General features: G+C 40.2%; 1 protein-coding gene and 2 long non-coding RNA genes across 5 annotated transcripts; 1 reads left to right on the top strand and 2 right to left on the bottom strand.

Annotated features, from left to right (window-relative positions):
• Positions 1–71,906: 71,906 nt before the first annotated feature.
• Positions 71,907–92,459, bottom strand: LOC121822455 (uncharacterized). Its single transcript, XR_013048421.1, has 5 exons — positions 92,052–92,459; positions 91,487–91,562; positions 89,962–90,004; positions 81,676–81,782; positions 71,907–74,611 (listed from the first exon to the last, which is right to left on the bottom strand). It is a non-coding gene; the product is annotated as an uncharacterized LOC121822455 (long non-coding RNA).
• Positions 92,460–93,251: 792 nt separating this feature from the next.
• Rab11fip2 (RAB11 family interacting protein 2) lies at positions 93,252–131,375 on the top strand. Of its 3 annotated transcripts, XM_015997198.3 has the most exons (6): positions 93,252–93,660; positions 98,731–99,173; positions 99,974–100,442; positions 105,050–105,091; positions 121,367–121,412; positions 127,166–131,375. In XM_015997198.3, the coding sequence occupies exons 1-6, from the start codon at positions 93,308–93,310 to the stop codon at positions 127,391–127,393; spliced, it is 1,581 nt and encodes a 526-aa protein (XP_015852684.1). In that variant the 5' UTR covers positions 93,252–93,307; the 3' UTR covers positions 127,394–131,375. The 3 variants fall into 3 exon arrangements, with proteins under 3 accessions (XP_015852684.1, XP_076419522.1, XP_006978525.1); XM_006978463.4 differs by lacking the exon at positions 105,050–105,091 and having other exon boundaries at positions 93,255–93,660; XM_076563407.1 differs by lacking the exons at positions 105,050–105,091; positions 121,367–121,412 and having other exon boundaries at positions 127,166–130,512.
• On the bottom strand, positions 110,203–123,176 carry LOC121824720 (uncharacterized). The gene is made up of 3 exons (XR_006066680.2): positions 122,757–123,176; positions 121,832–122,003; positions 110,203–115,017 (listed from the first exon to the last, which is right to left on the bottom strand). It is a non-coding gene; the product is annotated as an uncharacterized LOC121824720 (long non-coding RNA).
• Positions 131,376–144,179: the final 12,804 nt, after the last annotated feature.

Below are 144,179 nucleotides of genomic sequence, written 5' to 3'. Positions count from 1 at the left end.
ATTTAAACATACTTTTTTTGCTACATATATTGATATTCACTCTTTGCTATATAAGGTAATGTTCATGGGTTCCAAAGACTAGGGCACACCTTTGGGCACCAGCATTCAGCACAACACACAACGTATAGCTTACTCTGTCCTGTCATTTTTTTCCAGTGTGTTATTGCAAAGCCAAAGGCTACTGGGCACTGGAGATTATGAGCCACTGAACAAATTGCTGAAGAAGACTGAGCCCCAGGGATCTGGTGATTTGCTGAAGTTTACACAGTGGCAGAGTGGAAATCAGAGGGTTGACTTCAAGCATCCTTTCTAGATAAATTAGTTCCATAGCATGCAATAATCCCAGGAGAAATAGTATCTTAGTGCACAGTAAGTTTAATAATATAATTTGTACCTTATATTTATGTTGGCAACAGGGTGACCCTATGGAAGGGAAGTCACTTGGGACAAAGCAAGCCTGAAGCCATTTCAATTATAATCCTTTCTGCATAATAACTGAGAAATAAAATAAAAATGGCCAAGTATTCCACTCAGTGGCACTTTGAGGTGTGCAAACATGTTCCTTTCAATCATTTTCCCAGAGAAATGGTGCTTATTATTCCTATAGCAAGGACTGTAGAAATGCCCTGCAGAAGTTTGAACTGTGTTTCTATTTGTGTCATTTGCCAATGGGAAGCATGCTTATTGCAGCAGGTTGCGACACGACTCAGTGATGAAAACAGTACCATGTCCCATGCTCAACAACTGTCATGAGAGACACTGTGACCAGTGTTAGTGTTGTCTTTATATTACTGTGTGAGAGAAGGAGGTACCCTCCTGAACAACCGAGGGTGTCTCTGAAAAAGACAGAACTAAAGACCAGATTTGGGAAAAATTCTTGGAAACCCATTTCATTATTACATTTTTTTCCATGAAATCATAAACAAAAAGTTGGCTGGCTATTTCTGGGATTGAATTATTTTCAAACTTCACAGGTCTTAAAGACTCCTGGGCCACATTTATTCTTCAGAAGGTATAATGTGCTTGTTTATTTTTGTAAAACTTCACTTAAAAACACTTTAGCATCTGCAAAAAAAAAAATTCTACTGGGACTTATAAGTGCCAATTTTAAAGTTGCATTTGAGACAAAGAACTATTTGACCAAATAAGTGAAGGTTCTGAATATGCCCAGATATTCCATTTAAGGATTTTGTCTAGATGTCTATTATCATCACTCCTGCTTTTGTTTGCAATGGAATAAGGCAGGAATCACCATATATTTCACACACAAAAAAGCCACAGCATCATGTCAAAATTTTGGATTAAAGACTACAATGTAACTTAACACAGTAAAGAATATGGTATGTGTTTCAGTTTCTTTTCTTGTTGCTGCAGTAAGATACTCTGACAAAAGCAACTTAAGGGGGGAGGGGTTTATTCTGGTTCACAGTTCAAGAGTACTATAGCGAGAAATCCAGGGAGTCTGCTTGCAGGGCAAAGGAATTTATTAAGGGAGAAAAACTCAACGTACAGAATAGAATTGTCCAGCCATCTGTCTCATTCCTGTTTCCAAACCACGAGGGAGCGAAGAGAGGGTGCCTATGTACATCTCAGTCTTAAGAGTTGCAGAAAGGCCACACCCCAAGGGCATGTACTTCAAGGTCCTAGACAGAACAGCTACCCACTACATTGTATGGTCCACTGTGGCCTCACATTCTGGTCACCTCACATTCACAATGGGAAAGCAGAGTGATGAATGCGTGCTCAGCTCACTTTCTGTACAGTCCAAGATCTCAGCCCAGGAAATGGTGCCACCCACAGTGGTAGGTCTTCCTATTCCATTAATAAGATGAAGATAATCTGCCATAGGCATGCCCAGAGGCTAACCTAATGTAATCCCTCACAGCAGTATCGGGAGGTTTATCTCCTAAGCCTTTTTAGATCCTGTCAAATGGACAATTAACATTGAAAATCACAGTATGAGCTTAAAAGTCAAGAAAATAAAAATGGAACAAAATTGGAAACCAAAATGGAACTCACTTCATGGGAGAGAATGTGAATTAGCAAAACTCACAGTGTTTTAGTTTGTGGTGCTCAAGGTTTCTTTGCTGCTAGATAAGAGCTACAGCTGAGGCCCCAAGCATGGCTTTGAAATCAGACCCAGGAGGGTCTGCATCCTGTTCTGAGGCTTGTTCACAAGAATGGGGACGATTTACTTCCATCTCAGACCTGGTTCCCTCACAGGAAGTTAGGATTAGAATGAAGAGGCCACAAGATTGTTGTGATTGTTAGAGCACCACCAAGGATGAGACCTACTACGTGTCTGTGTGAGTAAGTGCTCAGTAAGTGCTGTCCATTTGTAAAAACAAAATTGGTAGCAAAGCTGATTCACTGAAAGAAGTGTGGCCTTGAAATTTGTATCTAATACAGAAAACCATCTAGCTGTATCATAATGCTAGGATTCATTTTACCTCCTGTTTCACTTGTATTAGTCAGTGGACGTGGTTGATGGGCAGAAGGTTTCTGTCATTGCTCAGTTGTTTCATTCATATATTCGTTTTATACATATGCAGAATGGAGGAAGGACAGATAAAAGGACGGGTGACAGAGAGATAGGTAGATGACAATAGGTAGATGATAAATAATAGATGATAGAAAGGCAATAATTAGATGGTAGACAATAAATAATAGGTGGCTGATAGATAATACATATGGCCAGGAGATGGAAGATAGATGTCCTGCTGTTACACACATCAAAATGGAACTTACTAGCACCTCCACACTGGAAACCAGCTCATCCTGATGGTAGATTTTAAATCACAGATCCACCAGGCGGTGGTGGCACACACCTTTAATCCCAGCACTCGGGAGGCAGAGGCAGGCAGATCTCTGTGAGTTCGAGGCCAGCCTGGTCTCCAAAGTGAGTTACAGGAAAGGTGCAAAAGGTACACAGAGAAACCCTGTCTCGCAAAACCAAAATAAATAAATAAATAAATAATAAATTTAAAAAAATCACAGATCCTTCTGCTCTGACATCCTTCAGTTTTACCCACAAGAGGAATCTGCCTATGTTGTTCACTATCAACCCTGCAAGGACTTCAGCATTTGCTTAGCAGAGTCTTAGCTCTATGAAGGATTACCCAGATGTTCAAAACAATGGCCTTGGTTTTTGTTTTGTTTTCCTGGCAGGACTATATTTTCCTAGTACTAGTTCATCCATTCTTTCCCATAGTCTCTGGTGGGAATAGAATAAACAAGTCAACAAAAATGGATCATTCTGATCCATCACTGAAATACAGTTTCCATGAAAACTTGTATTAAAATTACTCAAAAGGAAAAAACCCAGGTGACCTAGGCCAAGGTACTTCCTTTGTATAATTGGTACCACTGAGAATTAGCAGGGTTTTGTTTGCTTGTTTGTTTGTTTAGGCCAGAGAGAGGAACAAAGGAGCACTCACTCAGTAACTGTAACAGGAATTGAATTTTTAAGTTTCCCCTGGGCCTCTGCTTTGAATGAACCTAAATTGCAGCCTGCCTCCCTCCTACCTATGGAGGGTGATGGATTGGCCAAGAACTCTGCTTAAGAATATGAATGGACCTGCTTTCATGTCCTCAGGGTTGCTTCTCCCATACCTATACCTTCAGGGCTAGCCCTACTGTGTTGCCCAGGCATGGTGTAGGAGTCATTCTCCAGAAGGCTGCAGCTGATGAGGGGCAGGGACAGCTCTCCCACTCTCATGACTTTGGGGCCAGCTCTCCTACCTGCCTCAGGCGAGTAAAGGGGTGGGGTGGGGGAGGGCATCTCTTGTCTGCCCATGCTGCCACATGACAGATAAGTAATGGCAACAGCTCTCCCATTGCTCACAACTCCAGGGCTGGTTCACCTATACCTGCCAACAGGATTGGCTCTATTGTGTTGCCCAGGCAAGGTGTAGGGCCTGCTCTGGCCCTGCTCCTTGCTCATCTCTGCAAGGGGTGAACTACCCAGGGCAATGCAGGACAGATCATCCTGGTGGTGAGAACAAGGGAGAGCAGCCTGGGTTACCAATCCTACAACTACCCAGGCCCAGAACCAGCGTTATGAATTGGCCCACCCCAACATTCACCCCATCTGTCATCTGCTGGAGCATGTGAAGGGACCAGTCCTGCAGACCCAAAGCTGCAGTATCTCCATGATACAGGGCAACAAGAAGAGGAGTTCCAGTGAAGGCCCAGCATTGGTAGTGTAGCAGAAACCAGAGGCCTTGAACAAGACTGATGACTCTTTGCAATGAATATTTGCAAGTATAGATATATGGATAAAAGGCTTTACTACATGACTCATTGTGTCACACTATAGCTTCCATGACAAGATTGATTTTTCTTTTTCTTTTCTCTTAAATTTTACTTTATTTTGGGAGTTAAGTTGCAAGATCAGAGGGCAGATACAAAGAGAAGGAATGGGATGGAGATGCATGATGTGAAAGACACAAAGAATAAATAAAAAGGAAAGCTGTTTTTTTTTTTTTTTAAAAAAAAAGAATATGAATGGACCAAAAGAACTAAGTAGTGAAAGGTCAAGGTTACTGTTCACACTTTAGAAGAAGATAATTGACACAACAGGCCAAGTTGACATCATAAAGAATGAAGAGGTGCCCCTCAGAAACTAGAAGGGGAAGAAGCTCTGGGGAGGTGATTTCTCTGATCACCTGGGAAAGAAAAGAGGGCACAGTGGCCGCCTAGAGGATGGAGTGCTAGACTTTGTTAAGCTGGCTCCCTACCAAGCAGATCCTGAGGGGAAGACACCCAGCAATGCCTTCCAAGTGCTGACTTCTGTTTAAAGTTGGGCACACTTGTACATGGAACTGTCAGTCCTTTAGATTTATCAACCTTCTGTGCATGCCCATGTCATCAACAGCTTTGGGCTGGTGGTGCTTTGGGAAAGAAGGGACAGATAGTGACCTACATAAAATGAAGACAAAAAGAGGACAGCAACCTCAGGGCTCATGATGATGAGAGTCCAAAAGGACCAGACACCTGCGGAAAAAGCGAGTGCACCACAGCCCTATGGGAATCTCAGAGGTGTTTAGATGAAGGACTGCAATAATAAGTGGATGTTGGAACTACTGGAAGGGGACCACTTAACTTCTAAGAGCTTGCAGTATGGTGGGAAGAGTGTTGAATCATTTTAGATGGTTACCAATTAAAGGAGTCCTCTCAGAAGCTTTAAGGACTTGAGGATATCAAGCTTATAAACTGTTAAGACCTAGAAACGTCAAACCCACTGATGTAAAGCTGAGAATGAGGTTGGGGATGAGAAGCTGAGGGTGGCTCTCCTGGAAAACTGTGTTTTATACTTCTGAATTATGCTCATCTGTTTCTTGAGGACAAATTTTTCTTTGGGCCCCCAGCCCACAAAAACAACACAGAGACTTATTATTAATTATGAAAGCTTGGCTTTAGCTTAAGCTTGTATCTAACTAGTTCTTATAACTTAAATTCACCCATATTTTAAAATCTATATGTTGCTGGAAGGCTTCTCTCCAGGTTCCCCAAGCCCCGCAGTCCCACAATGCACTTATAAAATAATCACTCAGATGCTTATATCACTTATAAACTGTATGGCCGTGGCAGGCTTCTTGCTAACTGTTCTTTTATCTTAAATTAACCCATTTTTATAAATCTATACCTTGCCACGTGGCTGGTGGCTTACCGGCGTCTTCACATGCTGCTTGTCCTGGCGGTGGCTGCAGTGTCTCTCCCCTCAGCCTTCCGCTTCCCAGAATTCTCCTCTCTCCTTGTCCCACCTACTTCCTGCCTGGCAACCTATTTCTTGCCTGGTCACTGGCCATCAGTGTTTTACTTATATAGACTAATATCCACAGCACTTCCCCTTTTTTTCTTTTTTTAAAAGGAAGGTTTTAACTTTAACATGGTAAAATTACATATAACAAAACAATTACCGAGCAAGAATTATAGTTACAATATTAAAGAAGATGTCCTATCTATCTTATATTTGTGAGTTTAAGGTTTTATATCTAACTTATCTTTTATCATAACTGAGGAAATTACAACTATCTAGTTTTGAAGACTAGCAGTTATAGTTACAACTTAGTATATATAATATCTTAGATAGAACATATTAAGTATTAGATTCAGGTTCTTTAGGATAGGACACCTTTGAATGATCTTTATAACATGCCGTTTACCTATGCTCTATACGTCTCTGGATTTTAGAATGTGTTTCTTGCTTGATATTGTTTGCATTGGTTGTAGTTACATCTTATCTAGGTCATTATCCCTCATTATTTCTGGACAATAGTTGATAACCATTCCTTTGTATATAGTCTTGTATTAGTTTAGAACCTTCTTATTTAGACAAAAAGGGGGAGATGTAGTGCGTAGCCATTCCAGCTTGGATCTGGAAGTTCCAACCCCCATTGAGACTCTGGCAACTGTCACGCCTACGAGGCAGGGCGAGGGGAGGTGCTGGAAACCCGAGAGCTGGATAGGCCAGCGCTCTCTCTGTGCGGGCTCTCTGTGCCTGGACCCTGGACGGTGGAGGTTGACTGTGCAGAGCTCCAGAGAACACCGCTGGATTGCGATACACCTTCCCCAGACCCCCACAACCTATCCATTCCTTCATTTGTAAGTCATCCACTAAATAAATCTTCCTTTTAACTACGTGGAGTGGCCTTTATAATTTTCCCCAATATCTATATTCTTCCATACACTCATTACCTCATCTCTGTTTTGCCCATCCTACTTTTTCTGAGGCTAGCTGGCGACTTGCCTTCTTCTTCTCTGGATACTTCTAATTCCCAGAAGTCCCACCTAACCTCTTCCTGCCCAGCTATTGACCATTCGACTCTTTATTAAACCAATCAGAAGACGCCTTGGTAAAGACACATCTTCACAGTGTATGAAAAGAGTATTATGCAACCATTTCTGGATAGGAGACACACACAGTTTGTCTTACATGGGTCTTTACACTGTCAGTCACATTTGAAATAGAGATATGGTTTTCCAAGTGAGCAAAAGTATCTAATGGCCTTTTACTCCTCCCAGACAAAAAGTATCATGTTAACAAAAAACTATCATGTGTTACCCAAGATGGTGTAGACAGGAGTCCTTTAGTCTTACGACCTTGATGTATTAATGTATTAATAATTGATCAGGACATTCATTTAAACTCACAAAGGCTTTAGTTATTTTCCTTATTACTGTGACAAAAATATCCAAATGCAGTTTAAGGAGGGAAGGGTTTATTTTGGCTCAAAATTTGATGGTATGTTCCATCATGGTGGGGAAGACATGATATTAAGAAAATGATGGGTTTATGTTATACTGGTTATGTGTGTCCAATCAGGAAGCAGAGAGAAGACAGGAAGTGGCACCAGGTTATAAACCTTGAGGACTACCAGTGAACTACTTCTTATGAGGTTCCACCTTCTAATGGTTCCACAACCTTCTCAAAAAAAAAAAATCCATCTGCTGAGTAGTGGTGGTGCATACTTTAATCCCAGCACATGTGAGGCAGAGGCAGATGGATCACTGTGAGTTCCAGGCCAGCTAGGGCTGTAACACAGAGAAAAATTGTCTCAAAAAACCAAAACAAAAATTTTTATTTTTGTTTTTAATTATGCATATGAAGCCATATAGAGTATGTACCCAAGTGCAGTTCTCCACAGAGTCCAGAAGAAGGTGTTGGACCCCTGTGGACTGGAATTACAGGTGGCCATGAGCTTCCTGACTTGGGTGCTGGGAACAAGACTGGGGTTCTGTGTAAAAGCCGTGTGCTCTTAAAGAATGAGCCGTGTCTCAGTCAATAAGACAAAAAGACAGCCAACAGAATAGGAAAAGATCTTCACCAACCCCACATCTGACAGAGGATTGATCTCCACAGTATATAAAGAACTCAAGAAACTAGACATCAAAATACTGAACAGTCCAATTAAAAAATGGGCTAAAGAGCTAAACAGAGAATTCACAAAACAAGAACTACAAATGGCTGAAAGACATTTAAAGAAATGCTCAACATCCTTAATCATCAGAGAAATGCAAATCAAAATGACTCTCTGATACCACCTTACACCTGTCAGAATGACTACGATCAAAAACACCAATGACAGCCAATGTTGGAGAGGATGTGGAGCAAAGGGAACACTCCTCTACTGTTGGTGGGAATGTAAACTTGTACAACCACTGTGGAAATCAGTATGGCGGTTTCTCAAAAAATTAGGAATCGAACTACCTCAAGACCAAGCCATCCCACTCTTGGGCATATACCCAAGGAATGCTGATTCATACCATAAAGATACATGCTCAGCTATGTTCATAGCAGCACTATTTGTAATAGCCAGAACCTGGAAACAACCTAGATGCCCATCAACGGAAAAATGGATGGAAAAAATGTGGTACATATACACAATGGAGTACTACTCAGCAGAGAAAAACAATGAAAGCATGAAATTTGCAGGCAAATGGATGGAACTAGAAAAAATCATCCTGAGTGAGGTAACCCAAACCCAGAAAGACAGTCATGGTATATACTCACTCATAAGTGGATTCTAGATATAAAATAAAGAACAATCAGACCACAACCCATAGAACCATGGAGGCTATATATATATAGCATGGAGGTCCCTAGGACGACTGTGGCTTATAATAAATTTTGGTTTTACTCAATTATTGAAAAAAAATAGCCAAATGAATGGAAACACATGAACTATGAACCAAAGGCTGAGGGGCCCCCAGCTGGATCAGGCCCTCTGAATAGGTGAGACAGTTGATTGGTTTGATCAGTTTGGGAGGCATCTAGGCAGTGGGACCGAGTCCTGTGCTCATTGCATGAGTTGGCTGTTTGAAACCTGGAGCTTATGCAGGGACACTTGGCTCAGTCTGGGAGGAAGGGACTGGACCTGCCTGGACTGAGTCTACCAGGTTGATTGCAGTCCTCGGGGGAGGACTTGCCCTGGAGGAGGTGGGAATGGGGGGTAGACTGGGGGTAGGGGTAGGGGGTGGGAGGGGGAGAATAGGGGAACCCGTGGCTGATATGTAGAACTGAATGGTATTGTAAAATAAAAAAATAAAAATAAATAAATAAAAAAAAAGAATGAGCCATGTCTCAAGCTCTGACTCCATAACTTTCCACACCAACACTGCCAGCTGGGGGCCATGTGCTCAAATGATCAAGCCTATCTTCAAACCACAATACAAGGGCATTGACTCAACCACTAGAGGTATTACGGATTGAACGTGAAGTATTCCATCAGGTTCATGTGTGGGGCCTAGTTGGAGGAAGCATGTCACAGGGGACACACCTTTAAAGTTATATGTGCATCTAAGTTCTTCCCCCACCTCTGGCTCTCTTTTTTGTCATTTGTGAAGCAAAATACTTTCCCCTCCACCTTCCCAGGCTGCTGTGATGTCCTTCTTCCCGGGCTCAGAGTCACAGAGCTAAGGACTGTTTCTAAAACTAAGCTGAGAGCAATCTTTCTTGCCTCTCAAAATGACTTACATATTGTTTTCTTAGATGTTCTGTCTCAACTCTCACAAAGGTAACAAATACATTAGCCCAACTTTTAGATATTGACAGAATAAAGCCATCATTTTGTTCTATCCCAGAACTGTGGACAACCTTGGACTCACAGCTGAAGAGAATGAAGACATTGGGATCCTTGATGTAACAATCACAATCTTCCTAATCTATCACACCCTGGATTAGTGGCTAAAGTTACCCCAAATAAAGCATATGAGGAAATAAGATGCATTAAGTCTGACAGTATTATTAACTTCCTACATTCAAGCAATATAATGGTCTATTTTTACTTAGAACAATGCATTTTGTTTGAGGTCATCTGCAAATAGATCTCTGAAGTAATAAAACTAGAGTTCTTTCAGCCTCATGGCTCCCAACCAGGTGCAATTTAGTCTAGCAGGGGACATTTGGTTGTCAGACTTGAGGGAGTACTGTTGGTGCCTGGGGGGCCAGGCAAGGATGCTGCTAGACATCTTCAGTGTGAGGTTGACCCTATACACAGAATCACTTATCCAATCCTTTCAATTGTGCTGTGGTTGGGAAACACTATATTATATTAAACAACTGAGGTGCTTTCATCCATCTGTCTACCCATCCATCTATTCATCTATGTGTATATCCATCCATCCACTTATCTATTGATCTATACATCCATTCATCCATCCATATACCATCTACCCAGCCACCCATTCATCTCTCTATCAACCACTCATCCAATATGGATCTGCCAAGTACCCACAATGGGTCATGTAGGTGGGTGCTCTCTTGTTCCCACTACTGCCCAGAAAACTGAATTTGGCTTTTGAACATCAATTGTTGGTTATCTTGTCTTCTGAGCTCTCCAGAAAACATCCTATTTTCTTTACCCACAAGTCACCAAGCCTCTGCATTCTACAATTGCCAGTATTTCTCCTTTGTGTGTTTTATAACTCATTGAGGTCACTTCTCCTCCTGGCTATTAGAACAGCTCAACTAAGACTTCAATCTCATGAGAGAAGAAATGAGAAACAAGTTCACAGGCAAAACATTTACCTGGCATGCTTCGAGGGTCCAGTCAGCCCTGTGATAGCCTTCAAGTCTGATTAGTGAGGTATGCCTCCCTGGGGAGGGGTGAGAAGGGTGGCTTTTTAAAGGCTCTGCCAGGCCAAACTTCCTGGAGAAAAACTCACTATCCATAAAACACATTTTGAGTAACACCAAAGTGCACAGTGACCCTTAGCTTTCTTCTTCTGAACAAATTGTTTAAAGACCAAGATGTGTTGGGGAGATACTGAGCACTGGAGAGTCAGCAGGTGCTATTTATAGGGCCACAGCGCTCTGAAGAGTTCCCTTTGCCCAGGGAAGGCTATTAATCTTCTCCAGCAAGAGAAAAAAGAAGTAATAAACTCAATAATGATTTAGAGCAAGGAGGAGGAGAGAGAAAGCACTGAGGCTAATACTAAGGTGGATCTAAGCCAAGAGATTAGCTTCTCTCCTTGGAAAACAACACACACACACACACACACACACACACACACACACACACACACACACTTTTCCACACTCAGGAGACCTTCCTGTCTTCATCCTCTCTGAGCTCACTGTTTATATATATATTCTTAAAGGAGTTAAGTGGCTTTTTTTTTTGTGACTGATAGACACAGTCTTCAGATACTCTCTAGATATGCCACACTTAAAAAAGCTAAGGCATTGGGGGTTGACTGACCCTTACAATGCTGTTGCTCACGATACTCAATAAGCTGTTAATTAATGACTAGTTGATTCTTTTTATCAATGAAAAAATCCCAAGGCATATTTTAGAACATTTGTGTTTCAGTATAATTTATTTACATCCTGGTGAGAAAAGCTTAGCAAACCTGAAGGAAAAGGTTTGTTTTCATATATAAATTGAGTCAGTCAAGTATAGCAGCATTAAAGCCATTGTTTATTCAAAGCTCTTTTGCATGAAGAAGTTCATCCTTTTCCTTGAAGTTCTCATGGATCACAAACATAAATTAGGAAAGTTGTAGTTTCAATTTTCATGAAGGTTAACTTTTTTTTTTGAAAAGGTGAATATGAATTAATAGCTTTCCAAAGAAATTGACTGTCCTCCATGGAGGCTTTAAAAAGTTCTCTGGGTTGCTTGTGAGAAATAAGAGTTTCCATTGCATGCAATTCTGCCTTTTAGCATACGAAGTATTTTTTTTTCCTTGATGCCAACCAGAGACAATAAATAATAATAAATGAATAACCAGAGACCTGGGCATCTGACAGAAAACAGGCCTTGCCACAGAGCCAACATGAAGTTTGGATGCTTGTACAATCCAATGTTAAGGGCAGAGTGTGGAGAGGCAGTGTGTAATATATTGCAAGTGTCTGCCTTTCAGATCTCAAGAGCTAAAATTGACTTGATGCCCAGTCTTTGGCTTCCCTGTTTGAAAATTCAAGTGACTGGGACATGCAGAATAACAATGAGAAAGGAACAAAGCCCACCACTGTAGACTATGGCTTGGTGCTTGCGAATGGACAAGTGCCAAATGTGCTGGGCAATAAACCCTAAACATACTTTTTGCATTAAAAATTAAAGAAATTGATATGGAGATGTAAGGGGAGAAAAGGGTTGTGATGGCTATTCTTGGTTGTCAACTTGACTATATCTGGAATGATCTATAATCCAGAAATGGAGGGCACACTTGTGATCTGGATCTTGAGGCAAGAAGACAACATGCCTTTGATCTGGATTGAGGCTGGAAGACACGTGCCTTTAATCCTGACCATGAAGATGGAAGACACACCTTTAATCTGGGCCACACCTTCTACTAGAAGCCTAAATAAGGACAATGGAAGAAGGAAGGGTTTGTTTTTCACCTGCTTGCCCATCCATTCCTTCTTTGGGATACCAGCAGACCAGCTGAGACACCCAGCCTCATGGGACTAGATTCTTGGACTTTTCATTCATAACTAGCCATTGTTGGACTGCAGCCTGTAAGTCATTCCAATGAATTCCCATGTCTATCTGTCTGTCTGTCTATCTATCTATCTATCTATCTATCTATCTATCTATCTATCTATCCATGAGAGAGAGAGAGAGAGAGAGAGAGAGAGAGAGAGAGGGAGAGAAAGAGAGAGAGAGAGATTGATTCATCCCATGAGTTCTGAGACCCTAGCAAACCCTGACCAATACAAGGATAATAACTGGGGGTGGAATGATCATGACACATTTGAGAGGCTCTTAGGACTGAAAAACACCAGATCTTCTATTTGACTGTCATCTAACAAAGAATCTTGAGGACCTGAGTCCTCTAAAAATTCCATCTAATAAAACATGGTGTGCGGGTACAGGTTGGTAAACCAAGCACGAGTTGGGGAACATGGACTCCTGAAACTCACTGGTTAGTCAAGCTACTGAATAGATACGCTTCAGGGTTAATGAGAATAAAAGAATAAAATGAATATATAAAAAAAGAGTAAGATGCCTGACATTGTCCTCTGGCCTCAATATACATGGTGCCTTTGTACCTTCACACGCATGCACATACACCTACACCAACATCCCACCACCACCATAAAATGATGACAGTATAGTGCAGGGCTTTATAAAATGAACCTTCTCTTAGGAGACATAGGTTGTCAATTGCATGGTCTGAATTGTTACACAAGAAGCATCTCACAGCTTGTGTTATGTTAATAATACCATTGTCTCAATTATTACTTACCATGGAGAACTTGGAAAGGAGACATGACAAGCACTAGCTCCCAGTCTGTAAGTAGGATAACTTGAGTGAAGTGTGATGTGTAGCTCCCTGTGTAGATGTAACCAACCGTCTTATTAAAATAAAAAACACAGAACCAATGTAAAAGAGAAAGCCGAGAGGTCAGAGCTCAGAGCTAATATCTTACCTCCTGCAGTGCTCCTAGCTTCCCCGAAAGAGAGAGCTACTTCCTGTGTCTGTCTTTAAATAGTCTTTCTGTTCTGCCTTCTCATTGGTTGTAAACCCAAACACATGACTGCCTCATCACTACCTGTAAGTACCGCCCTCCAGGTCTTAAAGGCGTATGTCTCCAATGCTGGCTGTATCCCTGAACACACAGAGATCTGCCTAGCTCTTCTACCAAGTGCTGGGATTAAAGGCGTGTACCACCACCACCACCACCACCACCACCACCACCACCACCACCACCACCAGCTCTTGCTATGGCTCTAATAGCTCTGACCCCCGGGCAACTTTATTTATTAACATACAATGAAAATCACATTTCAGTACAAATAAAATACCACCATATCCCTGTAAATGTAATGTGAATTAATCTATGCTTGAATGATCATTATGACATTGAAAATGTAGCAGGGAGCACAAAGTCTCTAAATGTAGTTCTAGCATCACTGGGCCACTGTTGGGAAAGCAGTGAGGACACTGCTGGGGCAGTGTGGCTGTGAGCTGTAAAAAGGAATCAGCAGTCTTACTTTGGGGCATGTCTCCAGATCATATCCCTCCTTCTTTGAAGCACTGCTCAAATACACTCTTCACTTTAAAGGGGCTGGGGAGATGGCTCAGCGAATAAAGCTCTTACTGTGCAGATGTGAAGACCTGAGTTCAGGTTCCCAGCATCACATAAAGCCAAGATGCTGTAATGTGCATCTATAACAGCAATGAACAACAAAAGGCCTTATCTCAGACCAAATGGAAGGATAGAACTGACCCCCGAGGTTATCCTTTGACCTCCACAATGCAGCATGGCACATGCAAACCCATACTCATACAAATAGGCATCATGCACATACATTCACAAACTGTTTTTGTAGCTGGAGTTTTCCTGGTCCTGCCTGGCCCAGAGTCAGGACAAATCTCTCTCACCCGCCAGTCCCCCAGTCGCTCAGACCCAACCACCGAGTAAACACACAGAGACCTATATTGCTTACAAACTGTATGGCCGCAGCAGGCTTCTTGTTATCTAATTCTTCTATCTTAAATTAACCCATGTCTATAAATCCATAGCTTGGCCACATGGCTTGTGGCTTATTGGTACCTTACATCTTGCTTTCCATGGCGGCGACTGGCAGCATCTCTCTGACTCAGCCTTTCACTTCCCAGAATTCTCCTCTCTCCTTGTCCCACCTATACTTCCTGCCTGTCTACTGGCCAATCAGTGTTTTATTTATTAACCAATCAGATCAACACATTTAATATACAGAACATTGTAGCATGAATCTTTTTTTTTTTTTTTTTTTTTTTTTTTTCCTGAGACAGGGTTTCTCTGTGTAGCTTTGCGCCTTTCCTGGAACTCACTTGGTAGCCCTGGCTGGCCTCGAACTCACAGAGATCCACCTGGCTCTGCCTCCGGAGTGCTGGGATTAAAGGCGTGCACCACCATCGCCCGGCAATGAATCTTAAAGAGTCTTATTAATAAAATAAAACCTTAGGCCAGTTATTGGGGTTAAATGCTGGAAGATCAGAGAGACAGAACAAGCCACAGCTAACCTCACTTGGCCAACTTCTCAGCTGGTCTTGTTTCCTCAGACTGGAAGCTTCTGTGTCCTCATCCCAATGGCTCTCAGCTGAACTGTACCTACCGCTCAAAACCTAAAAGCTTAACCAGCTAAAAGCTTAACCAGCCAAATGCTTAACCAGCCAAATGCTTCTAGTTTCTGGTCCTCACGCCTTATATACCTTTCTGCTTTCTACCACCACTCCCTGGGATTAAAGGCTTGCTTTCTGGGATTAAAGGCGTGATGAGTCACCATGCCTGTCTGTATCCTTGAACACATGGATTTTTGCCTCTGGAATGCTAGGATTAAAGGTGTGTGCTACCACTGCCTATCCTCTATGTTTAATATTGTGACTGCTCTGCTTCTGACCCCAGATAAGTTTATTAGCATGCACAATATTTGGGGGAATACAATACCACAAAACATCCCACAGCATGTTTCTTAAAAAACAAGACCAGCAGAAACTCCATATTATAAATGGAGGAAAGAAAGGAAATCAAAATAATTTTGTCTTATTGACAGACTGGTAGTGAATTTTCACAATAAAAACCTCCATGTTATCATAAAGGAGCAAACACATAACAAGCTTTGAGCATTTCCACTTAAAGGAAAGAGAACCATGCCGAGAATGTGACCACCACCTGCTTCCACCCAGACTTCTACCCGACAGGCATTTTGCCTTGCAACACACCTAGTTCTTTGCAGTGTCACCACTTGAAACAGAAATCACACAAGGAGAACTGTCTTTGCTCCCACTCAGGAAGGCATAGCACTTTAGCCAACATAACATCATCCATTTATAACTGAAGGCTCTTCAGTGTAATAACCAATGACTCTGGTTTGCATTTCCCTCCTTTGAAAATACTCCTAAGAACAAACAAGTTCATTTCCAACATTTCAGTCAGAAGCATTTCCAGGTTTACTTCCGACAGTATGAGGTGAGATATTTCCAAACATGCATTCAAAAGCTGTTAGTAACAAGCTATGCCCAGATATCCTGTGGTTCCTGCTGCATTCATTGCCCTGGCCTGACCTTGGGTTGGAACACCCTGTTCAGTTCTCTATGGGCTTTATCACAGGGAAAGGGATGTGGAGCTGAAACTGTGATTACACTCTGGCTTTAAAGACCTCATGAAACTTAGAGTATCCCTGTTACAGAGAAAAACCCAAGTAATGAGTCAGATATAATATGGGAAACCTTGAGGAGCCATCTTCAAGATGGTAGGTCAGTTGCTTCCTGAATTGCAGAACTGGTTAGAGATTGTGAGCCCTTGTCTCACTGGTTGTATCACTGACTTCACGTCTACTTGCTGTTGTTTTCAACAAGGTTTTGTGGTCTTACCAAGGAGTTCATGCTCTGCATCAAAATGTTTATGTTTCCCTATTAGTTATAGAAATGAAGTTGCTCTGAAGATCTGCTATGCTGGCAGCCAGGTCTATAGTTAGAGGAGGGTCAGCAGGCTGACCAGGAATATGTTACTGTTAAAAACACAATAAAGGCCATACTAAAAGAAAAACAGCTCAAGGAAGGAGGACAGGCTAAGAATTCAGGTTTTTTATTTAAAAAAAAAATAGCTGAAACCAATGACATTTGATTCTCTTTTTGTTTAATCTCATAGACTTGCACCATTTTCACAAATCTAGACCAGTGTTTGTCTTAGGGGAAGGTAAGCAAACTTACACATGCCTGTTCTGCATTGTGCTTAAGAGCTGTGCCACAGGCAGAACTGTTTTTAAAAGATCAGTGAACCGTGTTTTCACAGTTCCTATATGGAATCAAGAAATCCCACTTTTCTTAAAATGCTGGAAAGTTCCTGCTGCGGATGACTCTCGAATGTTCGCCTTTGGCTTACCAGTGGTAGTTCAAAGTGTAGCCACCCTCAGTGTGTATGCTTCTCTAGTTGGTCACCAGTTATATCAAGACTGAAATTGCCTCAAGGAAGCATGGCAATTATGCTCCTTATGACATGGCAGCTGAGAAGGTTAGAAAGTCCATAGAGCCCAGATATGGTATGGTGGTTCCTCCTGCTGTCCTGGCCTAAACCAGCCCAGACATGTAGCCTGGTGGCACCAGAACACTTCTCTCTTGCTCCACACTTGCTGGTCTATTTGGAAGGCTGATTAATTAGTAATTTTAGTAGATGAAAATTGTGAATAAAGAGCTCAGTCACATCCTTTAACTGAAGGAATGTTCTGACTGCTAAGAACAATTATGGCCAACATAGGATGGAGAGTCATCTTTCACAAATCTGGAAGTGACTTAGAAAGCCATTTCATACCAAATGAAGAGCAACTATTTTCTCAGGGTCTCTCCTGGGCCCATTCTGAATTTCACCCCTAGCCAAATTAATAATTCTGTTTCTAATTGTATGTTCAGGGAAGCTAACGTGTTTTTTAATGAAGAAAATCTTTGCTACCCAAATCCATTTCCCATCATGGAGAAGGCTCTCTAACCCATCCTCCAGAGAAAAGGCTTCTGCGGCAGAATGCTGATAGGATTCAGCTGGACACATCAAAATCCAGTTTCCCAGTAGAAATCCCTTAGGCTTTTAACTTGGTGATGAGGTGGACTCTTGCATGGCACTCACTAACACTGAATTTGTGACAGCAGCATAGGTCCCAGGAACAGACCCACGTCTGCTGAAAATGAAGAGCAACTATTTTCTCAGGGTCTCTCCTGAGCCCATTCCGAATTTCACCCCTAGCCAAATTAATAATCACCAAGACCCAGTACTGTCCAGTCCTGAGGGGGAATAATTCTCCATCTTGACCAGGGCCCTAGGCTGTGATTTCATTGGTACCAACATGATAGCCACTGCCCTGGCAAAGTACTTCTGACTTCTCTTCCTTGGGAAGCTGCATCTGAGGCCAGGGAGAGCTGAAGGAATATAGACACCTGCTTTATTCCTAGGCAATTTCTAAAGGATTCTGAGCCTTCCTCTCTACACATTCATCTCCCAGCTAGCAACGTCTTCCATGCTCCAATCTCTAGTAGAGATACCATGGCCACAACCGAACTTGATATCATGGATTGCATACAGTATTCCTTTGAGCTTCGTTTGCTACTTACTTAAATTATTTACTGATAGAGTTTTGCTAGACAGATCAGGCTGGTCCTGAACTTTGAGAATCCTCCTGCCTCTGCATCACAGTGCTGTAATTACAGACAGGTGTGTACTGATGTACCACGATTACTTTGGCTTTTTCACGTTGCTTTACATAAGACCGAATCTTTCACAGGCTTCACTTAAAGATCTTTGTTTAGCTTTTCCAGTGATGTAACATGAAATATTTCTGTCCATTTCATACACATATACAAAGTATACTCACACAAACATGCATGCAATGTTTTGTGCTCTCATCCCCTCCCACCTCTGTTGACCCCCCAGACCTCTCCTATTTTCATGTCTTTTTTTGACTCTGAATTTGCTTAGGGTTGCTTGCATGAGCACAATCCTCAGTCTCTAAAGGTACAAAGTTATTTCAGTAGCAGGAGCCCTGCAAACCCCATCTGCCAGAAAAGAGGGGCAGGTAAGGATCTCCTGATCGGGGGAGTTTTGACCAAAATGGAAATTTCCTTCAAGATACATTAATTAAAAAAATTCAAATGATATCATAATTACTTTTATAGCATAAAAGCAGAAGTATAAGTCCTCAATACCTTTATATATTAGGACTGTATTTCTTAGTGCAAATACAAAGAGAAAAAGACCTGCTTAATTGTCTCCTATTGACAGATCAGTACCACATTCTGAGTGATTGATTTCTTTGTGAGTGTTGACTAGATCTAGTGACATATGTCTTTAAAACAAGATACATGCCACAGAGAACATAAACATGTCATACTCATAATGAGTCAAAAAGGCTTAATTCTAGAGGATTCTTTTCAAATGGCCTCCTTTCAAATACTCATTTATTGAATAGTTTCTCAAATTGAAGCCCCATGACTGTTTGTAACTGAGTAATTACCTTTCTTTCCAGTAAGACTTCACTTACGTTGAGTTTTGACCCAGCATCCCTCAATCCCAAAGAATTTTAAAGAGTTCCTGGCTACAGGAATCATCTGTGGGCTGAAAATGTATAAATGTATTTGCACAGATGTATTCGATTCCTAGGAATATACAATAGTGAAGTTCATGGCTTATTCAGTGACAAGTTTGTGTCATGTGATGTTATTGTTTAACCATCACCCTCCTAGAAGAAAGGACATAGGTAAAGATCTCCCATTTGACTCTCTGTTTCTAATTGTGTGTTCAGGGAAGCTAACATGTTTTTTAATGAAGAAAATCTTTGCTACCCAAATCCACTTCCCATCATCTGGAGCTAGTATCGAGAACATGGTTTAAGCTGGAAAGAGGCTTGGGATGGCCTTCTTACAGAACTTTGTTGAAGAAGTCCTGAAAAACACCCTGAAGTGTGACCATCACATCTGCATCAAGTTATGAAAAAAGGAAGGCTTGTTAGCCCGCTGTTTGGAAACCAGAACACTTTTATCAGTTCATATAATTGCTAACCCCTTATTCACTGCTCAGCACTGGAGAGTTCTTTACCTCCTAAGACCTCACTAATTGCTGACAGATTTGATTTCTCCCTGACAGCAGGAGTCCTGTTTCTGGCCTTTACATCAAGTAATTGCTTTATTTTTCTCCCTCTGCTCTAAAAAACGGAATTCCCTTCTCCCCTGCTTGAACCCCCTTAATGGCTTCTTTCTCTGTTATTAAATCCTTGCCATTTAAATCACATTTAGCGATGTTTTGAATAACTGATTCCAATTACTAAGGCTCTTACCAAGAAGCAGCTGAAAACGCAAGTCATTACTTGCCCGTAGACAGGCAGTTACACCTTGCAGCCGAGTCTCTGGTGAACTGTATTGTGTTTCTCCTCACTACGGGGCAATTTATACTCATAGGAGGCTGATGTTCAGCAAATATACAGCCACTGGAGCTCTCTCACAATATCATTTGTACATAATGGATATTAGATTTTATATTTATTTTATAAATAACCTGGTTCCTTAAAGAAACCATTCCTTCCTTCCCAGAGTGGTTGGATGGGCCAGTTGGGACAACAGCAGAGATGAGCAGCTGACCACCCCATGACCTACATCAGAGATGCTTCACAGAGGTCTAATGAAGCTCGCAAACAGGTGACAGAGCCACCCTGCCTTCTGAGGACACTGTACAGACCTGTTCCACTTCACTTTGACATACTTCAGTTTGGCTTTATTTGCCAATCAATCAATCAATCAATCAATCAAAGTTTAGAAAGTACTGAGAATTCTCACTGTCCTGTCTTCACCCCTTCCCTACAATTCTACCAGGAAGTGCTGTCTTCTTCATTCTCTGCTTACTTGGCAAAGGGATTCATCCCTTGATTCTACAATGTGACTGCTACTGTGATGTGTGTTCTCTTTGAACACTTTTCAGGAAGATCCTATTTTTCAGCCATACCAGATGTAAGGGGACAAAGCTGTAAAATCTGTTGGTTATGAGAAATAATCGGACACACTGGCCTGAGTTAGATATATTTTCTTATCATGTACTGAGGAGACATGATTGTGCTGGGTACCTCTGATGCAGGAAAGCCTCTGTTACACTTGCTATTTTAGTGGGTATGGCACCACCAATGCACCTTTGACTTTCTTATCTTGAATATCAAATAACTAATGAACTGTATAAACACGTGTGTCACCTTAGGTTTAAATGGCTCTTCAGGAAACTGACCCAGCCCAGCCATCTCGCCTATCAGAAGATCTGACTTACTGAACTGGCAAACCTGAAGGCCAAGCTCCTGCTTCCAATTTTATTAGTCAGCTGTACACCTCAGCCAGATCTAGGGCTAAGGAAGGTTATCGCTAATTTCAAACTTGAGAGTTCTTAGCAAAATTGAAAGGTCTCTCAATTTCATAATTACATCTACATGTGAAAATAGTTTTGTGAGTGAGGTTAAATTCAAGAGGCTTAATAAATACCACCCCTGTGAAAATAAGTGACTTATGCAGTGATTCATTTGCTCTGCTATTCATGGAACTGGACCATTCTCTACTTTTGTGGGGGCCTAGAAAAGATTAAAGCACATTTTATATGCAATACAGCAATGGCTTTTCTTCTTAAGCTCTGAACATTTTGGTTTTCATTTTTTTGTTAAAGTAAGGAACTTAAAAAAACTTTTAAAACCCATTTTTCTATTATTTGACCCTCTTCAAAACACTGACCCCAGAACACAAGTAGTTAAGAGAATTTAAAGATGTGTCACCAGGACAGAGAGCTTCAAAGCCTCCTGCTGCCCACCATGTGCCCACAGAGATTCATGAGAGACTTGGGTGTACAGAGACAAGCAACTGGCTGGGGCACATGGGATTTTGTATTTCCTATTCTTAAACATTGCCTCGTACATTATTTATGTGTGATATTTGTGAAAATGCTACCTTGAATGTCCCAGAATCCCCAGTCTTCTATTTGTCTGTGGAGAGTGCTGGATTGGGGCACTGCCCATCCCAGCATCTGTATTATTCATGTGCTTCTAACCTAAAGGCCATTACCTCATTCCCTCAGAACCAGGGTGCTGCTTATTCATCCACAGAGACAAAAAATCTTGTTATAAGTCTGGGGCTGAGTACTTAACAGACAGGAATAGCCCAGCCTTCCGGAGCATCTATTATAAATAAGTAGCCTTCTGCTTCTGCTCAGTCCATCACCAGTTCTGTCTCTCACCTTCTCAGCTCTTTGTTGGGAGATTCATTTGCAGAGAGGCAGGCACTCAGTGCCCAGACTTCTCCTGTGAAGTTTCCCTGAGGAGCCCTCTGGGGTGTAAGGATGTGGAGGAGTCAATAGGGCAATGTAGTCTTGGGGCTTTTAATACCAAACACATCCTATCAAACAGATAGAGGATCAGCAAGAGGCTTAGAACCACTTCAGTGGTGAGGAAAACAAAGTAAACAAGCTAGACCATTGCAGTGACAAGTGTGTGACATATAAAAATGGTCATTACAGTTGCTGGGGGCTCAGACTCTGGAGCCAGGATGCTTAGATTGAAAATGTGTAGTTTATCAGCTGTGTAACCATGGGCAACTCATTCTGCCTGTCTGCTTCCATGTTCTATCTCATGGAGCTCATTGTAATCATCTCTATTTCACCAAAAGAAGCATCACATGAATTAAACCTGGAGATAACATGGAACAGTTCAAGCATGCCAGGAAGACTCCAGAAGTACAGATTTCAGTCATCAACCTCAGCATTGAATTAATCTTGATCACTCCTCCCAGTGGCATTTCCATCCCCTCTGCTAGAAGGCCCCAGGGTCTTACTCAGGTGTGTGCCCCTCAGACTAACTTCAAAACCATGCAGTGTAAGGGAGAAAACGATGTCCTCTACAGCTGCTCGAACTAGGGATTTAAAAATGGTGAAAGAAGCATTGATAATCACCTTGTAGACGTTAAAAGGTTTATTTCAAGAGAGGGATAGCACAGACTTTCTCAAGGCCCCGCTGACATGCTGTCTGGAATATTCCTGTCTCTGTCAACCTGACTGTAGGACACACCATATAGAAAAAAGACAATTAACCATGGCACGATTTCACTGAAACCCCATGATTTTAATTTTGTTTTTAGCTTTTAAGTTACTCTACAAATAATGGCTTCATTGTTTTCATACATGCATATCACGTATTTGCTTATATACACCTTCCATGGCCCTCTCTTATTCCCTATCCCCTCTTTCTCTGGTCCTCTTTCTTCCCCTAAGTAGCCTGCTTATATCTATGAAGATCTAGTTCTATCCTATGAGTGGAAACATGAGATATTTGTCTTTCTGGGTCTTGCTTACTTCACTTTACATGGCAATCTCCTTTCCACTGATTTCCCCAAAAACAACATAATCTCATTCTTCTTTATGAATGACTAAAATTCCATTATGTGCGTATGCTATACTTTCTTTTATCCATTTGTTGGTAATGGGTAACTGGGCTGATTCCATAACCTGACTACTGTGAATGTTATTGCAGTAACATGCACATGCAAGTGCATGTGTTATGTTTGTCTTTCTTTGGGTGTGTATACCCAGTGGTTGTGTAGCTGGGTCCTACGGTGGTTCTATTGCTAACTTTTTGAGGAATAAACCTCCATATTAATTTCCACAGTTTCTACCAGTAGTATATAGGATTCCTTTCTCCCCACATCTCCACTGGCATTGATTGTCATTTTTTGTTGTTTGTTTGTTTGTTTTTATTATTATTATAGCCATTCTGGAATAAGTGAGAAATCTCAATATAGTTTTCATCTGCATTTCCCTGATGGCTTAAGGGTGTTGAACATTTTTCATATATTTATTGGCCATTTGTACTTTTCTTGAGAACCATCCATTTATTTCATTTGTTCATTTATTGATTTGCTTTTTTGTTTGTTTGTTTTTAATATTTGTATTCTTTATAGGTTCTGGGTATTGACCACCTATAAGATTAATATAGATAACAAAGGTTTTGCCTAGTTCTGCAGGCTCTCTCTTCACTCTATTAATTGTTTCATTTGCTTTGCACATCTCTTAAATTTTGTGCAATCCTATTTGCCAGTTCTTATTTCCTGGGCTATTGGGGTCCTTTTCAGAGTGTCCATGACTGTGCTTATATATTGAAGTGTTCCCACATGTTTTCCTCTAGCTGTTTCAAAGCTTCAAGACTTACATTAAGGTCTTGGATCCATTTTGAATTGATTTTTCTACAGCAGAGATTCTCAACTTGTGGGTCATGATCCCTTTGGTGGGGGTCACATATCAGATATCCCGAATATCAGATCTTTATATTATAATTCATAGCAGTATCAAGATTGCAGTTATGAAGTGGCAATGGAATAATTTTATGGTTGGGGGTCACCACAACATGAGGAACTGTATTAAAGTGTCTCAACATTAGGAAGGTTGAGAACAACTATTCTCCAGGGTGAGAGATAGGGATCTAGTTTCATTATTCTATATATGGAGTTGCAATTTTCACAGCACCATTTGCTTAAGAGGCTGTCTCAGGTAGCTGGCTGGGTATCAGGATTGTTTTGCTGCTATGGTTCTGTAGTATTTGAAATCAGGTATTATGATACCCCCAGCATTGCTGTTTCTGCTTGGGAATGTTTCTGCTGTTTGGATTTTTGTACTGTGGTTTTTTTATTTATATGAAGAATGTCACTGGTGTTTTGTTACTGTGCGTTGGATGTGCAACTAGAGACCTTCTAGGACAATTTGAAAAGCATGGGTAACTCCTGGGCCTGAAGTGGATGACATCTTTTCACTGGTTGAAAATATTCAATTTGGTGTTGAGATCCTCCACAGTAGGCCCCCAAACAAGGTAAAGGGTAACTTGAAAAATACTTTTACTTGTACTTCATTCAATCCTGGCAAGTCTATGATGTTTTAGCTTTGTATACAGCAATGTTTCTTTTTGTCCTTAAATATATTCAGAGTTGTATCAACAAGGCAGGAGAATTCACACTTATCAGAACACATAAGAATGTTCATGTGAGTAATGTGTTAGTTTCTTAGTTTCAGAAAAATATGGACCTCAGAGGAGTGGTTGTGATGGGGCTGGGGGCAAGCTCTCCTTGAAGGTCTCAAAAAGGAGTTCTGAACTAGAAATCTGGCCCCCAAATAATGAGCAGAGTAACTATGGGCAAGTCCTTTCTTCAGCTCCCAAGTCTCCTTAGTCATAGACAGCGGAAGGAAATGATAATCACAGTTCCTTCCATTTTCAACAGTTAGTGGGTTTTGTTGTTTGGCTAGAGAAAGGTTCTCACTATTAGTACAGGCTATCCTCAGACTCACTATATACTCCAGGCCGGGCTCAAATTCATGATCCTTCTTCCTCATAGTGCTCTGATTACATTTATATACCACCATACTTTGCTAACACCTAATGTTTTGAACTACAATAGTCTTCATTTTTAGGGCATGTTTACCCATAATCTCTTATTCAAAAATAGTCCTACTTAAGACCCCATTGCTTCTCTACAGCCAGCCTTAGTTAGAGGTTTACAAATAGTATTCAAGAGAGATTCAGGGACGAGAAAAGTGCTTCAGAGGTACAACGTTCCCCTAAGCATTTGCAGTAATTTATGAAAAGGAGGGAGCTGATGGACTTTGCATCTCTATTTCTGGAAGTCTCAAAAGCAGCCTTTACTTTAAAGGGAGCCTTAGGATGCATAGAGAACATGGATGCTTTTCCTCAAAGGTAAATACTCTCTTTCTTAAAGATCAACCAAATATACTGTCTTAGTTAGGTTTTTATTGCTGTGAAAAGACACCATGACCACTGCAACTCTTTTAAAGAAAACAATTAATTGGAGTGGCTCACTTACAGTTTCAGAGGTTCAGTCCACTATCATCAGGACAGGGAACATGGCTGCCTGCAGGCAGACATGGTGTTGGAACTGAGAGTGCTGCATCTTGTAGGTAACAGGAAGTTACACTGAGGAAAGCTTGAGAAAAAGAGACCTCAAAGCCCATCCCCACAGTGACACATGCACTCCAACAAGGCCACACCTTCTAGTAGCCACTCCCTTGGAGGGCCATTTTCTTTGAAACCACAACATATACAGTAATAACACTTATTGTTATTACTCCACAAGATTCTATGTTATATGTAATGTAAATAACAGAGCAGCATAAGTACAGACCAAGTGGTTTGACTCTTTAGTTCCTGACAATTCTTTGTAGTCTACTAAAACTATCAGGAAATTCATCTAGAACATTCAAAAGCATTCCGTGCACTTAATGAACCGCATTTAAAACTCACAGCAGCACTACAGAGTCATTATATACACTTTGTAAGACAGATCATCTTTGGACCACATAATGTGCCCTTTAGGTGGGTGTCAGCTCTCAGAGAAAATTGGGACTCTGTTCTAATCTGTCTGTGTCTAGAAGTCTAGGTATTCTTCAAAGTAACTGCTGAGCATGAGAACCCTATTTTTTACTCAATCATTTTCTAAAGTAGCATGGCTTGGTAGAAAAGTATCAGTGGCAGATTCTGTGTCCTAGGACTTTAAGTGGTGTTGTGATTATTGTCCTATCTGATCCTTGATTCCTAATCTACTGGAGAGAGAAGGTGACATATTGTGTAAGACCAGATATGACTCAGTAAGTAGCATGTTTCTTACCATTTGGTGCTCTGGCATCAGTCATGGCAGCTAATGACATTTCTCTGTCCCCAAGAATTCAGCACTTTCCATCACAGCGGGTTTGAATGATCCCTGAGTGCCCTGCCCTGTGGTAGCACACACCTGTAATGTCAGCACTTGGGAGCCAGAGGCAGGAGGATCAGGAGTTCAAGCTTAGCTTTGGTTACATGGTGTGTTTAAAGCCAACCTGACTGCTCGAGGCCCCCACCTCAGCAAAACAAAACAAAACAAAACAAAACAAAACAAAACAAAACAAAACAAAACAAAACAAAACAAAACAAAACAAACCCCAGAGCACCAGTTCTTCTTGTTAGAGGATGGTGTGTCTCTGTCTCCCTCACTTTGCTGTCTTGTGGCTTCTGACCCTGGGCAATGGTCTCAACTATCTTCTGTTGCCAACGTTTCTTGAGCTCAATCTGCTGTCAATCAGCAGACTCTAGCCTACAATTTGCAGTAAAGTTCTTAACTATCTTCCTCAGCAAGGTGGGTCTTATGTGATTTAGAAACAAGGAAATGTAAGTAGTTTATCTGGGAGATGAGTAAGTGGGAAAAAAAGGACATGGAGGTAATTTAACAACAAAAAAGGGCTGTCAAGCAAATAGCCAGTGAACTCCTGGACCTCAAACGCATGGGGAACTCCGGAAGCCAATAGGGCAATGCTGAGTGACAGGCCTGGTGGACAGGGAGTGGAGGTGTTGTGTACCAGCTTCCTTTGGCAGCCAGTGACTGAATTTTCAGGTGTTTCCTTCCTGTCTGTGCTTAGCAGAGTGGGTCTGTGCACCCGTGCAGACCCTTGCGGGAGAGATGCCAGGATTGTCCCTAGAGACAGAGGCTATGTAGGGGCACAACAGCAGGTCTTTTCCCACTGTGAAGACTCCAGCACTTGACGGATTGTAATCACCTCCCAGAGAGCCCAGGGATGAAAGCCCATCAATGCTTCAGAACCAGTGTGCATCCCTGCAGAGTCTGTCCTGTCCCAGCCCTCCTTGTAGGCCTTTTAACCCTTTGGCCACCTTTCCTTCTTCTGAACTTATTCTTCTTCCTGTCTGCTCATCACGCCTGCTTTGAGCCTGTCCCACGACTGATTTCTTTGCTCAGAAGTATCTGCACATTGCTACTGTGCCTGCTTGCACTCTCTCTTGAGCTGCTCTAGTGAAAGCCTGGTGGTTTCATTTTCCAGTCTTTCTCCTGTTTTTTTTTCTGGCTTTGGCCTTAGGATGTCAGGAGAAATTTCAAAAGGCTCTGATCATGTAATGCCTCCCATCTGCAAGGCGCTTTAAGTTTATAGAGGAATTTCATGGCACCTTCTGGAAAGAGCTCAGGGCTTGCAGTGGAGAGTGTGGTGTTAGCTCCTTGAGTCTCTGCCCAGTGGTACTGGATGGACCACTTCCTCTTGCTTTACTGCTCTCTCTACCAGTAAAATAGGAATAATCACTGTGATCCCTGCAGTGGTATTCAGGCTTCCATTACTTTATCACTTGGGAGGCAGAGATTCATCTGGATCTCTGTGAGTTCAAGGCCACACTGGAAACAGAGCCAGGCTTGATGGCACATGCCTTTAATCCCGGCACTTGAGATCTCATGTCTTTGCTACCAAGTATTTGGGAAGCACACATGTCTTTAATCCCAGCACTAGGAAGGAAATAAGATGGCAGGGCACAGAAAGGTACATAAGGCATGGGTAAACAGGAAGTCTTGGTCTGGAGGCTGAGGAGTTGGTAAGGTGACGTTGGCTGTGGCTTATTCTGTTTCTCTGATCTTTCAAAAAAAAAGGGATATGACATAGATATGATAGGATAAAAGGGTGTGTGCTACCACTGTCTAGCCTCTATGTCTAGTCTAGTGGCTGGCTCTGCCCTCTGATCCCCAGATAAGTTTATTAGGGTACACAATATATCACTACAGTTTTCTTTTTGTTCTGTCAGGCTTCATCCCATGATTGGTTGGCACTATTGCTATGGGCTTGTGGCTACACATCATGTAAGAGCATGTATCAGAGCAAAACCACTGTATTTTGCCCATTTGGGAAGCAGGAGAGAAGAGCCTGGAGTCCCATAATTCCTCTTAAGGACATGCCTCCAGTGACCTGAAACTTCCTGCTGAGGCTACCTTCTATAGTTCCCACCACTTCCCCACAGCACCATCATGATGGTTTATATTGATTGCCAATTGGACAGGATTGAGAATGACCATGGAAATAAATTCCTGGGCATGTCTGTGAGAAATTAGGTAAGGTTACTGATGTAGGGAAAGCCACTCTAAATGTGGGTGGCACCATTCCATGGGCTGGGGGCTCCAACGACATAAAAAAGAGAAAGTGAGCTGAGCACCAGCGTTCATCTCTTTGCTTCCTGACTGTGGATGCCATGTGGCCAGCTACCTCAATCTCCTACTACCATGACTTCTCTGCCATGATGACTGTAGTGTCAAACTGAACCTCAATAAACCCCTCCTCCCTTTAAGTCCCTACTTATCAGGCATTTTGTCACAGCGAGAAGAAAAATAACTAACATATCCACCTAGTGGAATAAGCTTTTGACAAATAGACATAGAGGAACATCCCGACCTAAACAGGAGAATCTGTTTTTCTCATTTCATGGTTGCCCAAGAGAATCCCCAAAGATTCACTCTACTCTTGGGAATCTAGATTTTCACAATGCCAGTCTTCATGGTGTCCTCAAGAGAATGTAACTAGGATTAAAGTATAGAGATGGCAAGATTATGCTTGCCACATTCTGTGGCAGGAGACAGAGATTCTCTCTCATCTGTGCTGCCACAGTATCTGTTTCTCACATGCATGCAAAGAATTATTGCAGCTTCAAACTAAATCACACTGAAAATACATTTGGAATGTTACATTCTTGAAGAGAAAAGCAAATACACAACATTCTTTGAATAAGTGCAGTCACACCATCTGACATCTTAGAGCCACGGAAAATGTGTGATACTTGTGCCAGTTAGACAAAGCTTTGCTTTCTCCCTTGAAATTAGCCACACACTTAACAGGATCAGCCATTTGAGGTCTGAAGATGGACTAATAGTGTTGGGCTCAGAAACCAAGCACTATGCATTTATCTGATGGTTCTTTGAAAAAAAAAATCCCCAATGACTTTTAATTTCCCAGACAGGGGGCAACCAGCCTTGTGAGGAAACTCATTTATTCCAGCACAACTCTGAGTTCCTGATGTGAATGTCTTGAGGTTGATTTGGAGGAAGTAGGACAAGATGCACAAGACATCTCCGCTATTGCCCGAAGTCAATTTGCATCTTTTAAAGATGAAGAGACAGAGGTTAAGCATAAGCTGAAACTCATCATGACTTACACACCACGAGATTTTTTTATATATCACTTCACACAAATCCATTTTTAAAAGTTGAATATGTGATTTTTAAAGTCAAATATCTGCAAAGGAAATTGGACTGACCCAAATCTGCCTTCAATGTTTAATGGTAAGGATGTTGTGAAATTTAAGGCAATTTTGTTTTCCATGCACACATTTTTTTCTAGAAGAAAAATCTTTCTTTACTTCACATTACTCTTTGTGCCCACAGAAATGCTCGATTTGGTTTGGTATGAGTCAAACAAACTATTCTCATCATAAGTAGAGCAAAGAGAGAGAAGGAAAAGAGAGAGAAAGGAGCTTTTCATTCAAGTTATGGGTCCTGGAAATTTTTCTATAAGAGCATTCTGTGCGACTGTAGTTGTTGGCCACTCTTTTGTGAACTCACTGTAGAATAGTTCTTTTTCTTCTGCACCCAACAGGAAAATAGAGGGGCATGAAAATAAATTCAGCTTATTAAAGTATAGAAAGTACAGCAAAGTGCTTTCAGCACCCCATCCTTTGAACATTCATGCATGTCTATGGAGGAATATTTCTCTTCTCTCCCTGTGTGCCTCTTTAGCTGGTACCCTACCAGCCCAGGCAGCATAAGAGGTGAACTACAAGGGTGGAGCTATTTAAGGCTGAATTTCCTGTGATAATGTATGACACATACAAAATCACACCCAATAGTCTCTGATTTGATTAATACACTTCAGAAAAAAATAACTACAATTCCCCAATCATAACATTTAAATGTGGACATCAGAGGCTGGAAAGATGAGTCAGTGGTTAAAACATTTACTGCTTCTACTGAGGACCCAGGCTTGGTTCCCAGCACCCACATCAGGCAATGCACAACCATCTCTAACTCCAGTTCTGGAGGATCTGACACTGTCTTCTGGCCAGGGAGGGCACCTACACATGTTGTGTCTAAACACATACACATTAAATAAATAAATAAAGACACCAAAGGAGAAGGAAGTTAAAATGACTCAAATTTGGAAATGACTTCATTAGCCATGTTCTCTGACACATAAAGTTTTTTAGCAAATGAAAATATAAAACAGTATTAATGATGACAGAGGAATAAAATGAAAACCTTAACAATCAACCCAGTCAACCAATGTAGTAATTCAGAGATAACTGACCAACTTCTGAGAGGCACAAGCTGTAACTCTGGTCAGATCTTCAATACCTAGTGCCTCGGGCAGTTGGGGGATTAAAACTGGAACTGAATAGGCAGGCGAAATCAAAAGGTGTTAGAACACTGCTGGGAGCCTTATGGTTTTGGTATGGGTGTCAGAGGAACTTTGTTATGTTCCAGGAAATGATTCAGAAAATTCTTAGCATCCTAGATCCATAAACACTGTGCAATCAGCCCACCTGCGTCCAAGCAAGGCCATACAAAGACTTTGAAAAACCCCACTGACACTTTTGTGCAAGCTTGATGCAGCAGGGAGGGGCTTGGACCTGCCTCAACTGAATGTACCAGGCTCTGCTGACTCCCCATGGGAGAACTTGCCTTGGAGGAGGTGGGAATGGAGAGTGGGTTGGTGGGAAAGGCTGGGGGGGGGTAGGAGGAGGAAGGAGAGGGGGATCTGTGGTTGGTATGTAAAAATGAATAGAAAATTTCTTAATAATAAAAATTAAAAAAATAGAAAAACCCCACTAAGCTTACACAGTCCACCTTGGTGGCATTATTATATAAGACACCTCAAGCTGCCAGGAAAGAAAGGTCATCTACTGTTGCTTGAGAAGCTGGCATCAACCTACAAGGATGATTGATGGCTCTGACAGACTCCTTGATTTCCCAAACATGGTTCAGAAGTGGTAGGCAGCAGCTCTCCTGATACCTCCCATTTTCCAACAAGCCTTGGAAACCCTTAAGTCCTGGAGGTTCTGTCATTCTGGTTTGAGATCTTGAGTGACTTAAAAACACTAGCCAACAAGTAAACGTCAAAGATGAAAAAAACCTTCTACCACCTTCTGTTTTTCATAAACATATAGATTTAATAAGTTTCTAACAGAGAACAGAATGGCCATGTTAGAACACTGCTAAACTTATAAGCTTTGACAGCCCCACATACTGAGATGAACGCGAAAATGCATTTCACAAGAAATTAAATGTGTGTGTATATATATATATTCTGGATTCGTTGAAGAATAAGGAAAAACACATCTGTCCCAAATTTCTTTGAAGGAACTGAATAGCATTCAGCTTTCCTCAGTGAATAGACTTATTCTTCATACTGAATTATGCTAGGAGATTTCTACAACAGGACTTGAGGTGCTAGAATCAAACAAAAATCAACAAGACAAGGTTAAAAAAATATTTGTAACATCTCAGGGCTGGGAATCCAAATTCTCCCAGATAGAGAAAGAATGTCAATCTAAGCAATTAAATATTCATCCACAGAAGAAAAATTATTAAAAACATTTCACAGCTTTAGATGATTGTTTTCAAATGGACCTAACTTCTGTGAGGGTCATATGGACATAAGGTCTGTTACTCAATTCATGTTTGGTTGTGATGTTGTAAGGAAGTGGGTATCAGCGTGTACTTGAGGCCAATACCCCATGGGCTCAGTTTCTAGCTCTGGTCCCCCCTTTGAGTTTCTGAAACTTCATGTGCCTCATTTTCTTTATCTGTAGAAGGCAGATAAAATATGCTTCATACAATTTCTGTGAAGATGAAATGTGTTCATGTATACAAGTGCTTAGTATCTCACACATAGAAAGCAGGGGGCATACTATGTTCACTTATGTGTTGTAATTGTGTGGTAAGTAGTGGTAGTGATGGCGGTAATCATAGTATTATAATTCCCTTGTAACTAGCCTTTTTGGAGATTGGCAACAATAGCCCAAATAACCAAGGTTATATAAATGAAGATGTCTGAAACAATTTCCAATCCTCTGTACTCTAAGTTAAAGGTGAAGTGATGGAGACTGGGCTACTTACAGATCCTAAAAGGCCCAGGACAAGAAAGGCTCATTAAGTAGAGTAGAGGCTGGTGCTGGGCAGGATGTGCCGAAGGCACTTCCAGGGCATTGTATTCTGTTCTTGAGAGTTCTGTCCAGGGTCTGGGAATCCCGAGGGCCTCAAAGCACCAATGATACAGTGTCAGGGTAGCCCATGAGTTTATCATTTTCTGAAGAAATATAAAGTCTGGGTGTGGGTAGTATCACAAATCATCCAATAGTGAAAACTTTATAAAGGAATCCTCTAAAATGTCAAAAAAATAAAAAATTTTGAGTTCATAGAAATAATGCTCCCAGTAGGTGTAGACACGAGCAACCTTCCCCGATGAGATCAGTGCTTTGGCCCACCAGACCAATAGTGAGCAACCCAGGGGAGAGTCTTCAGGATGAATAAATAATTGCATCTGTGACTAATTAGTTAAATTGGTGAATGCTGTGAGGAAAAGGAGACGAGATCACTGAAGACATCAGTAAATCAAAGTCACACCTTTCTTAAGTTGGCACCTGATTTACCTTGACTCTTTGTAGACCAGAGCTCAGAAGTGTTGATCTGAAACTGTGTGCTGTTCCCATGCAGAAACAGAATATGACTTTCTTGTGCTTGCACATAAACCTTTTCTTCTTGGAGGACATCACTAAAAACTTAGTGGTAGGGCCAGATGGCTCAGCAGTTAAGACTACTGACTGCTCCCATGTCTAGCAACTCATAATCCTTTGCAGCTCCATCTCCAGGAGATTCTGAGACCCCTTCTGGCCTCTGTGGGTACCTACACACATGTGCACACACTCACACACATACATGTTAAAAGAAGTAACTGCCCATTTTATTTTTTGATTTACTTTTCTTTTCTCTTTAGAAATAGAATTGGAAAGAAGGTTCCATTGGATGGTACCTCACAAACATTAGCTGGTATCAGGAAACTTCATGGCACTTGTTTAAAAATTCAGGTCTTTAGGTCCCACGCTATGAATGAGTCAGCATCTTTGGATGTAGGCAAATGGACTAGTTAGTTTTTTTACCTTGCTGTGACAAAAACAAACAACAAACAAAAACAAAACTACCCTGACACAATTTAATGGAGGAAAGGTGTGCTTCTACCTCCTGAGCTCTGAGGGATTTCAGCCCATTATGGTGGAGAAGGCAGAGGAGTGTGGCACTGTTGTGGAGGGTTAAAAGTGTAATGAAGAGCAAGTGTCTACAGGGCTACTGAGCAGGAAGCTGACAGAGCAGGATGAAAGCAGAGCTGGGTATAAAAATTCAAAGGCCCACCGCCAATCACATTCAATCACCCAGGCACTTCCTCCTGAAGCTGTGCAGTCCTCAAAATTATGCCACAAACTGGGGTGAGAATTCAGGGCATAGGCTGGTACAGGATATTTTAGATTCAAGCTACTCAAGATATAACATGAAGAATGGAAAGAAGGAAAAAATATATTTGGGTCAGAAATGGCTTTCCAAAAAATTGGTAATACATAAATTACCTCTTTATTAAAAAAGTAATAAACATTATTCTGAAGTGTATAATGTGTGTGTGAATATAGGTAGAATACACACATATACAAACACAAACACAAAGCCTAGTTCCAAAAACCCCATATTATTATTTTTTTTTGTTTCTAGGGTTTCTTGATTGTAAGTTCTGTTTTCTCATGAATTTAATTTGCTTTTAAAGAAGAACATAGTATTTTGATAAGCTGTTTTTGGAGAATTAGTCAGTATATAAATAATAGAATGGATGACTAAAATAATAGAAAAATATGAATGTAGAAACGTGCAGAGACAGCTCTTCTCTATTTTTAATATCTATGTTTTACACAACAGGAAATCCTCTGGTTTATTTTCAGAAGGATGTAACACATGTGCTTGAGGGAATAAGTATAATCTTTCTTTCATAAGAATACAGAGAAGACCTGCTGAACTTCCTGAATGCCACATTTCTGGAAAGTTCCCAGGAATCACAAAGATGGCCTAGGCTGAACCAAGCTAATACCATCAGAGAGCATAGCCATGATGACCATAACTTTCACAGTCACCGACTGCACAGTCAGCTGCTTGAGTTTCTGAGGAGAATACTTCAATCCAAATGGCCCTCCTCTCTATCTCTATGACAAACCTCTGATTGGTAAAGGATGGTGAACTGAGTATCCCCAGGGGGTGATTTTTGCTTTGTGTGATTTTGATCTTTTATCTTCCTCCTTTGTTTATATCAGTTTGAGGAGGGCTTCTCTCCCTTTTTCTTGCTTTGTTATTTCCAAGCCACCAAACAGTGATCAACATTGAGCCTGCTCTTAAACTAATAGGCCTTTTATATGCCCTAAATGAGTATCATCTACTTTATTGGTACAAAATTGAATGACTGGATAATATGGTTAAGCAGAAGTAATTCTAGTAGGTCATAATGTGGGAAAATAAAGCTATATTAACAGGTACCATTCAAAAAAACTTATTATTTTTCCTTTTTTTTCTTAAGAATTTTTTGGGTTTTTTTTTTGAGACAGGGATTCTCTGTGTAGGTTTGGAGTCAAGAAATTTTTTATTCATTTTATATACCAACCACAGATCCCTCTCTCTTCTCTCCTCCTGTTCCCCCCCACCCCCGCACCCAACCTTCACCTCCTCAACCCACCTCCCATTCCCTCCTCTGACAAGGTAAGGCCTCCCATGGGGAGTCAGCAGAGCCTGGTTCATTCAGTAGAGGCATGCCCAAGCCCCTTCCCCCTGCCTCAAGGCCATGCAAGGTGTCCCACCATAGTTAGTGGGCTCCAAAAAGTGAGCTTATGCACCAGGGATGGATCCTGATCCTACTGCTATTGGCCCCTTAATCAGATCAAGCTACACAGCTGTCTCGATTATGCCGAGGGCCTAGTCCTGTCCCATGAAGGCGCCACAGCTCTTGGTCTAAAATTTGTGAGCTCCCACTAGTTTGGTTTGAAAGTCTCTATAGGTTTCCCTATCATGATCTTGATGTCTCTTGCTCATAGAATCCCTCCTCTCTCTCTTTGACTGGACTCCTGGAGCTCAGCTCATTGCTTGACTGTGTATCTCTGTATCTGCTTCCTTCAGTTACTGGATGAAGGCTCTATGATGATGGTTAGAGCATTCACCAATCTGATTACTGAGGTAAACCAGCTCAGGCACCCTCTCTACTATTGCTAGTAGTCTAAGCTGGGGTCATCCTTGTGGTTTCCTGGGAACTTCCCTAGTACCCAGTTTCTTCCTATCCCCATGATGTCTCCCTCTATTATAAAACCATAACCAATCAAAATGCAGAGAATAAGAGATCATGTGGTATCTAATCCCAACTGATAAATTGAGAACACAATTCCTGCACCTAAAGCTCAGTGGTCACTGCAGAAAAGGGAACAGGAAGATTTTAAAAGCAAGAAGAGCAGAAAGTTTGCTGTGAGATAGTGTCTCCCAGAAGTGTCATCCAGGGCACAACAATGAGGTCTTACCAACATGGCTGCTTAAAAAAGACCCGAACAACAACATTGATGGGTATGCTAACATGCAAGGGGTAAAGAAAGCTCTCAGTGCCTCAACCCTAGACAAAGAACTACAGGCAACTGGGAAATGCTGAGCATGATGAATAATCTTCCCCAGGGAAGAGCCTCCAAATTGGTTATCCAATACTAAGTAGTCAGCCCTGAGAGGACAGACATACAGGTAATACTGTATCAACTGAGTAGAATGTGTGTGGTGTGGTGTGGTGTGGTATGTGTGTGTGTGGTGTGGTGTGGTGTGGTGTGTGTGTGTGTGTGTGTGTGTGCTGTGGTGTGTGTGTGTGTGTGTGGACATTTCTGTGTATGAATGTGGATGTGTGAGTCACAGCATGTGTATTAAGGTCAGGAGACAACCTCAGATGTCCGTCTTCACCTTCCACCTTGTTGAAAGCACGCCACGTGTTGTTTTTCTACTGTGTCTGTTTGACTGTCTAGCTTGTGAGCCTTTGGAGATTTCCCTGTCTCTGCCTCCCTTCTCCTTGTGGCATTGCTGGGATTACAGACACTAACATTACACATCTGGCTGATATGTGGGTTCTGGGGATTCAAAATCAGGTCTCAGGTATTCATGCTTGCATGAGAAGTACTTTTACTCACTGTGCCAACTCCCAACCCTTGGTCAAATATTTAAATTCTCTGAAATGTATTTTCCTGATGTGCTAATAAATGGATGAGATGAATCATCCCCAAAGTCACCTCTGGTTTTAAGGCTTGAAAATGAACACAAAATTTCTGCTTCCAGGTGTGTAACACAGACCCACAGACACTTGCATGTAATTACAGACCTGTGGACACACATAAGCACATGTACAAACATTTAAACATGACTAAGACATCCTTATTTCCTTCTTTACAAAACTTAACAACAAACTGATCTTTTTTCCATGACTACCAATAAAACCAACTAACAATGATTAAATGAGTAACCTATATCATTTTTAATGTGCACAACTGAAGGATAAAGCCCTATGCAGGCACTGATTATTGCTGCAGTGAAATGCCTCTAGTTTGTAAATTACAGGAATGGAACATAATAACAAAGTTAGACTTCTGGCACATTAACCCCACTCACCAATTAGATGGACACAATCAGTGAGAATCTTCTTGGCTTTACGTGGTGAAATAGCTCTTACAGGAAGAAAAGGAACTCAGGTGCTTTTCTCTGTCCAGGGTCCTTTGCAGCAACAGTAGAAAAATATCTTTAATATTGTCAAAGTCATTTTTGGGGGCTGGGAGAGGGATAAGTGTGGAGAATGCTTGTTGCACAAGAGGACCTGTGCTTGGATCTTTAACACACATAGGAAACTGAATGCCTCAGGAAACATCTATAATCCCAGTGCTTCCTGCAAGATGGGAGACAAGCCGGAGACTTCCCAGAAGCTCTCAGGCCAGCCACCCTGGCATACAAGCAACAGCAAACGAGAGACTCTATCTCAAGCAAGATGGAAGGTGAGGACCAACACTTGTACATGTACATCATGGCACACCACATGCACACACGCCCTCGAGTACACACACACACACACACACACACACACACACACACACACACACACAGAGAGAGAGACAGACAGACAGACAGACAGACAGACAGACAGACAGAGAGACAGAGACACACAGAGATATTGTGGCCCAAAGTAAAAACACAGAAGTGCTGTAGATATCAAAAGAAATTAAATGGAAGAGCCTTCTAGATTTAGAGTTAGAAGCAAGAGAAGCATAGGGTACTTATGTCACTCCAATTGGTATTCTGTGATGACCCGCAGATTCAGTTCCCCATAACAGGAATACTCTTTAGTTCTGTGGAGCCTTCAAGAAAGCAAAGAGAGGTCTGGTGACCTAGTAAGCATGTAAGAGTGGTTGCCTAGCATTCGTGAAGCCCTGGGTTTGAACTCCCATCATCTTCTAAGACTGGGCATGGTTGCACACTTGTAATACCAGAGTCAGGAAGATCAAAAGTTCCAGGTCATTCTTAGGAGTTTGCAGCCAGCATGGGCTATATAAGACTTTCTCTCTCTCTCTCTCTCTCTCTCTCTCTCTCTCTCTCTCTCTCTCTCTCTCTCTCTCTCTCTTTTGGCAACAAGAACCAGAGATGCTAACAAGGACTTAAAATGCAATGAATTTCCATTTTGAACTTAATGTTCCTAAGAACTGAGTGGTAGACACAGTTGGCCTTCTGCATAATCATTTCTGCTTGATGCCCTAAAATGGTAAGATGGGTTTCTCACTGCTTGTTCAAATCCTCCTTTGTCTTTTCTATCTTTCTGTGACCTCTAACAGAACTAGGCTGTTAAAGGCCCCTGAAATCTTCCATTTTGACCCTTCAATTGGAATCTGAGGATTTATCAAGTCCACCTACATGCATCTGTACTTCCTGCCCTAAGAGAAGGCAGGTGAGAAGGGAGATGTGGTAAGTCTTCCCCTGGGGTTAATTTGCTGACTGAATTAAACAAGGAATCATGGCAGAGAGGGCATTGTCTCCCATCCTCAGGTTCTCTGGCTGAAAGTCCTTCTGAGAAAGGAAATGGGGACTATCATACGTATTGTAGTGGTGTCACAGAGACCTTCTAGAATAGGGCTTCCCAGTCATAACACTGTTGCTATTTGGGAATGGGTACATGTTTATTTTGAAGGTTTATTATCATTTTAGTAAGGTCTCCCATCAGGTGCCAGTAACATCTGGGCCTTGCCTTTCCCAGCCATGACAACCAAAAGTGTCTCCTAACATTGAAACACATTCCTTGGGAGTAAAAATGCCCCAAGTTGAGAACCAGTACTCTGGAGGACTCAGCCTTTCTTCCAATAGTATATTTGGATTTTAGCTAACATGAGTCTGGACATTGAGTAAGAGACCGGAGTTTCCCACCAGCAGAATGTATCCTCTTTCTGTATACCAGCTCACACTTTCCAGTTACTGCTGTTATTATAAGGTCACCTGCTTGTTGGTTACTTCCATAAGTTCTTATAGTCAAGGCATTCTGACTGCTATTGCAGCTAAGAGCTTTTAGCAAATTATATCCACTTTGTCTCTTGTGAACTGGTAACACCATCTGGCTAAATGCATTCCCCATTATTCTCTGAGTATACGTTGGGAGCACTTTATAAGATGTATGAAGATCCTATTGAATTGAGTCAGCCATCCTGGTTTCTCTTTCCTTGTCTGCTGTCTTCCTTGTCTTGTGGTGGTATTGTGTTCCCCAAAATTTTGTGTACCCTAATAAACTTATCTGGGGTCAGAGAACTGAAAAGCCACTAGATACTTAGGATAGGCAGTGGTAGCACATGTCTTTAATCCTAGCATTCCAGGGGCAGAAATCCATGTGTTCAAGGATACAGCCAAGCATGGTGACTCATGCCTTTAATCCCAGGAAGTGAGCCTTTAGTCCCAGGGAGTGGTGGTAGAAAGCAGAAAGGTATATAAGGCGCGAGGGCCAGAAACTAGAGGCATTTGGCTGGTTAAGCTTTCAGGCTTTGGAGCAGCAGTTCAGCTGAGAGTCATTTGGATATGAGGACACAGAGTCTTCCAGTCTGAGGAAACAAAATCAGCTGAGAAGTTGGCCAGGTGAGGTTAGCTGTGGTTTGTTCTGTTTCTCTGATCATCCAGTGTTCACCCCAATACCTGGCTCGGGTTTGATTTTATTAGTAAGAACTTTTAAGATTCATGCTACATTGTCTCTTATTCCTCCCCTTGGAGAATTGCTTTCCAAACCAAGCTACCTGTGTATAGACCTTTGTTTTGGGTTCCTCTTTTTTTTTTTTGTTTTGTTTTGTTTTTTGTTTTTTGTTTTTTTGTTTTTTGAGACAGGGTTTCTCTGTGTACCTTTGCGCCTTTCCTGGAGCTCACTTGGTAGACCAGGCTGGCCTCGAACTCACAGAGATCCGCCTGGCTCTGCCTCCCGAGTGCTGGGATTAAAGGCGTGCGCCACCACCGCCCGGCCTTGGGTTCCTCTTTTTAGGAGTTAAAATTAAGACTCTGGATATCATCAGTGATCCTAGGAAGGAAACCCCAGGGTAGAATTTTGAAGCTAGATAATTTCTCACCCATGTGTCAATAAAAATTTTATTTCTAGTGATAAATGGGGTGGTGAAAATCTCTGGTATGTAGACACAAACAAAATGTGTCTTTGGTACTTGAACTTTGTAGTGGTGGAAAGAACAATATAGGTTATGGAATGGGGCTACAACATAATCTCAAGACACCAACTATCGAAGACCTTTATCTAGAGTCATAGAGACACTGCTGAAAATCAGGCCCAGGAACTACCTGTGACATAACAAAATGATATAGAAACCTGTTGAAGCTGTACATCCAGGTACACTTACAGCTCTGTCCAATACCAGAACTCTTAGCCTGGTCTTTTCTTAAGAAAAGATTGAAATAGAGGTCCATGTATGTGGCAGTTTATTTCAGAATGAGTTCCAGAAAGGGATAAGGAGAATAAAACCACAAAAGAAAAAAACTATACAGATGAGTCCGTGTGGTGGTAATCTAATTGTACTGAAATATTATTTTGATTGTATGTTAATAAATAAAGTTGTCTGGGGGTCAGAGCTATTAAAGCCATAGCAAGAGTGTGGCGGTGGTGGCACACACCTTTAATCCCATAGATATCTGTGTGTTCGGGGATATAGCCAGCATTGGAGACATATGCCTTTAAGACCTAGGGGGCTGTACATTCAGACAGTGACGAGGCAGTCATGTGTTTGGGTTTACAACCAATGAGAAGGCAGAACAACATACTATAAAAAAAAAAAAACAGACAGGAAGTAGGTCTCTTTCACGAAGCTGGGACAGCAGGAGGAAGGGTGAGATTTTAGCTCTGAGCTCTGAGCTCTCGGCTTTCTCTTTTACATTGTTTCTGTGTTTCTTATTTAATAAGACGGTTGGTTACATTAATATCTGGTGCCCAACGTGACAAGAATCCATTAAAAACCGCTTGGCTTGACGGCAGGTCCGCTTTCCCGCAAGGGCGGCAGGCGGCGGAGGAAGCGGCAGGAAGCGGCCGGCGTCCTAGTCCGAGCCTCCGGCTTCCTAGTCTGAGCTGCTGGCTTCCTAGTCCGGGTGGCAGCTTCTTTATATATAACTCACATTCGATCCCATACTGGTCTGCCAGGCCCTCTAGCACAAGGCAATGATGAGATTGATAAATTATTGATAGGAAATGTGCTGGAGGCCTCAGAATTTCATAAAAAAACATCACGTCAATAGTAAAGGTTTAAAAAAGGATTTTTCCATAACCTGGCAACAAGCCAAAGAAATAGTAAAGAAATGTCCTACTTGTTTCTTCTACAATCAAACACCATTACCAGCAGGATGTAACCCAAAGGGTACTCAGAGAAATGAAATCTGGCAGATGGACGTGTTTCACTTTGCAGAATTTGGAAAATTGAAATATGTACACCACACTATCGATACTTATTCAGGATTTCAATGGGCAACTGCTTTGAGTTCTGAAAAACCTGATTCTGTAATCACTCATTTGCTAGAAGTTATGGCCATCATGGGTATACCTGCACAAATCAAAACTGACAATGCTCCATCATATGTCTCTGTTAAAATGAAGGGATAATTTTCAATGTTTGGGGGGTTGGTTACAAGTTATTGTCAAGGGTTAGGAAAAAGGCTAAGCAAAGGAGATTAGATTTAAGGTTCTTGTTTAAAAAAAAAAGAAAGAAAGAAAGAAAAGAAAATGACAATTACTAATACTTTACATTGGATTGAATTGTTTTATATTGTATACAAATTTGAAACTGATATTGTTAGAAAATGCTATATGTATATTTCTAATTGTATTTATACCATTCATTTAACAATGTAATGCAAATTTCTGATCCTTGAATGTTATTATTATCAACTATTAGGATATAAAGAAATGAAAGTTAGTAGTTAGACATTACAATAGAACTTGTAGTCATATTAGATATGTTTTAAAAATTGAGCAGAGATGTTTTAGACAGGTCATCTTCAAACCCTTCAGAGATCTACAGAATATGGCATTTAAAATGTTTTAATAACTTAGAAATTTTTTCTTTTTTGAGACATGTCGGCTCCTGGCAGTACCAATCTACTTTAGAGAAAATATGGGCATTGAAGAAACTGCATATGGAGTCAACTTTCATTTTGGCAAAAGTTAGCCACTGGACAACAAAGTATCCTCGAATCAACAGGACAAAATGGACAGACAGATCACGAAACAAGGGACTACCGATTCTTGCCAAAACAAGTGTGGTTATGGCTTTATCAAAAGGCATCTTCTGAGGCCAGGACAATATGGCCCCATCCCTGAAGTGGCCTTCGCATCCGGAAAAGGTACAGTGCACTTTTCTTCGAAGGCAGCTTAACAGGCAGAGGGCCGATGGATTCTGTTGTACAATGGAACAGCAGCTGAAAGCTCATGCCTCTCAAAAGTAGACTGGCATTTAATAGAGGGATGTGGAGAAGAAGGGGATGCTGAGATGAAGCCATATATACACAGCCAAGAAGAATGGACAGCTAAATTTAAAAACTGTCAACAATTTCCAGAATTTAAAATCCTGAATCATGACAGCACACTAGTGGAATTCAGGTGTTTCTGGTACGTGGACTGCTCTCACCCAATGTGAGGTTGAACTGTTGACCTTGTGTACATCCTACATCACAAATGAGTCTGTCAGATACACTAAGCCTATAGGCTGAAGATGATGCCCCAACACTTCGGAGAAACCTCAGGTGACTGCCCAGGCAGCTGGCTGTTTCTGTCAACTCACAATTTTTTTGGAAGTTGCTTGCATGCACTTCCTGTTTTTATTTTTGTTAGCTAATATTATTTTCTTCTTGGGTCTCTGAGGGAGTTGAAGATTAGTTAGTTATGGTTGAAGATTAGTTAGTTATAGTTGAAAATTAATTAGGATAGAAAGTACATTAGATACATCTTGGAATTACCAAAATAGGATAGATAATGGAATTATTTTCTCTGATTTGTCAAATACCTGTTTAGGTATTTATTACTTGTATATATTGTATATAGTTATTGTACTTTTGTATATAGTTTTTCTTTTGTTAGTTATAACCTTTTGTTTTTTTTTCTTTTTATTAAAATAGAAAAGGGGAAATGTGGTGGTAATCTAATTGTACTGAAATATTATTTTGATTGTATGTTAATAAATAAAGTTGTCCGGGGGTCAGAGCTATTAGAGCCATAGCAAGAGTGTGGTGGTGGTGGTGGTGGTGGTGGTGGTGGTGGTGGTGGTGGTGGTGGTGGTGGTGGCACACGCCTTTAATCCCATAGATATCTTTGTGTTCAGGGTTATAGCCAGCATTGGAGACATATGCCTTTAAGACCTAGGGGGCTGTACATTCAGACAGTGACGAGGCAGTCATGTGTTTGGGTTTACAACCAATGAGAAGGCAGAACAACATACTATAAAAAAAAACAGACAGGAAGTAGGTCTCTTTCACGAAGCTGGGACAGCAGGAGGAAGGGTGAGATTTTAGCTCTGAGCTCTCGGCTTTCTCTTTTACATTGTTTCTGTGTTTCTTATTTAATAAGACGGTTGGTTACATCAATAAGTCCGTCCTGTAGGGCCTTCATAAATGCCTTATGAAACAAGTCTTCAACGATCCACCTCAGGAAAAATGGGAAAGCATACAGCCATTGGAACCTATCCAAGATAACAAAAGATTGATCCAGTGTGAACTCCCTTGCATGTCTGGATTCTGTATTAGTTGCTGTGATATTGTTTCTACTATCTAGTTCTATCATGCCTCAGGACAGGAAGCAAGAGAAGCAAGTCATGGTCAACTTGTAAAAAGCCCAAAGTTAGCAAGCATTCATGTGAATCTTTTTCTATAGTAGTGGCTGAAATAAGAAACAGGGCTCAGATAATTTGAAGGAACATTAATATATATATATATATATATATATATATATATATATATATATATTATTTGTATATATATTATATATATATAACATAATATTATATAATATATATACAAAACTTTCTAGCCACATTAAGTATAAATGGATGCTAATATAGTTAGAAAAGAGCATTTTGGAGAACAATGACTGGTCAACAGTGTCCAATGTTATTAATGAGTAAGAGGAATGCTTAGAGTTGACCATTAGTAACAATGAAGGTCATGGTGACCTTGACAAGACCTGGTCTAGTGGAGTGATTAATCTGCCTAGACTCATGCATCTTCCATGTGGCTATGAAAATACAAAGATTAAGGCAGCAACCTCCTCATTTTCTGCCAGGAAACCTGCAAATCTCCCTGGCAACTGCCCTAGGTTCTCTTAAGTTTCGAAAGAGGATGCCTTCCTGTCTAGGGTTACCCTGCTCTCTTCCAATTCCTCTCTCTTTGCCTCCTCATTGTTCTCTTTTCCTCCCAGGTATTCAGTATCTTTCTTTGTTGAGTTGATCTTCTCCTGAAGCCACCAAGGAGCCTGGGCACAGGACAGCTCTCTAGTATAAATATGGAAGGCAATGGATACAGGGCCACAGGAAGCGACTCCTTGGCTTGATCCTCTAACAGTCCCAGGTATCCTTGCAAGTGCAGCTTACTTTTTCTTCCCCCATTTCCCTTGAAAGCTCCTGCCTTCACTCACCCTGTCACCTCTTTGCCACCTTCTTGCTGTCTGACTTCTACCTCTACCCAAACTGAAACTCCCGTGGCCAAGCTTACCAATGGCCTCACTGTTGCTCACCTAAGGAACCTCTTCTGATCACTTCCTTAATAGTGACATACCTTTTTCCAAATGCTTCTAGAATCTACCCTTCCTCTCTGCTCACGTTTTCCTATTTACTTTTTTTAAGACATGGTCACACTCTGTAGCCCTGACTGGCTTTGTACTCACTAAGTAGCTCATGCTGTCTTCAAACTTGGAATCCTCCTGCCTCTGCCACCTGAATGCTGGGGTTCTAAGAGAATGCCACCACGCCCAGCCTTTGCTATGTCTTTGCCGCTTGTTTCCTCTGCTTACCTCGGGTGATCCCTCCACTCCCAGTCTCCCTTCTGGTTCTCCTTTCTCCCTGCTGCTCACCTACTTTCCTGACTCTCAGCACCTTCTCTGTTGGCTGATGAATCCCAAATCCATGTCTCCAGTAGCCTGGTTATACTTGTAATTGTGTTTGCATATCTGTCCTCTGGAAAGCCTGTTGGATGCTTTTTGTTCTGACAGACACTCTCTTCCCTTTCCTCCCTGTCACAGCAACCACAACAAGGCGATCTGAAACTCCTTAGCTGTGGGCTGAGCCCACCCTCTCACCAGCCTCCACAGCCAAGCCTCAGCCACCCTTCTCTCATATTCTCTCTCAGCATACCGTACCTTCTCCATTGAGATCTTTTCTAGTAGTTTCTCATTTATAATTTTATTTATTTTTAAAAATCTCATTCTCTACCTATTATCTGCATCACTTAGTCTTTAGGCCCCACCACTGTGGTGATACAACACACACCAGGGTCACCACGCTGCTCTACCCAGTGAAGTATCTATTACTCTCATCTTAATAGATTCACAGCCATCACAAATTCTGCCTTGAGGCACTGTGTTCACATGCCTTACCAGACATGATTATGTAATTTCAGTTTATGCTGGTGGATCTCCAAAGACAAGTGCCCCTATAAGAAAGAGAAACAAAGGCAGACACAGAATGAAGTGGAGGCAGAGGTTAAAGTGATGGCTGAAGCTCCTAGAGCCTGGAGGAAGAACGGACGGGTTCTTCCCTCAGAGACTCAAGAGCGTGTGTGGCCATACTGGCACCTGAGTTCTGATGTCTGGGCTCCAGAAGGGATGGAGATATCTATTCCTCTCATCTATTAATCTATTATTTGTGGTGGTATTGTGTTCACCAAAATATTGTGTACCTTAATAAACTTACCTGGGGTCAGAGAACAGACAGCCACTAAATACAAAGGCTAGAAAATGGTGGCACTCACACCTTTAATCCTAGCATTCCAGAGATAGAAATCCCTTTGGATCTCTGTGAGTTCAAGGCCACATTGGAAATAGCCAAGCATGGTGACACACGCCTTTAATCCCAGAAAGCCATCCTTTAATCCCAGGGAGTGGTGGTAGAAAACAGAAAGATATATAAGGCGTGAGGACCAGAAACTAGAGGCTTTTTGGCTGGTTAGGCATTTGGCTGGTTAAGCTTTCAGGCTATGGAGCAACACAGTTCAGCTGAGATACATTCTGGATGAGGACTCAGAGGCCTCCAGTCTGAGGAGACAAGACCAGCTGAGGATCCGGCGAGGTGAGATGGCTGTGGTTTGTTCTGTCTCTCTGATCTACCAGCATGGACCCCAATAACTGGCCTCGGGTTTGATTTTATTAATAAGAACTTTGAAGATTCATGCTACAATTATTTTAAACTACAAAACTTACATAACTGTAATGGCAGTTCTATGTCACACGATATTCAAATCAGAATTCTTAACATCCTTTCCAAACTTCTTCCTCCAAGTCTTTCTACTATTGGTCAATGTGCTCAAATCCACCCAGATCTTCAGACTGAACACCATAAGAATCATCTTTGGTTCCTCTCTTTCTTCCCCATTTCAAGTCTCATCCTCTACTTAAGAAAAAATTTACCCCAGATTTTTCACACCATTACCACAGGAGTCATCGTTTCTTAAGTGACTTATTTCCCAATTTCTATTATTCTTGAGCTACTGAAGATGAGTCTTAAATTCATATTGTACCTCATATTGTATGAGACCAAAAGCTTCCAGAGTCCTCACAGGTCCTAGCACAGTAACGGACAGGTGGGCCCTGAGCACTCTGGCTGCTGCTGTTGGCAACTTTTCCCCCACCATCCTCCATCATGGTCACCCTGTCTCAGCCATTTATATGGTCCACCTACTCTTCAAAATCAACAAAATACCATCTCAGGCAAGATCTTTTGTTGCTAACATCGCTCCCATTTTGCATTTCTCTTCTCAGAAACTTGCCTAGCCACATAACCTAACACAATCTTTTATGCATTCGTCATCTACTGTTTTAAGCTGATTGACTTCTTTCCTCTGAGCAGTAATTATCTAAAATGACATCAGTCTATACTTATTTATGAATGCTCTCCCCTAATAAAATATAAGCTCCATGAGAAAGGCTCAATTTCACCATCAACAACTCAAGAGTCCAGACAATATCTGGCATACAGTGGACTCTCACTAGATGATGATTGAATGAATGTATTTTGTCTACTGCTTTAGAAATAATCAAGGCTGACCAAATCCCTGACTATTTGTGTGTCTTAAACCAATGGATGGATAAGTGGGTGGCTGAATACATTCTTAATCACTCCAGCTGGAAGGAATCTCTCCTTCCTCCAAACTTAAGTACGGCACCATTTTCTAGTCAACACATTATTCTGCGTTTGAGCCCATTCATTTCAACATATTATCTCTGCTCTTGGGCATAATAAACTCTGCCTGCACAAGGTTAGGATATCTCTCATCTTTATTTCCCATGCGACACATTTAGCCATCTGTTAGAGGGAGTCAGCAGATATTCGGTGAGTGGTGGAGTGAACAAATACATTACTGAATGACTTTTAAAAAGAGATGGGTTACTTTACAAGAACAATGTGGGAACTTCTACGTGCCCAGGATTGTGAAATCTATCTCTCCTCATGCCAGCTTTGCTGTGGCTTTCCACCAAATCCACCACTTGAGGTCTTAGAGAATCTAAACATTTCATTTTTTCCCTCTGAGCTGAAAATACAACAGGCAGCAAGCAGCAAAACCCTCACGACACCCTTGGGCCCACTGGACTCTTTTTTTTGGACCACTAACTCACTTAATTTGGTGTAGTTTAGCACATTACAAGATTGTTCAAGAGCACTATAAACGATGTCAGACACACTGTCGGAAACCACTTCAGAAATCATTGCCAGTGGGCTGCATCAAAGGGCAAACACCTGGCAGCTAGCAGGGCCAGAAAAGCAGAATAAATCATGTTTTTCTTTCCTACCTCCTTGAGATTTGCACCTTTCTCCCCTAACCATTGTATGTATGTTTCACAAAATTTAGACCACTATAATGTAACTATAAATCATGCATGTGCTTATGGAATGCTCAGTCCATGGTAGAAGAGAAATTGTCCTGGATTCTCTTATTCTCTCATGTGATTATCAGGCTGTTGAGGAGTTATTTTGTTTACTTTGGCTTTTCATTGAGCTTAGTTTATTTTGTGTGAACTTGAAAGTAAATAAATGAAGACACTTATCTTTATCTGGATATATCAGAATGGAATCACAGGAGACGACTTATGGAACTTGGATATTTTACATTATCTTTGAAAAGCAATGTGGTAGTGTTGTGCAGCTGTTTTAAATACCCTCATTCAGGAGAAACAAAGAGCTCAGAATCAATTTCAAGGCAACACATGCCAAAAACCAGGTTGGTAGGACAGTTCTTAGAGGAATGATTTTAGCAAAGTGCACCAATTTTCATCTAGGGATTTAGAGTGCTTGGTTACTACCTGGTATTAACTGAGCCTCATAGACAGGCAAATGTGGTGAAAAATGATTTTATTTTGAACTGCCAGCATGCCTGGATAAGGGGACTTTCAAGGGGTCTGAATCTGTCAACCAGCATGTGGCAGAATTCAGGGAGAAGGGAACAGAGAGGAATAGAGTGTGAGAGCATGCAGCACTCAGGGCTTTCAGGAGTCTTGTGGTTCTGTGAGAAAATGACATGAGATATGGGAAAAATTTATACACATACACACACACACACAATCTTGAACATGGTTTATCTGAAATTTTGTGAACTTGATATGCTATTGTGTTAATGCTTTAAGGCTGCAGAGTTCAAAAAGGGATGGTTTGTTTGAAATTATGGCACCAAAATGTGTTTCCATTTAGGATTTTACAAAACAAATGCTTTGGAGATCCAGAGACAGGGACAGTTGCACAGAGGGAAAGGCTTTCCAATTTTATTTCAATGTTCGGTTTCCAGGACCCAGGGCAATGCAGTCTTCAAGCTGCCTTTGGACTGACCAACCTTGAATAGAACATTAAAAATGCCTACGAGGGTTTTTTTTCCATCTGAAAAGTGACCCTGCTTCATTCTGGGGACACTTCTTAAAAGCCACTTACCTCCTTGATGTGTTCCTGGATGAAATACATTATATGCCATATTTTGAGATCCATTATTCAAAACATGTAGGGCTCCGGAATTAATCAACTGAATGAAATGTTTTTATTTGAAGTTTAAAAAAATTCTTGTAAATATATTTAAAAACATAAAACTGTATACATTAATGGGGTGCCGTGCAATATATAAGGTTCTGTATATCAGGTTCAGCATCAGATTCAAGTAATATCACGCCTTTGTGGTGAACACACCAGGATAACTTCTTCTAGCTTTGTGAAGTGTTCTGTACTCAGTGGTTATTCCCAGTCATCCTACTGTATGACAGTACACTCACATGTGTTTCTTAGGAGGTGTGACAATCTTAAGTTAATGTTTCCTGCTTCATCAGAAAAGACATAATAGGTAAGGAAAATGTGCATGTATGTTTGTATGTATATACATGCTAGAGTGTATGTGTACCTACATGCTAGCTGTGTGTGTATATATGCTAGGGATATCTGCCTGTAAGCACATGCTAGATCTCTCTCTCTCTCTCTCTCTCTCTCTCTCTCTCTCTCTCTCTCTCTCTCTCTCTCTCCTCTCTCTCTCTCTCTCTCTCTGTGTGTGTGTCTGTCTGTCTGTCTGTATGGTAGAGATATATGTGCGCATGCATGTGTGTGTGTCCTTTGTTATCTGTGAAGGATTGGTTTCAGGGCACTCCGGTATGTCATGAATACCAAACTACAAAACCCAAGGATGCTCAAGCGCCTATATACAATGGCTTAGTATTTGCATATAGCAATTCCCCTATATAAATCTTAGAGTACTTGTGTTGTACAGTCCTATCTTCTTAGCAGAACCACCATCTTCATAATCTCAGCTGTGTCCACTTAAAGATCTTCACAACTGGGCTTGCTGATTGGTGACATTCCCTCAGATAAAGAAGAGGTATTGAAGGTCATTGGACCTTCACTTGAGGATCCAGCCATTCCTCCCAACCAGTTGTATTCAATTCTGCTAAAATTGCACGTGGCCTTCTGGACCACAGGAGGGCCTAGTATATGGTGAGTGAAATTAAGAGGGCTCTGCTCGTGCAGCCCAGCCATGGGGGAGCCACCGTCCCTCTGAGTGCATGCTTCCTAGTGTGGCTGCTTTGAGCTCACCTATGTTTCTTCCTGTAAGCGCGTGTCCATTCTCTGGTAAGTAAGCCCAATAAACTCATTGGTTCTCAGGAGCAACTCTGGTAAACTCAAACTTTGGTTTGCCCTTGGGACCTTAGATAGAGAGGGTGAAGTAGAGTCTATGTAGTCCCACTCAGGAAGAAATTTCTGGTGACAACTTGTATTACTGTATACAGTGTAATTGGTACAGAAATAGTTGCTAAGCTGTGTTGTTTAGGAAATAATGAACAAAGCTGGTCCATAGTCTGGACAGACATATTGTTTACCTAAATACTTTTAATCCATATTTGGTTGACCCCTTGGACCTAAGAATAAAGATGTAAACCATATACTTATTTTATAGATAGATTATTTTTCTGGTCACTCTAACCAAACACCTGACAAGAAGCAAGTTAAAGGAGGATTTTGGGGGCTCTCGGGATGCAGCCTGTCATAGCAGGAAGGCATGGCAGCAAGTGACTCTGTGTTGGCAGGCAGATTCAAAGTGGTGTTCCTCACCAAAACTGGAAGGCACAGCAAACAGAGAATAGGGAGTGGGCTGGGGTATAGTCTTCAAGCTGCCCCTCTAGAGATTCACTTTCTCTATTAGGCCCCACCTCCTGTCTTAGTTAGGGGTTTTATTGCTGTGGAAAGACACCATGACCAAGACAACTCTTACAAAGGAAAACATTTAATTGGGGAGGCTCACTCTCAGTTCAGAGTTTTAGTCCATTATCATCATGGCTGGAAGCAAGGTAGCATGCAGACAGACATAGTGCTGTAAAAGGAGATACTTAAATCTTGACTCACAGGCAATAGGAAGTGGTCTGTCTCACTGGGTGTGGCTTGAGCATATGTGAGACCTCAAAGCCCACTTCCACAGTGACACTTCGTCAACAAGGCTACAACTACCCCCACAAGGCCACACCTCCTAATAGTGCCAGTCCCTGTGGGGGCCATTTTCTTTCAAACCACCACACCTCCCAAAACAGTGCCACCAGCTGAGGACAAAGTGTTAAAATATATGAGCCCATGGAGGCATTTTACATTCAAACAATAATATATGTTTATAAATTCAAAATTACTATATGTGGATATAAAATACATATTTGTTTTTATTGTATTTATACATAAAACATTTTCTAAAACATTACATGTTAAGAATACACATATGTAAGTTTTCTACCTAAAAGCAAAGCATTTTTTTAATTGAAAATTCTTTTTTATAAAACATTCTCATCACTGTTTCCCTTCCCCTAACTCCTTCTAGGTCCTCTGCACCTTCTTACCTAACTTCATGCTCCTTCTTTGTTTCTCTCTTTAGAAAACAAATGGGAAAAAAGAAGAAACATACATATACAACCCATAAAAACATAAAATAAAAAAAAACACAATACACAAAAGAAGACCAGTAAGTCAAAAAATGCTCAAACCAAACAATATGAGACAAAAAGTCCACACAAATACCATTGAGTTTGTTTTGTGTTGGCCATCTATTGCTGGGCATGGGGCCTACACTTAAGTGTAGTTAATATGCCCAACGAGATCCCATCAGAGAAACTGTATCCCAATGAAGAATGATTTTAGAAGAAATGCAACATTATAGGCAGCATGCCTACTGGCCCAGCAGCACCTCCAACAGAGGCTGGCTTGTCTGTCATGGCTCCTCTCTCCCCTCTGCTTTGATGTATTCCTGTGTCTCTTCCTATAGACACGTAATTCCTCTTTCAATCTCCTATCTCCATCCAACCCACAGAGATTGCATATGACTTTACTTAAAAAAAAAAAAAGTACTAGGACTAAAGAGACAACTCAACAATGGAGTGCATACATAGTTCTATTTCAGAGAACATGAGTTCAGTTACCAGCACCTGTGGTGATACTTTGTGCTCTAACAAATAAAGCTTGCCTGGAGATCAGAGTGTGGAGATAGCCACTAGTTAGCCATAGAAGCCAGGCAGTGATGGTACAAACCTTTAATCCCAGCACTAGGGAGGTGGAGACAGGAAGTGATATGGTTGGGCAGAGAGAGGAATATAAAGCGGGAGGAGACAGGAGTGTTATTTGTTTTTGCTCTTTTTCAGGGGGCCTGCCACCCAGCTCCCAAATAAATCACACACTGAGGCTTATTCTTATGAATGCCCAGCCTTAGCTTGTTTTGTTTCTAGCCAGCTTTTCTTAACTTAAAGTATCCTGTTTGTCTTTTGCTTAGGGTTTTTCCTGTTCTTACTTCTATAAATCTTATTCTTACTTCATGGCTTGCTATGTAGCTGGGTGGCTGAACCCTGGAGTCCTCCTCCTTCTCTGGCTCCTCCTTCCTTCTCATTTTCTCCTTCTATGTATATACTTTCTCCTGCCAGCCACACTTATCCTTTCTTCTGCCTCCCCAATGGCCATTCATCTTTATTAGACCATCGGATGTTTTACACAGGCACAGTAACACAGCTTTACAGAGTTAAACAAATGGCAACATATGCAAAAGCAACACACCTTAAAATACTATTCTACTATACAGGCACTCACCCCCTCCAGGCTGAGGAGTTGACAAGGTAAGAGTTGGCTGTGGCTTGCTCCTTTTTCTCTAATCTTTCACTGTTTACCCTGATATCTGGCTCCGAGTTTTTTATGATTAAGACCAATTAGGACACTACACCTGGCACTACAAGCACCTACATGCAGTGGCTTACTGTAACTCAAGCTCTAGGGTACCTGATGTCCTCTTCTGGCCCCCCTGGGTACTCTCTATAAGTGTGAGCATGTGTGCAGATGTGTAGGCACACACACAGACACACACAGAGACATACACACAGACAGACAGACAGACAGACAGACACAGACACACACACACACACACACACACACACACACACACACACACACACACACACGTAATGAAATAAATCTTTAAAAACAACTGAAAAAATCCAGGTGTAATGCCAGGATGATCCCAGCACTCAAGTGGCAGAGGCAAGAGGATAGATACAGAGTTCTAGTATCTCTAGACAGTCTGGACTATGTAGAATGACAGGTCAGCTAGGGTGACATAGCAAGTCCTTGCTTCAAAAACAGGATCAAGCCAGTTGTGGCGGGGCATACCTTTAATACCAGCACTAGGAAGGCAGAAGCAGATGGATCTCCTTGAATTGAAGCCCACTTCATAGCAAGTCTACATAGCAAGCTCCAGGCAAGCCAAGGCTGCATAGTGAGACCCTGTCTCAAAAACAAATTAAAACAACATAAAAATTCATAATAATACAGCTGTAGCATAGTTACATATCCAAGGGACAACAAACAGCTGATAGAAAAATCTTATTTCACACTGGCAAAAGTGGTCTCCTCTCCTGCTCACCTTCCTCTGGGGAATTTCATGGTAATAACTGGGGTTCACCCAAATCCTAGAGGCATGAAATCCTATTTCAAAATTATAGTTAAGACTTTTTAACATTTTCACTGAAACAATGAACTGAGGCAAAATTTTATCTTACTGTGAAGGAGTCTACACCTGTTAACAGAGAGATTAAAAGCGCCCCATTTCACCTAACTTCAGCACACAGAAAACTGCATTTAGATGCTTGTGCAGAATAATTTAAAATGTGTATCACTTGTGTCTTCCCATTTTAAAAAATCTTAAAAAACATGTGCATCATAAAAATAGAATTTCTTTTGTTTGGATTTTAATGGTTTTGAAGATTAGAGTTTAAATTTGTTTCAAAGCCTAATAATTCTAAAGTTGTAAGAACTGAATACTTTTGAACATATTGTTTTCTATTTAGCAAGATCATCAATGATTCTACTGAACAATAAAACTCACAGGTTTCAGCAAGATGACAGCTCCTTTTGAAATTAGCCCCAAACAAAATATTTTGCTTATAAAGTTTTCAATCCTGATACAACTGACCCATTCATTGCAATCCTTAGTTTGTAGAAGAGGTATGAGAAGAGGGTCCAAAACCCTACTAGCCCTAAAACTGTATGATTCTGAGGTCCTGCATTTTCTAAAGCTGTCAAATATTACATATTAAAGTAAAGAAGCAAGCTGGGATGTTGAGAACACTATGTGCTCCTTGGTTTATTTAAATTACCAACTTTATACAAAGTACTTGTGTGTTCACAATTTTCCTACCTTGAAATGGACTCACAGTCCAGTGACCCTCCCAACTAACTTTTTACTCTTTGTTGTGTACCAAAGTGCCATGCCATGAGGACAAACTCACTCATCTCCTGTGACCTGCTTTGTGCATGACCCTGTCTGAGAGGAAGCAACATGGCTGCAGCTATGTACACTGTAGCAAGTGTGGCTCTTTCTTATTTGACACAAAGTTTTAAAGTTGCTACATTGTTGTACATATTCCTTAAACTGAAAAAATAAAATCTAGTTTACGTAAAAGATTACACTGTGTGTCTCTGAGGCTGTTCTAGTTTCACTTCTGTTACTGTGATAAAATATCCAGACAAAAGAAACTTAAAGGGAAGTATATCATGGTTCACAGTTCCAGGCTATAGTCCGTTACTGCCAAGAAGTCAAGGTCACAGGACCTTGAAGTAACTAGTCACATCCACACTCAGGAGCAGAGACAGAGGGAATGGATGCATGCACACTAGTGCTGGGTCACGTTTGCCTTTTAAAAAGCATAATCTAGGACCCAACCCCAGGAATTGTGCCACCTACTTTTAGATGGCGTCTTCCCCATCACTTAGCTAAGATTGTCCACCACAGATACACCCATGGCCAACTTGATCTAGACAGTCCTTCATTGAGACAATCTTTCCAGGTGATTTTAGATTTTATTAAGTTGAAAATTAAGACTGACTGACTAACTAACTAACTAACTAGCTAGCTAACTAACTACTGCAGAGGTTTGTCCTGAACAAAGGCTGAGAGTAAAAGAAGAAACTGCCTGATTTTGTCTGAAAAAGGGCATATTATTTGACTGTCTCCTTAGGGTAGGATGAAGTAGGTATTGGTGATGAGGAAACTCATGGGAATTCTTCATGGCCCACACTTCACATGTTCACTTTTGAAATTATTTTAAAAGAGACTAAATATACTGTTATTCTATTTATTTTGTTAAGCACCAATTTTTAGAACATAATTTGAAGTATGCTAAAATATAGGAAGTCTGCCTTCACTATCCCTCCTTCTCCTCTTCCTCTCCCTCTTTCTTCTGTTTTGGGACAGAGTCTCGTGTAGCCTAGACTTGCCATGTGTAGCCTAGGTTTGCCTCAAGCTCACTATATAGGCAAAGCTGGTCTTGAATTCTGAATCTTCCTGCCTTATAAGCACATGCCACCACATACTTGGCTATATTTTATATTGGATTTTAAACATGCATTCTGAAGTCTTGAGAAATAAAAGTAACTGGGCTGTGGCTTCACCCTTAGCTCTGGACAGGGGTGTTTCTGTGATTGCCAGAGTCTGAGCGTGTGGGAGCTGGAAATAGTGTGTCTGATCCCCACTGACTGCATCAGTCACTGCCCCACAGCCAGCAGACAAAAGTCTTGTCAAAGAAACAGATAAAAGAAACCAGTGTATTTGTGAATCTGTGTCCTAAAGATGCCTTCAGAAATCCCAGGAACGGACTGATGAGCAATATAAGCTTTTGGTCTTTCTAGGGGATGTTTTTCAGGTGCATTCTAATTCATTCTTTAAACTAACAAACAGTAAATTAGTGAAGACTCACTGAACCACCTTACCCCTGTGCCTCCAACTTTACTGTTAGGTTTCAAACTCTATCTCATTCCAGGTCATCTATTCTGGATATAACAGAATGAGTGAATGAATGAATGACAAAAGGGAATGAATGAGTGAGTGCATGAACAAACAAAATTGGGAAAAGCCAACTGATTTATCTTCCTTTTGTGAACTCCATGAAATCTCAACAATATAGCAGCTGAAACAAGACCTGCAAAGTGACAATACCAGTTGGCATGCCAATGTAAATGGATGAAACCTCACAAGGTACCACCTTGTGTTTCTACACACACACCATGTAACAATAATAATTAAAAAATAAGAGGCCAATAATTTGAGAGGGGGTAGGGAGACTTGGAAGGAGTTAGAGAGGGAGGAATGGAAATAATAGAAATATGGTTCTCACATACAAAATTCTCAAAAAGTTTTAAATTAAAAAGGATGGCAATGATAATCTGTGCAAACATGTGTGCATTCCTATAAGGTACCTATTTGGTGTCTATCCTAAGGACTTTATATATATATCAACACAAGGAATTATCACAATTTCCAGGAGAGCTGATATGTTCTGGCTTCATTTTACAGATGAGAAAATTGAAGCATAGAGAATGTAAGTTACTACCCAGCATTATACCCTCGGTCAGGTAGGGTCAGGGTGGACAGGAACAGGTCTCCAGCTGCATAGTACTGACTCTGGGGTCCTGTTGTGACTGAGCAGAGTAGCAACTTGTGCTCCAGTTAATCTGGTGCTTCTTAACTTACTTGATTATAGTATGCCAATCAATATCCCTAGAGCATAGTTTGGCGAACACAGAAGCACATTACTTCCTTGGCTCCTTCCCGTCAAGTACATGACCTTGTAAGCAGGAAAATGATCTACAATCAGAAAGATTCTCCGAATTTTAGTACAAAGTTGATAAGAGGGGAGTGTGAGTTCTTAGTCTCTGTGCTTCATAAAACTCACCCATCAAATGAGGAAGAAAGGTCTTCCCTGGCTCTCCTAACTAACACACATAGCTTTGGTGGTTTGAATTTGTTAGTTTCTAACCAAATAAAACTGAGGAAGAAGAGGGTGGTTGGTGAAACAGCATAGCATGTGATACCAAGAGGGATGGAGGATAGTGAGTGTTCAGTTCTCCAAAGTGAGTGAAACTTTACCATTTACTCTCAAGCCGGTCCAGCTAATAGAATCCTTTCAAAACCACCGCCAGATTTAAATGGACCTGGTACAAAATATGTATGATGCTACTTTGTTGTGCTTGTCTGTGAGTGACCTCTAGAAGAAGAAATTGGAATGACCTTCCTTCCTTCTTCCCTCCCTCCCTCCCTTCCTCCCTCCCCTCCCTCCTTCCTTCCTTGCTCCCTATCTCCATACTTCCTTCTTTTTCTTTTCTTTCCTCTTGAGGCAGGGGGTCCTATAGATCATGTGGGCCTCAAACTCACTACACACACACACACACACACACACACACACACACACACACACACACACACATATATATATATTATAATATATATAATATATGTGTATATATGCATACATACATATATAAGTCCAGGGTTGACTTTGAATTTCTAATCCTGCCTCTACCTCTCAAGGGCTGTAATTGCAGGAGCATACCACCGTGCCTAGTTTAGATGGGTACTGGGAATTGAACCCAGGGCTTTGTACATGCTAGGCAAGTACAGTACCAAGTGAGTTACATCCACAGCTGCACATATAGGGGATTAGAGAAGACAAGCTTGCTCCTCTGTGAGGCACCAGCCTTGTACCAGTCTGTCCTGCAGAGGAAGGAGCTCAGATAATCTTTAGCTGCACTGAACAAATTTAAAGTGTGAAAGGATGGTCAGTGGGATGATGGAGCAGCAAGTCCCACAGCTAGAAAAAGAAGTCAAGGCATTTATTCTCATTTCTTGTTAATACCACCTTTGCCCTAAGCAAAGGCTGAGCAAAGGCCTCTGGAACACCTTGATGGCTCTGGTTTAATTTTACTGCTAAACAGCACTGATTGAGACGTGGGTTCCACACACACACTCACAGAAAGAAAACTTGTTGAGCTAGGGCTGTCTAGGGTTTCTTTGGGTGGGTGTTTTATGAAAACTCTGATTACTATGAGTCTATGAACCCAAGAGTAAGAGAATCCAGAAATACACAGCCATGCTTTGTAATTCCTAGCATGTGAACTCTATGGCTAACTCTACCCAGAGAGCAAAATTGACTTTTTATAATTTCACTTCTAATCTATAACACTACTAAATATAAGTTTTAATGTTATAAACTGACATAGCTTCTGAACAAAGAAAATAGTACTTGTTGGTGACTGTAAGGAATCATATGCGTATCCATTCTCATAGTCTTTCAGAGTTAAAGGTATAACATGAGATATAACAACTGAATACATAATGGAATCCTGAGTGGGTCAATGGATGGCTTGAATTAATAAAATCATAGGGAAATTATTCCTTAAAACCATGAATTCATAACTACAAAGCTTATTTTTGCATTGCCATTATTAATACAATAAGAGGTTTGACTTTGACCCTGGAATTGTAAACGTGGAAAACATTAACAGTATTATATTGACATGTCAGAGCCTCTCTTTTTTCTGTATTAAACTGAAGCTTCTGATAAGTATGGAAGAGTCCCTGTGGCACCAAGTAGAACTAAACAATTCATGTGGACTAAGATCAAGGAGGCCTAGTGGGCCCAAAGTTTTCAGCTCTTCAATGAATTGAAGTCTGTTGGAGACCACTGGAGGTTCTTAATGCTTCAAAACTATAATTTAAGAAATCATTCCTTTAAAAAATAAATATTAATCTCTGAGAAAAATCTGTCCTTTATAATAAGCTACAAACCAAGGTTTTCAAAAACATTTCAGATTCATGTTGATAAGATGTCTTGATATTATTGATTTGGTCTTTTTGCTTTAACTGCTACAGGTTTAAACTGTCTGAGGATGAATTAGAAGGCTACAGTTGCTTCAATGTGATAGCATGTCCATTATAACAACAGCAAATATGTCATAGAATATGATATTTTTCTTAGTATCTCATACTTAGGATTGGGTTATACAATATAAAATAAAACAAGATATTTTGTCTTGGGATCATCATTCAGCCTCCTCTGCTGGGAAGGGAACAGCAATATGTTGTAACCTGTGATTTTTGCAGGCTACTTGGCAATTCTGCAAAAGGAAAATGGAGTCCCAGGTTGTAATCAAAGACGCAATACTAATCTCAATAAACCACTGGCCATATATACTACAAGATAACCATGTAAGAAAAAGAATGGCTAAAGGAGGTTCTTACTAGTCATCTAGCTAGTAAGATGATATTCCAAGTACATGTTCAAAATTAGCTTTCCTCCCCTGGATGGGGGTGACTGAGTGCTCACTGGGACTATGGCCTTCCCAAGCATGAGTGAGCTTGTGACTGGATGCTCATCAATACTGCAGGATGAAACTCAGTGTTGCACTAGGCTTTCTGCTCAAAGCTCTGATTTGGTCAAGTTTGCAGAATGAACCACATTCCCAAAGATCATTTTTGTCAGAGAAATAAAATACAATAAAAATCAATGTGAGTCCTAAAGAGGATGTTTCCTTTTTAAGTCTAATTAAAGGAGATGTGATTAAACTACTAAGCTTTAGTACAACTTACAGGTCAGTATTCAGTGTCCTTTCCTATAGCTTTCATATACTCAAAAGACTGCTTCTCCTTTTAGTTCTGGGTTAGACTCTTGCAATTCTGTTTCCGTAAGGAGAACCTTAAACTCTAGGGTGGGTTGTGGTGTCAAAAATTTAAATAGGATTTTTGTTTCTCAGATCATCCATCTTTATGTCTTGTTCACAAATCTTTTCAGTCTCAGGATAGCAAATGCAACTTTTTAAAATAAGATTTGGATTAATATTTGGTTTTATAGTTAAATACCTTTTAAAAACCATTGTTTATAAATTTAGAATAGTCTGTTCTTAAGTTCTTTCATTAACTGAATTGTAAAAATCCCGGTATATACTTAAGTAGCTTTTTATATATTCAGTGAACTTAAATCCATAGTGACTTAAGTTATTAAATGGTCCAATGTTCTATGAGTTCAGTAACATTTCATATTTAAAATCTGACGTATATGTAAAATGACAACAAGCCTTCCCAAGCAAAAGATTGTCATGGATGAAGGAATTTTGATTTAGAATGAAAATAGTCCTGAGCAAATCAGAACATGTTGGTCACACTGATTAAAAATCACATGATTAAAGACTTTTGATTGATTGAAGTCCTAAGAGTGTTGTTTTAACAAGTCAAGTTTGTAATGTAACAAATCTGATTTCTTTCTTGGACCTCAAAGAATAATACTAAAGTTTTAATTGTCATGGTAATTTCATACTTAATTTTAAATCTCCTCAGAGATAAGTCTTATCTACTAGAGGAAGTCTATTGCTATCCCAGGTGGGTTAGTCACCTGTGCTAAGAGATTTTGGACATGATAGGGTAAATTTTTGCTGAATATCTTGATGCATCTCACTGAACCTTGTTCTGTGGCTAAAATTTCCTGGGCATCAAAACTGGAAACTAAGAGTAATTTATTGATCATTAGGGAAATGCAATGGAAAGCACAATGACATACTGTCTCACAGCCATTTGCATGATGGTTATCAAAACAAATGAATAAACTAACAAGAAATAACAAGTGTAGGCAAGGATTTGGAGAAATTCCTTATAGGAATGTACAATAGCGCAGCAGTTGTTGAAAACTGCGTGTTAATTCCATAAAAACTTTAAAGTAGAATTATTATTTAATTAAGCACTTGCACTTCTAGATGTACATTCAAAAGAATTGAAAGCAGAAGCTCAAAGAAACCTTTTCACTTCAATGTCCACAATAGCTAAAAGGTTTGAGGAGTCCAGTTACCCACTAATGGGTGAACAGAGATGCAAAATGTGGAATTCTGTTTACCTTAGAGATGAAGGAATTCTAACACATGCTACTACAATGAGAGTAAATACTGATGAAATTTTAGTAATGAGATAAGCCAGTCATATATAACCAAAAAATAAATTCCACCTCAAATACTGTAAAACCATATTAAAGTGTCCAAACTCATAGAGACATAAAATAAAATGGAGGTTTCTGGAAGATGAGAACAAGAGGAGAATGCAGAATTATTATTTCATCATTACATAGCTTTAAAATGATGAATATGGTAAGAGTTAAATTGTATTTATTTTACCGCAATTAAAAATATTCTTGCTGGGCGGTGGTGGCGCACACCTTTAATCCCAGCACTTGGGAGGCAGAGGCAGGTGGATCTCTATGAGTTCGAGGCCAGCCTGGTCTACAGAGTGAGTTCCAGGAAAGGCACAAAGCTACACAGAGAAACCCTGTCTCGAAAAAACAAAAAAAAAAAAAAAGAAAGAAAAGAAAGAAAAAAATTTTCTTAAAATTATAGTAAAGGGTCAAAAAGATTAATGATAAACTTTATCTCATTGATGGGGTTGTGAACAGAAAAGGGTAATCCTTATAGGGGAAGGTAAACGGTTCCACCACTTCAAAAAACAGTTCAATAGTTTCTCAAGTGAGTATAGAACTAACTTACAGCCCAGCAATTCTCATGTGCCAATGTTTCTGCTGTATATTTAACAGAAATGAAAACAGATGTCCATACAAGAATTTATACACAAAATCACATGGTCATTTTATTCAGAATCACTGAAATATACAATCTAATATTTACCAACTCAAAAGGATAAAAATATAATACGTTATTTACACAAGGAAATTTAGTATTATTCAGCCATAGAAATCAAGGAGCTTCTAGTTTATGCCCGGCAGGCAAGAAGGAAGTCATCACATCACCCTAAGATGTTAGAACCAACAATGGAGATCTGTGAGGAAACTGGGATTGCAAGACAAATGATAGCCCTCAAGAAAGATAGGCAGATGTAGAGAATCAAAGCTTATTGTAGCAGAAACTACCATAGGAACCAGTCATAAAAACCTGAACCATGATTGGTGATTATTAGGGTTCCATATAGAAAGTATGGTAGTTAAATCCTGCCAGGGACCCAGTCTTGAGGGGAAGCCTCATACTCCAGTGGGTTTTTACTACCAGGAGCTTTGTTTTAACTACAAAGGTCTTGGTAGTAAAGAAAAAAAAATACCTGGAGGATTCCAGCAGATGGGGCAGTGACAGTGAAGTGAGACCTCTATGCTCTTAATAAGACCTGCTCTGAGGAGCAGGCCTATCACCAGACCTAGCCACATGGGTGGAGAGAACTGCTCCCTCTCGTCTTCCACATGAGAGGAAAGAAAGATCCAACGACTGTCACCCCAATGGGAGGGACCAGGTGAGAGTGGGAGGCAGATACTAAAATTCAACCATTCAGTAGTTCATAACCCAGAGGCACAGGCCAATGAGATGACAGAGACTCTGAGAGTATCACAGAACCTTCAACTGGCCCCATTCCTTGCCTTTACATTCCTTAAGACCTATTGCTGCATTTATTTTAACTAATGCACCATTCCTGCCTTTAAACAAAAAAAAAAAAAATACGAAGGATACACACACACACACACACACACACACACACACAGCAGAATATGTTTCACAACCAGATTCAGATAATGGGCTTGCAAACTCAGAAATTAAAGATTTATCACTAATTGTGTCTCTGAGTGTGTGTGTGTGTGTGTGTGTGTGTGTGTGTGTGTGTGTGTGTGTGTGTGTAGGGGGTTGTTCTTCTGTGTGCACTCTGAGACCAGAAGAGAGTGCCAAATATCCTCTATTACTCTACACCCATTCCTTTGAGGCAAGGTCTCTCCCTGAACTTTTCCCGTATGCTTTCTCAGTTTGGCTGGAAACCAACAAGCCTCAAGGATTCTGTCTTTGCCTTCCTCAGGATTGAGGGCACAGAAGTTTGTGGGGATGCCTCGTTTATTACATGGGTGCTGGTATCTGAAACCACTCATCCATCCAGCCTTCCACCTAGGAATTTTACACCACTGTGATTAGGATACTAAGGTTTCTAATGGAAAGAGCAGATGATGTGCATCAGTGAATGGATACCCTGAGCAGATAGGTAAATTCTGAACAAGAACTCAAAGAAATACTAGACATCATAGCACTGTACAGAAATGAGGATTGCCTTTGATGGACTCAAATGCAGACTGGGAAAACAGTCTCTGAGCTTGAGATGTGCTGTTAGAACTTCCAAAGGTGAAAATCAAAGAGAAAGAGAACAGAAACAAAACCAGAGTGGACCATCCAGGCAATGGGAAGTGACAAGAGGTGTCAGTGAGGCTCTGAGAAAGAGGAAAGAGAAAGAAACACGGGACAGTGATGGCTGTGTATCTGCCACAAACTAAACCACTGAAGCAGGAGCTCAGAGAACTTCAGGAAATTAATTAATTAATTAAAAACATTTAAAAAACACTGCCACAACAAAACAAAGCAAAATAATGTACAAACATAACACTGACTACACCAAGGCACAGCATATTCAAACTGCAGGCAAACAAAGATTAAAAAATCTTGAATGAAGCCAGAAACAGGAAATACTGATTCACACACCAACATGGACGAACCTTAAAAATGTGGTGAAGACTGAGCGACAAGAGACCACACTGTAATTCTATCCACTTGAAAGGCCGGAACAGGAAAATTACAGAGCTGGAAAACTGACTTGTGCTTATTTAGGCCTGGGGTAGGGCAGAGGGACACAGGGAGACAGATGAGTGACAGCTCTAAGGTACAGGATTTCTTCCTGAGGTGACAAAAGGTGTGTCAAAATTGACTAAGGTGTTAGTTTGCTCTTCGTGCTGATTTATAAATTTCAAATTCTAAATTTTTGGCAGACCTTTAACATTTTTGAATGATTTAACCAATTTTTCAAGTCAAAATCAACTTCAAGTTGTCATTTTTATGTGTTAGAGTCTCCAGTTTGATTTACCATGTAGTAGGTGCTTATACATTCATCTCTATGTGTCTTGCTTTATGTTTCTTTTTACAGTCTTTGGGGATTTGCTATTGTTCTGCTTTTCCGGTATGATTATTGAGGGAAAATTTATTTTATATCTGAGGTTCCACTCATTGCAAGTACAGTAATTTATTTTCTGCATTTTATTTTACTGTTGCAAAGAAGTTGCTATCAATAGTGTACCCTCACCCCAGCTCAGTTATTCCAATAGTTACATGTTTGTTCCAATTTACAGTGTTTCTTTTAATCCAGCTATTGAGGTGCATGTTTCTGTACATAAAAGTAAATGTTAAGTGTGTGTGTGTGTGTGTGTGTGTGTGTGTGTGTGTGTGTGTTATGTGTGTGTGCATTTAATGTTTGAAAGTGGAAGCATTTCTCAATGCTTGGAGGGAATGCAGAATACTCATTCATGTTGCACTGGACTGGCTGACTGACTGAAAACCTGTTGAAAAGTTTGTCCCATTGTTTATACATCATCAGACATTTGAGACCATTATGTTTGTAACTTGAAATACAAACATGTTTCTGCTCCTCAAAGTCATACTGTATTAGTTACATTTACATGGTTGTTACCAAATATGTGATGGTAACAGCTTAAGGAAGGGAGGATATATTTAGGCTCACTATTCAAGAAGATATCAACCCATCATGATGGAGAAGGCAGAGTAGGTGAAAGGCTGGGGTGGCTCAGACAGTAGTGGCAGGATTTTACACTGTTCTTCACATCCTGTCAAACCAAGAACCAGAGGCCAGAAGCAGGCCAGGCTATAATACTCAAATGTCCACCCATAGCCTCTAGTGACCCATCTCTTCCAGCCATTTCTTCCAACCCCAAAGTTCCACAACCTCCCAAAACAATGGTACCAGCTGGGGACCAAGTATTCAAATACATGAGTTTGTTGAAGGTTTTTCACCTTCAAACCATAGTGCAGTGGCTACTGGGACCTGTGCTAGCCTGCTTGGCTATTTACTGGAGCTCCAGAAAGAGGGCAGTTAAAGGGAGGATTTGAAAACACCTCCCTGACAATACAGCAGCCATCTCCCATCTCCTGCATTGTGGTTACCAAGAGGATGAGACAAAGTGAATGGAAACAATTTGAATTTCACCAACTTGTTCATTGAACAAATTGGCTTTCCAGTTTGTGGATTTTTCTGCTCTCCTTTTGTGAATACATATATACCAGACATGCATTGATGCAGAGGTTTAAGAAGGGAGCCAAAGTCCTCAGTCCTTGAGTATTATATGGCATGCTGTCTCCATCTCTGAAGCAGAGGATCATACCCCCTGCCCCATCCCATCAGAGGATGCTTTTACTATCTGAAGAAATGGCTTTCAAATTTGAAGAGTTTTTAAGTTCTACTGAGGTTACAAATTTAATCTCTGCATCTCAACAGAAACTTTTTCTCCTTTTTTTGGGCATAATATACTAACTAGGAAGATAGCTATATTCAGCTGGACATTCTAAAGCACTTAGTAAAACAGCCACTTGACATTTAACATTTCTTCCTCTTGGAAATAGATTTATCTTTATCGGGATTTGAAGTGATAAATACACCGAATGTAAATGAACACCTCACAGTGACTTCGAGTGGTTATCTACCCTGTACCACTGAAGTGTAATAAATAGATGCTTTAAATACTTCATCTTAGAGGTCTCTTCTTGAACCCAAGTGTAAGCTATCTAAACAGTTGAAAAGAGATTTATAGTTATGAAGAGGCCTCTATGTCAAGGAAAGTTTTATGATACATTCTATAATAAATTAGCAATAAATGGATACAGGTGACTGTGGAATTTATGAACTTTAATGCCTTAATTCTGCACTAAAGAAAAACTAATTATTAAGGTCCTAAAGGGTAATATAAAAATACCGTCTACAAATTGTCAAATTAAGCCATTAGTCCTAGGTACTTGAGGCAGGTGTTTTTTTTTTTTTTTTCTTTCTTTCTTTTTTTAAATATGACTCAGCCAGAAAGACAGAAACAAATAAATTGGAGAAAATTCAGTGCTACAACTAGCAGAAAGGCAATGGTCAGGCTTCCCAGTGGAAACCAAAGACTTTAAACTTAGATTCTAAGACTTTTCCTCCCTTCTACTTAAAAATAATCATTCCTTTAGCACGTCAGTGAAGTGCTATTTATGTTGCCAAAAAAAAAAAAAAGATTAATTTCATTTGAATCTCACATAGCATTTGTTGGGTACTTTTCCCCAAGATGTCTGTGTATAAGAGGTCCCAGAAAAAGTTATATGAGTTTAAAAAAAAAAATCAAATTTAGGCAACATGGAGGTTTTCGAATGTCCTTTTTTTTTTTTGCAAGAAATTCCAATCAAAGCCCTGGTTGTAGGGAGGCATCTCCACTTTCATCTTTAGTTTGTCATAAGAAAAAAGAACTCACCCTTTTATTCCTAATTTGAAGCTCACCAGGAGGTAGATGGGTTTATTTCCTGGAGGGAAGATGCTATTGTAAGAGTCTGCCTCTTAAGTGACCTTCCAGTTTCCTGTCTCTCACCCTTTTAAAATCCGTTCTCCACACTCCACACTGGAATGGTTTTTATTTTTAGGGGAAAAGTAGTGATGCTCACAACCCTTTGATGGACTGTAACTGCCTAGTCCTGGGTTTGTAACAAGGCTGCTCCCTCCTGGCTGTCTGGCACAGTTGCTCCCGCACAGGGGCAACTGGCCATGCGGAGGACACGCTCCGCTGCTCCACACCCTTCCCCTTGTTCCCCTTCTTTTAAGGATATCCTCTAATGTCACTTCAGTCACTTCAAGTGTTTAAACTACTCTATCACAATCAATTGCTTTCTGGATGCTTCCATGCTATTGGATCCCTTCTCTTAAATTTAGCTACCTGTACAAAGGTCAGTCTCACTACTAGGTTGGAAACTGGGAGGCAGGGTCCTATTTTCCCACCTCTTTATTCCTACCATCTAAGTATATAGTGGAAAAATAATGCCAACTATTAGTTTATTGAATAAAAATCTGGAGAAAGGATATTCAGTGGGGAGGGGTGACTGGGAGACTGGTTGGTATGCCTTTTTCGAATACATCTAAAGCTAAAGCTAAACAGAAGTCTTAAGGAATCAAGGGGTTGCCGTGATAAGAGCTAAAGAGACAGACAGCCCAGATGCCACATTTATCAGTGTTTCCAGATTCCTATCACCACCCAAGAAAGAATTCAGAGAAAGCACAAAGTAAGAAATTGGAGGAAGTTTAACCCAGAGTGAAAGTACAAACTCCAGGGATGAGAGAAGGTTTCTTGAGAGAAAGGTGCCTCGCCTTGGAGTTTGGATAGCTTCTTATGGGCAAACTTTGAAGAAGGGGAGGATTATTCATGAGTTAAGGCAGGGAAGAATATATATATATATATATATATATATATATATATATATATAATGTATGTGATATACATGTCATAATATTTGTTACATTTGTTTATGCTGTGGGATATTTGTTTAATGATGCAAAGATGTATTACATTTTTTTATATTACAGTTGTGTAACTCTGTAAAGCTGTGTTACTTTGCCTGCCTAATACACCTAATTGGTCCAATAAAGAGCTGAATATATTGGTAAGACCACTAAGCAAATGGATTACAGCTCAGTGGGGAATATTATAGTATTGATTTTAGATATTAACAGATGATATTCATAGCTTTTTTTTTTTTTTTTTTTTTGGTTTTTCGAGACAGGGTTTCTCTGCGTAGCTTTGCGCCTTTCCTGGGGCTCACTTGGTAGCCCAGGCTGGCCTCGAACTCACAGAGATCCGCCTGGCTCTGCCTCCCGAGTGCTGGGACTAAAGGCGTGCGCCACCACCGCCCGGCAATATTCATAGCTTTTGATACACATAGCTAATGGCCTATTAATATATTGCAACATTTTCTTATGTTTTGGCTTTATGATAAATTCTTAATATCATTTTTTAAAATGAACATAATTATTGCTTCCTCCTTCTCTCTCCTCCCTTCAGTCTTTCAACCGCCTTGTTCCTTCCCAACTTCATGACATCTTTTTAAACCTCTTTTTCTTTAATTATTGTTGATATATGCATAAATATATAAATACAACCTGTTGAGTTTAGTGTTGCTTGTACAAATACAGTTCCAAGCCTGACTGACCACTTGGTGTTGGATACACAGTTAGGGGGCTTATCCTAGGGAAGACTAATTCTCCCTCTCTCAGCTATCCTTGGTCCCCTTCCATGTTAATATGTCTGTTAATATTGTCACTGTTCAGGTCTTGTTTAGGCAGCTATAATGTTGAAGTATCATGGGCATCATTTCCCTGTTCTTTCTAGCCCTCTGGCTTTACAATCTTTCTGCCCCCTCTTCTACCATGTTTGAGTCTTAGTTATAGGAGTTGTGTATCCACTGGGGCCAGATACTCCATGATTAGTTATTCTCTATATTTTGACCAGTTGTGGTTTTCAGTAATGGTCTCTGTCGGCTGCAAAGATAATCATCTCTGGTGAAGGATGAGGAGATACTCTTAGCTGTGCTTATATAAGGATAAGTATTTAGTATGCAGTTAGGAGTTATGCTGGTTTAGTAAAGTGATGGTAGCCGGTTCTCCTCTTAGATCAATGACCTCACTAGCCCTGGGGAATTGGCTAGGTTTCCAATACCAGGCATGATTTCCATCATGTTGATTGGGCCTTAAGATCAATTAGATAGCTATCAATTACTACCAAGGTAGGAGTACCACTATTGTACCCTTAGGGATATCCTGCCATGCGGGTCATTGTTATGGTTATAGGCGTCACATCTGGGCAGGACTGTTAATGGCTTTCCTCCTTTGTCACTTTGCACAGCACCTTCTGATACTCTGAAATCTGGTCTTCCGGGAGAAGTCTCTCAGGTCAGATCCAGCGAAATCCTTTAAAGGTGCACTGTGTCTTCAGCAACAGGGATTTACCTTCAATGTCTGAGAGGCAGCCAAAGGCAACAATAGTTTATTTTGTTTTGGGGGTCTCTTGGACTTCTCCGAACAACAACTCAGAAGGCAGTTTCTCATATTCATTACTGGGATCTTTGTTAGATGGTCTCTGGCATAACTAACAATTTTATAAGGAATTATTTTAAATGTATGATGCGAAGTGGATAGCTCAGGAGCTTATATGGTGGGATGGTTCTGTACAGGATAGTGAAGGTAATCACATAACTACAATGAATGTAGGTTAAATCTGAAGGGGTCTATGGAATATAGTTAATACTATTTTACCAATGTCACTTTCATTAGGTACCATCATTTACAGGTTTTTATCAATTAAAGAAGCTTTGAGAAAGGTGAGTGATAGACTAAAACTGTTTCGAATATTTGAAAATTCATAGGACTCTTGAATTGTTCCCAAAAAAAAATTTGTGTGTGTCTGTGTATGTAATTATGTATACCCTCATCTGTATTAGCTTTCCAAAGTCTGAAGCTTAGTTAGCAGTACTGGTAGAAATCACCAGAGAAATGGATTAGTGGGCATGAGCATTGATTGCACAAACAACAGGGACCCGAGTTCAGATCTTCAGAACCGTGCATGCCTGTAATTCCAGCAGTGTGTGTGTGTGTGTGTGTGTGTGTGTGTGTGTGTGTGAGAGAGAGAGAGAGAGAGAGAGAGAGAGAGAGAGAGAGAGAGAGAGAGAGAGAGAGAGAGGTGTTCAGGCAGAGCGGGGTCTAGAGGATGTCTAGGGCCTGATGATGGATGCTAGCTTAGCTCCAGGTTCAGTGAGAGATCCTGTCTCAAAGTAATAATGTGAAGAGTGATAGAGCAGGACACTTGACATCCTTCTCTGGCTTTCACCTATGGTCATAGGTATACATACTGCACACACATGTGCACATAACACACACACACACACACACACACACACACACACACACACACACACTCCATTAAAGCTGTATTCTCTTCCTATAACAGAAGCTGAGACAAGAAAAAGTGTGGGATAGTCCCAGCTTCCAATGACAACTTATTTTAAAATATAACATGTAAAATATGTCCCCACTCATATTTATGCACCAGAATAAAAATTCATTTAAAATTTTGCATATCTTCTCTTTTTCTAAGCACAAGAAAGGTATAAGACAGACTTTCAAGGGCAATACTCTTTATAAAACTATTTTTCCCCTCACCTGTTACTAATCCCATGCAGGAGTCAGGGTGCTTCTTGAGGCTGGATTCGCAGTGAGCAGACCTTGTTTGAGGCAGTTTTAAAAGGACGTTGTCATTGAGTGGAAGATCGGAGTAGCTCTGTGACTCTAAAACACACAAGTTATGCTGTCCTAGTGTGATGATGGTTGCTGGGAGACAAGCAAAGACAGTAAAAGTCATGAGCCATTTTAGTGTCAGTCTATCCCTTTGGGGAAAGGACAGATCTTTCCCTCTGACATAATCTTATTTTGGGTTCTGTCTGTACATGCTAAACTTTATAAACCTGTTTTAACATTATTCTTATTGTTTTATTATATGTGTGCATTTGTATACATATATGTATCCATGCCACAATGGTGATAGATAACTGTCTAACCTTCTTTGGCAGATGAGAAATGAGCAATTTGAAATTACTATAATCATTTTTCCTTCTGACTTCATCAATCCAAAAAGTGCAAGATCACATGTCTTTAAGCCATTTACATCCTAACAACTGTTTATCAGCTTAGTCATTTATTCAAAACCTCCTGTTTGCAAAGCCCCATCCTAGATATTCTGGGAGCCCTCCTCCAGGGGTGGAGGACAAGATACAGAAATAATAATGTAAGGTGGAAGGTGAAAAGTGCTCTGTGAAGTTGGGAAGATGAACTGGGAATTTATTCTGACACCTATAAATGCGGGTAAGGCTGGAAAAGGTGAGAATCGAGATGTCAAGTGGCTGGAAACTCATGGCTGGGTCTTTCCATCAAAAAGAAGCCATGTGTCAAGACTGACAAGAGTGAAAGTCGAAGAAAGACAAAGTCTGCTATGTTTGAAATAAACCTGCTCCACCCTTGAATGAGTGTAAAGAAATATGCCATGGAACAGAACATTCATCTAAGGATCTAAGGGACTCTTGACAGCATACAGAAAATGGACATTTGTTTATTTTTGAGGTTGACAATGAAAGATTTTTCCGCAATTTATCTGAACACAAAACCTATTGAGTTGAATATAGAATCTGATGATAATAGATTTGTAAATGTTTTACCCTTAAAGCCAGGGGCTGAAGAAATGGCTTGTGGTTAAGAGGGCTTGTAGCTCCCCCAGAGGACCTGAGTTTGGTTCCCAGCACCCACACTGGGTAAGTAGCTTCAGCGGTTCTAACCTCCATGGGCACCTGCACTCATGTGCACACACAAAGACACACACACACACACACATACACACACACAAGCACTCACGTGTGTGTGCACACATGCAAATACTCATAAATACACAATAAAAATATATTAATATATGAATATAAATGATATAAATATAAACTTTTGAAAAGAAAGAGAAGGTGAACGTGAAAGAAGAGACAAGCTCACTAGTCCCTGCAAAGACTAGGAAAGAAAAGCAGACAACGGCTGGGGGAGAGGCATCTGTGCTTCTTTGCTTCTTATTGACAGATCTTTGTTCATGAAATGTGTAATTATGTGTTTGGAGGTTTTCTACATTGGCAAAACATCAGCAATCAGAGCCATGGTTATTATGCTTAGTGTTGAGTCAGGTATATTTCCAGAGTTTGAAACCTTGATCTACTAGTTTTCTCCTAGTTTCTAATAGCTTCCTTTGTTATATTAATAACATAATAGGGAAATCTCAAGGCTGCTTTATAGGGGCTAGAAACCCTTAACACTTCTGTATTGGGTGACACACTTCACAGCTTCTCCCTTCTTCCTTTTTCTTCCCCCTTCCCCCTCCCCTTTCCATCTGTCCATCCATCCCTCCCTCCCTTCTTCCTTCCATCCTGCCTCTCACTCTTTCTTCCTTTCTTTCTTGTGTGACATGCACAGGTACCACAAAGCACATGCAGAGGTCAGCGGACAACATGTCAAAGTCAGTTCTCTCTTTCAACTACATGGGTCCCAGGAATGAACTCAGTTTATCAGAAAGTGCCCTTACCCATTTATGACACATTTTTCAAACAAAAGTATTTATTGTGCCAAAGAACATTAATAATTAAGTTCTTCAGTATTTATTTACTATTCTTCTTCCCTAAAGATGTTTGGAATATACCAAATTCAGATGCCACATTTTTTTTTATTTTGTTCTTTTTGCATACTTCAAGAGTAGCTCAATTATCTTCATATGTATGTGGTCCCAGAAGTGTGGACATAGCTACCTTGGCTCCTTTTTTAAGAGCCAAAGTATTGACTGGGCTGCATTCTTACGTGGAGGCTCAGTTGAGGAAAATTCTACTTCCAAACTGCAAAGGTTGTTGGCAAAATCTATCACTGTGTGGTGGTAGATTGTGTCTCATTCCTCGAGGCTCTCCAGAAGTAATTGTTACTTGGATTTCTCCATTGGCAGGTCAGAAAATGGCAACCTATTATTTCAGGAGCATCCTGAGTGACAGCCAGCAAAAGGGATTCTTATATATGATATAATCCAGAGAGTAACACCCCAGAACTTTTTCCACACTCTGTTTATCATCAGGGAAATGCAAATTAAAACTACTTTGAGATTTCATCTTACACCAGTCAGAATGGTCAGGATCAATAAAACAAATGACAGTTCATGTTAATGAGGATGTGGAGTAAGGAGAACACTCATTCATTGCAGGTGGGAGTACAAACTTGTACAGCCACTATGGAAAACAGTGTCAGTTTCTCAGGAAGATGAGAATCAATCTACCCCAAGATTCGGCTATACTTAAGCATATACCCAAAGGATGCTTCATCCTACCATAGAAACCCTTGCTCAATAGTGATCTTTGCTGCTCTATTCATAATATCCAGAAATTGGAAACAACCTAGGTACCACTCAATAGATGCATGGATAAAGAAAATGTGATACATTTACACAGTAGAGTATTACTTCACTGTTAAAAAAAAATTGACATCGTGAAATTTGCAGGCAAATGGATGGAAGTAGGAATAAACATTCCATGTGAGATAACCCAGACCCAGAAAGACAAATGTGGTTTGTATTTGCTTATATGCGGATAGTAGCTGTTAAGTCAATGATAATCAAGCTACAATCTGTTAAAGCACAAAGGTTAGATATTGAGTAAGAATACTACTACTGGGGGTAGGTAGATCTCTCTAGGAAAGTGAGATAGAAAGGGAAATGTAGGGAGATTGGAACAGGAGGATCAAGTGGGGAGGGGAAGGAAAGAAGGAGTTGAGGGAGGGAATACAGGAAAAGACAGCTAAGACTAGGGGCCATTTGAAGTTTTCATGGAAACTTAATGCAGCAAAAGTTTTCTAAAATATGTACATATATGAAGTGATCCAAATGAAATTGTCAAATAATGTGACAGAGTCCCAACGGGACATCTCTTGTCACCAAATGAAGCTTCTAGTATGTAATTGGGTTACATCTAATTGAATTGTTGGCCAAAGGGGTTCCTTGGGAACCTCCAAACAACCCAGACTGTTGCCAAGACTGTTGCAAGGCCCATTGCTGAAGATACCATCTGCACAACTCATTGAACATTGAGTTAGAGAAGTCAAGCTGATGCTTACATGGAGCCTTCCCCTCTATGTTCTAGTGTCTTTGGTACAAGATGGTATTCTGTATGATACCAAAGGAGGGATGTAAACACCAACCTGGTCACAAAACATCTGATCTACAATGGTGTCCTTCCTGCTAGCTATGGTAGGGCAATGGTGGCACAAAGCTTGTGGGAGTAACCAACTAATACCTGATTTGACATAAGACCCACTCTACAAGATGGAACCCATACCCAACACTGCTTGGGTGAGCAAGAACCTGAGACCAGACAGCCCAGGGACCTAGGATAAAACCAAAACTGTTCTAAATGAACAAACACCAATAAAAAACTCCATAGCAATAAAATGACTCCTAATGGCATTCTGCTATACTTATAGATCAATGCCTTGCTCAGCCATCATAAAGAAACTTCCTCCTGCAGCATATGGGAATAAATACAGAGACTCACAATTAGGTAATATGCAGAGGGTGAGAGATCTAGAACACTAAGCCCTAAATGGGATATCTCCATCAAATTCCTTCCCCAAGGGCTCAGGGAGCCCTGTGGAAGAGGAGATAGAAAGAGTGTCACTATCATTAATTTTTTTGGTGCCATAACTACAACCAGTCAGCAAAGTCAAGTAATTTACAGGATATGAAAATGATCTTCTTGAGATTCACTTGAGTTGAGGTGGGACAGTTGCAGTTGATGCCTTTTGAGTTTCAACACTGGATGCTTTTTGGTACTTATGGTACATCTCTTGGTTCCTTTGGTATTCTTCTATCAGTTGTGCAATCGGTAGTTGATGGACATCTATGCTGTTTGTGTTTTGAGGCAATTGTGAGAATGAATCATGAGTAACTACTAATATGAGTGTGTGTTGATGTCAAAGTCTCACACCACCATGAATGACATCCTTGTGGAAGCTGCACCATGAAGTCCTCTTTCCATTAATTGTCCACTTCTTAACCTACTCTAGCATTTCACAAGTCCACTTCAGTTTGAAGAACTGGAAATTTCTATCAAGCTGAAGGAAATATGCTCATTGAATTTCGGCCGGTGGAATCTTGATAGCTGAAACTCTGGTGATATCTGTTGTAGCTGGAGTACAGGTAAAAATGAACCTACACAAATGACCCAGGAGCTAAGACCAAGTAACTTCTGTGATTGTGATAAAAGGATCCATGGCCCTGTATGGGGAGAGAAAATACAACTGTTTCTCTTTTTCTTCCATGAAATATATTTTAATAACCACTTTTATACCAGAAAAAAAAAAGAAAAGATAAACTTCAAGGAAGTCAATTTCACAACTGCCTCAAAATGTCTTTTAAATGTGTACTGTTTGGACCATCATTCCTGTTTCTAAGAAACTGAAAGGAAAACTTACTTTTCAAAATACCATACAAGTAGAGAGTAACATTTTTACAAACAGTGAAACACGGGAAGGTACTTCAGTGAACTAGAATGGAGAATTTAAATACGACATATGGGTTGCCTTGAAATCCTGTGAACCCATAAACACATAGAGTTATCTTTTGTGTACCTCATGGTACATAGAGAAGGAGCTGAACAATAGAGAAAGTGTAATATTTATCTAAACAAGACCTGTGAAGAAATACAAATATATATGGAAAAGACAGACCTGAGACCATCAACTACTCAGCTTTGTCAGAAGGAAAAGAAGGAAGAGGAGTAGAAAAGGAGGAGGTGAGAGTCTACTCTGCAGTGTATTGTGTGACATTTTTTGGCTCCTGTTCATGGAGGAGGCACACTAGACATAGATATGAATAGAGTAGCACCGCTTTTTCTTTGTCATCTAAACAACAATAAAAATCAGAGGCTGGGGAGATGGCTCAGTGCATAAAGGACCTAAGTTTAAGTCCCCAGAACCCACATGAAGCCAATGTGGTAGTCTGTCTGCAGTTCCAGCATTCCTGGGGTGAGGTGGGCAGTAGACACGGAGGCATCCCAGGAAGCTGGGTGGCCAGCTAGCCTGGCAAAAGCATCAGTGAGCCACAAAGACCCCGCCTTAAACAAGCTGGAGAGAAGGAACACTGATGGTCTCCTCTGACCTCCACAGGAGTGCTCTGACACCAGTGCACAGACACACAGAATTTAAAAAAACAAACACCTAAATTTAATGTCTTTTCTTATAAATTGCTTTCTGAGTCAGTCATCTGACTGGTGATAAATGTAAACAAGCGAGTCAGACTCTCTATCTTCTTATTTTCTGTAGCATTTCTCCATCCTTGCTAAATATATTTTCTATTTGTCCTCAATCATTTATTCTGCTTTTCACTCCAGACCTAACTTTCTACCTCCTCCCTCTCGGAGCATTTTTTTTTAAAGTCCACAACATAACAAGAAACTGGAGACACGTTCGGAATTGTGCTTAGGACTCAGAAGCCCATGGAAAGTCTTTCTTGCCCTGTTCAGTTTCCTTCTAGGAAGGATTCCAGTGGCCCTGTTTTCTTAGCAAAATGATAAGCTGTAGGAAGTCTGCTCTTCAGTTCTGATTTATTTAATGTTACGTCTTGTCACTTTGTGTTGTCAGGGGTGTTTGCTGGTGTGGCTGATATGTTTTATCATCATAACAGCTTTGTGGACAACACAAAACAACATTTTCTAAAAACTTCCATTGTACTTCTTTTACATTAAAAAAAGAACAGAAAAACTTAAAAAATAAACTAAAAATTAAAAACATATGGCTCTGTCTGGATCTCACATTTGATTGAGTAAATGTGTATATAAATTATACTTAAACCTGAAGGTATTGCTTGCTCATTTTTACTTTATGATTACATCAAATCGGCATAGAGCCTTGTAAAAGCATACCCATGCAGTAGTCATTCACTCCATAAACTCTATGAAATAAAACCCATCTTTCAGGCTCGGTGAAGTTCAGAAGATCTGGGTCTTCCCTCCTATAAATGTATCACATTGCATTTACTGCCTAATAAAGTCTCAGAGAACAAGAGTTGCCCTTCTTTTCACAACTTGATCCTTCACAAATTTACAAATGTACTGCTTTAACCTACTTGAACTCCACACTGGCTCCCTGAGGGAAGATGCCGGCAAGTGAAGGTGTCTGTTCCCAGTTAGCTAGAATCAGGTGGGCAGCCTCATGCCTGAGGGGTGCGGCTGGTCATTATGAAGGTCTGTGTAGCTGGAGCTAATGAGGTTAATACTTCAAGGTCACAGCAAGGGAGAGAGTATGTACTGAGAAGGCATGCAGCAGGGACTTGATGCCAGAAGGCTGTGGCAGGAGGCAAGGACAAAGACTGTTGTTATCAAGCTGGAGACCAGCACTGCCTGTAACCCAAACAGATAAAAGCTGATGTGGGGATAGGTGACATTGTTCCTCAAGGAGGTGTTTGTTGTTGCTCAGTCATCACATGGCTGGGGACATTTTCTCTTCAGAGCTTCTTGCTTTCCACCCATCTTACCTGGAAAGAGGTTGTGACAATTCACACAGCCCCAGGACACATTGCAGTAACAAGTTTGACAAGATTTTACTCCTCCAGACCCACCTAGAACTAATAATTTTAGTTCATTGGTTTTCAAAAAAAAAAAAAAAAAAAAGTATAGCTTGAAATCAAACTCCCAAAGAGTTAAACATGTAACGAAGAAGCATCATAATCTTCTATGTAACTTGAAAGTTACCTTGGATAAAAGTGGAATTTTTAGGTCAAACAATAATATATTTTTCAGAGCATCCTGAACAGGAAACAGCAATACAGGAAGCTCATAGAGGAAGTACAGGGTAAGTGGAGAAAAGGAAAATCAAGAAATGGCCATCAAGATGACTCTGTGAATAAAGGAGCTTGCTACACATACCTTAAGACCTGAGTTCAATTCCCAGAACCCAGGTAAAGGTGGAAGGAAAGAATAATTCCACAGAGTTGGTCACATGTATGCCATGGCCATGTGTCCACACTTAGACATCATGTGCACACGCATATACAATAATAATAAATGAATAAAAAAAGAGAAACCGAAGAGGGCTAGGTCACAAAAAACAAAACAAAACAAATAAACAAACAAACAAAAAAAAACAAAGAGGGCTAGGTCACAAAAAAAAACAAACAAACAAAAAACAAAACCCAAAGAGGGCTAGATCACACACACACACAAAAAAAAAACCCAAACAAACAAACAAAAAAAAAAAAAACAAAGAGGGCTAGGTATGTACCTAGTTGGCAGAGGTCTTGCCTACTAGCATGGATGAGTCTCTGGGTTTACTCCCCAGCATGAAATATTATAGACTATCTTGGTACAGATCTATAATCCCAGCAGTTGGAAGGTTCAAGGTCATCCTTTAAAACATACGGAGTTACAAATGAATGTGTCACTGTCTCAGAAGGGGGAGGGGGATGACAATGATGAGTCACTGTCTCAGAAGGGGGGGGTGACAATGAAGAGCAATGGTGTGCACAAGCATGGGGATGTGGGGAAGGGGAGGTGAAGGAAGACAAGATTGGAAGCTCTCCTCTCAGAAATTGCGGCATGGGCCTCACTCAGCAGATGACTGAAGAAATCTGCCTCTGTTCCAGAGATTTGCCGATTATACTCATATAGGGTTGGGTATCTTCTAAATTTTCTGGCTGTGGCATCCATTTAGTAAAATAAAATAAAATAAAATAAAATAAAATAATAAATAAATAAATATAATGAATAAAATAATGAAAGCTGTTTGCTGAACAACTTAAGGAATTGCTTCAGTGCTGATGATAAAATGTCATCACGAGTGGTCTAATGACACCAGTTTCTCTGTCTTGAGAATACAACCTCAGAATGGTGGCATCTGTCTAACTTTGTCTTACCCATCTTCAAAATAAGCCATGGAAAACACTCAGCAATTCCCAGTGACCTTGGGTTCATTTCTTCCATTTTCTGACAACGCAGCATCTTATAGAGAGCAAGCCATTCTAATCAAAATGATGGTAGTGCTGTCTCAATCTGAATATGTGACCCTTGGAGACAAAACTGGATATGGGCCCCTGTTACCAACATTTTTTTTTTGTTTGTTTGTTTGTTTTTTTTTTTGTTTTTTTGAGACAGGGTTTCTCTGTGTAGCTTTGCGCCTTTCCTGGAACTCACTTGGTAGCCCAGGCTGGCCTCGAACTCACAGAGATCCGCCTGGCTCTGCCTCCCGAGTGCTGGGACTAAAGGCGTGTGCCACCACCGCCCAGCTGTTACCAACATTTTAATTCAGGTGAAAAATCAAGCATTGTGGCACTCTGTGGGCAACCTAAAGACTTAAAGAAAATCAGTCTCAAGGTGGTCTGTGGAGGAGAGGGAAGGCAGATGAGGGAATGGTAACAGACTGGAGTTAATGAAAAAGGTCTCAGACAACTAAATGCCCTTCCTTGTCTTTCACCCAACTCAACTCCCTGTGATATGAGATTTTATCTTTTAAACTTGTAGGTGAACCACACCCACCATTCTGTGAAACTGTTTTAGTACCATAGGGTAAGGAGCTGAAACAGATAAGGGTCTTTGATTAACACTTAGTGAACAAAATGCATCCTAGGTTTGGGGATTAAAATGCTAGTTGGTCTTTGTTTTAGATGACTCTGGAGATGTCTCTGTATCTCTGATGCATATGAAAAAACATAATCCCCTCTTCTCCTCTTTGGCGAAGACTTATACAGAAAAGCCTGCCAGTGAAAAGTCTGTTTGCAGTGGTAATGTGCTTGCGTGAACATTTTGGGAAATATTTGCTTATTCCTCACAACAAATATTTGGCACAGTCACTAAGTCTAAAATAGTAGCTAAAACCGGCATGGAGGTATTGCAGAGGCAAGCCGTAAATAACGCATTTCAATGCAATGAAGCATCGAGCAATAGAGTTTATCCTGGAAGTGTAAAAAGCACCTCCACTCCCCCAGTGTTCTCAAGAGAAGAGACAGAAATATAGAATCGTCAAGATGGTATGTAATTAAACGTAAACATGCACCATGCCAAATACACTCTTGTTTTAAGCCCTGAAGGAAGATTTCTTTGTATCAAAGCTCTGCTAGGAAAAGTAACTTTTCTTTGCCTTGTTTAGAAAGCTTTATGCTGTAGTGGGATAAGAACGTGGCTCAACACTAATCTGGCAGTCAGAGGGCTGCATATATCTCATCTTTACTCAGACCTCTGTTTGAGCTCCAATTCCTCCACACATTAATTTTGTGACTTTGGGATAAGTTTCTTTTTAACCCCAGTGAGCATCCCATTCTAAATGAAGACAATGGCATGATGCAATTGACTTACTTCAAAGCCTCAGTAAACTGGGAATACCAACAGGGAATGACTGTCGGTTTTGTGTGGTTGTTACTTCTAGAAATACTTGGAGGGAAAAAAAAAATCTACTTTTCTCATTCAAGAGCTAAAGCCTTCATAATGTTTTGTCTTTGTGTTTAAATCACCGAGGGACTAGGAATCCTCTTTTCCCTTTATGCTCAGATACAGTGAAGCTTGAACAAGCAAAATAATTGGGCTGCTTAGTTCTGAAGAGTTGGCTTTAGAAATAACTAACTAGTGAAGATTTGTTGTAGAAAATAAGTTGATCAACCAAACAACTAACTGATTGGCTGGCAACTTGGTCAAAGGATCTAATTGAAGACCTTAGCCTTGATTTGTACTTATCCCATGCTATCATGCATAGCCTAATCTCACTTACTGACTCTACCTCTGTCTTGCAATGTCTAGTCTGAAGTCACCACCCTCTGCTCCACTCCCTTTCCAAATTTCCCCACTTTGAGACCCTGCTGAAACTCTGTTATAGTAGTTCTCTTTCAGTAGATCTAAGAAACAACTCTTGGCTTGACCAGTCAATATCTCGGAGTTTAAAGAGAATTAATACTCAATAAATCCCTTAACCACATCTTCAATGTGTGTTGTCCTATTCTAGACACTGAAATTACAGCATATATGTCCTTGTGGGTTACAGAATTCTGTTTATATCTTCCTCAACACACTCACCCAACCTTAGCTCATCATGGACATGTGGTTCAAGTGACTTGGAATGGGAGAAGCAACCGAGTTTTCTTATATAGGGGTGAAACAAGAGAAGCCTGTTGTTTGAGACACTCCTATCTCTTTGGAAAACTTACTAACATTCAGGAGAAAGAAGCTGCACCCAAGCCTCTTTGGTAACAGTGTGAGGGGTTTTTCATTACATTGCTGCTGCTCTAGCTGGCTGACTATGTTCTCATCCCCAACAATGTGTGGTCCTCTTGTCATTGGTGGATGTAACTCTCAGCAGGTATCATTGGCATCAGTGATGCCTGACTCCTAGAGATGCAGCTTCCCCATCAGTCTGCTGGGGTTCAAAACCCTTCCTTGGTGTAGTATTGTCATGTTCTGTTTCCTCTTATAAACCACACTCACTTCTATATGGAGTCTCAAGAACCACTGAGGAGAGCATCATAGCATTGTAGTGGGAATGAGAAGCACTACTAAAATTGGAAGCCCATGTTAAGTAACTGGTCATTTTCATTCTTCCTCTTACAGGTAATATACTGTGTGGATAATATTACCTTTGTAATAAGAATTATAATAACAGGCTGTTACATAGTATACTATTTTTAAATATATAAGAAAGTTCAGCAAAATCATATAATTTATTCTTTTATTTTGGCAGTGCTATGGATTAAGTCCAGGGTGTTATACATGGTAGGCAAGTGCTTTACCTCAGAACTATAACCAAGCCTACATTTATACATTAAAACAAAAACCTAACCAATTGTGAATTCATTAAATAACAAAGTAATATAATTTATCATCACATCTTTCAAAGTTCTAGTCAAGACCAATAAGGAATGAAATGTTTCAACCAGAGATCACTTTGTGTTGACATTTTTGTTGTTGTTGCATCTTAGCGGGTTTTAATTTAGTGCCTAAAAAGTAGATGCTTAGCCATTGATCTGGTTAGACACTATTTAAGGTGTGAAGTTTATATATGCCAGCACAAATGGGGGTTATTTCTCTTAACACTTTCTATGACACTTCTTAAAGACCATTGTCATACTGGGAGGGATCCAAAAGGCAGAGTGAAAAATATTTATAGCATATGGGTATAATGAAAAAATATAATTATGAACCAGCAATACACTAAACTGGTAAGACACAGTTTACATTAGATCATAAGAATGAATATCAAAAATACAGGCTATATTTTTGAAAAAAAAAACAACCATCAGTAAAAAATTTATTTATAATACAAACCAGATACTCCAAAATAATTTGTGGTTTACTTAATTCTTACCGTTCATCCTATATTCTTTTGAATAAGCTGAAGGAAGGCACCCGAGTAACTACTTCAGCTGGTTTTGATTTTGATTCTGGAGTTTCCAGCAAGATGAAAACTCCAGTCTATATAACAAAAAGAGATGGCATGTAGTTTTTAGAAATTTAGATTCCCCACTCAATACCGCTACTTATTAAAAAGAAATGTATTACAATAAATTTCTATATTCCAGAATTATCTTATTATTTCTGGGCAAACAATAATTGCACAGAAATTCCAAGTAGAGGATGATCACGTTGCCCCTTACATGTTCAGCAGTGTCTACTCACAGAAAATCATTACAGTAACAAAACCAGCTGCATGTAATAGAAAGTAAATGATTTACAAGGTTACTATGAGAAACTACTTTATTTCATATTATCATAAAAAGAACAGAACTGAGTATTTGCATGACAAATGGAAAAATCCAGAAATTCCAAATACAACTTGGCTTTTTCCCCCCAAAAGTTAAATAGATACTAAGGCTGGAAGGTGATCTAAAGAGCCTACTTCACTAGAGAACATTAACATTTAGAATTTGCAAAGTTATCATTTGCCCAGTAGTTGAAAGAAGGAACACTACCGACAGGAATCAAAATACTTGGAATAAAGCGTGTTCCTGTTGTAAACGTTGACGATGTTAAGAACGTAGCATTAGTCTGAACTTTATTTCATTTGGGCAGAGAAGTAGAATGCATTTTTGTTCAGAAATGAAGCTTGACCCTGAAATTTGAACCACACCAAAACCCTTAGATGTCTGTGTTTTAATGTGTTTTATATATTTATCAATCAAAGCATCTGCCTGCCAACAGTGCAGCTCAAGAGAACCGGTCCCCTTACATCCTGACTCGGCTAGGAAACCAATGCCTTCATTAACTCAGAGCCCCAGTTCTCTCCCTCCACACAGACACAGCCAAGGGTTGTGGAATCAGAGCAACTAGGATGGCCTGCCCCAGGAAAAAGAGCTGGATTCATGAAACTCCTTCTCGGCCATGGGTGAAAGCTAAAAGCCAAAAGTCAGTGCTGCAGAAGTCCTGACAGAGCTAATAACGATAGACATGAGGCACAGGTCAGGAAAAGCAGAGAACTCTGAAACAAAGTGGAGGTGCCAGGAGATGAGCCTGAGCCTCATCAGTGTGGGTCATCCATGCCAGCCATGAGCTGCTGCTGCTAAGACCCCCATGCTCCAGATCAGGTCTCCAAAATGTGTAGCTTAGGATTGCAATTTGGCTTAAGCAACCATGAAATTTCTTGTGTCTGATTTTGCTTCACTTATATCAATATAATAAAACCATTCTAAACAAATTAGTTGCTATAATTCTCTGGTTCCTGCAGCTAAAGAACCTCTAATTATATACATATGTGCTAATTATACATAGCCTATACAAAACATAACAATAGATTATTGTGTAATTAAACATAATAAATTCATGAATTATAACAGTAGCTTACTATGGGATATTTATAAAATTGTAATGATATAGTAAACATGTAGAAATTACATATAGCATGTATGTTTTATATTATACACTATGTTTATAAAATTAGAGGTTCTTATATATGTCACTAGATCAGAGAAAGATCCCAGGACACAAACTTTTATGACTGAAAGGCAGAATTAGAGTCTGTTTAGAAGCTGCCAATGTTAGCATTCTCTTTTGCCCTCATTCTTTCTTAGAGATGCAACAAATTTAAGATACCCAATGAGTTTAATGGTGGGCACACTGGATGAATATGGAACATATTTAAAGCATAATTGAAAGAGTACATAAATGAGTGCACTGAAGCAGCTTTGGTTTCTGCCTTCATTACTTTGCACCATCTGTCACAATAACACTACACAGCAATACACCATATATTACACCAGAGAGGGCTGACACTGAACCTTGGGCTTCTTCTGTGGTGTCTATTTTGCCAATATAAACATCAATTTTGTCAATTGAAGAAAAGTATCAAGTGAGGCTGACTGGCTCAAGAAAGATGAGGACCAAATATTGGTGTTGGTGATGTGTAGATGTAGGATGAAGACAAAAATCTGATTGGGGCATGTTCAAGAGAGAATGGGGGAGACGAGCAAAAGTGTGGACAAGTCTGTCAAGAGATTTGCCATTTGTTCTTAAGAGAAGTAGCTATGGAGGATGGGGGAAGGGGCATGAGAGAGAGGAGAGAGAGAGAGAGAGAGAGAGAGAGAGAGAGAGAGAGAGAGAGAGAGAGAGAGAGAGAGAGAGAGAGAGAGAGAACAATACTGGGTATGTTTTTCTGAATGCCGTTCCTTATTTTGTTTTTGTTTTTGTTTTTTTGTTTTTTGAGACAGTTTCACACTGGTTTGTAACTATCCAGGGAAGACAAGCTGGCCAGGAAGCCCTGGGGATCCACATGGACCTGTCTCCACCTCTCTAGTACTGAAATCACAAGTGACTGCCACTATGTCTGGCTTCTTTTGTTTGTTTAATGTGGGCTCTGGGGACTGAACTCAGATCTTCATGTTTTACTGACAGAGCTTTCTCTCCATCCTCTTTCTTAAAAAAAAAAAAATCTAAGTATTAGAGACTGTATTTGTTTCGATGAGTTTGATCCAGTAGAGAAGTAAACCCTTGAAGATGTGGGAAGGAGAAAGAATAACTTCAGTTGGCAGCAGCTGAGGAGGAAGGGTGAGCCCCATGGCCTGCATGCATAAGCTGTCTTCAGAGGGGGACACAGGCAGATGAGTGCTAGGGTTCCTTCAGGAAATATTTTGCTATCACTGGAACCCAGAAGCGGCATTAATTTTGCAAGGGTCCTCACTAAAACATTAGTTCTAACCACAGTTCTAATCCGAGAGCCTAGATACTTTTCTGTTATGTTGGTGGAATTCCACTCAATTCACATGCAATTAGTTCTCAGGACAAGGTCACTAGCGTTATCACTTCAAGTTTTGAGTATTTGTAATATTTAGTCCTGACTTAGGACCAGGAGCAGGCAGAACAGGAGACCCACCCCCACCTCATGGTAACACAGAAAGCTCCTCAGGTTCCTGGGCTCTGGCTATCATTCTACTTTGCTTATTATGTGATATCTCTGGAGCCAGCAATTCAGGCTTGGGTCACACAATCGGGTGCTAGGTAGGAAATGTGTGGCTGTTGTCCTACGTGGTGCCAGCGTAATTTCTACCTTGATCCCGTTTCTCCTCCTACCAAGATCAATCCAGAAAATGCCAAATCGGATACATCCAATTATTCAGGATTTAAACCACAAATAATAGTACAAATGTAGTTTCAAGCAACTTTCCTCTTCCTTATCCTCTCTGGAACAGAAACTAAGGTCTATGTCAAGGCTGCAGCTGAGGCAGGTAAAAGCCTACACAGTGTCGGCCACTGTCGTCTGCCAGCACCTGTCCCTACTGTTATCCTGTTAAAAGAAGCATCAGGCAGAAGGAATCTCATCACAGTCAGCTTCTGATCCTTGTTTTGTATCCTTTGAATCTTTCTGATCCCAGCCTGAAGGGTCCTGTATGCCCATCTGTGGGGCTCCCTGCAAGTGTCATGGCCAGCAGTGAACTGATCCACAAAAAGGCAAGAAGGAAAACTCAGTTCAGCCCGATTTATTCAGTGTTGGATCAAACTTCAGGAATCTGTTGCCAAGTGGTTTATTGCCAGCATTTATAAACAGCACAATTTTGAAAAAAAAAAAAAGTTACCTGGTGTAATGCAATCCCTGGTGCACAGAGAGGCATTGTTATATTAAAACAACTCAAAATACATGTCATTTATTATAAGAATATGGGTGCTAGAGATAGGCTATCTGTGTTAGCTTAAGGACCTAGTGAAGGAACTAGCAAGAACTTGGTCATACAGATAGGATAGAGGTCTATTTTTAGCCACCTCTGGTCCTGTTGTGGGAACTTGGGGGAGCCCATGACTATACAGACAATGTAAATGCCATTTAAAATACTACTAGCCACCTCTAGCCCTGGTTGTGGGACCTTAATATGGTCTGGCCCTACAGGTAATGCCAATGGCCAAGCTGTTAATCACCTCTAATTCCCAGCCTTCTGGATGGGAAAACAGGTTGTCTGTCCTTTCCTTGGAAAGGATAATCCTGAATGCTTAGCATTCCTGGTTCCCCTAGTGAGCTGTGGGTACAAGGACCTTCTGTTCCCAACACCCATCAGCCCCCTCTTCATCACTTCCACAGCTTTGGGGGAGATGAGCTATTCAGAGGATCTCTAGTGAGTCTTTCATAGGAGGCTCAGCAGGAGGCCTCAGACCTCTGCTCAGAGGCCCCCTTGTCTTTAACCTTCTCCACCAATACTGTGGCTGCTTCAAGCAAACATGGTGCTTGGGATTGGGGGGCTCCCAGACCTGATTTGCTTTCGAAGTCCCTTCTGAGAAGCAAGATACAGTGAACTTCGTTTTGATGCCCACATTCATCTGGCTCATCATCAATTGGCATATAGATATACTGATCTTCTTTATCAGTCTACTCTTTACCCTGCAGAGGAATCTTGGTCTAACCTGCCTCTTTAATTGATTGCATTCTCTGCCTCACCCCCAGACTGGATCTTACATAGAAGTCCAGGCTAACCTTGAACTCACTCACTATGTAGCCCAGACTGAACTAAATTTGTGGCAGTCCTTTTGCCTTGGCTTTCACATTATTTATTGCATAAATTTTGGCCATTACCTCTTTTCTTACTGTCTACTTTGAAATAGGAAAGTGAGAACTGACTCTTTTGTCCACATTGCCTTTCCTTATCTGTGGCTCTAAGCAGAGCTCACCTTGCACTTGCCTGAAACCAGAAGGTCACAAAACACTGCCAATTACTAGGAATGAGAAAGGCATAAACGGCATAAGCTGTTATCAAGTCATTATCAACCTTATAACTGCATGAGCTTGTTAAGGCATGCATTTCCAAGAAGGCACTGGGTTTGCCCTCCTAGAATAAATTTAAATTTGGCCTTCATTTTGTAGTGTTTTCTTTGGTTTTGCAACAGACATCAGTTTCAGCCCATCACAAGAATTTATCTACATAGCTACCGAGTTATTTTTTTTTTCTGTAAGTGCCTTTCCTTATAAAATTGAGTGGGCTTTGATATAGTTTGAATGATTTCAAACTAGAATTTTCTTGCTTTTTAAATCTGTTCAACTCGTGTCATTTTAGGCAAACATTGACACTCGAGGAAAATGTGTGAATACTAATGCATACATATTTAATAGATACAAACCTGAAACCATGATAAAATTTCATAGCTAATAAATTCTTTCTGTTTATAAAAGACTTTCCCATCCGGCACTGTTCTCTGTTCTGCAACAAATGTTTAATGTTGATTGAGGTGGTGGGTCTGCTTTGATCTCCTGAACGAAACCCAACGTTTTTCCACAGAAGACAGTCAATTAGCATTTCATCTTTTTGTCATGGAGGCAGAAGGGGTTAGTGAAGGCCTGGGTGTTTCTTGTTCCATGGATAATGTCCATTAATACCCTTCAGTCTCTCTGCCACTTATGGATGCCAAACATCACAGCACAGATTTCTGCTTTCTGGAGTATACCATGGGCTACAAATCAATCGCTTATCTTTGCTTGTCTCTGTGCTCTCACTAAAGCAGAGGTAGGCCCTGGCATCCTGTCAAGGATGCTCAGGTAATGTTTACAGTCAATTGAGGTATAAGAGTTGTTGAAGAGATACGGAGGACCTGCTTTCCAAGCATCCTGTCTCATCTTGAACAACACTGAAGACAATCTTGTGTTTAATTTTGCCTATCCAGACGGTCTATGATCCTTCTGATTGCTACAAAAGGATTGTAGTTGAAGCTTACAATGGTAGGTGCTCTGAAAGTGCGCTTACCCAGCACGTGTAAAAAGATAAGCACACGCTGCTAAGCTAAAATATGTTTGTCGTCAATCACTCAAAAGGAGTAAGTCATTGTTCAGTTCAGTTGAAAACTGCTTCAGGAGTGATGGTTTGAAATCTGACCCCAGGACAAAAAAATCTTGACCAATCCCTCAAAATAGCTTCTCCACCAGGCTTTATATAAAACCATAAAATATAAGAAATAAGACAAAATATAATAAATACTTTTAAATATTCAGTAAATAGACCTGTAGGATGGGAAACAAAGGCATCACATTTTTTTGAGAGTAGCCTGCCAATTAAATGGTCTCCAAATTAACCCATATTCTAGAAATACTACGCAGATCATAAAAAAAACTCCTGTTTAAGAAATTATTTTTTAAAACGAAGAACAATGAACCAGTCTTTTCAAGTTTTATTTACTTTTTTGTGTGTATGGTGTGTGTGTGTGTGTGTGTGTGTGTGTGTGTGTGTGTGTGTGTGTGTGTATGTGTACATTTATGTGGGGTACATGTATGTGGAGGCCAGAAGACAACTTTATGGAGTTTGTTCTCTCTTTCTACCTTTAGTAGGTTCCAGGGATTGAACTCAGCTCCAGGCTTGCACAGCAACTACTTTACTCATGAGCCACCTTGTCAGCAAGGGTGATGAGTTAAAAGTCTGATATTAATCTTTCAGTAATAATCAAGATTCCAAACATTGCTAAGAACAATAATTCTTACTCAGTAAGTAGGACTTCGAGAATTCTGCATTTAGAAGGGGCTATTGAGGCTCCGGTGAATGATGGTTTGCCAGGTCTACAGCTGGTGGCTTTGTAGAACCAGGAGTACAACTCAGGCCTTCTAATTTGTGCATCTAGGGGCCTTTCTCATCGTCACCCACAAGCTTCATTGTTGTTAGAAAAGAGATATTGGGGCAAATGTGATATCACAATGGAAAAGGTGTCTGTCAGCAAGTCAGACAATCTAATTCATTCCCTGGGACCCACATTGTGGAAGGAGAGAATCAACTCCTGCAAGTTGTCCTCTGGCCTACACGTGTGTGTTGTGGCATGTTCCCCCCAAAACAACTAGCTATCTAAATAACTAAATAAATATAATTTTATTATTATTATTATTATTATTATTATTATTATTATTATTATCATTCGTTTTTCGAGACAGGGTTTCTCTGTGTAGTTTTGGTGCCTGTCCTGGAATTCACTCTGTAGCCCAGGCTGGCCTTGAACTTACAGAGATCCACCTGCCTCTGTCTCCTGAGTGCTGGGATTAAAGATGTGCGCCACCACCACCTGGCAAATACAATTTTTAAAAAGAGGTATTATTACAAAAAAATCCCTCTCTCTGCACAGTCCATAAGGAGTCAAGTTGTACATCTACAACCCATTGTTTATGATAGCTGAAAAATTGGAAACAATTTAAATGTTCTTTGGAAGTACAAAAGATCAAATGGGGTTTTTTTCATCTTATCCAACACCATATAGCAGTTGATGTAAATACATTCCTAGTCTATGAATTCATATGCATCCATTTTGTTGAGGGAACAAAGGTTGTCCAACATAATATTTTGAGACCATAAACAAGAAATGGAAAATCTTCTTCATGAAACGTCCTCATGTGCAAATGTGTACTTGGCTCCACAAATTCTTACCCTCCCCAGCATGTCTTCACAGTTCAAAGAAGCTGCCGATAATAGAAGTTACATTGATGACTACAAGAAAAAGTTCAAGACTTTTCAAGGCCACTTGCCCTATATGTAATTTCTTCCAAATCTTGAGCTGTTGGTGTCAATTTTGTTATGCAGGGCCAATTAGCGAGAGTTACATTTGCTTCCTTTTTCTGATCATTAATTGATTTCATTTGGGAGAAAGAATACACAGGACATCTTGAACATATACAGACATACATATTTACATATATATGCCTTCCAAATTAGAGGATCCATGATTAATAAGTTACATAAAAAGGAAATCTGTTTTAGTGTATTTTCTGCACCCAATTAGGTAATTAAAACGCAATTGGCTTCTTTGTGCTACAGTTGGACTAGTTGGAATTATGACTCTGAGGGATGCCCTGGTGTTTGCTAGGACAGACACTGATTTTACAGATGGCTCAAAGAAGGAAATTACACAGCCAGCAACAGGCAAATGTGGGATTCAGACCCAGGCTTCTGGCTCGGGCTTTGCACATTGCATAGAACATTACTTCTCATGTATCACAGACTGAGACCTCACAACCCCACAAGACCGATTAATCAGTCCAGTGATGAAAATGAAACAGAACAACCTCCTAAACCCTCAATACTACTTCCTTGCTGTTAGACTTCAATTTGCTGAATAATTTCTTACTTAAAATTTGTGTATCGTGTGTGTGTGTGTGTGTGTGTGTGTGTGTGTGTGTGTGTGTGTGTGTGAAGTTTGAAGACTTTAATAATACCTTGGAAAAGCTTCTTGCTTCCCCTTGGCTACTGCATCTCCATCTGGAAAACAATTAACACACCCATTACATAATGCATGCTGAAGCATTAACACACTGGACCCAGTGGGCTGTTTAAACACTGAGGATTCATCATTGTACTACAGGAGATCAGCAAGATGTGAGTTTAGAGATGCTGATGTTCAGTGGGAAAATCTTTCATAATGCTTGGAATGAACTACCTTGTGAAAATGACCTTAGAGGCACAGTACCTGCTAACTATTTTCATCTGTGAAATCTTCTCCCAGTGGTGTGTGTGTGGTGGATAGTGGTGAACAATATAAAATTAGAATTCTCAACATATCCCTTCTATAAAATATGTCCTTTACCTCAAGCCCTTGTTTGTGGAATTGTACTAAAGATTTTTGGACATGTCATTAGTAAGAATTAAAAAAAAAAAAGAAAAAAGAAGTAGCTGTCTTCAATTAGGGGGTTGTCCATATTCATTCATATGGTCTATCTTTAAAAATAACTATAAATACATACATCTTAAAAGTAGTAAAATGATTTTTAAAACGTAGAAAGAAACCAGAACACGTTAGTAGATCACTTTGATCTCAGTTCTTATATAAATACTATTATTTTTCCATATGAGTCAACCATATACTTGGCTCAGCTGATGTATTTTTATATTCTGAATGTAGTGAGGCAATAAAAAAAAGAATTACTCTAGGAAATTACTTCCTTTTTATAATGCAATTCTGGACTTTCTTTGGCTCTTATGGTTTGTGTGTTTGCTTTCCCAGTCAGCAAAAAGATGCTATTTTCTTATTCTGACTTGAAACTACTATGTCATGATTTCTGATTTTGATAGATAATATATTAAACAATTTTGGCTCTGGCTAGGTTTTGAGAAAACTCAGCTTTAGGTGAGATGGAAGAGAGGATAATGATCTCAGTGGTCCAGCTCTTGCCTTTAGGGCAGTCTCTGTGTTGTGTTGTTATTGTGTCTGTTATTGTGTTGCTGTGAACTACTGCAGCCAACTTCTACCCTAGAGATGGCTGTCTTTCAACAATGAGTGAAATGATACTTGTAAACAAGTTTATAATCATTAATAAAGCTTACTGAACATTTAAGCTCTTTAAAAACACACATCCATTATTATAATTGCCTATTATTTAATTACAACCTATAATAGAAATGTGAATCCTTTAAAGTATAGTTTATAACACTTCTAAAGTTAAATTGGATTTTATGATGCTTATTTTGTTTTTCTGCAAGTTTCAGGTGTCAAATTATTTCTCTCTAGAGATGCTGATGAAATTCCACCACTGACTGCTCCAATGTACTCTTTTCAAATCCCTGAGAATATTTTTCTTTAAACTTGACAACTGCCCACTCTGGGATCCAGATGCTATGCATGCAGTGTGATGATTTTGTTCTGCTTTGCACACATGGCCTTTTCAAACACTGTCTCCCAGGGCTGAAAACTTTGCCTGTACAACAGAAGTTTTAAACCTTGCCCGAAAATAATAAACACAATACCTTATAATTTGTGGCCATTTTAAGTTGGAAAAAGCACATTCCCATCTATCAAATTGTTTTATTCTCAAAATTAGTCCTGTAAGGGAAGAAAAGGCATTTAGTCAGTCAATAGATTGGCTAGCATGCCTACTTAATGCTTAGTTCCCTGAAGGCCTTTAGGGATGTCCATGCTTTTGACATTGCTACAAGATGCTGTTATCTGTATACAAAGTTCTCCCTGGAGAACAGCACAATGAAGTTAAATAATCACATAACGTGTAGGTAAGTTTATAATGCGTTCGGTCTCATTCATAGCTATTGGCCGCAGGCTGGACATGCTGCCAGGTAGTCCAAAGAATTTAAGAATTTTCCTAGGAAGACATGGGTGGAAAAGTCAACAGAGGTAGTACATAAGTGTCTTCTGAGATAGAAAAATAGAGCAGGGAAGGGAGACAAAGAGCACATTTCACAGTGCTGGCAGGAAAGTGCCACTTATGATCCCACAGTAGTCCTACCAATGAAGCAAGGTCTTGGTCTCCAGGAGCACTCAAGAGGGCTCAAAGAACGCTTTGGACACCATACTCACAACTTAGGTTGGAGACCTGGTAGAGACCCCAAACTGTGAAAAAGTGGGACTTGGGAAAAGAAAATGACTTGACTAGTTCACAGAGAATGAAGGCAGCAGTCACGGGGCCCAGAACCGCGTCTGTGATCTTTATTGAGCAATGCTAGCTTTGGAAACTATCTGCGTCCTTCGCTTTTGGTCTGTGCTCAGGAGGTCCCTCTAGTCAGTTGGAAGTTTCCTCTTCAAGACGGATGGAGAACGGTTGGATGAAGTGTGTATCTGTCACTGAAGAAGAGCTATGTGCTCCACCACCATTTAAGGCCACCAGGGCCTGGCCAGGCACAGAGAATGCATCTGGGATAGATTCCTGCCTTCCAAGATGGAAACGGGTTCTCTCCCGGGTGCAGGCGTTGTGCGGGGCCCAGTGCCGCCTCCCAGAATCCTCCTGTCGGCCTCTGCGGGCTCACACACCCCGCGCCCAGCAACCGCCGGGCCTGAACCACAGCGCCCACAGACCAGCGCGCGCGTCCCAGCCTCCGCGTCCCGCGCACGGCCCCGCGTCGTCACGGCAACTAGGGAGGCGCTAACCCCCAACCCCGCCCGGCCCCGCCCCTCGCGCTGCCGGGCTCAACATGGAGACCGCCAACCCGGAAGTGGCGCGGCCGCTGCGGGCCGGGCGCTAGGAGCCGCGAGTGCCTAGCCAGGCCTCGCCCCGTGCCGCCGCCGGGGCCCCGCGTCCCGCCGGCGCCGGTCCAGGACGGCGGCTTCCACCCCCCTCGCCCAGGCCTACGCCACTCTCGGGGGAGGAGCCGAGGCGAGGCTGCGCGGGCGGAGGGAGCCAGGCCCCGCGGGCCGCCGACGGTTCGTATCAGCCGGGTCGGAGGAGGAGCCGGGCCGCACGGGGCGGAGGCCGGGCCGCAGGGGCGCTGGCCCGGGGACGGTGCGACGCGAGGCGTCCGGTTGCGCGCGGAGGCCTGGACTGCGCGGCCAGGTGATGTGGACCCCTGTGCTTCTGCAGAAGAAAGGGACCCCCGCAGCAGCGGCGGCGGCGGCCCCGGCCGTCCGTACCAGTTATTTTGACATTAGCCCTTAGGGACCCCACTTCCCCGGCTCGCTCAAGTGCCCTTAAGGATGCAGTGATCAGGGAATAGGGCTCTCCCTGCGGGAGGGGCACTGCCTGCGCTTCCGAACTCTGTGCAGAGGAAAAAAAGAAAAAAAAAAAAAAAAAAAGAAAGAAACAACAAAACCCGAAAAACGTAACAAAACAAAATCCCAGAATGATGTTGTCCGAGCAAGCCCAAAAGTGGTTTCCAACCCACGTGCAGGTCACAGTGCTCCAAGCTAAAGATCTGAAGCCAAAAGGCAAAAGTGGCACCAATGACACCTACACCATAATTCAGTTGGGCAAAGAAAAGTACTCTACATCTGTAGCAGAGAAAACACTGGAGCCTGTCTGGAAGGAGGAGGCCTCCTTTGAGCTGCCTGGGTTGCTCATGCAGGGCAATCCAGAGAAATACATTCTTTTTCTTATAGTGATGCACAGGTCCCTAGTGGGACTGGATAAGTTTTTAGGGCAGGTGGCAATCAATCTCAATGACATCTTTGAGGACAAACAAAGGAGGAAAACAGAGTAAGTTATATAATTTATTTTAAATATTGGGCGCTTAAATGTATATGGATTTGCTGTTCTTGAACATAATATATCTGAGGCATTGGCATTTGGGATTGAAATAAGACCCAGTTTTAAGCACTTCTGTTTGCATATGACTTTGAAGAAAAATAGCCTTTGCTATGAAATGATTTTTTAAAAATGAGTTATTAGTGATCCGTGGTTTTTCTCATTTCTGTGAGGTAAACAGCTCTTAAGCAGTGGAGTATACGGCAGCGGATTTTAAGATACTTTTTGTAAGAGGCCTAGGGCATGAACTAGAAAATCAGAAAATTAAATCTATGCATGTAATGGTTTACGTTTTCTGAGCACTGTTAAAAGATAAATTACCAATAAGGGCTGTCAAAAAGTAAATCACTGATTTGAGAACTCTGTATTTCAGCATTGTAAACAGTTGGCCTTTATTTTTGCTCCACCAGTTTTCAGGGTCAGTACTTCTTCATAGAGTAGAAAGTTGTTAAAAGAAAAAAAAAGTTTTGGAAGTCTGCACAAACATCTCCAGTCTTGAACCCACTGACATTTTCCCTTTGAATTTGCAGTATAGTGGAGCTATTGTTTACTGAAGAATCAGTTCACCAAAGCTGGTGTGTTCAGACCGAATTAACTACTGTAAGATTGGAGACAGTGATTAAAGTCTTGTGATGCAGTGATTTAATGACTTCTTCAATGAAAACATGGCTTTTGAAACAGAACGTTCAAGCCTGAGTTAGATATACTTAATTTAAGAAACCAAAATACAAATCAACACTAGGATATTATGCCCTAAGTCTAAACAAGTAGCGTGCTTGGCAAGGTGGGTCTCCTGCTCCATCCTTTAACTTAAGGTGCTTTTTTGTCCGAAGGCTCATTGAGATGCTGGAGTTTTATGAAAGGAGGGTGGATGGAAGTCATCAGAGGACTTCACTTTTCCCATTTTTTTTTCCTGGTCCTGATGCAGGTTTATCTACCCTCTAGAGCACTTTTTTACAGTGATAATTTTAAGTTCATGTTAATTTCTTACATTTTAAAAATAATGATCATTTTTTTCTTGTAAAACCTGCCAGCAAACTTCACTTAATAGGAATTGTTTTTGTTTTGTTTGAATCAAGTCTTTAAGATTTAGTGTATGTAAGATAAAATATTAGACATAAAAGAAGAACAAAACGTAAATATTCAATGAGGAGAGAAGAAAAAGTTTGAATTTTGTACTTAATGATTTTAAACTTTTTGATATTTACAAGTAGCATTTACTTTCTTCTGAAGGGTTCTTCATGGGATTTAAAATGAAAAATGGATAATAACCAAATAATTTGTCCCAAATTGTCAGTTTGGGGTGATTTAGTATATAACCTGTAAAGTGTTTTGACTGTGAGCTTTTAAGTATCTACAGCTTCAGATTTCTTACCTTGCTTTAAACAGTACTTTTAATATTAATGATAATATACTACAGACTTCTCAAATTTAAATTCTCCAAATTTAAGTAGGCCCAAGTGTGTATACAAAGATCCTGAGAACGAAATAGCCTTTTAAAATTTCTTGTTTTATTTCCATCTTTGGCAGCTTCGCAGTTACAATAAACTAGACCATGAACAATCTCTAATATCGTAGTCTGTCTATAAAACCAAGGAGAGCTTTTGGAGGGGAGATGCTTTGAAATGCTCTCAACAGAGCTTGTGATGTTACTGCATACAAAGGGATTTTCATATGGTATTAAACCCTTAATATTTTGTGTGGGTGACTAAATGGGAACTGTGTATTTGATGAGGTATCTTTATTGGTAATATTTCTAGATTTTTAATATATTTAATAGCTTCCTTTTCCAGCCCAGCTGCACATGTGGCACAGTAAGAGACAGATTTGAGCCACCAGTGTATTAAAAGAAAGGTATTTAATATTCTGCACATTGCTAAACCTTGTCAGCGTATTCCCAAGTGCTTTTTGGAAAAGTGGAATGAGTGGTGAAGGCTGCCAGCTGATTGAGATGTCCCATGGAACTGCTGGGTGTGACACTTTGTACTTTTTGACAGTGAAAAGACAAGTGTTTACATCTTGTCTTCCAGTTGTGTCATGAGAGGCAAAAAGTATCGTGCTCAAAATTATTATTTTAACTTAATTTTTAATATATATGTATTATTATATATATATTATATGTTAAGGAAGGGGAGTAGGGGGAAGGGCCTGAGCCAAATCCTTTGAGCAGACAGAGAACTTTCGAATTTGCCTTCTTTTAATAGGTGTCTGGGTTGGTTCTGGCATGAGATTTAAGGAAAAAACACAATGTTTAATAATAGAATGGGAAAATCATTGATGCTGTTATGAAATATCCATTGATTTTTTTTAATAACTCAAGTAGGTGATGTCCATTTTTTTTTCTTAATGCTCTCAAAATCAATAATAATCAGAGTATTTAGAACTAGGTGTGATTTGCACATACGTAGATTTTAGTGTGTGTGTGTGTGTGTGTGTGTGTGTGTGTGTGTGTGTGTGTGTGTGTATCTGCCTTGCACCTGCCTTCTGGCCTCTGGCCTCCTTATTGCCAGTCTTGTCCCATTTCTGACCACACAGTACCGATTGCTTGGGAATCATTCCCACATGTGTGGTAGTTTTGGACATGGACCTGTGCCCACTGAAAATTGAACAGAAGCCATATACCATTTCAACCCAGCACTCCAGAGGTGGAAAAGAATAGGCATTAATCCAGCAACTCCCAAGTTCTGTGTCTTCATTTGTCCCTTTGAAGCCTGGGAAAACAAACACTATTTCAGGATTCTTGAAGTTCTCATTAAGATCAGTTTCAAAACAGAATAGCTAAAGTTACTTGTCAGGCATCTCTTTAAATCAGTGTGTTTATCAGAGTTCTTTGCAGGGGTTTGTTTTGTTTTTGTTGTTTTGTTTTTATAGGGGGAGAAAGGAAAAAATCCATTGTATTTACATTTGTATTCAAATGCATTGTTGTTTTATTCTTTAAAGCTTGCATAGGTGTTTAGAGTTTCCTGCTACAACAAAAATGGTACAAGACATGCATGTTTGGGGTTGAATCTTGTTGATTTTATGAAGATGGTTCTAGAAATAAAAAGTAGAGTGAATTTTTAGTGTAAAGCAAGCTGTCTTCAAGAAGCTAGCACTCTTGGAGGAAAGACCCCGCCCCCATGCTTTCTGGTTAAATACAGTGTTCTGTAACGTGTGGCAGCCATGTGGTTAACCTTATTAACACATGCGCTTCATCAAATAAGGACTAGCTTGTATTTTCTGCAGATGTTTTTCATCAGCTTTAGATGTTTTCCTTATTGGCTTCTATCTGACTTGGGGAAATGGCTGCCATTCTTCTTGCCTCAGTTTCTGTATCACCGGAGTGAGAGTGTTAAAGTAGATAAATTAATTTGTTCTTATTTCAAAAACTCTGAATTTTGACCACCTTCCCCCTTCCTTTTTGGTGAGCATTGATACTGTCCTCGACTTGGGTTTCATCAAGTTGTTATAAACTCCACATACATGTTTTTGTTGCTTGTTTTTTGGGGGTGGGTGGGTGGGTAACGTTCTTATAAAGAGCATTCCCTCATTTTTCATATAGTCTGAGGTTTTAGAGTATTTCTCAGATATCATCCATCAGAAGCATTTCTCAGACCACTGAGAATGGCTCTCTTTTCCAAAACCCTAAGTTAATTCTGGAGTGTACAGCTTTGCCTCATTTGGAGGTGTTCTGAGAATTCATGTTCGTATTGTTTGGTGTCCTCCACCCTACAGTTCATTGCTGCCATTTCTTATTCCCAGTCCTGTTTAGATGTTATCATTGTATAACTTTTTCAGCTTCTTAGAGTAATGCATTCTATTATAAACTGTTCTGTTGTAAGAAACTGCTCGTTTTGGCATGTTTGGCAGTATGGTATGTCTTAATTGATTGAATCATTCCAGTCCATTAAGGAAGCACAGCACCATCATGGAGCTGATACAGGTTGTATGTTGGGATCTCTGTTCTGCCTGTGTGCCAGTCTTTGGCTTGATGTATACTAAATTCAGCTATCTTTTAGCTATCCTGTTGGCAAACAAGAAGAAAAAAGTAGTATAAAATTAGGTCAGAGTTGCTTCATAATAAAATTCATTGCATTTACTAGAGCTATATTTAAATAACAGCATGTCTTCAGAATGGGGCTCAGACTCTGTCGTTAAATGATGTGAAAACATTGGGGCAGCATACTGTAGGTTGAGGCTGTTCACCATGTAGAGTGACCACGAGTGACACTAACAACTGGGAAGATTCCTTAAGGATAAAAATACTGTAAACAAAATCAAAATAGGCTCTGCTTCTTATATAGTTCACTTCAAAATTGGCAGCTTGATGCAAAACGTTCCTGAAGGCTGGGGTCTGGCTTTGTTTCTATAGTCCTTTTTACTCCACAGAGTCAATAGCTTCTGGCAGGAAATACTTGATCTTTTTATTCTTTGAAAACTTCACAAGATTTATTGTTTATCACTTCTTACATTTTATTCATTTTTCATATTTTATGTAGGAAAAGTCTTAGATTCATTTTATATGAATATTGGAGTTTTAATGATTAGCACACTATGTACTATCCCCATTGTTAATAAAATTCTTTTACTATAAATCTATAAATTAGGATAGGGGTTAAGTATTTTATTTAAATGTCATCATTATTTGTCATTTTATGGTACTCAGAAATAATTGAAAGTGATGCATTATAAGTTCCTGGCTCGGTGTCTTTGAATGTTAAACATATCCTTAGGCCATTAGTAACACTTGTCCCATATGGAAACATAATTAGCTGTTGTTGATAAGAATTTTTGATGATGATTTTTGAATTATGAGGGGAAAGTTTATCTAAAACCCTTTACATACTCCAAAGATTCATTCCTTTGGTGTGTGTCACTCTACAGAATCTAGGACCAGTTTGTTTGTTTGATTTGTTTTCTTCTTAAACAATGAGTTAAACTAGAAATTTGTGGGTGGTCACTTTACTTAAAAAGCTACCTGGATATAACAAAGCTTGCTGTTACAATTATATGTTACAACCAACTTTTTCTCTTCTCTTGAAGGTGGTTTAGATTAGAATCCAAACAAGGAAAGAGAATCAAAAACAGGGGTGAGATAAAGGTCAATATTCAGTTTATGAGAAACAATATGACAGCAAGTATGTTTGACTTGTCAATGAAGGATAAGACAAGATCGCCTTTTGCAAAATTAAAAGATAAGATGAAAGGGAGAAAAAATGACGGGACATTTTCTGATACATCTTCTGCAATCATTCCAAGCACGCACATGCCCGATGCCAATACTGAATTTTCAAGCAGTGAAATACAGATGAAATCCAAACCAAAAAAGCCTTTTCTTTTGGGTCCTCAGCGGCTCTCTTCTGCCCATTCAATGTCTGATTTAACTGGGTCCCACTTACCTTCTGAAAAACTGAAGTCCAGTGCTGTAGGTCCAACACATCTTCTCAGTCGCCAGATAGATTCCTTTGGAATTGTTCCAGAAAGTGGTAAGTGGCACTCATTTCTGTTTATCCTCCCCTGTATTTTATGTATTTGTATTTATATTATAGGTGATAATGAAATGAATCCCAGTCTTCTCTCATGCCCCCCCCCCCCCCCCCCCCCGGTCATTTCTCCTTCTCAAAAGCTTGCAGCAGGGCTAGGATGTTAAAGTGCTTACCTTGAAAGCATGAGAACCTGAGTTCAGTCTCCAGAACCCACATTCAAAAAGCAAGGCAGGTGGTGGTGCAGCTTTAATCTTGTGTCTAAGAGGTGGAGACAGGTGGAGCCCTAGGGCTCTCAGGCCGGCCAACCTAGACTACTGGACACATTCCTTACCAGTGAGAGAGATCCTGTCTCAGAAGACAAGATGGGTGTGAAGAATGGCAGTAAAGGTTGACTTATGGCCTCCACAGACATCCACATGCACACCAAAAACCAAACCGTACCAACAGACCTGCAGCATATATCCCATCCCATCCAAGTGGTCCTAGAAAGTACGTCTATCTCCAGAGGAAAGTAAATTTGATTCTAGTCATGGAAAAGTTTTGACAGCAGGTCCTTTGGGTTGACCTTATACTTTTCTCGTGTGGTGGTTTCTAAGCCAGTAAGATATTAATTTTCTCACAATACACCATTCTTAGCACATCTACTTCATAATATCCCTCACCTAATTTTAAGATTGTTTTGATTATTTTGAGGGTTAATATCTTTAGCTAATTGCTCTCATTCTGAAGCAGCAGAATGTGTCAGATAGTGTAATAGCATATGTCATCCATCACCTACTAATGAAAAAAAATGTTTGTAGGAAGTCTCAAATCTCCACACAGAAGAACACTAAGCTTTGATACTTCTAAATTGAACCAACCTGGCAGCATTGTGGATGAAGGCGAACCCTCTTTTGGAAGACAGAGTGACCCATTTACAAATGTGACTGCTTCATTACCCCAAAAATTTGCAACACTGCCAAGGAAGAAGAATCCATTTGAAGAAAGCAGTGAGTCATGGGACAGCAGCATGAATTTATTTTCAAAACCAGTTGAAGTAAGGAAAGAAAATAAGAGAGAGAAAAGAGAGAAAGTGAGCCTCTTTGAAAGAGTGACCGGGAAGAAAGATAGCAGACGATCTGAGAAGCTTAACAATGGGGGATCTGATAGCCCCTGTGACTTGAAATCACCTAGTGCGTTTAATGAAAATCGGCAGGACTATTTTGATTATGAGTCAACCAATCCGTTTACAGCAAAATTCAGGGCTTCAACTATAATGTCATCTTCAAGGTAAGCTCACCAAGGAGGAGTGTGTACCATTTGGGGAACCTTGTACTTGAAAGCAATAAATATTTTTTTTAGATGCATGAATATTTTATATTCATTTTATTTTTTTAACTTAATTTTTATCTAACAATTCATCATAGACCTAAACATTGTTGCTTGCATGTGTCCTTGGAATTGGATGTTTTGCCTTGGAAGGACAAAGGCTTCTTCCTCTTATCCTAGTCTTCTCCTACCTATGGGAGCCTGGAAGCCACCATAGATAGTTCTTGGAGAAAACAGCAAGACTTTTGATGAGACCCAGTGAGAGTGAATAAACCATGGGTATGAATTCAATCCGGAGATGTGTTTCTAGGTACTTCCCAGGGAGTAAATCATAGGCTGCCTGGAGAAGGTTAGTGGGCCAATAGCAGTCAACATGCTGTTCTTTAGCAAACACTGGCTGGAGTATTAATATTGTCGTAATAGATGTTAACTGTCCCTATGAAATGGCTGATCAGAAATAGCTTTTATTCATGAATGTTTTCTGGACTCTGGTGACCCTTGTGGGTACTGTGAATACACTAACCAGAGCCTTGGCATGACAAGTAGCCATAGGTATAATCAGCTGATAAATATTAAAGTTTGAATGTCCTGGGTCTTTCCATATGTACTGCTGCTTACTCCACTGCATCTTAAAGTCATGGGTTCTGCAGATATGAGTGATGGAGGGTCTGATTAAGGAACCTCAAGCAAAGAGGAAGATGGCCTTGAAACTTTTAAGTAATTGTGGAAGAGCGTAGTAGAGGCAGAGTGTTTGCTACATAATGGAAGCTTTTCCTCCAGGTGTAACATGTAGTAAATATATAGGCCTGAGTGAGAGTCCTTGCTTTGTAGTACTATGACGTCTGTAGATATCAGCATCTACATCTTTTGAGGCAAAGAGAAAAATACTTTGTAGGATTCAATGAGGGTAAATAATGCATAAATTACATAAGTACAAAGCCAGGCACCAAATAGAGAACCAATAGATGGTCACTGCTTCAGCCTGAGCATCCTTAATTTGAAACCTGATCCACTGTTATGTAGAAATATGGCATCAGTATTAATGTTTTCATCATGGATGGAACTCTTAAATTTCAGATTTGGAACATTTCAGATTTGGGCTTTTTGTATGTAAAGTCTATGTAGATTCTAAAATCTCCCCAAACCAAACTCTAAAGCATGTTGGGTCCCAGAAGTTTTCAGTAAGGGGCAGGTGACCTCTATCTCGTTTGATGTATTGTCTGTATTATTTTCTTTAAGATTAGTACTTTTGTTCTGTTCCACTATAAACAGAAGATGGAGCATCATCAGCCAAGTTCAGAGGGAAGTGCTCATTTTTTTTTGTTAGTTTGTTTTATTTTAATTTATTAGATGGGGATTTGCTATGATTTTAGAAAAAAATTTCATTCTTTATGTTTATAGACTATACTTCAGAGAAACAGTTTTTTGTTTTGTGGTATTAGTAGTCCATTGCAGAGTTCAGTGTGGATGTCCTGCTCTAACGTGCTGATATTAGTGTAGTCTCCTTCATTTTTCATCAAATCCTAAATACAGGCGTAAATAGGAGTATGCCCTACCCACTTTCTGAACATTTTTAATTTTTGAAGGGATTATTGAATACAATTGTTCAAAATAATTTAGAGATTGGCTAATCCAGGTAATTTTAGAGTCAGTGAAAAGCAAGAAAAGGGGACCTAGTTGGAAAATAATATTTAAAAATTATGCTATCATATGAAAAAAGTAAGTATCCTCAAGTCTTTCATGCCTTGGGCTGCCATGGACTTTAATAGGGAAGATGGTCTTCAGTAGATTTCAGCTTCCTATTGCTCTACTTTAATATTAACAGTACTTTTATCAAAATTAGGGCTGTATTATACATTCTGTGATTGCAACTATATAAGAGTAGATTTTTTTCTTTCTTTAAATTAAGACATTTTTCTTTGTGTTTATGAGGCTATAGGTATGAGGACAAAATTACATTCCTGGAAGTTTGTTTTTCTGTGTCACAAGCCGTCTTTCTGGTAAATTAAAACATTTGTAGTTCATGGGTGGCTCCAGTTAAAGTGCAAACAGTTGGATAGAAATGGACTGAATAAAAAGGCTGCAGTTCCGAGGTCCCAGCCAGCAGTTTTAGCGTGGGTGGAATTTGAGAGGATATTGCCGGCATAGTGTCTAGAATTCCTCTCCTCCAGTATCATCCCTCAGCTGGATCAAACAACATCCAGACCAGGGCTTTTGAAGACAGTATGTTAAGTAAGACTTACTTAGAGATCTCCTGGACTTTTGTGACCCATAATTTTGAGATTACTGAGTCAATTGAAAGCACAATGAATTGTCATAAAACTGGTGTGTGAACTGACATGCCTAGGATTGCAGGAGCATTGGAACTATATCAATGTCCTCTAAGTGATTAAGCATGTGACTAGACCTAGAGAATTTTCTTTATGTCCTTCCATCTCAGTAACTAAGAACATAATATTTAGAAGTTAAAGTTTTTAGTTTTTGTGTATGTTACATCTGCCTGAGGAAAAACCACATTGGAAACCACAAACTCCACTTCATTTTGTGTCTTGAAATTGTTCCTATAGCCTTGTGGAAATCTGATGAGGAAATTAGTCAGGCTGCATGCTGATCTGATTCAGCATAGTGCAAGGTTCCTCCCTGATTTTCACTCTTTCAGTGTTCTTCCTAGTGACTTCCTCTGGTTCTTTGAAGCCTTAACCACACTGCTAGAAGGAAATAGTGGCTTCCAGAGCTCAGAGTTTTCTGATACAGTCTAACCTTCTGAAGGAGTAGCTTAGTCACTTTTCCTTCCACTGTCATGAGTAATTGAAGGGCAGGGCCTGCATTTCATTCATCTTTTTTACCTTAATCTCCAGTCCACAGTAGAGATTTTGAACATAGAGCAAAACAGGTACTAGAAATGTTCTTTTCATTCTGACTGTCTCCTGCTTCCAGTGCAGAGTGAGCTGTGGAGATCTTTCTAATAGACTGAAAATGGATCCAAGAAGGTTGATATATACATATTTTACATAAACACTATTTAAAATCTAAGAGAGTAAGCAGGTGTGTCAACAAACACCTGGTAGCCTAGCACTAGGGAGGTTGAGGCATCCTGGGCAACTCAATGAAATTTTATTTCATAATTGAAAAGTTTAAATAAATGAGCAAAGATGTAGCTTTTCATTGGTAAGAGCATTTGCCTGGTGTGTACGAGGTCCTGGGTTAAGTCCACAGCATTAATTTAAGAAGCTGAGATTTACACTAATATTTAAGATTTATGACATGAGCAGACATTTCTAGTGTATATATGGTAGGTAGGCTAGGTTATCAACTGCAGTAACTCCAGATCTCAATGACTTTCTGTAGGACATTCTTAGGAGAATGGAATAAATAAGTGCTCCATGGGGTCTCTCAGCCCCTACAAAGTTTCTCTGGAGCTAGGCTTCTTCCTTCTTGTAATGCCACCATTGTTTTTTCCCTTCAAGCATCAGTGAGGCACACAGTGAGAGGTGGGGATCATCCGTCATAGTATGTTGTCATGAGCTAGGACTGGAGTCATGAGTCTGCATATGGCCCTTTGTCCAGAGTTTAGTCAGGTCCCATCCATACAGCACACTGTTAAGAAATTGGGTTTAGCTATATGCCCAGAGGAAAATGGAGTTGGTTTAGTATATAGCATAGTGTAGGTGAAAGGCACCAGTTCATTTTCCACTGAGATTCTAGATGCCATCTAGCACTTAGAATCGGTCAATCTTCCACTGCTCATGAGCATGAAATTATAGTTAGAATTCGTGTCACTTTTAGAAAAATGTCAGATGGTATTGTTTGTGCTTCAGAATTGTTCCTCTTGCCTTTTATTGGCAAAACTCCGAGGAAAGTATTGATAAATTTTTGTATCAACAGATTTAAATACGAATTTGTGTTATGTCTTCTTAATTGTAAAGCAGTGCTTTTTGTATCAGCAAAAACATCATTTTTACAAAAGCAGATATCCCTTCAGAGTTAGGATTTTTTAAAGGTTGTTTACATAATTGTTTTTTAAATTATAAATAATTTAAATTATTTAGATTATAAATGATCAGAAGAGTGGAAATGGGCAGATATGTTCACCCAATCAATGTTGTTTTTCAGACCTAGTCTCACTGTGTATTACAGGATGGGCTGGATTTGAGCTCCTCTTTCTTCAACCTTCCAAGCATTGAGATTGAACCTGAGTGCTTCCATAGCCACAGTTTGTTGTGTTTTCTACGGTCGAGCATGTAATTGTTCTGACTCTGTACAGAGGTGGTATGAGAGTTGCATAGCACATCAGCTTCCCTCTCTGCAGTTTTCTGCTTGCCCCCATTGTCGATTCCTCACCTAGACTAGGAACTGACCAAAGAGGCCTTGTGATCACCTCTGCCTTGTTGACTGTTTCTGTAAATGACATTTTGTTGGATTACAACCATCTTCATCTTTGTGTGGATGTTTGGTGCAAGAATGAATGAGTTGAATAATATGTGTCAGAAACGTATGACCTGCAGAACCAATATTTATCCTTTGGCCTTTTTTTTTTTTTTTTTAACCTCCATGCTTTCACTATGCAGTCCATGCTGGCCTCAAGCACCTCTTCATTGTTGGAATTACAGGTATGCACTATCACACTGGACTTTATTCTTTGACCTTTTCCAGAAATAGTATGTTGACATCCATACTAGCTGAGTGGAGATCAGCCTGGATCCCAGAAGGGCAGGAGACCTGAAACAACCACTTGGACTTTGAAAGTCAGATGCTCCCAGAATTAAGTCGCTAAGATGTTCTCATGGAGTCACATTTACCATTATATATCTAAGTGAGCAGTGGGTCAAAATGCTTTCTGTTCTGTTTAAGAAAACTCAGGTCAGAAATGCTTAAGAAGTGTGGATCCAAACAGCAACTCCAAATACTTTGTAAATGTTAAGATTTATCATACTGTAGCCTTTTCTTCCTACTTGACTTTTCTTTTTGCTGAACCTCCCTACTTATCTTAGGAAGTTCATTTCCTTACAAGACTTCTCTACCTCTACCCCAAGAATGCTGTCAGCCATATGCATTCCTTTCTTGGACTCGGGCAGGAAGGAGTGTCACAAACCCTTCTTTCTGCAATGCTAAGAACTCATGATCTTCTAAGTAGAATCCTGGTGTTTCCTCTCCTTTGGATTTATTCAGATAGAGAAGTTGGAATTGCCAACAGGTGCTTGTGTCTGGGTCTTAGGATGTTCTCTTGAGTGTCATGCCAGTCTTGTAAACTACCCCCAACCCTAGCCTCCTCTCACCTGGGCTAGTGCTTATCAGCATTGGCTCCTGTTTCATTTTGTTTTTAAAACTATAGTTTGCTGGACCTCCTTTCATGTGAAGTATGAATCTTTTCATCAGTATGCCTTGGAGGAAAATCAGTGTTTTAAAAACTTCCCACTGATGACCAGTCTGGTCTAAATTGTATCCCTCTAGTCATACATATTTAGTTTTGACAGCTGGGAGTCAGGAGTTGAGCTGATAAACTCAGATTTGAATGGACCCTACCTGAGATGGAGAACAGCAGAGAACACAGGTTGGCTAAAACAGATCCACAGACAAAGAGGAGATTCCATGTGTTGAAATAGGTAAGAGGCACCTGAGCTGTAGTGAGCATTGAAGACAAGGGGAGACATGGGGAGAACTGTTTGTCAGGATACAGATGAAACCGGGCATCAGTTGTGAAGTTGTGATCAGTGACTCAAAAGCATACTTAGTCAATTGAGGAGATGATGTGTATACCTCATGATGTGTGTTTTCCTAAGGAGGTCTGAAAAATGTCAGACCTCTATCTAGTTTTGGGAATTCTTTAACTACGTGGAGAAAGTTACTTCCTGTCTTACTTTAATGAACAAACAAGCATACAAACAAACAACCAAACCCACTTTTGTCTCTTATATCCTAGGCCAGTACTCCACTACTGACCTCCTTTTTACTTTTTACTTTGAGACAGGGTCTCATTAAGTTACTCAGGGTGGCCTTACGCTTCCTTCAGGCTGGGCTGACCTTGCAGTTATGACATTCCTGCCTCAGCTTCCAGAGTAGCCGTGGTTATGGACCTATGCTACCAGGATGGTACTTTGAGCTTTTAAAAATGCAAATAATAAAAATCTGCTTCATGTGAAGAGCTAATGAAGTCAGAGAGCAATTATAATGCAAGGCATTTTGTGTTTGTCTTGGAAACGTAGGTCCGTCTGTGACTGGCACAGAAACCATGTCTCCTTCCTTCTTTGCTTTGGTGCAACCCTGAGTACCAGTAGTGCTTGCTCAGTTGCTGTACGATAACTTGGTAGTGAGCTTTATATTTATTTCTGGGATTTTTCATTTTATTAGGTGGTGTATTTTACTTGTATTTGGTCATCAAAGAGCCTTCCTAGCGTTCCCATGTCCTTCCTTGCCAGTGAGCTCAAACCAAATATTTTTTAGGAAAGTATAGAAATAGTATCTAAGATGAAGACATATTTATCACTAATGTTTTGCCATTTTAATTGACAGTATACCTTTTCCTTTTGTGATCGGGTAGTTCTCCATTCCTTACTCTCTTCTTTACTTAACCCCTTAACTGGTCATTTCCTGTTTGTGATTGTGTCACATCATTCTTAGGAACTACAAAAAATTAGAAACCCAGAATATATGTTTAAATGTGTCTAACTTCCACAGACCAAGAATTACTATAAACTGTTGCATGTAGCCATTATCAGGAAGCTGTAACATGCCTATAAAAATGGACTATTATTGTAAGGTTACATTTTTTTTACTTGAAAAAATAAACAAGTGATCCTAAAGAAAATATCTTATTCATAGTTGTTACATCTTCCTTTCCAATGTCTTCTATGGACATTTTGTGTGTGTGTGTGTGTATGTGTGTGTGTGTGTGTGTGTGTGTGAGAGAGAGAGAGAGAGAGAGAGAGAGAGAGAGAGAGAGAGAGAGAGAGAGAGAGAGAGAGAATTTAAAGCAGTCCTTAGCATTGTAAACGTTACTGTGTGTAAGGTTTTACTCTTTGTTCGTACTTGTATGAAGATGGCTTGCCTATTAGTCTGTCTGTCGTTTCTGAGTCTGAAAACTTGCAGTCTCGTTGATGAGACTGAGAATGTCAACTTTGGATGATTTTTTTTTTTTTGAGAGAGAGCTCTTAATCCATTAGTGGCCAGGGATTTGCAGGGTTTCCCATGTAATAGTGACTGGGAGTGAGAGGCAAGGGTGTGATTAGTTCCCACAGCACTGACTGGAACTTATGTGTGACTCCCCAGAGATGACTTGAAACTTTTTTACCCTTTGTCATCCTAATACTCATTATAATGGGTCTCATTAATTGGCGCATCTCCCATTGGGTTAATTTGCAGATACCATCCATGCCATCCTTTTCCTAACTCTTTAATGCAAATTGATATTTATGGTCTTTAAAATTTAAAACAAAAGAAAATCTGTAACAAAAAGGACAAACTTTGCTAAGTTTTCCTTCTTTATTTTTTTAAGATGAGAGATTAAGATACAGAGAGATTATGTGTGAGAGAAAAGGAAGCAAACACACTACGAACCCCCATGAAAACTACTGTAGGCTAATAAACTGATGTGAAAATTTCTCAATTTACAGCACTTGACAGGTGCTAAAAGAAAAGCATCTTTAATTTTAATGTGTTGTTAGGACCTCTTTAGAGAGACTGTACAAGTTATTAACAAGGTCCTCCGAGACAGGAGACGGGTAATTAACAAGACCTATGGAGATATAGTTTAGGTAATTAACGAGCTCTTAGGCACTGGACACAGGATAACACGTGGTGAGTCCAATAGTTAAAGAGAGCAGGTCGTTATGATATGACCAAATGCAAGCAAGAGCCTGTACATCCTCTGGAGCTTTCCAACAGGAAAGTATTAAGATTACATTCCAATGACCCCAGCATGCTAATTTTCATAAATCAATACATAAGCTTTTTGGTTGAAGATAATATTTGAGAGAATTACTTCTTTGTAAAATCAAGAAGCAGAAGAGCTTCCTAGATGGAGGTGGATGATCTTTTTTAATGGTGGGCACTGAACTGTATAGTTAGAGGAAAGTCTGTCAGAAGGACATACATTGTATGTTTCTTAATTGTTTTAAACATCATTGGTTGAGTGTGTTTTTCACTTGTGTCCTCTTGTCTAAAACTGCCTATTCTAGATTATCTTGCTCCTCTGATGACTTTAAAACAGTCAGGCTTTTGGCGAGAGAGGAGACCACAGTGGGGACAGTTGGTTTTGACATTCTGGCCTGGGTTCCTTCACTCAGCTCTCTTGCACCTTCATGTTTGAGAGACGCTGTTTCCAGTTGACCTGGTTATTTCCATGTAACTTTGATATTGGTGTCTGTAGATTTAATTCAGAAAACTCCCAGGTAAGCATTTTATTACAAACATGTTGTATTTGGTAGGTGTGTCTCAACTAGTGGCCACAGGTCATTTAGGCTGAGTGAGTTTTAACTATGTGGTTCTTGAGCACAACCTTTATAGATGACATCATGTCTCAATGTCAAAAGCTAGAATGTGCCTGCAAAGGTTAAAATCTAATGAGTTTCTGATGTTACATGACCTGTCTCAGGATGGCTCCTGTAGGCCATCAAGATGAATATGTTTCTGAATTTCAACTCTGATAATAAAATGATATTTTTATTATTTCTTTTCAGTATTTTCCACATGAGAGAGTATGGTGGTTTAAATGAGAATATATCCCATTAGCCAAGATACTTGAATACTTGGTCTTTAATTGGTGACATTGTTTGGAGAAGTTAGGAGGTGAGGGCTTATTGGAGGAAGTATGTAACCAGGGGTGGGATTTGAAAAGCTTTAGGCCTTGCTTTATTCCCACTTCGTTTTCTCTGCTTTGTGCTTGTGGTTGAGATGAGCTCTTGGCTTCCTGCTATGTCTCCCTGCATAAATTGAATGTGCTTAGGCTTCTAGAGCATTTTAAGGTGGGATGTGATAGGATAGAATTAATGTCTTAGTCCAGAGCTAACATGGAGTGCCTGTGGGGAAATAATGGGAAGGGGATGACTAAGGCTGAGGATGACTAGTCAGTTAGGACGCTGTGAACATTGTGGTGCTTTGGGTGGAGAGGAAGGGAGTGCCTTCTGAGAAACACTTCCGAGCATTCTCCTGCCTTTGAGTGAGACAATGGCAAAGGATTGGTAAGAGGAGAAAAGGAACCCATGTAAGGATGAATCTCAAGTGTAGAAGCCAAAGACCATGATGTCTTGTGTGTGTGTGTGTGTGTGTGTGTGTGTGTGTGTGTACGCACGTGCGTGCGTGCGTGCGTGCGTGCGTGCGTGTGTGTGTGTGTGTGTGTGTGTGTGTGTGTGTGCGCGTGCGTGCGTCAGGGTCTTTCACTGAACCTAGAGCTTGCCAATTTGGCTATACTAGCTTGCCAGCAACCCCTAGTGATCCCGTCTCTGCCTTCCTAGTGCTGGGGTTACAGGTGCATATTCTGGGACGGTGCCCCTCTGTTATGAGTGTGCTGGAGATCAGAACTCAGGTCCTCATGCTTGGGTGGCAAGTACTTTACCATCTGAATTGACTCTCCAGGCCATGGTGTGTCTTAAATTTGACAAGATAGAGCATTTTTGAAACTGTTTTGTTTCATAGAAGAATGTAAGGTATATGGTTTCTGAATCAGACTTAGGGTGTTAATCTTGATGGAGAGGTTTGAGGTTTTAGTTTTAGTTTTTTTTTTTTTATCACAAGGTGGTGTTTCTTTGTCTTTTTCAAGAATAGGGACTGTGTGTTTTGAATTAAAACTAGCAAGCTAGTATGAAAACATTTAACAGCTCTTGCAAGTTTGTTTTCCAACACTTGAATAATCTTTGGCTTCTTTGAACACAAGAATGCAAATTTCAGTAACTTTAAAGATTTGTGCATTTAAAGTGTTTTCATCTTATCGTTATAATGATTATACACATTTCTCTCCAGTGGTCCTGGCTTTTCCAAATCTTGCCCTTCTTAATCTCCCATGAGTCTTTCACTGTGGGAATAACCTTGCTTCTTACACCTATAGCCCTCATTTATTTTTGTGCACACCTCCTCTGTAGGCTTCTGTTTTCTGTGCCTGGGACATTTCCAGCTGGGCTCTGTGACTGCATCACCTGATACTGCTTTCATTTTATTGATGATAACACTTTCCTTTTTGAAATGCAGGCAATGTATTTATGTATTATGTATTTGTGGTAGTAACTACTGTAGCCAGATTATCTAAATATCTAATGGTGATGTATAAAATAGACCAAAAATTGTTACCATATTCACTTACTCCATTGAAATATTAGGATCTGAGCATATGACATAGATGTCTTTGAACTTACTGTTTAAAGATGAATTATTCCTCTTTGGATTAATTTGAGTATAATGTTATTAAATAATTATGAATAAATAGCTAAATTTTTATTAGATGTTGAATGATGTTTTAATGTGCTTTATATACTTATTTTACATTTGGAAATTATTCTGATGAAGGAGCTAATACCATTTAAATAGCTGATGCTTGAACATGCTTGGTTTTCTTAAAGTTTATGTCCCCAGATTTTCTGTGTGGTTTCACAGGCTTGTGTAAAACTTCACTAAGGCAAGGAGTGGAGGTTTGAGGGCATTATTTACATGGCTAAGATAATTGGGAGGGTCATGGAAGAAATGACCTGTTACAAATAGAGAATAGAGCATGCCCTATAGAAGTACAGGAAATTTGCCATGGAAAGGTAGAGAAAGGAGCAGTTCAGTGTACTGAAAATTAGGGAAAGGTTTCTTCAAGGCAAATGTCTTTGGCCTTGATCTTGACCACTGAACATGGACTTTATAAGTTGGGAAATTAGTTGATAGACATATCCATTTTAGTACACAGTAATGAAGACCATATAGAAAGTATTTAGAGAGCTATGTGTGGTGGTACACACCTGTAATTCCAGCACTCAAGATGCTGAGGCACCAAGATCATGAGTTCAAGGCCATCCTTTGCCACATAATGAGGCCCTGTCTCAAAAACAACTAAATGAGTAAAGCAAACAGGAAAAAAAAGTTATTTGATAGATTTCAAAGGAATAGTTTCTAAATAGTGGTTTTTATACTATTAAATTATTAGTTCTTTATTAAAAACTGAGCAATCTCACCATTTCTTCTCCAGCTAGAGTCAGGAGCTGTGTTTCATGTCTGTCATTTGCTGCCGGGTAGGTTCCTGAGGAAGCAGGTTTGCTACTGCAGGCTACCAGTGCTCCACTTAATCGGTGCAGCAGCTCAGCTTTCAGCACCATGGACACTTTGTTAGGGAGCTTGGTATAGGAGGAGAGTGTCCAGACAGTCATGTATTTTGTTTATCAGAGACATAAGAAATATGGTTTTTCATATCTTTCTTTATCTTCAAAGAAATGAATTGTCTAAAGCTATGAAAAATGAAAATCACACTGAATGTGATTTACATTTTGATTCAGGGTTATATTTGATTCTTCTGCAAAGGATTTCACAATGCACTATGAAAATAGAACACTTTGAAGGGAATATGGGATAGGTACCAGTTCAGAATTGTAAGTCAGGTTTGGGTTTATTTACATATTTGGTAAAAAGCTGCAGGGCCTTGTGTGTTAGCCTTTCACTGTGAAATAGGGTAACTGGATGGGGAAGAGACTAACAGGGCACAGGAAGTGTGGAGGGCAGTGCTGGACACATAACTAGAGATGGTCACTCTGGCTATGATCTCACTACACAGCATCTACAGAACACTGAATGATTGTGCTAACTATATTAGATGGAGATACTCCAAGTAGAGTATAAGCTCTACTTGAAAGAAATACTAGAGTTTATTAAAGAAGGCAGCTCCAGCTGTCATAATGAGAAGGATAAAAGACATTTATTGAGAACTTGCAACATTTCAGAGTTGCTTTTGAGAAGAGCCCTGCTTTAGAAAATCCGTGGAAGCTCCAGTGTGTCCCCTTACACTGCTCATAGAGTTTCAGGACTCAAAACTCCTTCATCTGACTAGTGTAGTGGTGGTTATATTTTTTATGTTTTGTTATTGTTGTGCTTTTAGAAATAATAAGCATTTCTCATCAAACAGAAAACATATAAAATGAGAATCTGAATGTTAAATATGCTTATATTGTGGTCATTTTATAGGAATCAGTAGGATCTTAAAAGGTTATTTTCTTGGGCCTGCTCATTTAGACTACCAGAGTTCCAAAAGAAAGGTGCTTGTTTTCACACTGGATGAAGGAAGATTGTTGCTCTTACTTGGCTATGATGGTTCTCTCTCATACAGGAGACTGCTACTGAGAGACAAAGGCTACATGAGGCGAAGTCTGTCTGTAAGGCTGTCGGCAGGTAGATTCAAAGTGTGGAATTGTCCTAATGCATGGGACAGTTGGGAAGTGTTATTGGAAATAAAATCACAGGTGAGATGAGGCTGTGCTGTGCATGTCTTATCCCAGTGTTCAGGAGATAGAAACAGGAGGATCGTGAGTTCAAGGCCAGTTGAGTCTGCATAGCAAGACCCTGTGTGAAAATAACAAGTGCAGAAGTGTAAATGAGCAGTTAGTCAGTCTGGGGATGATGGAAAGGGGGAATGAACAGCCTCAATGGATAGATGTATGAAAAGAGATGGGGGAAGGGATCTGGTGAAGGGTAAATGCTTTAAAGGACTCTCAGGGACCCAGTGTGTCTAAAACTGTCAGCGATTGGAGGTGGTGGTGGCATGGGCCTGGCTTACTGGGAATTTGGCATGTCAGGGTTTGACTTTAGCACCCAGTTCTCTAGAGAGCGGGGATTCTTCAGCACAGGAGGAGGTACCCAGATCCTATTTAGGAAAACTCAGGAGTTTGCCACCTGGACCTGAGTAGGAAGAAACACAGAAACTCCAAAGTTCCAGTGAGGCCACATTTCAAGTGCAGTGTTAGATTCTGGAAAAAGCAACCCCCACTCCCAAAAAAAGCAACATTGTGTGGTGTAGTATAGTTTTCCTTATAAAACTTAGAGGAGCCAAGCTGTGGGAAAGTTACTGTAGCATAAGAAACTTTAGATGTCAGCATTGGTTATAGCTGTAGTCTTTGAACTGGTGGGAACGAGTGTTTTAACCATTTTCTGAATGAAGAAACATTTAGGAAAATCTGAGTGGGATAGAATAATGTATAATTTCTAGTGAGATTATTCGTATGTCTGTAGGGGCAAAGAGTGTTTTTTCATGCAAAACCTTGTATTCTTTTCTGGCAGACATGGAGTTCTACAAACTTGCTGATGCAAACTTGGTCACTGTGCATGCTTTAAGGGCTGGGCTTCACGGCCTGGGAGCTTGGCATGTAGAACTCTGTTGCTCCCACAGCTGTGCTTTGTCATCAAGGAAGGGGCTCTGAGGATTCACTGCTAATGACAGCCCTTCTTGAGGGCTTTGCAGAGATGGCTGCAGCCTTGAGTGCTTATGGTCAAACACCTTCCCTGCATGTTGTTCTTGACACCTGAAGCCTTCCTGGAAACCAGGGGGTACCACAGCCTTTCTTCAGATATGACTTGTCGTGTCTTAGCCAAGAGTGGTGTGGCCTTGTTAATCTGGTTTAGAGGATGGCAGATACTTCCTCCTGCTCCTCCTCAGGAGTTCAGATTTTCTTCAAACTTCCCCAGAGTGTCAGGAAGCTTAGGGAGGCTGGACTGCCCTTGACTTCATAGGCAGGTGGAGATAGTGTACCAGTCCGGTGAGCGGTGTTGGTACCTTGCTTTCCTCACTCCATCCTAATTCTGTTTTGCTTCTGAACTAAAGGGACTACTTTCCCTCCCACAGCCACCACTACTAGTGGATATGTGGCACTAGCAGTGGCAGGCCAAGGTCTCCTCAGAGCACAGAAATAAGCAATACAGTTTCCTCAGTGACAGAAAAATTGTCTTACATCAAGCGAGGCATGATAGAATTATGAAGTAAAATGCCTGAAATTTTCAAGTTCATCTTGACATGTCAGCGAAGTTGTGAGTGTGTTGCTGGATTTATTCTTCTCGTGTATTAAGGGTACTTAAGAGAAAAAACGTTTGAGAGGCTTAGCTTTAAAGGAGTGGGGTTTGGCCTCCACGGGCTTATGTAGGAATCAGTGAACTGTTGTACAGACATTTTAAAGACATAAAATAATTCCAAGTGCTTTCTTCAGCAGGAGAAAATGGTTAATAAATTTGATTGACTATTAAGTTTTCGAAGCCTGCCTTTCTTTGGCAGATATCTACAAGTCCTCATGCTCTAGGCCTTCCTGCAGCAGCAGCTAGTATTCATTATAGAAACGCTGCTGGTCTAGATTTGCTGTCCATGACCTTTGGTGTTACTGACCACGGTTTTTAATTGTCTTGCCTCTGAGATCTCCTAAAAGATACCTCATGAGAATATTAATAAGCAGATTGCTGTTACTCCCCACAGACACTTCTGCTTTAGTTCTGTTTTGTCACTGGAGGGTTGGGTGTGCCCAGTCCCAGGAGAGAGCATGTAGTTCCTGGTGCTGTTCTGTCATTAATTTGACTTAGTCCGATATTGCTTGCTTTTTTCCTAAAAAGAAAGAAATAAAAATACTGTTTCATCTTGTCTCCTCAGGTTTATTTGCCTGTGTAACAGACATAATTATAATTAAAATGTGCTTACTAAAGAATCTCGTTGACTACTTCAATTAAAAATTGTTTTTGAGCTTTGGGAAGAGGATCATTAACAATTTTTAAGAACTCCTTTAGTGTGAAACCATTCAGGAGCATGAAATAAGAAGCACAGGAGTAGCTCTTTAGAATTTACCGGGGGTTCTTCTGTTGGTTTGTAGTGTGGTCAGATAGTAAAGTGGTGGCAGGTTGTGTGCTCGTAAGCCAACCAGTTAATTTTATTGAAAGTCCATTAATTTGGAACTTATTTAAACTTTCATTAACAGTTTGTCTTGGTTTACCTTTTTTTTTCTGTGATAGAGACCATAACCAAAAGCATTTTGGAGAGGAAAGGGTTTATTAGCAAAGAGCTCATAGTTCCCCAGAAGGGGAAGGCTGGGCAAGAACTCAGGGTAGGAACCTGAAGGCAGGAAATGAAGCCATGGAAAGGATGCTGCTTACTGACTTGCTCCCTGTGGCTTACTCAGCCTGCTTTCTTATACACCCCAGGACCACCTGCCCAGAAGGCAGCACCACCTACAGTGAGCAGGCCTCCAAGATGCGCATTCATCGAGAAGATGCCCCACAGGCTTGCTTACAGGACAGTCTTATTCAGCATTTTCTCAGTAGAGGTTTTCTGTTATCAGATGACTCTAGCTTGTGTTGACAAAAGCCAACCAGGACATAGCTGTAAATGCCGGAATATATCTTCCCATCTTAAAAAGAACTGAAAACAGTCTACTAGTATCCTCGCAGATATGAACATAAGTAACTTTTGTTATTTAGGAAAAGGGTTTTCTTTGTACCTTGGGGACTTGCTGTCTTGTTGGCGGACATTGTATTGTCTTACCATTGATTTACTCAGCCAACCATCCTGGCTCTTACAAATTGTTAAAAAGTCATTCAGCATCCACATTTTATGTTCCTACCATGCCTTAGACACCGTGGCAGAGGTAAGGCTGGAAAGGTTAATGAGATATGATTCCTTCAAGTGGCTTCCAGCAAAGAGGCATGGGAAGCCCTGGGGTGAGACCAGATTCAGAAAAGGCAGCTGTTGAGCTTCAGTTTGCTGTATAAAACAGTCATGCTAATTTCTTTTATTGTTCTTCTAATGTTAATTTTTTGAAAGTTAAAAATATGAAATTTTGAATAGTTAGGTGGCTTGTACTTGGGCACTGAGTACTGGAAAGATAGCTGAATAAAATGTGGTGGGATTGAAACTTTGGCTAAAGAATTTATCATTATTCAAGCAGAATATCCAAGCCAGAGGTTCTGACAGCTAAGTCATGAAGTTAGACTTGCATCTGAGATACCACCATTGCCAACAGAGCCTTGGCTAGATTTGGTAAGATGGGGTGAACAGAGGTGTGATTATATTCCTATGATCAGAAAGGTAGCACACGTGAGCAGCAAGGAGATGTGATCTAGGCTGAGAGTCCCAAGGAGGATGGATTTATGGGACTTGCCAGCTAAACACTGTTTCACTTTGGGTGCCCAGGAGACAGTTGATGAAAAAGGCAAAGAGGTAGATAGTTTAGGCACATTAACCTTGAGGTGCAGGTAGGGTTCTTGTTCTGAATCTATAGCAAGACATTTGTAAGCCCAGTATTCTAGAGGATAAAGAAGTTGTGTTTGTAGAGAAAAAGATTTCAGTCATTCATCCATAATGTGGCAGCAGCTAAAGTAGCAGGAAATGTGAAGCCATCGAGGCAGAGTAAAGAGAGGTCTGGCCACATTCCTAGGAAGTAGCTGGCATTTCCCACAAAAGGACAGAAAGAGGAAGGTGGCAATGAAAGGGGCATTGGGAGTGTGGGTGGAAACAGGCTGGCATGCTGAACAGAAAAAAAAAGTCTCAAAAAGAAAGAGTTGCCATTGGTGAAATCGAAGGAGAGATTGGAAAGTGAGGCAATTGCCCTGGTAAAAGAAGTTTGTCATCAAAGAAGCAATGTTGGGAGTGTGGGGATTACAGAGTGTGGAAGAATAATTTCCTTTTGCTGTGAGGGCTGGTGTCCGTATTCTGCTCTCCAGGATATACCAGTCCAATACTGTGAAGCATGCTTCTCTCATATTCTTATACATGTTAAAGATTTAATGATGCATGACGGCTTCTTGTAGTACCTCTTCCCACCCACCCTTGCCACTGAGGGAAGCTTGGGTCCCTAGAGTTTTTTCCCTTCACTTAAAGGACAGGATCAATAGGATGCTGACCTTGGAAAGTAATTGCTGTTAGAAGTTCTCCTTTGGTAGTTTAGAGTTACACTTGCTTCATTCACATAGTAAGATACTGACCAGTGTCTAAAGAAACTGCTCTCCTCTTCCTGCCAGGTGTCACATCTGTGGAGTTGTCAATAATTTGGATTCACATATTAAATGTAAAATGCAGAAAGCTGTAGGACAAAGTAGACTTTGTCATTTGAGCAGTGATGGTGTTTAGAAAGAGAGTAGGAAGTATGAGATGCTCCCTAAGCTTTGGAAAGAGTGGTCCATGCAAGTGATAGCCTCTTGCTTGGAAGGTTTCCCATCCTGAAGCCTGGAGGTTACATAGTTGTATCTGCTTATAATAGACCTTTGTTCTCAGGTGTTCTGTTGTCTTTACAAGTGCTTCATGCTTTAACATTCTGAATAGTTCTTCCCCTTTCTTAGGGCTTCCTGCTTTAAAGAATGTGTTTGCTTTAAGAAGGAAACATTTTGAGTACCACCAGAAGCCTAAATCACCACTGTAACAACTGTCCTTTACTTCATATGGACAGGTTTATTTTTAGTGCCTATGTGTGGAAGGCTAGTATAACACAGACTTCAGTTTCTACTCAATTATTTATTTACTCCTTACTCTAACTTACTCTAAAAGATCATTTTTCAGAATTTTAAAATGAATTTGCAGATAAAAAATTGATGCTTTTACCTGAAAACTTGATTATGTTAACCTTAAAACATTTTATCCATTTAAAATATGTTATTAACTCATATGCTTAATATGAGTTAAAATACTTTATCTGTTTAAAAAGTACTTTAGGATCCTGTGGCTCCTTCAGACTTCCTCAAGTCTTTTTCTAAAATTAAACTTCAATTCTGGAGTTTAGTTCATATAGACTTCCTCTTCATCATGAACATATCCAGGTTTATTTTCTACCTGATTGAAATCCTTAACTTGTCAGCAGCTCAGTTGAGCAGTCAAACTGTATTATTCAATATCTTGTCTGACATGAGGACACCAGTCCAAAGAAACAGATATCACAAATTGGTGCCACACTTCAATAAATAGAGACATTTTATTTTGCATCACACTAATTCAATCCAGTTCAGTTAACTCTTTTTTCTCCCATGTAAGGACAGATTAAAAAAAAAAGGCAGCCATGAATGACTGAGTTGGTCATGTGTTTGACACGTCAGTGTGTGTATACAAAGCAGACCACAATGGAGGGCTCAGCCTTTGGATTTCAGACAATACCAATGTGGGAGCCTTCTCAGCACATGGTGTAGAATGGGGACCTCAGCTCACAGACAAGCTCACACCCATGTACATGCTCAGGTACAGAGGTAGGACTGGGCTGCTGCCCTGAGTACCTCGCCCTTTTAGCCCTTACAGTATTTTCAGCCCTTTCTCGGGTCCTTGAGTTTCATTTTAGCTTCCTGAGCAAAAATTACTCAACACTGCATATTGGTTTGTGATTTTTGATAAAAATCTGTGATCTAAATGTGTTCCTTAAAAATCCTTTTGATAATATAATGCCCATGCTTCTGTTATTTCTCAGTTCACTGATTTCTGCCTGAGACAGACCATTGACTAGATACAGTCATGGTCTTTTATTCTTGGAGTAGAACAGAGTAGAGCAGAGCCTCAAATGTGGATAATTGCTATCTTATTGAGAGGAGACTAATATTGTTGGGAAACATGCACTTACTGCTTCATGGATAAGGTCTGAGGTCCTTGAGTTTGGCCTTAGAACCCTTCAGGAGCATCTTACCCCTGCAGTTTGTGCTCCAAGGTCCTGTAGTGATGGCACTGTCTAGCACACATTGCTCTCCCCAAGTCTCCACAGAGCCCTCTTCTAGACAGCCAAGCCTCTCTGTCAGTCCTGCTTTTCCCACAAAACAGGCCTTCTTCAAGGAGAGAACATGACTTTCCCACACTTGCTCTAAGAATTTTAGGATACCCTACCCCTCCATCCTGTGAATGAGGCTTTATCCCATGATGAAGTGAAATTGGCCATTTAATCCAAAATGCCTGTGTGAGGCTTTGGCAGTCTAGTCAGCACTCACAAAGGCATAGGGCTGGTATCCCAGCTAGGACAGATCTCGGAGCCAGATTCCACCAGTCAGCAGTGGAAGGACTCATACCCGTTGCCTACTTTCCCTTATTTTTAAAATGAAGTTATGGAAGATAGAATATGGTACAACATTGCCCTCTTAATTGGCAGGAAAATAACAGTTAATTTTGAGAAAGAGTTTGAGACATTCATGAAATCATGCACGGAGCGTGTTCTTTCTGCTCTTTGTTTTCTGAGTTAGTCCATTCATGTTCTCTTCATAGCAGTCTTGTTTGAGAGACACTTTTACCATCATGGTTTTACAGGTGAAGGAACCAAGATACAGTCAAAGTAACTTGTTCAAGGTCACAAAGCAGCAGGTTCAGGGGTAAAGCCACAGCTCCAGAGCCCTTGACCCTTTCTCTGGTACCCCTGAGTGTAAGCAATGATACCCATGGGACTGTCCACCAGTGGATATGGGTATAGTGCAGTGTTCTGCTTATCAGGAAGCATGTATAAGGTCATGGAGCAAGGAGACACTACTCTCACTGGCCCCTTCATTCCACTAGCTTAGATTGAGAACTGGAGAAAGCAAGAAACTACTTATCAGTAGTTGCTACCACAGTACAGCACTGTAGGTTTGTTCTTATTGTTTCATTTCTTGTCAGGGTTTTGAGGCGTGCATGATTCTATGACACTATTAAAGGTCCTTGCAGAACACCATGCAGATGGTGACATACAGGGATGGGGAAATGTAGCAGCCACGAAAGCCTGTCAGTGGTACACTGCAGGGGCTCAGTCCATGTCTTATGGTTGTCTGCCTGGTCACTCAGCCTCACTGCAATGTTAAAATGCTTCCACAGGCTCTCTTCCAGGGAAAGGTCCACACCCAGTTCTTATGATCTGGATGTGCAAACCTGAGTGTACCATGTACCATAACAAGTGTACCATGGCTACATAGGAAATTTTCTTGCTGTGGTCCTGCAAGCATCATGCCTTTTAGGGTTTGCCATGTGGAACATGACCTATAATTAGGGATGTGTTCCAGACAAGATTTCCAGTGTCCACACTTTCTGTCACACAGTCAAGGTTTTAAAAGCGAATTCCTTAAGTCTTCAGAGGAATCTGTTTTTTTTTTAAATGTAGTATGCAGATAATGGAAAATATGTCTTATAGTTAAGTCTTCTTTTTAATATGTGTATGTGGAATAAAAAGACTCCTAGGACATTAATTGCTTTGTAGCTGTTCTGGAGATAAGTGTCTTAGATGCTGGGTACAATTTAAAGTGGAAGAGCACTGATGAAATATTTACTCGTCAGATGGCTTTGAAGTTGAGCTTCTCTGGGGTGGTTGCAGTCTCCTTCCTAATGGGCATATTTCAAAGGAGAAAGTGGCTGTGGCATTCTGCTGTGATGTCTCCAAATGAACAAGATCTCTTTTGTTTTGGTCTGTTTCTAAGTTTTGGGAGCTAGATACTTAGAATCACATTAATGACAGAAATAGTTTCTGCCACTGTGGACTCATTCTCATTGACAAGGTAAGGTTTGAAAGTTAATTTTTCCAATACAGTTTGACAGTTTGACATTTTAAACAACGGGTGCCTGAGTTCTTTTATTTTATAATCTTTCCAAACCTAAATTTCCTTAGCTTTCCACAGTAACATATCAAAAGGGTTGAGGGTATGTCTATATAAGATGAGGAATATATTATAAGAACTCTTTTTATGAAGAAACTTGCTGGTAAAGTCACTATGCTTAAAGATATTTAGAAACTATGTATTTAAGATTGATGATTCTTTGATTCTGATAACTGGAGGATTTTCTTTGATGGTTTAAACCTGCAAATGCTTTAAGGATGTTAAGTAAATACTGTTTTGCTTTCTACATTTTTAATTGAATCTCACTTACCTAAGCTAGGACTTTAGACAGACATGTTGCAGTGTGGCCTAAAATGTTTCTGGTTTTGTTTCTTACTGTACAGACTGTGCCACATTTAACCTTTATTTTATGCTTTATTACTTAGTTTTCATGTGAATCCAACAAGCAGTGAAGACCTCAGGAAAGTCCCGGTAAGTTGACAAGATCACCAGAGAGCAAGCCTGGCTTCTCCAAAGCACACATTTCCCAAATCACCTCCTTAGTGGCAGAAATATTGATCATTGTGGTGATTTGGGGAGAAAAAAGAAAGTGAAACTGAGACTTTGTCTTTATTGTACAAGTGAGTGTGCTCAGAGACAGTTCAAGCTGATGTAGTTACAGTCAACGTCTATCTAGTATATACATGTTTGTTTATAACTTGTGACCTCAATGTGAAAGCTGTATATCAGAGTCAACATTATAGTTGTAATAGTAGACTGACATTTGTTGTTTGGACAGGGATTGAATATAAAACAAAGCTGCTCGTAATATACATCAGGAAAGCAGTGTGGTAAGAGACCAGAGTTTACCAGGCAAGGCTTTAGAAGGACGGATACTTCAGGATACTTACCTTCTAAGTCAGACCCAAGCTGGAGCTATCCTAGGATTGGCAGCAGTCAGTTAAATGGATGTATGTAGTTTGCAGCGATTGTTGAGATAGTTTGACTTTGTTTTATTGTTATCTGAAGTTCAGCATTGTACAGGAAAGTTCAGTTGCATCTGAGTGTTCTAAGTATGTTGACCTGGAGAAAAATCACGTTATAAAAATGAAGGCAGTTATTCTTACTGGAAAACTACATTCTTACTAAGTAACAGAAAGAGGCCGGTGGTTTCAACCATCTGTCCTTAATGTGTGTGATCCAGATGTATTTAAATATTTTCTAGCAATTGCATATTACAATTTCCAGTATATTGTTTGTCTAAAAGAAATCAAGGTGGGGTTACAGTTTATTTTATAAACCATTTTAAGTGCAGATGTGTGTCTAAAGAATGGTAGAAAACACTTCAGATGCACAGACTTTAGATAATGCTTTTGCTATTTTATGTAAATGATTTTTAAGTTTTGATGTTTCATAAATACTTAAGTCTTTATAATATGGCAGTCTTGAAGCAATGTCAGATTATATGAAGTCAGCCTTTGATCAGATAGTGAAATGAATTCTACTGGGCTGTTACTTAATCTCAAACAAAATGCAACATCAAAAATCAATTTAATATGTAGCTATTGTTTATTAGGTAACCTTAATTACAATTTCTGTGTGCTTGTAGATATATTTTTCCAAATCTTATAATTTATTGCTGTTAAAACATCCTCAGAAATCTTTAAAGAATAAAATGTGAAAATTGTTTTAGTTCAAGGATTTAAAGGTGATAAAAGAATCCTTGATGTGTGATTATTTTTCTCTGGAATCTAACTATTCTAAATGACAGTTAAAGGATTACTAGGTGTTGCTAATGTACTGCAAGATACAATTAAGAGGAGAAAGTGTCCTTACAGACTAGTTTTCAGGAGACGTATTTGAACAATTTTTGTGTTGAAGATTATAAGATGTTTGAAGTAATTTACATGAAGTTCTCTAGTAATAGCCATCCACCAAGTTATTTTCTCTCCTTCTGGACGGAGTATTGTGTAATTAGGTTTGTATGTCGGCTATGCTGGTGCCAACACCTGTCTGTGCAGGCTCGGTGTTTAGGCAGGAGCAGTAGCCAGTTGAAAGGGCAGTGTGAGCTCTTTAAGGCCTAATTAAGAACTGAAAGGGAGATGAAGAGAGGAGGACAAAAGATGTGAAAGTAGCTGAGATGATGTTCCCAGAGCAGAGTTCCTCATTAGACAATAATGAGATGATCCGAGAACACCAGGCCTTCATCTCCTCCCTCTCTCTCCCCCAGTCGCCTTGGATGTCACTTAGAACCCCACCAATATTTGGTTACCAGGACAACCTTTCTTTATATCTTCAGTTATTTTGAGTCATGATAATTTGCTTTTGTCTGGATTTAAATATTGTAAAATTTACATATATATATATGTATATATATATGTATATATATCCTAGTTTAAAAGACTAGATTGTGTGTAAGGTAAAAATAGCTAATAATTCTGAGAATCTTCCACATGACTCTTACTATTATTTAACATTCTGATTAAAAACTTCATAGAGGACTGTTCCTCTCTTACCCAGTCCTCCATCTTTGTGTCTGTATAAGGGACTTTGCTTTTAGCAGACATGAAGTAGAGAAGAGAAAGGATTAGTTGTGAAAGAAAAGAGACAAGGAAAATTTATATTAAATTTCAAAATAGGAAAACCACTTAAAACGTGTGCTGTGAAATGTGGGGATGAATACTGAAGTCGTGGTAGCCCTGTTGCAGTCTGCATTTGCTCTCTCCCGGTTTCAAGGTTGGAGTTTTCAGGTTCTCCTAGATATTAGTAAATGTACCTTTGAAAAACTGTTTCTGTGTTTGCTTGAGAGTATTATTCCTCTTTAAGCAAACTATTTTTTGTAACCAGAAAACATTTTAACATTGTTTATATTAGTTAATATTAATCTTTATTGCTTCCTTTGAAGTTATAAATGTGTGTGTGTGTGTGTATGTGTGTGTGTAGTAATATGTCAGTTTAAGAACTTTAAGCCTAAAATTAGAAAATTTGCATGGTTTTCAAATATTGAGTAAAATCTGGAGCCACAGCTGAGCTATATTAATTATTTTTATTCTTTCCCAGAGTGTAGTTTATAGTACACGTGTCTCTAAGGTGTTTTCCTGTTCAGAAACCTGAGGCTGAATTTTAGGTAAAATATCCACTTGAAAAGAAGACAGGAAAACTTTACTAATAACAGAAATTCATTTCTAGGAAGTAGACTAGGGTGAAGGAGCTAAAGAATATGTGTGTGTATTGTTCATTCTGGCTGTGAAGTATTGAACAGTATAAATAATGGTGATCCTGTGAGACTAAGATGAGTCTTGTCCTGGCATTTAGACCACTTATAATGGAACATTTTAATATGTCATTTATCTTCCTTAAATAAATGTTAAAATATTAACGACGTAAACCAGTATTATTAGTGCAGTATTAAATGTAACCATGTGAATGATTTTTAATGTATGCCATCACTTGTAATTTGAAAAATCATTGTATTTATATATAATTTGATTAAAATTAGAGAGTTTTAACAGATGCCATTATGTTAAATTCATTAAAAAACAACAACAACAACATAAATCTGGCAACCTGTAAGTAACATAGCCCATTTAGTTTAATTTCATGGGCCCCATGATTCTCAGATTTTCCAGTAAATATTTTGTTAGAGAAGTAAAATCATAGAAATTGGACTTTATTATTTTAAAATGAAGTTCAGAAAAAAAATTAGTCAGTAGATAACAGAATTCTGGAGTTGGAAGGGGTTGGAGATAACTCGCCAAATAAGGGCTGTGAGACTCTGGCCTCATTTTTATACACTAGTACTTGTGCTAAGGTACAAAGATTATCTTATTTCTGACAAATCAAAAATATCTCTATAATTTGTCTTGTATTTACTATAGAAAAATGCATAATACAATGTATATTTTATGAGAATATAATTAACAAATTTATAATTACCTCTAAACAAATGATGACCAATACACTATGTTATAGGCTTAGCTGATCCAAGACAGGAGGCAGCTAGCACTTACCTCAGAATTATTCTTATAAGACCAGCATTTGAAACGGTGGGGCACAAGTAATTTAATTCAGAAAGTTTCCTATTTGCTAAGGGAAAATAAAATAAGTTGTTTAAAGTATTTCTCAGAATTGAAACCCACTTCTCTTAAATATTATGTTTATTGACTTATGATTAAAGTAAGTTTATAATAAACTTCAATATCTAGTAAAGGATTTGGTTTTCCTGTTTGAGATCTTGGTAAATATTCTTTTTTAAGTGGTGCCATTTTAAATGAACATTTATTAAATGTTAAAAATTCTTTGCATATTTTATCATGGCGTTATGGAGGTGGTTAAGGTTTTTATAGCATCCAAATTCATGTTTTCAGTATTTTAATAACTCTGGAAGTAGCCTCTGCTCCCCCAGACAATCTTACCCATAGTTGTCATATTGGTTTCCTGGAACATTGCCTCAAAGATATTTCTGCTTTACAGTTGATCATAGCAGAAAAGCCAAGAAGTGATTTATTTCTGCTTAGAAACCTTCAGTGGTATTTTTCATTTAGGAAAAATGCTAGAGGTCCTCAAGGATGACACTGCCCATGCTTGATGGTGCAGTGGGTATCACCAGAGCCTCTCTTACTTGTTTTCTGGTCTTGACTCTCTGGCCTGTGGTAGGCCACTAGATCTTGAGCCCTGTTTGCTAACTGCCCATGCCCATCACACTGCCCATTTCTGTCTAGAGAGTGTAGCAGGCTGTCACCATCTGAGCCCTGAGGCCTTGGGTATTTGAGAAGCTTCTCAGCCTAAAGTGTGTATATCTGGGGAGAAGGGGGCACGTTCGATGACTGGGATGTCACTCTAGCTTCTGCCTGGGGTCTCACAGTAGGAGTATATGGTGAAGTTCTGGCTTTGGCTTTAATGGAAAAGTTCCAGACACATAACAGTCAAAGAGGATGCTGAAGATGGGAGAACAAGCCTCTTTCTGCATTTCCCAGGCTTCACCCATCCTCTGCTGGACAGACTGAGTCCAGCCTTAGGAACAAGAAAACTAGTTTTCTTCATATTTTAGTTGATTTTCTTAAAGCAAAATGGAAGTGTTTTGGCTAACAGTGATGCAAATCATCCTAAATTGCTGGGTTTAGGGATAGAACTGTATTTTCAAGGCATAAAATGTGCTGTTTTGTATCAAGATATATACACAGTGGAGATCTAAATCCCAGGGCATTGGGATCTAGGGAGTATTACAGGGCCCATCTTCATCCTCACAAGTTGTTTTCCTCAGATTTTGTTGTCACAACACTGTTAAAATAAAACAAGTTAAAGGAAGGATATCTTTTAATTATGTTTATGCTTTTGCTTGATTTTTTTTGTTTTTTGGCCACTAGAACATTGTTAGCTAAATAAATAAGTGAGATGAGAGGCCATATAGCTGTCCTGACCATAGTATTCATGTGGCTGTAGCTGAGCTCTGAGCTTCCTGATAACAGAGAAAAAAATGGAAACAACATCAAACAAATGAATGTTGTTTATGGGAAATGGAAAAATCCATTACTCAGGGAAAAAAGCTCACCTTGCTGATCAGCTAAGATAGAAGTTATGTCCATGGACCATGATCATTGGTTTAGTTCCAGGTGCCTTCATCATTTTCAACAAATTAGAGAAGCAGGTTTGTATTTCTGTTTCTCACAGCCATCATCAGTAAAAAGCCCAGGTGGAAGTAGGAATCTGAATTTAGTGGAATGATTCTGTGAACACAGTGTCTGTATGGGCAGTGTCTATATGTATAGTTTCTAAAGATTCTTGCCAGTCCTTTGTCTAAATCTCTACAGATGTTTAGTTTTAACCTATTTTCATTACATTGGCTAACTTGTAGTTTGAAATTATAGAGCATGTGCCATCCATTCCTTCTAGCATGCTGAGGATGGAACCTAGGGCCTTCTGCATGCTAAGCAAGTACTCTGCCACTGAGCCATACCTCAGCCTCTGGTTGTGGTTTCATCCTCACTGGCATGGACAGGCTCTGCACTTGGAAGTTGTTTCCAGTGTAAGAAGGAATTTCCGGTGCAGAGTTGAATCAGGCTTCGTCTGTCTGCTCTCTTTTCTTTGTGGAACTAGCTGGCACCTGAGAACTGACACCCTGTTTCTATCTATGGCTGGAAAGAAACTTTATCAGCCTCAGCAAAACCAGAAGATGAAATTCTGAGTAGCTCTTAATGTCTGTCCCTGCGTCCTGCCTGCTAAAGCAAGTCTGCATTTCATTACAGGACAACAATCCTTTCGATGCCACGGCTGGGTACCGCAGTCTGACCTATGAAGAGGTGCTGCAGGAGCTGGTGAAGCACAAAGAACTTCTTCGGAGGAAGGACACCCACATCCGGGAACTAGAGGACTACATTGACAACCTCCTTGTCAGGGTGATGGAGGAGACACCCAGCATCCTGCGAGTGCCCTACGAGCCATCCAGGAAAGCTGGCAAGTTCACCAATAGCTAGTGGAGACAGCGGGACTGTATTCCTAGTTGAGAAGAGAGTGAGAGGGGATGAGGAGGAAGGGAGGAGTGTGTTACTGGAGGAGACCACGCTGTCAGGTTTCACCTCCTCCCCTCCATCATTAGGAAAGGTGTTGTTGGTCCTATACATATTCACAGGTATTATCTAGAGTGACCTTTGTAGTGAGTGAATCACTCTAGACTCTGAACGGGCCATGTCCTGATGAGTGAAGAGTTCTGTGGCATCACTTGGGTGCTTGTTCTGGACCCTTGTCTGCCATAGGCCTGGAAATATCTTCAACATCCCATGAGTTATTCCTCAGGAATAGATTCCATAAAGCAGAATTGATACTATTGTTGGATTCTTAGAAGTCAGTCCAGACACATTTAGCATCAGGAACACTACTCATTATAAAACACTACTAAAAAAAAAAGCCAGGTTCCTCATATATCTATGACTATGTATGTTTGAGTGTCTCTGTGTATAAAGTACATGCATATACCTCATATACACATGTGTTTTTAAGACATTTAAAAACAAGTGGTTGCCTCTAAGGTTAAGACACCAATCTTATAGTTTAATATGCGCTTTTGCAGTATACACCCAGGACTGCTTGTCACCAGGACCACCAGTGGCTAAGCTGCTTCAATCCACTTCTGATTTTTTGAACCCTGATTTTGAGGGGATTCACTACATCCACCTCCAGCCTCCAACATCACCCCTCCCCAAAAGTCCTGTGCCCCAAAATGTGATGATCTCAAGTTTTTTCAAGGAATGACAAAATTTAGGGTTCTTTATTCTTTCTGCAGAAGCATAGATTCCTTCAACCAGTGCTCTGGTGTTTGAGTTTATGGGAAGTATAAGCAGGAGATAGGCTAGGACAGTTTTTCTACTGTAGATCATGAACAAAGACAACAAAGTTATACTGAAAATGAGCTGGGGATGGGGGCTGGTCGTCCGTTGCCTGATAACCCAAGGCAACGGCAAGTTCTAGGAATGAAGGGCTTGGTTTCAATTTCATTAGTAGTAGAACAGATGGTTGCCTTTGAGCCCTGAATCAGAAACTCACTGGCAGTGAGTGTTGAGAACAGCCCTTCACCAGCGTCACAACACGGAGCACCCCACGTCCACCCTTAGGAACTGTTTTGTCACCCAATTACGGGCTCTTCATTTAAGCCCGCCTCCATAGAATGGTGGTCCCTCTGTGGATCAGCTGGAAGTATTTGTAGAAAGTTATCCTGAAATTTAAAATGAAAAGCAATGAGAAAAGAATATTGCTGATCTTCTGCTGGTATTTTAACCTTTCAGATCTAAACACTCTGAAACAGATTGACTTTTTAAATAGAGAATGAAAAGACTGCCTGCATACAGAGACTGATACTGAGGATATTCTCGAGCCCTGTAGTGAATTGCATTTTTCTGATATTTATCTCTAGTAAGACTTCACTGAAAGTTAAATGAAAGCAGAGGTTATAGTTTTGCTGATTTTCATATTTTTTAGTCACAAAATCCCTTGTTACCTGTATTTTCTGAGTTTCTGTGGTTTTCTAGAAAACATGGGTTTTGAAGTGAATTTTTTCCCAAATACAAACTTAGATACTTTTCTAAAATTAAAATAGAGAAGGAAAAATGGCCTTTAAAATCAATTTTCCTTCTACTTATAATTAAAGTGATTCTGTAATAAACTTCAAAGTCTAGTGTAGATTTGATTTTCCCATGTGAGATCTTGGTAAATATTATTTTTTAAATGGTGCCATTTAAAAATTAACATTTATTAGATGTTACCAAATTCTTAAAATTCTTAGCATATTTTCATCATGGCATTGTTGAGACTCTTTAAAGAACCCAGACCTGTGTTTTCAGTGTGTGACGGATGTCTGCAGGTGCAGTGACAGGCGTGAGCCAGGTACGTCCTTTCTAGAGTGACCTTGAGCTGTCTGCTGACTCTATCCTGGGAGTAAGTCTTCCATAAGTCTCATCTGAAAAGCATGGTTCCAATGCCTTTCCTCCTTTTATGAGGACTAAGTTATATGGTAGTTTTTGCCTCCATAAGAATCCATGTGTGTGTACTCATCTGCCCTTAGTGACTGGCCAGGCTGAACTGATCTTTGCCTCTTCAGAATCTGAAATGAAGCTTTGTCCAGTGGCAGTCTTGTAGGCAGTGAGGTTTATCTGAGGAATGATTATTGTTCCTAAATTAAAAACAAAAGTCGAAGACAAATAAAAAGTAGCCATTTACACTCTGTAAACTGTTGTGTTCACTCATGAACTTAATGCTTTCATCATCAGACAACACAATAAACCTAGAAGTGAACAAGTGAACACAGCGTGTGTGGTGCCTAAGTGTAAGTGGGAGCCGGGCACTGAGGAAAGAGGGTATGGAAGGTGATTGGTTCATTTTCCAAGTGTGACACAGAATATTCTAGTGGTTTACCTTTTTATTAACTTAGAAGTGGAAATAAAATGTATGCTTCAGTAAACAGTGCATGCACAATAGATTTTTAAGGACATTTTATTTCTACTTTTAGCTTAAAAATACATGCTCAAAATCACTTCTACTGACAAGAAGATTTTTTAAAATCACAGAATCAACACTTCTCTCAAGCCTGATTTAAGCTAACACACTTCTGTTACATAATTAAACTATTTCTTGAAACAACAACAGTATTTTACAACCAGTCTCTTCCCAGTTCTAAACTCAGCGACAGTATTACCACATCACCTGTCTACTGAGACGTAAGTGTCGCTCCTCGAACACCAAGGTCATTGCTTAGACTTGTATATAAGATGCTGTGTAGACCATTGGTGTAAGTGTTGGAAGCATTGCCTTTTGCTGCTGTGTTCTGCATCGACCCTAGTTTTTCTCTCCTCCCATGAATGTAGCATCATTCATAGATTATACATAACTACGTGTGTTGCTTTTGGCAGTAAATCAAGATCTAGTTGTAATTTTCCAGCTGTGAAAATGTCACCTTGTATTTAAAAGGGTTTCATGAGTGGAAACCTAAGTAAATAAGCTCATTAGTGACAGCCCTGCTTTTTCATGTCCCCATTACCATCCTACCCACTCCTGCTGCATCCAACCCCCACCCCATGTGAGTGCTTATTCTTGACAAGGAGAATCTTAAATGAAAAATAAAAAGGAAGACTTGCTGACGCTAAGTATCTATAGTAACTGTTACACTAAAGCTTTTGCTTTCCTGGATAGTGTTACTTCCCCTAAAACATAAAAGCAGCTTACCTTGGATTAGGGAAGCAGGCGTAAACTCCTTGCCATCTGTGTGCTCATCTTCCTGAAGGTGCAGTAGGTGTCACTCGTGTATGGGTGAGGTGTGAGCATGCCCAGTCATTTGATCTCTTTCCAACAGAGGGAAAGACTGCACTGCAAGCTCCTAGTGGTGCTGGAGAGGGTCTGTCAGCACATACCGAAAGCCCCCATTTTCACAGATCTATAACTTTAATAATCCAGATGCTGTCCTTGGAAGTATTTAATATGCAATAGGTAGCACCTTCACTAATTAATCTGCATATGAAGGGCTTCCTGATGTATTTAATAAGATGTGTAGAAGTTCTTCAAGCATTAAACTAAAGTTGACGTTTTATTTCATTTACTTTTCTCTGTCAAAAAAAAAAAAAATCAACCCTTACAATGAACTTGAAATCTGTTACCTAATGGTACATTTGAGCCTTTTAATTTCTGGAGCTTCTAGATTGTATGTATTGTGAGGAATAAAAAAAGATGCTGCAGATCTACAAATGTTCCTAGCAAGTGTTTGAATGATGTAAGCATTATTTATAATCGAAGAGTATTACCCCTACCTTCTTAAGTAAATGCTTAGTAACTCATATACATTTTTGCAGGTACAAAAGTATATAAACATTGTATAATGTGACAGTTGTATAATTTATGTAATCTGATGCATGAGTCAGAATTTTTATATATGATAATTGATTTGTTATAGTTGATTAAAGTGTTTAAACTTAATCCAGTCATCAGAATTTCTTATTGTAGATAAAGCTGTTCCTATCATGCACTTCTATAGGCTTCTTCATTATCTCTTGATAATGGGACAGGTTGTGTTGGGGCAAGTGTTCAGTAAGGTCTCCAGACCTGCCTTGTAGGGAATGTGGTTCTGAACAGTCATGTAGAAGTCAAGTACCTTTTCTTTTAACTTACTCTGTGTGTGTGTGTGTGTGTGTGTGTGTGTGTGTGTGTGTGTGTGTGTGTGTGTGTGTGTGTGTGTGTTGGGGGAGAACATGTTCATAGGCATGCATGTGTATAGATCCTTCCCTTCTTTCCATAGGGGCATGTTGAGATACAGACACTTGCTGCTACTACTGTAACCAGCTTTTACATGGACTCTGGGGATCAAACTCAGGCTGTCAGGCTCTTTTATCCCTGAGCCAGCCCCAGAAAAGTTTCTAAGAACTTAAGAGTGAGGTTTTTTCAGCAATGTGGAGATATATACACTCTGCCATGAACCCCAGAGGGCTGGTATTCAGGTTGAGGCCCATGGCAAGGGCTCTCTTCTTCTTTGCCACTTCATTTATTCTCTACATCCCAGGCAAAGAAGACACAAGGTTCTGGAGGAAATTGTAGCCAAGAGTCAGCTGGGTTGGCAAACACATTATTTTTCTAACCACTTACCTCCACTTATGGCTGAGGCCACACATGTCTCATGGCCATCTAAATGTACACCTGTCCATCTGAGGTTCCATCTGAGAGAGACCGGCTCTTGTACCTGCAAATGCACATGTGTGTCTGAACATGTAGCTAGCAGTGCATCTAGCACTTGTGAAGCTCTAGAATTTAGAGTTTAGATTCGGAGATGTGAATCATGTGTTTTCCAAGGTGTCAGTCGGGTCCCTATAGAGCAAGAACTTTCTCTGCAAAGCAGCGTATCTTCTTTCCTACTCTAATAGTTCTTGGTTTTTGCAGGGTCTTTAACCTGCCCCTTCTCTTTGATGGTGTGTTTTCTCTAGTCTGTTTCCCTAATAGCTAGCCCTAGCCTAGTCTTACTCTCAGTCTGCACAGACAAAGACATTTGAGGGCAGTTTGGAAGCTGAAAGCCAGCGGCATGAAGTGGTCATTTTTTTGGTCATGGTAGTTTTTGTCTCAGTTCCTGTCTGAGAAATGATACATCCAAATGTTCACATTTTATGCTTTCCTCAAGTAAACTTGCATAACACATTTTCACACTTTTATCTTTTTGTGAATATACAGTTGCTTACAATTAACTATTTGAACTCAAAGTGCTTCATATTCTCATATTTCTTATACACTAAAGTTTCATGCTTAAATGTTCAGTGGTTTTATCACTTGTTAATCCCACCATATGCCAGGATTCATGGCAGAAAACGAGATCATAAATTTCTTAGGTGTTTTCAACTTTGCTGTGTGGTGGTCAAATTCAAGATAATGTCTGGTTAGTGCTATTAATACCAAAGTTGGTGAATTATTTTAAAGAAATGAGCATAGCAAAGATTATAGCTGCTATAATGTCACTCAGATTCTGCTGTACCCTTGTTAATAATAGAAGCACAGGAGACTGAGGCTCACTCAGTAAGTGTCCTCACCAGTGCTATGAGCAGCAGTCTAGTGACTACACCACACACTCTAGGCCATGGGGTTATGACACATGACAAGGCAAGTATAAGAGTATAGATATCACGGGGACAGTGACAAACCAGAACCCCTTTCCTGAAACTGTTCAGCTCCAGGGCACAGGTCTGGAGGTATTAGAGGCCAGAGGCATTAGATCCCTTGGGGATGGAATTACAGGTGTTTGTGAGCCTCCTGACATAGATTGCTGGAATTCAGGTCCTCCACTCAAGAGCTGAGGCATTTCTCCATTTAATATTTTTTGAGAATTTTTAGATTTTATATTTTAGCTATTTAAAATTCTACCATACTTTTGCATCTACCCAGATGAGCAGATATGGCTGGATTGAGTCATTGGTGCTCACAGCCTTGTCCTACATCAGCATCTAGGAACTTAATGGTTTGAATTCTCAGGCCCTTCCCCAGCCTTAAAAAGGTCATAAGTGAAGTCAAAGATGCTAGCATAGGAACAAGAACAGGGTACAGTCCACATTCAGTGTGGTAAGAAAATGTGTTGCATAAATACCTAATATAGATAGGTGATAGATAGATAGATAGATAGATAGATAGATAGATAGATAGATAGATAGATAGATAGAGATATATCTAAATCCAAAATGCACTACGATGAATGATGACATGTAGCTGGAAGTTTTCCTATGTCCCGGCTGGCCAGCATTCGAAACAAATTTCTCCCACTCATGTCACTCAAGTAAACACAGAGGCTTATTCACTCATAGGTGGATACCAGATGTAAAACAAAGGATGACTAAACTGCTACTCACAACTCCAGGGAGGCTACCTAGAAAAGAGGACCCTAAGACGTCCAGTTTCTTGATTCTTTATATATTTTGGAGATCAGCCCTCTGTCAGATGTGAGGTTGGTGAAAATCTTTTCTAATTCTGTAGGCTGTCGTTTTGTCTTATTTACCATGACCTTTCCCCTACAAAAGCTTCTCAATTTCAGGAGGTCCCATTTATTAATTGTTGCTCTCGGTGTCTGTGCTACTGGTGTTATATTTAGGAAGTGGTCTCCTGTGCTAGTGAATTCAAGACTGCAACCTAGATACCCCTCAACTGAAGAATGGATAAAGAAAATGTGGTACATATACACAATGGAGTACTGCTCAGCAATAAAAACAATGATATGAACTTTGCAGGCAAATGGATGGAACTAGAAAATATCATCCTGAGTGAGGTAACCCAGACTCAGAAGAACATAGTATGTACTTACTCATAAGTGGATACTAGATGTAAAGCAAAGGATAACCAAACTGCAACCCACAGCTCCAGAGAAGCTAGCTAACAAGGAGGACCCTAAGAGGGATGCATAGATCACCCAGCAAAGTGAAATAGATGAGATCTACATGAGCAAACTGTGGGTGAGAGGGGGTAATGGAGGGCAAGGGATGGGGGATAAGAACATAAGGGAATGGGAAGTTCAAGATGGAACAGGGACAGAGTGGGAGGGCAAGGAAAGAGACACCATGATAAATGAAGACATCATGGGAATAGAGAGAAATGGTGCTAGGGTAGTCCCCAGGAATCCACAAGGATGACCCCATCTTAGACTACTGGCAATAGTTGAGGGAGTACCTGAACTGGCCAACTCTGGTGATCAGATTAGTGAATACCCTAACTGTCATCATAGAACCCTCATCCAATGACTCATGGAAGCAGATGCAGAGATTCATGGTGCCAGGCTGAGCTCCAGGAGTCCAATCGATGAGGCAGAGGAGGGATTCTATGAGCAAGGGACATTGAGAGCATGATGGGAAAATGTACAGAGATGGCCAGCCAAATTAGTGGAAACTCATAAACTGTGGACCAATAGCTGAGGAGCCCCCATGGGACTGGACTAGGCCCTATAGATATGGGAGACAGTTGTTTAGCTTGAACTGTTTTGGTGGCTCCCAAACAGTAGGATCAGGAGCCATCCCTGGTGCATGAGCAGACTTTTTGGAGCTGAGTGCCTACTATGGGACACCTTTTGCAGCCTTGGGGCAGCGGGGAGGGGCTTGGGCCTGTCTCAACTGAATGTAACAGGCTCTGCTGACTCCCCATGGGGAGACCTTACCTTGGAGGAGGTGGGAATGGGGGGTGGGTTGCAGGGGAAGGCTGGGGGGTGGGAGGAGGGAAGAGAGGGGCATCTGTGGTTGGTATGTAAAATGAATAGAAAAGTTCTTAATAAAAATTTTTTAAAAAGAAGAAAAGAGACTGGTGGAGTTATTTCTGAAGAAAATGGCTAGCCCTTTGCATGGAGACATTAACTTTTCCCAACACCCTTTTGATTTGTTTCTGTTTTTTTCCTGTATGCCAATACTAGTTTCAGAATTAAATAAAGTAGATCTTTTGCTCAATTTCAAGACAGTTTCACTATTATCTGACTATAAATACACAATATATACCACATATCCATATTCTGTGTATAATGTAGGGTCTACTTTATCTGACTTCGGAAGTATATATGTATGGTCTGTATATAATGCAAAATCTATATGAAAATCTCTGTACCACAGAAGTAAGAAACTCACATGTGGCCAAGAATCTTTGAATCCAACATGATGTGGTGGCGCAGAGTTGCTTTTCCAGTACTTTAGAGATAGAGGACAGCTGGGGCTACATAAGACCACCCCAACTCAGAGTGAGCAAACAAGAAAAAGGCCAACAAAAGCAGCAGGGGGGCTTCTTTGCTGTCATATGCATCCAGAACATGGATCCTCTGGCCAAGGCATGAAATACTCTGTGCCAGTTTCTTCATAGAGATGTCTGCCAATGCGCTGTCTGTGGGAGGACCATAGTGCAGAGTCCTGTTCCTCCAGGGTTCTCAGATAAACACCCTATGGAATCCAGGACACGAATTTCTTCTGCAATTTTCTCTGTCTTGGGCAGCAACATTCTAGAATTTACTTTCTTTAACAGATTGTTTTTCTTTCCTTGAATCTTAGCATCAAATTCAATGACCATTATATGGCTGGGTGGCTATTAACTATTTTAACTATCTGCTTATAACCCAAATGACTTGTAAATTAAAGCCAAGACCTGAGTATAAATTTTAAAAATAAACAAGCAAGCAAACAAGATTCATGCACTCATGGGTGAGCCAAGGAGCCCTGAGGTGCAGCTTCCCTCTGAAAAGACAGTATCTCCTAGGTAATTGGTTTTTGCCAGAGATACTTAATTTTAATCTAATCAAGAGAAAAAATTTCAAATTATAGCAAAACCAGAATGAAATGGATCCCATATTCAAGGAAGTCTGTGAGGGGAGGCAAACAATAATCATTTAATAAAGTGTTTCCAATTAAAATAGGTCACAGAGACATACACAAATGCATTGTGCAGATATCTCTGTATTTTTGGATTTGAAGGGGTAATAGAGAGCTTTGGTGGATAACTGAAAATTGAATATGAACTACTTAATAAGTGAAATTAATGAAAATTTCCCTAGGTATGTTCATATTTATTTAATGCAGTGACCTTGTTCTTAGAAACAGGATTTATCAGAGTATACATCAGTGAAAACTGTTATGATGTATGCAGTTGATATCCAAATGGGCCTAAAATGAATGTGGAGCTCAAACACAAAAGCAAAATGGCCTCCCTTTGCAATCATGCTGAAGAGAATTCATGAGGACAGAGGTAATGTTCTCATTCTTCTGTAAGTTTAGCATTTGCAAAATAAAGAAATGAGAAAAGCGAAAATTTAATTTAGTCTTCACAGAATCACAAGGCTAGCCAATGGATGCTTAAGACAGACAAAATTTAACACACTGTTTCTCAAACTGTTGATCTTGACACCTTGAAGTCAAATAACACTTTCACAGGGGTCACATATCAGATACCCTACATGTCAGATATTTATGTTATGATTCATAACAGTAGTAAAATTACAGTTATGAAGCAGCAATGAAAATAAATTTGTGGTTGGGGGTCACCACAACATGAGGAACTGTATTAAAGGATCACAGCACTGAGAAATTTAAGAACCACTGATCTAAAAGGAGAGATTCATTAGGCTGGATGCCAGTCCTTTCTAGAATACCACCAGGCTTGGCATTTACCCTTATATTTAATCCAGTCAACAGGCTCATCCCTTCAATGTTTCCTAGGCCTTGAGACCTCTGTCAGCACCTGCAACTCCCTCCCTCCCAGCTTCCATTTCTACCCTTCATCTGCTGTAACCCCCTCTCTGCCTCCCTATCCTGCTTCTTCACAAGTTCTCTCAGGGATCGCTTCCATTAGGGTCCCAGGTGACTTGTTTTGCTCAACTTTTGCCCCTGACCTACAGCTTTCACTCCCCAGGTGTCTCTGCTCTCAGGCTTCAAGTCTCCCCCCTCACCTAATTAAACCTAAGTGGTGTCACCTGGCTTTTTCCTTCCTTCTTTGGTCTCTTTTCATGGGTTTCTTGTCAGTATCTTTGCCCTTGCCTGCCCTCCTTTGTCTGAAGGTGCCTGTGGGTCCCCAGGTGTCCAGTCTTCAGCTGTCACTGCAGTGGCTGATGGCCCTTGAAGAAGAACCCTGCTCCTCCAGGTGCTGGCTCTTCAAAAATGCCCTGACAGGTAGGTGGATCCTCTGTGACCCTCTCTGCTAAGGCTACTCCTGTCTTGCACAGCCTGAATGCCAATGGGGATGCTCTCGCCACTCCACCCATTTCCAACTTTTCTTTGACTCTTCATAGTCTTACTTGAGAGTTGATGCCAAAGCCGACCCCTGTTAATCCTCCTGAACCACAGGACCTGCCAAACAACCCACACAGATTGTTACTATGGAGGATGTGATTTTTGTTCTTTGTTCAATCAAGTATGAAAGAAAAAACTCATGGATTGGTTCTTTCCTGGCTTTCCCAGATAGAAACTATGACCTGCCCAGTGAAGTAGAATAGGAGACTAGTGACTCTCGTCTCAAATATATTAAAAAGAGAGCTATCTGGCATAGGAAGTGTCCCAACACGAATTTTGCTCCACAACATGCTATAGTTGTCTCTTGATGTCTCTAGGAAATAAATACCAGGATTTCCCCTGTGTACCAAAATGTGCAGATGCTTATGTCCCTGATATCTAACATTGTAGCAGTTGGCATGCACGATCTACAGGTATTGACCATTCAAATCACCTCAAAGCACTTATCATGTCAGCTGCAACTGTTGCATGTATGGTTGCTGTCCTATGGTATGACAAGAAAAAACATCTAGACATGTCCAGTACAGCCAAAGAAAATTTTCAATCCAAGGTTGGTTGAATTCATGGAGCAGAAGTAAGAGAAGGAACTGTGTCTACAGCTGATTAGAGAACATGATCCCTCCTCAGTCAGGTCACTGGGTGACATCCCCACTACCTTCCTCTTTTTAATCCTGAGTGTTCTCTATACTTTTACAGAGTTTATTGAGGCAGAAATAAATAAAGATGGAAGACTGCATATGTAAATTTGATTCAACTACTAAACTTTTTTTTACATCTATTTCCTCATTTGATAGAAAGAGGAAGTGTTGGGGGCTGTTAGATCTGATATTCTAAAATCTCCCACAGCCCTAAAATGCCACAATTATAAAATGGGGTGGTCTAGGGTTTTATAGTGTTCATATGCATAAAAAATAACTTTTCAGGGGCTAGAGATATAGCTCACTTGGCAGAGTAGGATGCAAGAAGTCCTAGGTTCAACCCCCAGTATTGCATACACCCAGTGTGGTGGTGAATGCCAGCACTTGAGAGGTGGAAGCAAGAGGATCAGAAGTTTGAGGTTATTCTCAACTACATAACAAGATAGAAACCATCAGGATTATGAGGCCCTGACTCAAATCAAAACTATCAATTTTTAAAACAGGTGTTTCCATGTTTCACAATTCTAGCAGGTTGGTTTTGAGCTGTGAAAGCTGAGCTGCACCCAAGACTCCACTAGTGTCAAAAGAACCGGGTGAAAATCAAAGAGTGGCAGCTGGCAGGACCCCTGCAATGCAGCAGCACCCAGTTTTCCTCCCTGATCACCTCGGTGAGGAGCCTTGTGCAGACACCCCAGGACACCCTGCCTGCTGTCTGCCTTCTGCACTACAGAGCCACATTGGGTTTCATCACCTCTGTGAAGTGTTTGATGATGGTACCTTTGATGTAAGCCTGGACTGCAAAATCAAAGTGATGGTTTGTTTAATGTTTGTCACACAGAAAAGGAGGCACATTACAAGAGGGATTTCTCTCTCTAGCCAATTAAGGTCATTCAAGAAGTTTCCCAATTTAAATAGTTGCCCAAGCAGAGAATGACTGAGTCTGCCCAGCAACAATTTACTAAGAAGGCACATTAAAAAATTGTGAACAGACCAAAAATGCATACATAAAAAGTATGAGCCAGCAATTACTTGGACACTAACAAGTTACATAGAGGGTACACTTGAGTGTAGCTTGAATCTCAAAATGTTCTTATTAATAAAATCAAACCTGGAGCCAGTATTGGGGTGAATGCTGGAAGATCAGAGAAGCAGAACAAGCCACAGCTAACCTCACCTCACCAGTTCCTCAGCTGATCCTGTTTCCTCAGACTGGAAGCTTCTGAGTCCTCATCCAAATGGATCTCAGCTGAACTGTTGCTCAGAAGCCTGAATTCTTAACCAGCCAAAAGCTTCTAGTTCCTGGTCTTCACGCCTTATATACCTTTCTGCTATCTGCCATCCCTCCCTGGGATTAAAGGCTCACTTCTTGGGATTAAAGGCGTGTGTCACCATGCCTGGCTGTTTCCAATGTGGCCTTGAACTCACAGTGATCCAGAGGGATTTCTGCCTCTGGAATGCCAGGATTAAAGGCATGTGCTACCACTGCTAACCTCTATGTTTAATATTGTGGCTGTTCTGTCTCTGACCCCAGATAAGTTTATTAGGGTGCACAATATTTTGGGGAACACAATAGTACCACACTTGAGACCTGATGCTGAGCTGTGTGATGAACACTAATGTTAGTTAGAAGTGTATTTACCCTCAGTTTTTACTCTGCTTACCACACCAAGAATAAATTTGAGAATTCTAAACCCAGTGAGGCACAAATACAATGGTAAGACATGATTTTTAAATCACATCCTTCTCTGATATTTTAATTCCATGACTGTGTATTTCCATAGAAGGGCATCAGTTTCCTCTCCGTTTTCCAGAAGAGAAAGCCTGGGGACAGTCCACCTCTGCCCAGCCTCAGGGTTTGTGGCTCCCTGGATTGAGCAGGATGGGAACCTTAACTCTGAAGCACTTTGTCCTCCTTGAGGGGAGTATCTCTGCATTCTAGGATGTTTCTGTGACAGTGTGATGTAGTGGGTAAGCTCTACTTGTGTAAGGCCTTTGCTAGGAGACCAGAGCTATGGATGACTGGGGACCAGTTCAGTTCCATCTAACTTCCAATGCATAAGGCATCAATGCCCAGTCATTTGGTTTTACCTTTAATAAAATAGATATCTTGCTTCAACCCAGTTGATCCTACATGGTTCCCAGTGTAGGAAGAATGGGTGTTATTAAATATGGCTGCAAAAGTTTCATAATACTAAGCAGTCAACACTGACTTCCAGGAAGCCCTGTTCATTCCATTACTTCGAAAGGAGACCATCTGTGGAAAAGAGTACCACTAGGTCTCTGTCCTGAGAACATGCAATATAGTCAACTGCAATTAATGTTATTAATTTTAATTGCATACAGGATTCTTTGATGTCTTTAGTATTATTCTGCCTTACAAATAAATAGCACTACCTCTCTGGTATAAGTTTGGGGAAAGCTATTTTAGTCCACTTTGTATTACTGTCAGGCAGTGGGCTTTATCAGCTCACACAGAACAAATTTGATTGTGTTTATATTTAAGCTTTCTTAACAAGGGAAACAGGAGGATTAGCTTCAATAAAAACAGGAGCAGCATTCTGAATGTGTTTAAACAAGTTTTCCCCACCAAAAAATAGACCTATAGCATATCATTTTCAACTACACTGAAAGAAAAAAAGCTAAAGGTTCCCCTAAAGAATTTGGACCATGCTCAAGGCAAGTTACAGCTGGATCCTATTATAGAAATCAATCTTTTCTCACCAATGAGTCGTAAGACCATTTACATCTATGAAGCTTTTCAGTAAATTCATTCAATCAAAAGCAGTTTTCAATGCTTTGGCAAATATTAGATTACACATAATATACTTGTAATGTCAGCAGGGAAAAGAGGATGACACCCACCCAGGCCATTCTTCAGAACGGCGGCTATCTCCTCCCAGCCTCAGGCATGTCTCTGTGTGGATTGATGGGACTTAGTTTAGTTCACTAATGCTGACAAATTTACTTATCATTCATGATAATCACTCCTGCTGCTTCAGGGAGAAAATTTTTTAAGTACCTAAGTATTGGAGGATTAATTATGGTGTGCTGAAAAGGAAGAAAGAACTTTTGGGGTGACAGGGCAATGTTTGGCAAGACTGGTCCAGCTAATCTTATTTATTCTTAGTAAATTAGAATAACTTGTCTATGTCCTCGGTGTTCTTCGTCTCAAACTGGAGCAGTGGTGTTTTCTTTAAAAAAAAAAAAAAAAACATTGGTTGGAGAGATGGCTCAGTAGGTAAAGTTCAAGTCCCTAACACCCATATAGAAAGTTATGCCTGGCTGTGAGTATCTCTTAACCCCAGCATTGAGGAGACAGACACAGGATCCTCTCTTGAACTTGATGCCTAGTCAGCCTAGTCAAAATGACAAGCTGCAGGTTCAATGAAGAGACACAGTCTCAAAAAGTAAGGTGCAAAGGGATTGAGGAAGACATACCAAAGGCAGCCTGTGGCTTCCACAGTCTCCCACCCACATGAGCACATACATTGCCTAAACCACACAGACACACACACACACACACACACACACACACACGGGCTTGTAAATCTTTTCCCCTTGATACTTAGGAAGGGGTTCAGGGAGATTCATACTATCTGATGAAAACTCCCAATGAACACATTTAAGATTAGATGACGCCCCAGAGTTTATGTTCAGCAGGTCAGGTGGTTACTCGGGCACCTTCCAAATAAATGGGATAGATGAGATGGATTTCCTCTGCTTACCCCACCATCCCTTCTGCTCTTCCTGGGTCAGAGTCCTGTCTGTCTTCTGGATGGCAGGTGGACAGCCCCTCAAGATAGGTGGGACAGGTGTGGGTTACACTGATTTGGCCCCATACCTTCATATGGAACACATTGATGTTCAAAGTCACTTCTAGATGCTCATCAGACAGTAAGTGCTAAGAATAGCATTTCCAAAATGCATCTCAGAAGATTTGGCACAAAAACTGTAGCCTCTGTCTTTATGAGGTAATGTTTGCCCTGCCTTAAAAGCTACAGTAAACCTCAACAACCTCCTCTCTGTTTCTCTCTCTCTCCTCTCTCTCTCTCTCTCTCTCTCTCTCTCTCTCTCTCTCTCTGTCTCTCTCTCTCTCCTTCCTAACAATTGGTATGGAGGTCAGAAGGCCACGTGTAGGAAGCAGTTGTCTCCTTTGACACTCGGGGTCCTGTGGACCAAGCTTGGCTGGGTCCTCAGGCTAGGCAGCACTGACCTGCTGAGCTGTTTCACTAGCCCGTGCTCCCTCTTTTCTGATGGGTTATGCAAACTGGTACTGTGAGAAATTGATGGCATTGACTATCTGCGCTAACCTTTCTACTGCAATGCACAAAGCAATCAGGTCCTGAAAACAAAAGCTCCTCGGATACCATTGCTCTTTGAACTTCCTCACTGGCACCTTGACAAATGCATTTATGGGGACATCAATAAGTTTTCTTCTCTCTTTTTGTTTTCTTACTGACCTGTTATGTGAAGCTCCTTTTCTGACATGCCTCCACTGCATCCCTCTGTTTCCTTTTACTGACATCAGTATTCTCTGCTCTGAACTGCTGGCCTGAACTTCCCTCTCTGGGGCATCCATGTATCTTTTCTTCCTATTTTCTTTTTCCACTGGTTCTTTCATAGGGAAAGGTGTCCAAGTATCATTAATGTTGCTCAACACCCAGTCTCTTCATTGTACCATCTGCTGAATTCAGCCACATTAAGGTCTAATTACAGAGCTAAATGGATTATAATTATATATGTAACTGCTTTGGTCTTGTGAAGTGTCTTTTCATTTAGATGAAAACATGCCACATTACCTAGGAACAAATTAGGACAAGGAAAGGGGATGCTAGCTCTTCAGCTAAAATCATATTATTTATTCACTCATTGGATATTTATTAAGCTCCTATTATATACTAAGCATTTACTTCTCATTGTATGCTAGTTATTGAATTGATATTGATAACTAAAATATACCTGTCTTTGAGGAGTTTGAAGTCTAGGTGATGACATAGACAGTAGACAAGCAAATATAACTGTGTGTGTGTGTGTGTGTGTGTGTGTGTGTGTGTGTGTGCATACGTGCACACACATTTGCCATTACATACATGTGGTTGTCAGAAGACAACTTTGTGGAATCAGTTCTCTCTTTCCACCTTTACATGGTTCCATGGATGGAAGTGGGCTTGTCAGGCTTACTCTGATAACAAGCATCTTTAGTTGTAACAAAATATTATTTGTTCTTAAACTGATAAAACTGTAGATATCTATTATGTTCTCTTTCTCTCTGTGTGCATGTGTGTGCTTCAAGACACAAAACAAAGAGGAATTGGATCAGATCATATTTTAAGGTTAAAAAACCATGAATCAGTGTGGAGAAGAGATTGAAGAGGAGGTGGGGGAGACATAAGGGACTGTAGGGAGGGATGTAGTTGTCAGGATGAGGATACAGAAAGAGTCTTTAGAACTGAGATGGACTTTACAGACAGCAGTGGCTGTCTTGCAGATGGAAAGCCATGAGGGAGAAAGAAACCAACACCCAGTATAGTTTGTTTTTAAATGGAATCACAGCTGGTGAGAAGGGCCATTCCTGACATTAGGAGGAAAGGAGGAGCAGGAGGGAGATGTGGGGAGCACAGTCTTCAAGAGTTCAGAATCAGAAGGGCTGAGGGTATACCAAGCACAAAGCATCTGGCCACCACAAACACTGGGGCAGGCACAGAGCTTAACCTTGATGCTGTTTAGCTGATAATTCCTTAGGGAATTTTCAACCTTGAGAAAAGGAAGCATTTTCTTCCCATCTTACTTGGATCTCAATATTTGTGCTTGTGGAGGATTGACATCTGGTCTTGAAACAGGTTTGAAGTTGCATACTTTCTTACATTAAC

The sequence above is a fragment of the Peromyscus maniculatus genome, chromosome 1 (assembly GCF_049852395.1).
Source record: "Peromyscus maniculatus bairdii isolate BWxNUB_F1_BW_parent chromosome 1, HU_Pman_BW_mat_3.1, whole genome shotgun sequence".
In the NCBI taxonomy this organism is placed as follows: domain Eukaryota; kingdom Metazoa; phylum Chordata; class Mammalia; order Rodentia; family Cricetidae; genus Peromyscus; species Peromyscus maniculatus.
The sequence above is the reverse complement of the archived record's forward strand: the minus strand, read 5'-3'. Positions and strand labels throughout refer to the sequence as shown.

Bases quoted from the DNA above. Each gene is read 5' to 3' on its own strand.
- Rab11fip2 (XM_015997198.3), top strand. From the start codon at position 93,308: ATGATGTTGTCCGAGCAAGCCCAAAAGTGGTTTCCAACCCACGTGCAG. The intron at 93,661-98,730 runs GTAAGTTATATA...CTTCTCTTGAAG, and splicing joins AAACAAAGGAGGAAAACAGA to GTGGTTTAGATTAGAATCCA. The intron at 105,092-121,366 runs GTATGCACTATC...TTTATTACTTAG, and splicing joins CTTCATTGTTGGAATTACAG to TTTTCATGTGAATCCAACAA.